The following is a 144,179-nucleotide window of genomic DNA, read 5'->3' as shown; positions in this document are numbered from 1 at the left end:
AGGCTCTCACTGCTAGGATAAATGAGGCAGAAGAAAGAATTAGTGATATAGAAGACCAAATTACAGAGAATAAAGAAGCTGAGCAAAAGAGGGACAAACAGCTACTGGACCACAAGGGGAGAATTCGAGAGATAAGTGACACCATAAGACGAAACAACATTAGAATAATTGGGATTCCAGAAGAAGAAGAAAGAGAGAGGGGAGCAGAAGGTATACTGGAGAGAATAATTCGGGAGAATTTCCCCAATATAGCAAAGGGAACGAGCGTCAAAATTCAGGAGGTTCAGAGAACGCCCCTCAAAATCAATAAGAATAGGCCCACACCCCGTCACCTAATAGTAAAATTTACAAGTTTCAGTGATAAAGAGAAAATCCTGAAAGCAGCCCGGGAAAAGAAGTCTGTAACATACAATGGTAAAAATATTAGATTGGCAGCTGACTTATCCACAGAGAACTGGCAGGCCAGAAAGAGCTGGCATGATATTTTCAGAGCACTAAACGAGAAAAACATGCAGCCAAGAATGCTATATCCAGCTAGGCTATCATTGAAAATAGAAGGAGAGATTAAAAGCTTCCAGGACAAACAAAAACTGAAAGAATTTGCAAACACCAAACCAGCTCTACAGGAAATATTGAAAGGGGTCCTCTAAGCAAAGAGAGAGCCTACAAGTGGTAGATCAGAAAGGAACAGAGATCATATACAGTAACAGTCACCTTACAGGCAATACAATGGCACTAAATTCATATCTCTCAATAGTTACCCTGAATGTTAATGGGCTAAATGCCCCTGTCAAAAGACACAGGGTATCAGAATGGATAAAAAAACAAAACCCATCTATATGTTGCCTCCAAGAAACTCATTTTAAGCCCGAAGACACCTCCAGATTTAAAGTGAGGGGGTGGAAAAGAATTTACCATGCTAATGGACATCAGAAGAAAGCAGGAGTGGCAATCCTTATATCAGATCAATTAGATTTTAAGCCAAAGACTATAATAAGAGATGAGGAAGGACACTATATCATACTCAAAGGGTCTGTCCAACAAGAAGATCTAACAATTTTAAATATCTATGCCCCCAACGTGGGAGCAGCCAACTATATAAACCAATTAATAACAAAATCAAAGAAACACATCAACAATAAAACAATAATAGTAGGGGACTTTAACACTCCCCTCACTGAAATGGACAGATCATCCAAGCAAAAGATCAGCAAGGAAATAAAGGCGTTAAACGACACACTGGACCAGATGGACATCACAGATATATTCAGAACATTTCATCCCAAAGCAACAGAATACACATTCTTCTCTAGTGCACATGGAACATTCTCCAGAATAGATCACATCCTCGGTCCTAGATCATGACTCAATCGCTATCAAAAGATTGGGATCATTCCCTGCATATTTTCAGACCACAATGCTCTAAAGCTAGAACTCAACCACAAAAGGAAGTTTGAAAAGAACCCAAATACATGGAGACTAAACAGCATCCTTCTAAAGAATGAATGGGTCAACCGGGAAATTAAAGTAGAATTGAAAAAAATCATGGAAACAAATGATAATGAAAATACAATGGTTCAAAATCTGTGGGACACAACAAAGGCAGTCCTGAGAGGAAAATATATAGCGGTACAAGCCTTTCTCAAGAAACAGGAAAGGTCTCAGGTACACAACCTAACCCTACACCTAAAGGAGCTGGAGAAAGAACAAGAAAGAAACCCTGAGCCAAGCAGGAGAAGAGAAATCATAAAGATCAGAGCAGAAATCAATGAAATAGAAACCAAAAAAAACAAAAGAACAAATCAACGAAACTAGGAGCTGGTTCTTTGAAAGAATTAATAAAATTGATAAACCCCTGGCCCGACTTATCAAAAAGAAAAGAGAAAGGACCCAAATAAATAAAATCATGAATGAAAGAGGAGAGATCACAACTAACACCAAAGAAATACAAACTATTATAGGAACATACTATGAGCAACTCTACGTCAACAAATTTGACAATCTGGAAGAAATGGATGCATTCCTAGAAACATATAAACTACCACAACTGAACCAGGAAGAAATAGAAAGCCTGAACAGACCCATAACCAGTAAGGAGATTGAAACAGTCATTAAAAATCTCCAAACAAACAAAAGCCCAGGGCCAGACAGCTTCCCGGGGGAATTCTACCAAACATTTAAAGAAGAACTAATTCCTATTCTCCTGAAACTGTTCCAAAAAATAGAAATGGAAGGAAAACTTCCAAACTCATTTTATGAGGCCAGCATCACCTTGATCCCAAAACCAGACAAGGATCCCATCAAAAAAGAGAGCTATAGACCAATATCCTTGATGAACACAGATGCGAAAATACTCAACAAAATACTAGCCAATAGGTTTCAACAGTACATTAAAAGGATTATTCACCACGACCAAGTGGGATTTATTCCAGGGCTGCAAGGTTGGTTCAACATCCGCCAATCAGTCAATGTGATACAACACATCAATAAAAGAAAGAACAAGAACCATATGATACTCTCAATAGATGCTGAAAAAGCATTTGACAAAGGACAGCATCCCTTCCTGATCAAAACTCTTCAAAGTGTAGGGATAGAGGGCACATACCTCAATATCATCAAAGCCATCTATGAAAAACCCACCGCAAATATCATTCTCAATGGAGAAAAACTGAAAGCTTTTCTGCTAAGGTCAGGAACACGGCAGGGATGTCCATTATCACCACTGCTATTCAACATAGTACTAGAGGTCCTAGCCTCAGCAATCAGACAATGAAAGGAAATTAAAGGCATCCAAATCGGCAAAGAAGAAGTCAAATTATCACTCTTCGCAGATGATATGATACTATATGTGGAAAACCCAAAAGACTCCACTCCAAAACTGCTAGAACTTATACAGGAATTCAGTAAAGTGTCAGGATATAAAATCAATGCACAGAAATCAGTTGCATTTCTCTACACCAACAGCAAGACAGAAGAAAGAGAAATTAAGGAGTCAATCCCATTTACAATTGCACCCAAAACCATAAGATACCTAGGAATAAACCTAACCAAAGAGGCACAGAATCTATACTCAGAAAACTATAAAGTACTCATGAAAGAAATTGAGGAAGACACAAAGAAATGGAAAAATGTTCCATGCTCCTGGATTGGAAGAATAAATATTGTGAAAATGTCTATGCTACCTAAAGCAATCTACACATTGGATGCAATTCCTATCAAAGTACCATCCATCTTTTTCAAAGAAATGGAACAAATAATTCTAAAATTTATACGGAACCAGAAAAGACCTCGAATAGCCAAAGGGATATTGAAAAAGAAAGCCAACGTTGGTGGCAGCACAATTCCGGACTTCAAGCTCTATTACAAAGCTGTCATCATCAAGACAGCATGGTACTGGCACAAAAACAGACACATAGATCAATGGAACAGAATAGAGAGCCCAGCAATAGACCCTCAACTCTACAGTCAACTAATCTTCGACAAAGCAGGAAAAAAATGTCCAATGGAAACAAGACAGCCTCTTCAATAAATGGTGCTGGGAAAATTGGACAGCCACATGCAGAAAAATGAAATTGGACCATTTCCTTACACCACACACAAAAATAGACTCAAAATGGATGAAGGACCTCAATGTGCGAAAGGAATCCATCAAAATCCTTGAGGAGAACACAGGCAGCAACCTCTTCAACCTCAGCCGCAGCAACATCTTCCTAGGAACAACGCCAAAGGCAAGGGAAGCAAGGGCAAAAATGAACTATTGGGATTTCATCAAGATCAAAAGCTTTTGCACAGCAAAGGAAACAGTTAACAAAACCAAAAGACAACTGACAGAATGGGAGAAGATATTTGCAAACGACATATCAGATAAATGACTAGTGTCCAGAATCTATAAAGAACTTAGCAAACTCAACACCCAAAGAACAAATAATCCAATCAAGAAATGGGCAGAGGACATGAACAGACATTTCTGCAAAGAAGACATCCAGATGGCCAACAGACACATGAAAAAGTGCTCCATATCACTCGGCATCAGGGAAATACAAATCAAAACCACAATGAGCTATCACCTCACACCAGTCAGAATGGCTAAAATCAACAAGTCAGGAAATGACAGATGCTGGCGAGGATGCGGAGAAAGGGGAACCCTCCTACACTGTTGGTGGGAATGCAAACTGGTGCAGCCACTCTGGAAAACAGCATGGAGGTTCCTCAAAATGTTGAAAATAGAACTGCCCTATGACCCAGCAATTGCACTATTGGGTATTTACCCTAAAGATACAAACGTAGTGATCCAAAGGGGCACATGCACCCGAATGTTTATAGCAGCAATGTCCACAATAGCCAAACTATGGAAAGAACCTAGATGTCCATCAACAGATGAATGGATCAAGAAGATGTGGTATATATACACAATGGAATACTATGCAGCCATCAAAAGAAATGAAATCTTGCCATTTGCGACAACATGGATGGAAGTAGAGCGTATCATGCTTAGCGAAATAAGTCAAGCAGAGAAAGACAACTATCATATGATCTCCCTGATATGATGAAGTGGTGATGCAACATGGGGGCTTAAGTGGGTAGGAGAAGAATAAATGAAACAAGATGGGAATGGGAGGGAGACAAACCATAAGTGACTCTTAATCTCACAAAACAAACTGAGGGTTGCTGGGGGGAGGGGGTTTGGGAGAAGGGGATGGGATTATGGACATTGGGGAGGGTATGTGCTTTGGTGAGTGCTGTGAAGTGTGTAAACCTGGTGATTCACAGACCTGTACCCCTGGGGATAAAAATATATGTTTATAAAAAATAAAAAATTTAAATAAAAAAATAAGGAAGGCAGAAGAAAAATTTGAAGGTGATTGATACATTTATGGCATGGGAGATGAGGGTTTCATGGATATATTATTATCTCCAAACTCATCAAGTTGTATATAATAAATATGTACAGATTTTTTTTAAGATTTTCTTTCTTTTTTATTTGACAGATCACAAGTAGGCAGAGAGGCAGGCAGAGAGAGAGGAGGAAGCAGGCTCCCCACTGAGCAGAGAGCCCGATGCGGGGCTTTATCCCAGGACCCTGAGATCATGTCCTTAGCCAAAGGCAGAAGTTTTAACCCACTAAGCCACCCAGCCACCCCAAATATGTACAGATTTTTAATGCCAGTCATACCTTAATAATTTTTTTAGTTTTTAAGGGTTTTTTTAAATTTAAATTCAATTAGCCAACATATAGTACATCATTAGTTTCAGATGTAGTGTTCAATAATTCATCAGTTGTGTATAACACCCATCGTTAATGATATCACCTGCCCTCCTTAATATCCGTCACCCAGTTATTCCACTAAATTGGTTTAAACACACTCACACTAGCATTTAGGTTTAAGTGACTAAATAGTACTAATTCTGGAGTGCTTGCTTTTTAAAAGAAGATCGTAAAAAGAAAACCATCTTTAACCCAAGAGAATGAATTATCAGTAGCATAATAACTAAGTATTATTGAAGGTGGACACAATTTGGAAGATATTTGGGAGATAGCAAACTTTCCTAGTAACAGCCAGCTTAGACAAGGTAAATGACTACCTTCTTCAGCAGTTAGTCTACCCTAACAATCACAAATATTTTCATTCTCTTTCTCCTCCTCCATCAGCCTGAGAAGTATTTAACATGCAGTTGAAGAAAAAGAGAAGCAATTTGTCCCTGGGTCAAATGAAAACGTCTCTTGCCCCAAAGCCTTTAAGTACCAGTTTCATTGCAGGCTTCACTGAAGCACTTCCTTCACACTGGCCCACTCTCAAACTCACTTCCACTTGGTGCAAATCTTCTTTTCCTGACCCTATTTCCAACCCTACTGCTTGCTCTTTGATCATCACAAATGACTTAAACCAAGAGAGCAGCTTTAGTAATTGGCCTGAGCAGACCTCCACCTGTGGCCTGTATATTCTTTGGTCTCCATCCTACACCCTCCCACTTTTCAGGCCTCTCATCTGAAATTGATTTCTAAATCACCCCTTAGCCTGCTGCAAAGCCTAGGATTTGGAGGGGGCAGGGAGAACAGGCAGCAGTCATCCCTTTTCCCCCTCTTCCCAGCCATATGCCACTGCTCCTACCTCCTTTCCCTGAATTACTTCTGAACCACCAACTGGACTCTTGCTCAGCCCATACTCTCCCTGCTAGCCAGCCTCAGTGCCCTCCCCCACTCTATACTTCTTCCTCATTTATAACCATTTCCATCTGAAAGGGGGAGTTTTTCTTTTTCCTTTAAAAAAAATCTGAGTTGGAAACACTGCCGATTGTAACTATAGTGATGCATCAATCACGTCGCAATAATTGCACAGCACAGGGTTTCCTGTTAGGGCTGAGCTACCTGCCAGAAAATGGCAGCAATCAGGCTATTGGCAGCAGACAATCAGGCATCATTTGTAATTCTTTCTGGCTGTATGTTTCCCAGTCCAGGAATTGGATGCTAATCAATCAGTTGTCATGGTAACCCAGAATCACACAGCTATCAATACAGGAAAATGATGGGAAAAATTATGGGGGCAGTGAGCACCGTAATTCTTAGAAGGGAGTGCCAAGTGACCTTACCAGGTGCCAACCCATGAAAAACAGTACCAAGAAAAAGCAGGAGACCCCAAGGATAAACGATCATAGTCAGTCAAGGGAAGAGCTGTTGTCTTAGCCACAAGAGTAGAAGCAGGTGGGTGATTTTTGGGTCACTTCATTGTCCTTGGATACCAGCTGAGCTTCCAGGGCCAGGCAATATAGAAGTAATTTGAGGGAAAAAAAAAGACAAGCACTAGTGATAGAGGAGAAAAAGAGATCAGTTATCCAATCAATCAGCAAATGTTTATGGCGTATCCATTACACATGAGGCCCTTCATGTGGCAAATACTGTTTGGTCTGGGCCACCCAACACAGACAGCAAAAGCCAACCAGTACTTACAGCAGCATTTGAGGTGACAGAAGTGTGGCACAATCTTTCAGTAACACTGTAGAGGAGATCAAAATGGAAACCACCAGTGTGATCCAGCCTGGTGAAGGTAACAGATCAAAGCTATATGCCAGAACTGGACCAGATATGCTCACTTACCTTATATTGAATTCTAACAACATGAGAAGTAAGTTTCACTATTTGTATCTTACCACTGAGGAAAACTCAGCATAGAATGTTGAGTAAGCAGTCCAACATCACACAACTGGAAGGGCTGGGACAAGACCAGATGAAAACTCAGGCCTAACCTTTACCTAAAACCATATGAACCATGGCCACTCTGCAGCTGGGAGTCTGGGAAGATCAGATTCATTCAGAATCTCAGGAGCCCTACTGACCACACAGTCCAAAGACAAGCTTTAGTACAAGATAGAGGTATAAGTGGCTTTGCTAGAAATTCAGAAACATCCCCAGAGATACCAGTTCGCCTTAGTGTGATCCTAGAGAAGTCATTTTATTTCTCATGTCTTCAACTTCCTTTTCTATAAAATGAAAGTAAGAGCTTCTATGAAGAATAGTGATACTTAAATGAGACCATGTCCATGAATGTTCTTCTTGGCCTGAGCAGCTTTTTCATTCCTTTCCTTCTTTCTCAACTCTAGGGTGACAGGGATAGGGATATCCTAGATCTTGTGGCACAGATAAGCAGTCTCCTTGAGTGGGGTTAGGAGTTTGTTCTAAAAAGCTTTCTAAGCTTTCCAGAGTGCCACCAGAGCAAGCTGAAAATTTGTTGGTTTCTACATCCTTAGTCTCTGGCCATATATTAATTTCTCCAGAGAAATTATTTCTCCAGAGAACTAGAATAAATAGGAATATATGTGAAGAGACTGATTACAAAGAATCAGCTCACACAGTTATGGAGGCTGAGAAGTCCCATGATCTGCTGTTTATAAGTTGTCAATCCAGGATACCCAGAGCTGTGTCAGAAGGCCTGAGAACAGCAGAAGATTAAGGCTGCAGCTCCAGCAATCAAGCAGGGAGGCAGGATTTCTCCTTCCTCTACCTTTCATTCTAAACCCAGGTCCTCCACAAACTGGGTGATCCTCACCCACACTGGGGAGAGTGATCTACTTTACTGGATTCACCCATTCAAATGCTAATCTCATCTGGCACACCCTCACAGGCATACCCAGAAAAAACATTCAAACGAATATCCTAGCACCTTTTGATCCAGTCACATAAAGTTAACTATCACAGGCCTCTTCTACCTGCTCTGTCTTCATCTTTTGGGAGGCTTGGAAAGAGAAAGTCAAATGGTCCCACAGGACATGAGTCATCCGCAGGCCCCAGTGCCAAGCCCCACTCATTTCCATCAGGGCAATAATGTGGCAATGGGATTTTGTCTCAGCAAACAACTCCTGGCATAATGCTGTGCATTGCAAAAATGACAACTAAAACATTGCGAGCACAAATCTAGTTATTAACCAATTAATTTACCAAACTATTCTTATTAAAGTAATTGCATGTTTCAAATGCATTTCTTTAAGCCAGATAATATTGAGGCTTTCTTTATGATGTGCAGCTTTCTTAGTGAACTCCTTGAACTTTGGTGAAAATGTTTTACAGCCTGAGAAGGAGCTTCCATAAGCAGTGTGGCAGAAAATGTTTAGGTCTTGGGTCCTGGTCCTGTTTCTGCTACTAATTGTTAGCTTTATAACCTTGTGCAAATGATTTCCTATCTCTAAGCCTCAGACCCATCATCTGTGGAGCGAAGAAGCAGCATTTCCAAGATGGCTTCCTCAGAGCATTACTACATATTCATATAACATCATTATATACTTTCATACATACATAAATAGGTGATCTGGGGAGAATATTTTCAACAGTGAAATGGTCAAAAACAAGTTTGGGAAACTGGGTGAAGCCATGTTTTTCAGGTTTTCTTACTGAATGAGCTTCTAGAGCTTTTTATAGGCTATTGGAAGGGGAAATCTAAAATGCAGTGCTAGAGTGCTTGGCTGGCTGGATTGGTAGAGCACGAGACTTTTGATCTCAGGGTCATGAGTTTGAGCCTCACGTTGGATATAGAGATTACTTTAAAAAATAAAATCTTGAGGGGAGGAGTTAAGATGATAGATAAGTAGGGGGACCGTAGACTTGCTGCATCCCTAGAACACAGCTAGATAGTTACCAAATCATTCTGAACACCCAAGAAATTAATCTGATTAAGAGAACAAACCTGTAAGTCTGCAAGTAGAAAAGCCACCACCTTCTGGAAGGAAGGGGTACAGAGAATTGATTTGGAAGAGTTAAGAACTGTGGGTGCTGTAGAGGGAAGGAAGCCCTGATTATGGAGATTATTGTAAGGTGTTATATAAGCAATGGAGTGTAAAATCTGAAGTTTTAGAAGTCTGCCACGACTAGGGTTGTGCTCTTAAAAGTGCTCCAGCAGGGAATGAGGACAAAGACCCAGAAGTGGACAGTGTGCTCTGAGGATCCCCTGTGTAACAAGAACAAGTGGTGCCAATGTGCTGCACTGTTCCCAAGCATGGGAGCAGGGACACCTGCTGAGGGCAGCAAATCTGGGTGCCAGCTCTCTGCTCCTCCACTCCAAAAACTCTGAACCATGTGCTGCTGTGCAACTGTTTTCCTGGCACCAGTCAGCAGATGGCAAAAGTGCAGCAAGCCCTCCCCCAGAGGATCAGAGTGGTCTCTACTGCAGAACTTCCTAAATTTGAAGTTTTGAAACCCTACTGTGTGCCTGAGATAAAACAGCTTGGACACAGGCAGGATGAAGGCAGGGATTTGATGGAATCCAGGGACAGAAGAGGGGCAATTATTTGCTCTTCTTGGTGGGCTCCAGGGCTAGAGAGTGGCCCAGCCATTTTTACCCTGCCAATCAGCACTGAAAGTCTCCAGGAAGCAAAAAGCAACACCTAATAGAGACCAGAGTCCCTTATACCAAGCCCCGTCCCCCTGTACCCTGCAAGTGCATCTTCACGAGGTCAAGTCCACCTGAGAATCAATGCAACAGGCCCTTCCCCAAGAAAACCAGTACAAACCCCTTCACATGCACCAAGTCTCCTGATCATAGAGTGCTGTAAATCTTCAGCTTTGGGGGAAATACAAGCTAACTTCCTTTTTATTTTTACTTTTTTAAATTATTCATGTATTTGTTTTTATTTTCCTATTATTTATTTATTTATTTATTTTTAGTCTTTTCATTTTCATTTTTTTCATATTTTTAGTTCTAACTTCTTTTAACAAGCAGAAGAAAACACACCCAAAATCCAGATTTTTGTTGTTGTTTTGTTGTTTGTTGTGTTTGTCTCTGGACAAAATGACAAGACAGGAGTTCATCCCCCCCAAAAAAAGAATAGGAAGTGGAACTTACAGCCAGGAATTTAATCAATACAGACATAAGTAAATGCCTGAACTAGAATTTGAAACAATAATTATAGGGATACTAGCTGGGCCACCATAAAAGCATAGACGACACGAAAGAATCCATATCTGCAGAGATAAAAGAACTAAAATCTAGTCAGGCCAAAGTTAAAAATGCTAAAACCAAGATGCAAACCTAAATGGATGTCATAAAAATGAAGAGTCACAAAGCAGAACAAAGCAGTGATACAAAAGATAAACTAATAAAAAAAATAATGAAGTTGAAAGAAAGAAGGAAAGAAAGGTAATGGATCAGGAAGGCAGACTTAGAGAATTCAGTGACTTATTAAAACAGAATAACATTCATATCATAGGAGTCCCAGAGGATGGAGAGAAAAAGGGGTAGAAGGTATAATTAAGCAAATTATAGCTGAAAATTTCCTTGATCAGGGAAAAGACACAGACATCAAAATCCAAGAAGCACAGAGAACTCCCATTAAATTTAGCCAAGACATATAATAGTCTAATTCACAAAATACACAAACAAGGAAAGAATCCTGAAAGTGGCAGGCAAGGGGAAAAAGCAACAAAGACTATAAAGGAACAGAGAACATCACCAGAAACACCAACTCTACAGGTAGCACACTGGCACTAAATTTGTATCTTTCAATAATTACTGAATATAAATGGACTAAATGCTTCAAACAAAAGACATAGGGTATCAGAATGGATAAAAACAACAACAACAACAAAAACACAAGATTCATCTATACAGTGCCTATAACAGACTCATTTTAGACCTAAAAATACCTGCAGATTGGAAGTGATGGGAGAGGAACCATCTATTATGCTAATGGACATCAAAAGAAAGCTGAAGTAGCCATACTTATATCAAAAACAAAACAAAACAAAACTTGAGTTTAAAACTAAGACTGTAACAGGAGATAAAGAAGGGCATTATATCTTAATTAAGGGGTCTATCCATTAAGAGGATCTAACAATTATAAATATCTATGACCACAACTTGGAAGAACCCAAATACACAAGTAATTAATTATGAACATAAAGAAACTAATTGATAATAATACGACAATAGTAGGGGGCTTTAACAACCCACTTACAACAATGCACAGATCATCTAAGCAGAAAGTCAACAAGGAAACAATGACTTTGAATGACACACTGGACCAGATAGACTTAACAGATATATTCAGAATATTTCATCCTAAAGCAGCAGAATACATATTCTTTTCAAGTGCACATGGAGCATTCCCCAGAATAGATCACATCATTGGGTCACAAAATCAGCCCTCAACAAGTATAAAAAGATCAAGATCATACCATATATATTTTCTGATCACAACATTGTGAAACTTGAAGTCAACTGAAAGAAAAAATTTGTAAAGACCACAAATACATGGAGGTTAAAGAACAATTTACTAAAGAATGGATGGGTTAACAAAGAAACTAAAGAAAAAAATAAAAAGTACATGAAAGCAAATGAAGATGAAAACACAAAAGTCCAAAACCTTTGGGATGCAGCAAAGGCAGCCCTAAGAGGGAAATATATCGAAATACAGGCCTACCTCAAGAAGTAAAAAAAAAAGTCTCAAATACATAACCTAACCTTACACCTAAAGAAGCTATAAAAGGAACAGCTAATAAAGCCTAAATCCAGCAGAGGAAGGGAAATAATTAAGATCAGAGCAGAAATAAATAATATAGAAACAACAACAACAACAGAACAGATGAGAAGATCAATGAAACTAAGAACTCGTTCTTTGAAAGAATTAATAATATTGATAAACAGTCAGCCAGACCTATCAAAAAGAAAAGAGAAGGGTCCCAAATAAATAAAATCATGAATGAGAAAAGAGAGATCACAGCTAACATCACAGAAATACAAATAATCATTAGAGAAAGTTAGGGGGAAATTATATGCCAACAAACTGGGAAATCTGGAAGAAATGGACAAATTCATAGAAACATACAAATTACTGAAACTGAAACAGGAAGAAATAGAAACCTTGAACAGACCCATAACCAGAAAAGAAATTGAATCAGTAATTAAAAGTCTCCCAGTAAACTCAAGTCCAGGGCCAGATGACTTCCAAGGCAATTCTATGAGACATTTAAAGAAGAGTTAATACCTATCCTTCTCAAATTGTTCCAAAAAATAGAAATAGAAGGAAAACTTCAATACTCTATCTATGAGGCCAGTGTTTCCTTGATTCCAAAACCAGATAAAAACTCCAATAAAGTGAACCCAACAGTTCATTAAAATAATTACTCACCACAATCAAGTGGGATTTATTTGTGGGTTGCAGACGTGGCTCAATATTCACAAATCATTCAATGTGATACACTGCATTAATAAAAATAAGGATGAAAACCATATGATCCTCTCAACAGATGCAGAGAAAGCATTTAACAAAATTCATTCTTGATAAAAGTCCTCAAGAAAGTAGGGATAGTTGGAACATCCCTCGACATCATAAATGCCATATATGAAAGACCCACAGTTAATATCATCTTCAAAGGGGAAAAGCTGAGCTTTTCCTATATGGTTAAAAATAAGAAAGGGTGGGGTGCCTGGGTGGCTCAGTGGGCAGAAGCCTCTGCCTTAAGCTAAGATCATGATCCCAGGGTTCTGGGATGGAGACCTCAGCAGGGAGTCCACTTTCCCCTCTCTCTCTGCCTGTCTATCTGCCTACTTGTGATCTCTGTCTGTCAAATAAATAAATAAGTAAACCTTTAAAAAAAATGAGTAAGACAGGGATGTCCACTCTCACCATTACTATTTAACATAGTACTAGAGGTCTTAGCCAGCAAACAGACAATAACAACAACTATAAAGACATCCAAATCTGCAAGGAAGAAGTCAAACTTTCACTATTTGCTGGTGACATGATACTCTATGTAGAAATCCCAAAAGATTTCACAAAAAAATTGCTAGAACTCATACATGAATTCAGCAAAGTCATAGGATAAAAAAATCAATGTACAGAAATCTGTTGCATTTGTATATACCAATAATGAAGCAGCAGAAAGAGAAATCAAGGAACTGATTCCATTTACAATTGCACCAAAACCCCTAAGATACCTAGGAGTAAACCTAATTGAAGAGGTAAAAGGCGTGTACTCTGAAAACTTTGGAGCACTTATGAAAGAAATTGAAGAGGACACAAAGAAATAGAAAAATATCCCATGCTCTGGAGGTTCCTCAAAATGTTGAAAATAGAACTGCCCTATGACCCAGCAATTGCACTATTGGGTATTTACCCTAAAGATACAAACGTAGTGATCCAAAGGGGCACGTGCACCCAAATGTTTATAGCAGCAATGTCCACAATAGCCAAACTATGGAAAGAACCTAGATGTCCATCAACAGATGAATGGATCAAGAAGATGTGGTATATATACACAATGGAATACTATGCAGCCATCAAAAGAAATGAAATCTTGCCATTTGCAACAACATGGATGGAACTAGAGCGTATCATGCTTAGCGAAATAAGTCAAGCAGAGAAAGACAACTATCATATGATCTCCCTGATATGAGGAAGTGGTGATGCAACATGGGGGCTTAAGTGGGTAGGAGAAGAATAAATGAAACAAGATGGGAATGGGAGGGAGACAAACCATAAGTGACTCTTAATCTCACAAAACAAACTGAGGGTTGCTGGGGGGAGGGGGTTTGAGAGAAGGGGGTGGGATTATGGACATTGGGGAGGGTATGTGCTTTGGTGAGTGCTGTGAAGTGTGTAAACCTGGTGATTCACAGACCTGTACCCCTGGGGATAAAAATATATGTTTATAAAAAATAAAAAATTTAAAAAAAAAAAGAAAAAAAAAAGAAAAATATTCCATGCTCATGGATTGGAAGAACAAATGTTGTTAGAATGTCTATGCTTCCCAAAGCAATGTAAACATTTAATGCAATCTCTATTGAAATACACCAGTATTTTTCACAGAGCTGAAATAAGCAATCCTAAAATTTGTATGGAACCACAAAGGACTCTGAATAGCCAGAGGAATGTTGAAAAATAAACTCAAAGAAGGTAAACTCTCACTCTTTGCAGGCAACATGATACTTTTATAGAAAACCCAAAAGACTCCAACAAAAAATTGCTGGAACTCATACATGAATTCAGCAAAGTCACAGGATATAAAATCAATACACAGAAGTCAGTTGCATTTCTATACACCAACAATGAAGCAGAAGAAGGATAAATCAAGGAATTGATCCCATTTACAATTGCACCGAAAACCACAAGATACCTAGGAATAAACCTAATCAAAGATGTAAAGGATCTATACTCTAGAAACTAAAACATTTATGAAAGATATTGAGGAAGACACAAAGAACTGTAAAAACATTCCAAATTCGTGGATTGGAGAAACAAATATTGTTAAAATGTCTATGTTTCCAAAGCAATCTACACTTTCAATGTAATCCATCCCTATCAAGATACCATCAACATTTTCATAGAGTTGGAAAAAATAATCCTAAAATTTGAATGGAACCAGAAAAGACCCTGAAAAGCAGGGTCTTTCTTTTTTTGTCAAAAAAGAAAAGTAAAAGTCAAATGTTAAAAAGTAAAATGTCAAAAAAGAAAAGTAAAGCTGGAGACATCTGAAGTCCATTCTGGACTTCAAGATATATTACAAAGCTGTAGTCATCAAGACAGTATGGAACTGGGCCTAAGACACATAGATCAATGGAATAGATAGAAAACCCAGAAATTGACCCACAATTATATGGCTAACTATACTTTAACAAATCAGGAAAGAATACCCAATGGAAAAAGACTGTCTTTTCAACAAGTGGTATTGGGAAAACTGTATAGCCACATGCTAAAGAATGAAACTGGACCATACATAAAAATAAACTTAAAAAAAAAAAAAACCCTAAATGTCAGGCAGGAAAATCATCAAACCCTTAGAAGAAAACATAGGCAGCAAGGGAAACAAAAACAAAATGAACTGTTGGGACTTTCTCAAGATAAAATGCTTCTGCAGAGTGAAAGAAACAAAATAATCAACAGAACCAAAAGGCAGCCTATGGACTGGGAGAAGATATTTGTAAATGACATAATGGATAAAGGGTTAATATCCAAAATCTACAAAGAAGTTATCAAACTCAACACCCAAAAAACAAATACCACCCCAAAAAACAAACAAAAAGAAATCCAGTTAAGAAATGGTCAGAAGATATGAATAGACACTTTTCTAAAAAAGACATCCAGATGGCCAATAGATACATGAAAAGATGTTCACCATCACTCATCATCAGGGAAATACAAATCAAAACCACAATGAGATATCACCTCACACCTGTCAGAATGACCAAAATGAATAACACAAGAAATAACAGATATGGGAGAGGTGTGGAGAAAGGAGAACACTCTTGTACTATTGGTGGGAATAAAAACTGGTACAGTCACTCTGGAAAACAGTATGGATGTTCCTAAAAAGGTTGAAAACAGAACTACCCTATGATCCAGCAATTGCACTACTAGGTGTTTACCTGAAGGATAAAAAAAAATACAGATTTGAAATGGTACATACACCCTGACCTTTATAGCAGCATTATCAAAAATAGCCAAACTATGGAGAGAGCCCAAATGTCCATCGAGTGATGAATGGATAATGAAAAGGTTATATATATATGTATATATGTACCACCTCTTCCTTATCCATTTACATACACACACACACAAACACACACACACACATATGTGTATGCATGTAATGGAATATGGATATGCATGTAATGGAATATAAGTGGAATATTACTGAACTACCATAAAGAATGAAATCTTGCCATTCTAAAGATGTGGGTGGAGCTAGAGTATGTTATGCTAAGTAAAATAAGTCAGTCAGAAAAAGACAAATACCATACGATTTCACTCACATGTAGAGTTTAAGAAACAAAACAGATGAACATATGGAGGGGGGAGAGGGATGCAAACCATAAGAAACTCTTAATGACAGAGAACAAACTGATGGGTGATGGAGGGAGGTGGGTAGGAGATGGGCTAGACGAGTGATGGGTATTAAGGAGGGCACTGGTATGATAATTACTGGGTGTTGTATGTAAGTGAGGAATCACTGAATTCTACCCCTGAAACCAATATTGCACTCCATGCTAACTAACCAGAATTTAGATTAAATTTTGAAGAAAAAAATACTTAAAAATAATAGATGAACAATGACTCTTGGAACAATTCAATGATGTATTTTATGGTGACTAACATAACACAATAAATAAATAAATAAACAAACAAACAAACAAATATTAAGAAAAATAAAATAATACTAGTAAATAAACAAAATAAAATGCAATGATTTCCACATTTGTCTGACTTCTAAACCATTTTTTCTTGTTTTTGTCACTGAACATCTCTAGAGGCTTGTGTTAATGACTAAACTTTAGAAAACACTGAGTTAAAGGCTCTTAGAGAGGCATTGTTTACAATGGCAACAAGGTGAAAATAAGCTGAGTAGTCACTGCTAACCTCCTTTCCTGCAGGGAATGCTAGGCAGCCCTATGAAGAGCAGGGCAGATCCACGTACGCTGGCATGGAAATTTTCCAGCTTGTTTCATTAAATGCAAAAAAACAAGATGCGAACTCAGTAAACTGTCCCCATTTATGTGTGTATGCTTGAGTGTCAGTGAAGAAGAGTTGATGCAAAGGTAAATATGAGTCTATAATTATACATAGTAAATTTCTCAGTGCATATAGAAGACACTATAGAGGGTTTCTTGCAGAGTGGCACTGAGTGTACAGATAAAAGGTGTTTTTATTTTTATTTTGTGCCATTAAGTATTGTTCAACTTTATTTTTACCAACTCATGTAATTATTTTTATAATTTAAAAAATAACACAAACTTTAAAAGCTTCCTGGAAACCCTTTTTGGTCTTTTTGTAATTTTGTGGTTTCCTGAATCCCAAATTGAGGCTAAGTTATGCCTGTCTTCTGAATGAGAAATGGTCAAGGCTTTATACCCTTGGGTCCACCAGAATACCAACTCTTCTGTATTTTTCCATCCCGAGATTGCAGGAACAGTTGGCTGACTGAGTACCCTGAGAATAACTGGCCCCTCTGTTTCGGGGGCCTACATTATGGGCTGCATCTAGATTTCCAGAAGGCCAAAGAACCCAGCCACGGAGGCAAGAATGGAATGTTGAATACCACTGTAGGTAAACATTAATAGGCAAATCATGACTAAGCACAGAATCCCAGAGTCCAAAAACATCTAATCTGGAAGGATCTTTCTACAAACCTGACACCTGAAGGAGAAAAATTGAAGACCATACTAAAGATTTCAGATCTGAAACTTCTGACTCTGAATCTGGGACAATTTATACAATGCAATGCTGTCTTCCAAAATGGGAAGAACATGCCCCCTCCCTTCTGTTCACATGGAGATGGGAAAATGTTCCTGGCTTGAAGGCTTTAAAATTGACCAAAAGGGGAAAGAACAAACAAACAAAAAACCCTGACCAAAGCTAGACACGATAGTCTAAAGAAGCAATGTCCAACCAGAAGAGGCAGAACCAGAAATGTGGAGAAGGAAAATTTGTTGAGCTAATTTAGCAAATTCTCAGTTTGATGAAAATTTGGGGAGAAGCACCAAGGTAAAGAAATAGAGTGCTCTTTTCAGTAGTACATAAACTAAATTTGGAATGATACAGAGATTATCATGACCCCTGTGCACAGATTATGTGCAAATTTGTGAAGCATTCCATATGTAAAAGAAGGAAAAGAAAAAAAAAAAAGAGAGAAGAGAAGAGAAAGGAAAGGAAAGGAAAAGAAAAGAGAAAGGGAAAGAAAAAAGAAAAGGAAAGGAAAGGAGCAGACCCAAATCAAGAGTCCAAGACAAATTTGTGGTGATGAAGGAAACTTGTGAGAAAAAAAAATTCATAGTTGTCTTTGGCATCTACTCTACATACCTAACAGGAATTAACTTCTCAACTAGTTATATATATTGTAAACTTAGTGGTAACTTTGAAGCACAAGGATAGTGTAGGTGGAGAATGAGCTTTTCTATCAAGTGAGTTATCCGAAGGATGGAAGGTCTTTTTTCAATGATAGAACTCTATAAATTTTTATAATGTTTATGGAAATCTTTATAAAAAGCACCATATGTCCCCCAGCCCTTTTAAAGAGAATCTACTGCACAACATTTAACCTTTTCCTCAAGTTTTCATTTGCTTGTTTGAAAATCCTTTGAAAAATCCTTGTCCTGAGTTTTTGTACAGAGAGACCCTAGGGACATTTAAGGTATAATGGTTCTGCCCATTGTTTTCTGTCTCTTACTTTGTATCCTGTGTAGGTTTTACAAAGCGTTGGTACATCTGAAGGGATTCATTCCATTCTAGTGACAGTGAGGAATAAGATGGGGGCAGCCCAATGACAGGGATTTATGAGGAAATAGAGTAGTTTCTCTTTTGACTTTGTGTACTTTTGAATCATTCCATTTCTTTTTTTTCCCCCTTTACAACAAGCAAGTTGTTTTCATAATAAACAAGTTTGCTATTTTTGTATCAAGCAAACGAATAATAGAACAGGTAAGTAAAAATGAGAAAATAGCACCCCGACTCCTGTTCTCTTATTTGATAGGAGTCCAGGGATATTTGGGGTTGCTATTATTGCCATTTTACAGGTGATAAAACTGAGGTCCTGGGGAAGTTTAATAGACTTGTCCGAGGCTGCACAGTGAGTTAGTGGTAGAACCTGAGTATGAATCTGAATGTTGGCTCCTAGGCCCTCACACCCTCCACTTGGCAATATAAGTCCCTGGGAAAATGCAGCCTACTCTGAATACCAACCTGAGCATGTCCCTCACTGAGAATCAGTCAATCCATCTGTCTTTCTTTTTCTCCCATTGCCATTAAACCTGGTCCTAGCAAACACGGGTCTCTTCTAATTTGCTGCTTTTACTGTATTATGGGCGGGAAGGTCAAACTCCATAAGAAGCATGCTGTAGCAGAAGAGGAAATAACTATGCCTGTGTAGGCAGGATTGACAAAGACATGAGCTTAGTCCATGGTCCCTGGGGTTATGCTGCCTGCCCAGAAGCCCCCTCCCTTCCTTCTTCATTCCTACCCATGTTCCAGGTAGTTGACATAAACCATATGATATACATAAAGTCTGTCTACTGGTAGCCAGAGTACTCAAAAGCATACCTAGATGAAAATATATTGGTTTCATGATGATCTTAGCCAGTATAAGAGAAAGTAAAGAAAAGGCAAAAAGAAGAAAGGAAGTGAGGAGATGAGATCTGGAGAAACTTTGTTTCCAAGATTAAGCCATAAGAGCAGAGGTGACATTAGTAAGAGACCTAGGCAGGTGACATGGGCAGACGGCATGGGGTGGTAAAGGAAACTCTGGTATTTGCTCCCTGTCATCTTTATCAGACCCCTAGGTTATACCAGTGTATAATCCAAGTACAAATAATGTGCAGTTATAAAACATGGTTTCACAAGAAGGCCTCTAACTCTCTCTTCAGAATATTGTCACCTCTAAGCCCCTCCTGCATAAAAATTCTGGGATCCCCAGCATTCAGGAAATCTGCTGGGAAGTCCTGACTTCCCAGCCACTCTCAGATAGGGTCTTCCCCAAAGATAAGTCAAAACATCATGATGGGTGATGGGTGGCCAGGGGTTTCCCAAGTCTGGAGGGAGCTCACTTCTTACCTTGCCCCCAAGAATACCATCTGGCTAAACCTGGACCACCAACAAATAAACACCAGAACCTACAGAAGTCAATCAATCCTCCTTTGTGGTCTGAGTCACAGACACGTATCTGACATCAGCACGCACGCACACACACAGACACACACACACACACACACACACACAAACACACATACACACACATACATGCACACACTCCCACATGGGCCCTTCAATCCAAGGCCCATGGGAAAGACAGGCATCTGTGCAGCCCAAGGACCCAGCTTCTCCAGGCTGCAGTAGTATTCACAAGGGGTGGGACTAATGGGAGATGCCTGTGTGTTATACAGTTAAGAAGATAAAATGACCTGTAAGGCTGGTAATAACCATCGCTGTGAAGAGAGGCGAGCAACACTGAAACCATCGTGCTAGGAAAAAGAAATGATTGTTCATACTTCTTATATTCACTGTCCCCACTGGTCACAGGAATCATAGACATGTTTGGTGATCTACTTGGACTTAGCTGGGGCTGGTGAGGAAACGAATGGAGCCAGGCAGGGATGGGTTTATTTTAGTTCAGGCAGGCATCAGGTCAGTGCTAGGCAGTGTGGCACAGTGGTTCCCAAGCCAGTGTGTTTCAGAACTACCTGGGAGACTTTCATACCAAGACACAACCTAGGGCCCTTGTGACACTTGCAGCATCAGCATCAGATATCTGCAATGATGTTTAAGGTTCCCCAGGTGATTTTGCTGCAATTTGTCCAGGGACTGGCGTTTAGAAACCACTGCAGTGGGGGATATAATGGAAGCATAAGATCTAGTTTGTCCTTATGGAACTTATCAGATAAGCAAAGAGGTAAGACTCATTCATAGGATAGAGATTTAATTATTCCCTCATCAATGTTCACATAGTGCTTTTATACGTATCTCTACAGTGCTTTTGTTTCCATGGATTGAAAATGTTTGTTTGTCTCTCTGTGAACTATTTGAAGGCTGGATTGTGTTTATTCACTGTGGGTACATTTATTCACACAATTATCTAACCACTTGTTCATCCTGTTACTTCGACAAATACTGAGTCTCCAGGGTGCCAGGTGCTTTTCTAGGTGCTAGCAATGCAGCAGACTGACAAGTCACTGACCTCCTGGAACTTATATTCTGGAGGGGCTGAGGGCGGGGAGCAATAAAATAAACCAATGAATGAAATGAGTGTTACAAAGAAGATAAAACAAAGCCATGGAAAGAGATGAATCAGGAGGCAACATTTAATAATACTGTCATGGGAGGCTTCTCGAGATAAACCCCAAATGATGATGACACAGAATTAGTGTCATGAACATCTGGAAAGAACACCCAAGGCAGAAACAGAAAGTGCAAAGGCTCAGCAGCTGGAATAAAGTGGGGAGCTGCAGAAACGGAAAGCAGAGGAGGGGAGGCTGATCCCAGCAGCTGGTAAGGGAGAAGCAGGATGTGGCTGGGGGAGTGGGCAGGGGATGAACAAGAAGCCTTGGAAGCCGTGGCGGGAGAGGATTCTATTTTCTGTGTGATTCTAAGCGCAATAGAACACCACTGGATGGTGTTAACCAAGGTGATTAAACCATATGATCTGGTTTCCTCCTTTAAAATTCACTCAGTTTTGTGGAAAATGGCTTACATGGGAGCAGGAATCTAAGTGGGAAACCAGTTTCAGAAGAATGGACAGGCAACAGTGGAAAAGGCAGAAGGAGCACCAGTGCAAATAGGAGACTGGCACAGCACACACTTTGGTGGAAAAGAAAGGAATCAGGGATGACTCCCAGATTAGTGATTAAGCCCAATATCTGGAACATAATAATAAGCATTCAATAAATGATCATCGAACAGTTGCATAAGTGAGTATGAAACAACTCGACACCAACATGTCCAGTGCAGGCAAAAGTACTTTGGGCCATCAAGAAAGATGTCAATGTGGATTCTGATTGTCCAGGAAATGGGATGTGAAATTTGACTCAAAGATGAGGAGCACAAGGATAGAGAAGAAAACACTGGAGAAAATTCTAGACCAGAACATTAAAACAAAACAAGACAAAACTGGTATGTTCTCTTTTTTGGAGGAGGGTGTTTCTTTTTTTAGCTCTGGGATTTCTTAAGGGATGAGAGGTCCGGGAAAGTACAAAGACAGCTGTGTTGACAAAGCAGAAGATAAAGATGCAGTTGGTTGGATATGAAAACAGGAGAAGAATATGAAGCCTCTTGAAAACCAGGCAGTAGTTTGGATTCAAAAAGCAATAGAGATCCATCATGCCTTCTTGTCTAGGAAAGCGGCATGCTAGCAGCAGGTGACTTAGATCTTGAATTTAGATGGCCTGGGGCTGGAAGTCAGGGACACAATACCATGAGACCGCAGATCAGATAGAATTAGAGTAACCTAAGCAATAGGTCCACCAAACTATCCTCTCTGGAAAACAAAAACAAGAATATAAACAAACAAAAAGCCATAATGTTCCAAGCCTGGGCTCCAACTCAGAAGAGAAACACATGTATAGAACCAGAGGTCCTTGAGGTCTGCCAGGGGGACAAGGCAGGAGAAGAGGTGGGAAGTAATCACTTGAGAGAAAGTAAGTCATCCCTGAGCCAATAAAGCAGCACTCAGCAAAGCTTGAAGAGGACACAGGAGTTTTTAGCTGCAGGTAGCTGGGTGCCCTGGGACAATTTGCATATTTTCCTTCTCCTTCAGATAAGTAGAATTCTTGGTCCTCCCCAGGGCATTTGCAACTGCCATGAGTGGGCCATGTCTATGGAGAACATACTCCTTTGGAGATTCAAAGACCAGCCATGACCAAAACCCAGCCTCCCAGCCCTTGCAGTGTGTGTAGAGATAACTCGGCAGAGAGAGGAAGACGGAGAAGTGAGATTTTTTTCTTTTCATGTTCAAGATGCTGCTGGAACATGGCTTTTCCCATGATGTATGTATCACAAATCTAAGAATTTGAAGACCTCACCCCATACCCCAGTGGGTCAGAACTACACTTGGTCACTTGGAAGTTCAGACCACAGGGAAGAGTGATGGACTATGGAGTCAAGCCTCCTGAATAGAAAGGAAATGACAGAATGAAAGAGAATGGAGGCGGCAGCAGCCCATGATGGAAACTTGTCATCTTACAGCCTGGAAGTTGTCTGGTTTTTCCAACGAAGGAGTCAGAAGAGGCAGGAGCAACACCCAGTTAGGCAGGAATACAAAGCCAGATTCCACTAAAGAGGTTGGAATGGCTCTAAATGATAACCATCTGCTCAGGGGTCCAGGGAAGCCTAGTTGGTTGGAAATTTTTCATGGTCAGGCCTCACTGGGCCTCCTAGATGATCATGCACCAGTCTTCCCTGTGGTTCAGCACAGATGGCAGCCTCCACCCCCCTATTTGTTTCTGAAGCACAGCAACTAGTTTACGGACACAGAGCCAGGGACCAGGCATGTTCCTTCCCACCCCAGGTTCCTGGCCTATACTGCCTATACTGTAAAAATGCCACATGTGTGTGCTTGCACTTGTCAATCATGCAACATAGATTTCTTTAAAAAAAAAAAAAAAAAGATTTTAGGGGCACCTGGGTGGCTCAGTGGGTTAAAGCCTCTGCCTTCAGCTCAGGTCGTGATCCCGGGGTCCTGGGATGGAGCCCCGCATGGGGCTTTCTGCTTAGCGGGGAGCCTGCTTCCTCCTCTCTCTCTCTCTGCCTGCCTCTCTGCCTACTTGTGGTCTTCGTCTGTCAAATAAATAAATAAAGATCTTAAAAAAAAAATTATTTATTTATTTGAGAGAGAAAAAGGATGAGCAGGGGAGAAGCAGACTCCCTGCTGAGCACGGAGCCTGATACAGAGCTCCATCCCAGGACCCTGAGATGATGCCTTGAGCTGAAAGCAGCCCCTTAACTGACTGAACCATGCAAGGGCCCCTCAACAGACATTTCTTGAGCATCTAATACGTGTCACAGTGTTGCTAAGACTTGGTACAGAAGATGAACATGGCAGCGTTCCTTACCTCCAGGGGAAGACAGCTGGGAACACAGAGCACAATCTGTAGAATACTGCAGCATTGTTACAAAGAGAGAAGGCCAGGTTGCAATAGTTAGAGAAATTTTATCGAAGACAATATATTTGTGCTGTCCTTCATAGGAAAGGAAGGATTTTCCCCAAACAAAAAAGAGTGAAAAAGAAACTCCCAGAAGGACAAGAATGTAAAATGTACAACGTCTTGAAAGAGTCTAGGGGGAGGTCCAGGAATAACAAGAAGTTTTCTATGGCCTACAGCAATGACAGAGAAAATGAAAGTGCCTCCGTTAGCTGTGGGCAGATTATGAAAGGCCTTTGCTAAAGTGTCTGGATTCCTAAGCAAGATAGAGACATAATCAACAGTGCATCAGAAACAAACAGATGCCGACATCTGGTCCAAGAACTTAGGACTGCCTAATTGTTCCCAGCAGATCATGTCCTCCCCACCACAATTTCAAAGGCACTTGCACACAAATGACATTATTCGTTGTGCAAGCCCTGTATTATCTCAATTCAGGACTCACCAGGAGAAGTTTCACTGGAACGTGTGACTTAGGTTCAAAGACTTACATAGGAACTTCTATTCTCTCTGGACCAAACACTTGGGTATGTCTTGTGAGCACAGAGCAGGAAAGAAAGAAAGGAATTGTGTGACTAGGCCCTGCCTCAATCCTTAATCCTGCTGCTTGTGCCCAAAGTGCTGTGGCTAGATCGCCCTCTGGAGGCAAGAGGCAGAAGAGCACCAAATCTGAGTGCAGAGGACTTCAATGGGGTGACAGGAAATTAAACATTATCCTGAGTACCACGTAAAAGGTGACATTCTGCCCCCGGTTTTCCTTGTGATCTGTCACTGTGATCTCTGGAAGAATCCTAGATATAAACAAGGCTCTTTCTGCAGCACAGGAGCCTTCCTTCCATACCCCAAATGTGAACTAACCCAACCACAAGTCTTCCAGGTGTTTCACTGTTCCAAATTTTCAAGGGACGTATAAAAGATACACAACTATATCACTGCATTGCACCCCAGACCCAACCTCACTTCACAATACTGAAGATATAAGCAAAGCGTTTGCATTTCCCAGAAAAAGCTAATTCCAACATTGTTGCTGGTCTGAAATACAACAGAGTTGTAAATATCTACCAAAGGAGAAAAAAGAGACTCCTAAACTAATTTGGGAGAAACTCACCATTGAGTTGACTTGGTCACCATCTGCAAATCTTAGAGAAACTAAAAGCTTTAATGGATCTGCTCAGGTCTGAGACAGGTGGCAGTAGAAGCCATCCAGGGTAATGGCTCAGTAATGTGACCCACTAGTACCCACGGAGTGAAGGGTAGGGCGGGAAGGGACTAAGCAGGTGGACCCTGGACTATGAGATCAGCAATTCCCCAGAGCATCTCCAAAGGCCAAATGAGAACAGTTTCCTCAAACGTTCTATTCCCAGGACATTGAGCTTCACTTCCCCAGTTGCAGCCCAAGTATCTTCTATTACCAGGTTTCCTCCTGCAACAGGCTTGACTTCCTCAAATAATAATATGAAAAATCAATTACCTCTACTCATGACATCTTCCCTCATGCTTCCAGCTATAAATTATGGTTTTTTTTTTCTCACTTAGAAAACCCCTGGCCCTTATCTTTGCCTTTCTTGTAATTGTGTGTGTGTGTGTGTGTGTGTGTGTGTGTGTGTAGTCTCTCTTTTCTATTGAAAGATTACAAACTCCTTGAGGACAGAACTAGGAACAATTAAAACTGAGATTTTTCCCCCTTCTGTATATAAGAGAGACTCCATAGAGCTCTCCCTTGGAGTCCACTATTGTTTCGCAGGTCCCACTACTCTCAAGGTGACCCCAGGTAATCTTGAGGGTCAGACACAGGTGGCAGAAGTGGTCATACACATGCATAGCAGGAAGTGGCTTGAGTGGTGTGCTTCGGGGAATGCAAGGAATTTCCCAATTTTGTCCCCAAACGTCCTACCTCCAAAACCTGAAATTCCACCAATTAGTAATACATTCCTTTCAGTCTTTGAGGTTTTTCTCTTTTGCAGCCCCATCTTGAATAAAGCCTAAATAGCCCATAGAAGGAAAGCATCATAAGTTCTACCCATGCAACAACTTAGCAAGGGATTCACTGGCTATGAGATGTAAGTAAAGCTGACAGGAATGTGTGACTGCGTGAGTGCTTCAAGGACCTGGCATTACAGCAAAGATCTGAGAGTATGAAAATCCATGAGGGAAAGGCTTGTTTGTTTTCTTTACTTCTGTAACCCCAGCACTTTTTATGGTGTAGGAACATAGAAGGTGCTTGGTGAATGTTGTTGAAAATAATGGATGAATAAGAATGATGGGGAGAAGTCCAGAAGACAGGTATTCTCCGGGGGAAGGTCCGAAGGCCAGAAAACAGTTACCTGGGGAAGGATTGCTTCTTTGTTCTTCTTATGTGGCTTCATAGTAGCTCAGACAGCGTAAGAACTGCTCAAGAAACTCACTACATCGGAGGTATCCTTGCTCTCTACAGTCTGGCATTGCACAGGACTAGCTGGCCCTGCCTGTCAAAACTCGCCACCAGGGGGCAATGCAGACCGACTAGCAAGGTTTTCTCGTCTAAATCCCTGGTGGCTGACGGCTGGAAGCCCCTAAATATTATTTGGGAGCACCAAATACAGCATCCCCCTCCCTGTGCACTCATTAATATCAAAATGTCATCTAATCAGTGTTGTTTCTCTGACCTGTAACAGAGACAATAGTTAAAAAGTCAGACTGAGGGACTGAGTGGCTCAGTCCCTTGAGCATATGCCTTTGGCTCAGGTCATGATCCCAGAGTCCTGGGGTAGAGTCCTGCAATGGGCTCCCTGCTCATCTGGAAACCTGTTTCTCCCTCTGCCTGCCACTCCCCTGCTGTGCTCTCTTCTCTCTCCCTCTCTGAAAAATAAATAAATAAATAAAGTCATCCTGAAATCCACTCAATCAATAAAAATAGTGGCCTGGGGGTTACCTGGGTGGCTCAGTGTGCAAAACCTCTGCCTTCAGCTCAGGTCATGATCCCAGGGTCCTGGGATCCAGCCCTACATCAGGATCTCTGCTCAGCAGGGAGCCTGCTTCCTCTCTCTCTCTCTCTCTCTGCCTACCTCTCCACCTACTTGTGGTCTCTGTCTGTCAAATATATAAATAAAATCTTTTTTAAAAAAATAGTAGCCTATATTTGGGGACAGGAAGAAGAAAACGAAAGCTGGTACTAAGCTCACTGTAAGGAACATATATTTTTCTAAGCAACACTAAGGTATTATCCCTATGGAGCCTAAAGCATCCCACAGATTATTCATATTTAATTGATAATTAATATGCAGGGAGTACCACACAATATCTATAAAAATCAAACAGAAATTTTCTCAGGATTGATGCCAAGCACTAAACTGTTATCTAACATTTGGAATCAAACTGGGTCAGGGTCTTAGATAATAGTCTGACGCCTTTGTTGTTAAATGGTAAAAAGAGGTTGAAAGTAGGAAAGAGACATGCCCAAGTCAAAGAAAGAAGCAAAAAGGAAATATTTATTAACTTAGATATTGTATCCCATTGAACATATATAGTACTATACTTATTCAACCTCTACCAGACCAACACCCATTTTCTCAAATGAAAAGACAGGCATAAAGAAGGATTACAACACTGTGCTTTATTTTACTTGTTCTTTCATTCATTTATTGAGCTCTTCCTTGGGCCAGGAACTATGTAAGCAATAAAGATAAAGTAAGAATATAAGACCCAAGTTGAAAGACACAGAGATTTTCATAATTGACTGTAGAGACAAATTAGCCTCAGTTCATCTCTTAAACCAAGGCTACATTTTGCTGCCTTCCAGTATGTAGTTAACACAACATTTCCCAGGGCAGGATCTGTCATGTCCTCTTTGTATCTCCAATATTAGACTAGTACTTTGTTGTCCTCTATAAATGAATATGCCAAATGGATGGAGAGATAGATGGATGGATGGATGGATGGTGGGCCAGCAGATGAACAAATAAGTTTATTCTAAAGACCATCAGTCAAAAAGGAGAAATAAATGAAGTGAGATAGTAAGTAGACCTTATTTATAACTATATTCTTATTATCTGCACAGATGTTTGATCTCTTAGTATGCTATAAACTCCTTTAAATCAAAGAACTTTCCCTATATGTTTTCTATCACCCACAATGTTAGGTATCCTCAGTAAAATTTGTGAAATCAAACAATTTTTCCATGTTTGACTTCATTCTCTTTCCTGATCCTTTAACAACTTTGTACAAGAGAGTGGGTAGGTTCTTCCACCTTTCATGCAACGGGAAAGACAAAGCCACAGAAAAGTGAAGTGTATAGGGGTCTAAACACTGAGTCTTAAAAAGCTAGCTTCTGGAGCAAATCAGTGAGAGAGCAATAAGCCTTTAGAAGAAGCATCCCAGAGATCTCAGCCTTGAGGACTGAGAAGAACCTCCCACCTGTGTCTGGAGGAAAGCTCCAAGTCTGAGTCCCTATGAGCTAAAAGTGTTCACAGGCATCCACACATGTGAGAAGCTAGTCACCCTTGCCAAGAGACAGAAGTAGGAGTGGGGCTGGCTACTCTACAAGAGAGGGAATAGAAACCCAGGGAGGGGCCTCGGTGGAGTGGCAAGTATAACCCTCCACAGCTAGCCCAGGAAGCTCAGAGCTTGTCCTCCTTACACCCCTCTAGCCCAGCAGGGATAAGGGTAGAGGTCATCTTAAGGGGTCAAGATCCAGTTAGGTACAGAGAGACAAAGAGAGAATAACCATAAAAACAACCTCTTCCAGACATACAAATGGGCAACAAACACATGAAAAAAATGCTCAACATCACTTGGAATCTGGGAAATCCAAATCAAAACCACAATGAGATACCACCTCACACCAGTCAGAATGGCTAAAATTAACAACTCAGGAAACAACAGATGTTGGCGAGGATACAGAGAAAGGGGAACCCTCTTACACTGTTGGTGGGAATGCAAGCTGGTACAGCCACTCTGGAGAACAGTATGGAGTTTCCTCAAAAAGTTAAAAACCCAGCAGTTGCACCGCTAGATATTTATCCAAGGGATACAGATATAGTGATTCCAAGGGGTACATGCACCCCAATGAATATGGTAGCCATGTCCACAATAGCCAAACTGTGGAAAGAGCCCAATGTCCACCAACAGATAAAGAAGAGGTGGTGTGTACACACACACACACACACACACACACACACACACACCATGGACTATTACTCAGCCTCAAAAACAATGAAATCTTGCCGTTTTCAATGATGTAGATAGAACTAAGTGACATAAGTCAGTCAGAGAAAGACAACCTTATGATTTCACTGCTATGTGAAACTGAGGAGATAAAACAGGTAAACATAGGGGAAGGGAAGGAAAAAATAAAATAAGAGGAAGACAGAGAGAGAGGCAAACCATAAGAGACACTGAACTCTGGGAAACAAACTGAGGGTTACTGAAGGGGAGGGGAGTGAGGGGATGGGATAACTGGGTGATGGGCATTAAGGAGGGCACATGATAGGAATGCAGAGTGGTAGAGCCACTGTGGAAAACAGTACGGAGATTCCTCAAAAAGTGACAAATAAAGCTACGTTGTGACCCAACAATTACAGTACCAGGTATTTATCCAAAGTATACATATACAGCGATTCAAAGGGGCACATGCACCCCAGTGTTTATTGCAGCAATGTCCACAATACCTAAACTATGGAAAGAGCCCAGATGTCTATCAACAGATGAATAAAGAAGATATCTATCTATCTATCTCAGCCATCAAAAAGAATGAAATCCTGCCATTTGCAATGATGTGGATGGAATTAAGGGGTATTATGCTAAGCGAAATAAGCCCTGTAGGAAACAAACTGAGGGTTGCTGGAGGGAAGGTGGGTAAGGGGATGAGATAACTGGGGGACGGGCATTACGGAAGCTACATGATGTAATGAGCCCTGGGTGTTATGTGCAATTATGAATCACAAAATTCTAATAATATACTATATGTTAATTAATTGCTTATAATTTTTTTTAAAAAAATCTCTCCCACACCTGTATTCCTATCTCTTTTAAAGAGATTTTGCTCCACTTATCAGGAAATGGAGTTGATGTCTCCTTTCCTTGAATCTTAGTTTGTCCTGTGACTTGCTTTTACAAACAGAAAAAGTAGCTATAATACTGTATGACTTCCTAGTTCATGTCTCAGTAGGACTTGTGGGTTCACTCTGGTTCACTTAGATTAGAATTCTGCCATGACCACATGACAAGGCTGAGCCAGCTTTCTTGAGAATGAGAGACCATGTGCAGACAAAGGCCTGGATAACAGCAGGCACTGACCACCGGACATGTGGGTGAGGCCCTCTCAGACCACCCAGGCCCACCACATGTCTGCAAATATATTAGTGCCCTCTGCCAAATGGGCCAAGTCTGACACCACCTACTGGTCTTTCATTTTCTGTCAGGATCTTCTTTCAGAGTGAAGCCATTCCAAATTGTTGATCTGCAGACTTGAGAGGAAATAAAATGACTGTTGCTTTAAATGTTACCAAGTTTTGGTATAAAGCAAAGATTATAATATATGTACACGTGTTTTTGTGTCTATGTGAATAGCTGAATGTTATATAGATACCAATATCAGAACTAGTCAAGTAAATAAAGCCTTAAGATTCAGATTTTGGGGACGCCTGGGTGGCTCAGTTGGTTAAGCAGCTGCCTTCAGCTCAGGTCATGATCCCAGTGTCCTGGGATGGAGTCCCACATTGGGCTCCTTGCTTAGCAGGGAGCCTGCTTCTCTCTCTGTCTCTTCCTGCCACTCTGTCTGCATGTGCTCTCTTTCTCTCTCTGACAAATAAATAAATAAATAATCTTTAAAAAAAAAAAAGATTCAGATTTTGTCTTCTGAATCCATTAATAAAGAATTTGTTTGATGGAGCTTTTTACCTCTCTTTTCTTTCAGCAAGAGAAAAGAATAATTAGAATTTGGAAGAAATTTACCTAGTTCTTCAGAATCTCAAAGATGTAAAGGAAGGGTCCAATCTATGGGTTTTTCTTTGATGCATAAAATGCTCTACAGCATAAGGTCAAGGAATTGAATTGGAAACCAGGCAATGATGGCTTGAGGCCTGGTTTTACCACTCATTTACTGTATTTTTTTTTAAATAAGTGTACTGTTTTTCAACAGTTTTTTTTTAAAGATTTATTTATTTATTTGAGAGAGAGAGAGAGAGCACACTAGCAGGAGGGGCAGAGGGACAGGAAGAGAGAATCTCAAGCAGATCACACTGAGTACAAAGCCCAACTCAGGGCTTGATCCCATGACCACGAGATCACAACCTGAGCCCAAATCAAGAGTTAGACGCTTGGCACCTCTCATTGACCGTATTCTTGAGTATGATCAGTTTCTTCTCTCTGTACCTCAGTTTCCTTATCTGTAAGAGGAAGTTTCATTTCATAGCCTCTAGGCCTCTCTCATCAGTAACATTCCTTGAGTTGCTGGTGAGCATGTGTTAACCCTTTTCATTCACCCCATCACATATTCCTTTGAGTTTATAAAGAGCAGTAGATATGGATGGGGAGTACATTTGTCCCTTTGGGGGTCAGAAAATAAGACTTAGAAAAGGGAGTTGAGACCCTTTAGATTATACCATAAAGCAGCAGGGGAGTCAGAGATAGAATATACACATAGCATCTGCATTTTGAAGATTGGCTCAGACACCTGGGTTATTTTGGGGCTTGGATCCAGAGAATTGCATATAATCTGTCCAGGAAACCTAGGTTGGAACTCAAAGGACATCATGATCTTGAGTAGGCCTCAGAAATGGCTGTGGAAAAAGATGACTTTTCTTCTTGATACAGGTCTGATTGGAATGTACAAGGATAAATCATGCCTGCTTTCTCTGCCCTCCATCTATTGCCACCATTTTTCTGATGATGGCAATGACCATTCTCCACAGAAGGTCTATCTTCCTAACCACCTTATATTGACAACTTTATTTGTGTCTTTTCTTTGATTTTTTATTTGTTTCTTTTTAAATGTGAAGAAATTAAAATTCAGAATGGTGAGGTACATTGCCCAATGTGACATAATTAGGAATTTCAAAGTTAGGAAATAAACCCAAATTTGTCTGATTCTAAAACTTACCTTTTCTGCCACATCATTCAGTCCCTGGCACCATCTAAGAGTCTTCTACTTCCTGCTACAATCTTTTCCCAGAGCTAAAGCCAAGTAGGGGAAGGGACTCTGTCCAGAAGAACATATACACAACACCTACATCATAAAGCTGTCCTGAAAACCGAGCCACTTATAAACAGGGCCACAGCACTTCTTGATATGGCTATTTCAGATCCACCTTGGATAGAACCTGGATTGGATCTACTTCATCTTAAATTCTAAACCTCTGGAAAATTGAGATATTATATAATTCCTGTGAATAAAGAAACATGAATAACTGCAAAAGCTTGGAGCCCCTGTCTGAAGCTACATAAGAGGTGGCTTCAGTCCCTCCTCCCAAATAAAAAGCAGTCAGAGATTACTACTTATTAGGCACAAGTGCAAGACTGCGGGCCCCAACCCAAGGGAGGTTAACCTCTGGACCAAATAAAAAGACAAATCATGTAAAGGCTGAGCTCTGTGAAACTAAATGACAGTACAACAAGCATAAGAAAATAAAGATCCTTAAGAGCTAGAGAGGAAAGAGAAGAGTTCATGGAACAAGAGAAGTTTGAGCTGAGACTTGAAGGAAAAAAATTGGCTCAAAGAAGGAAGAGCCCTCAAAACATTGGGAACAACATGAGAAGCAGCTTGAGTGAGAGGAATGACCAGGCTTATATAAAGGACAGTGAGAAAATAAACCTGTGTGAGGACTAAGTCATAGGAGGAGGAGATGGTAAATGGCCTCATAATGGATTGGAAAGTCGGTCGTTAGCAAAAGGGAGGGATTTGGTACCTAGGCCCCATTCACCTATCTATCTCACTCTCTAGAAGACTGAAGCCAGCGCTCCTCTGCCCACGCCAACCAACAGGCAGACATATGCATGTGTTCATATGCATGCACACACACCCCCTACTTTGTGTTTGCTCCTATCAGAAACCAGCCTGTGAGATCTCTGTGGATTCCTGAGGAGGGTGGGGAGGGCCAAGATAGCAGATCATTGAGGCTCTAATTACATATCTTTGAGGTGGAAATTTAGTAAAACCACAGACTTGGAACAACATAAAAGTGCATAAAACCGTCTCATCCGTTCATTATGCAAAGGAATTGCTCATTTATGGAGTTTGGATTACAGTAGAGAGTTCATAAAGCAAAACGATGGTGCTTTATGGAATCCCATAAGTACCAGCATGTTGTTCTTGTCATGAAGAGCACACCTGTTGGATTTAGCCTACTCAATGCTGTGGTAGGTCCCCCACCTACTGAGGAGTGGCCCCACAGTGCCATCCACCTCCAGGAGTGATGAGGAAGAAAAAGCACCAAGGAGAAGCTAGATGGAAGAAAAACCACCTATAACAATTCTGAGATCATAAGGAAAAGGTTCCACTAAAGAACTATTTATTCTGAGGAAAAAATACTGTAAGTGATGCAAATATTGTCATACTGGGGGCAAAGGAGTTAGAAAAGGGAGATAAGACTTAGTCACTGCCTTATACACTAACTGAGTCACACATTTGTGATTCATGGAATTCTCTGGCACTTGGATCCCCCACTTAAAAAAAATCTTGACTTTTAACTTATTAGTTTTTCTACACTTTATTATCTATTTTCCTTTTAATTGACATTAAAATTAATTTGGGGAGGGGTGCCTGGGTGGGTCAGTGGGTTATGGTCTGCCTTTGGCTCAGATCGTGATCCCAGGATCCTGTCATTGAGCCCCACTTGCTCCCTACTAAGTGGAGACCATGCTTCTCCTTCTCCCTCTATTGTTCCCCTGTTTGTGCTCTATCAAATAAATAAATAAAATCTTAAAAAAAATTCTTTGAGGAATGATTAAGTCTTAAAGATCACTTCTCAAAGTATTGTCTTGTGGAATACTAGTTGACAAGAAACAAAAAATGTTTGGTGGATAAATACATTTGGGAAATCTCAAATTAAATCCACACTCCATACCATACCCCTTGGATTATATAGTGAGTGAACGTTAACATTAAGGTGTTAAAGGCTCTGAGAAATGTTACAAAAATGAAATTTAAATCTGTTTAACTTTGTTTAACTTGTTATTTCTAAAATCTAAGGAATCAAGAAACTTATTTTTGTTTATTTATTTATTTTTTTATGTACAAAAAACCTACAGTTGACCCTTGAACAATGTAGGGTTTAAGAGTGCTGGCCACCCCCTACTTCCATGCAATCAGAAATCTGCAAATAACTTTAACTTTTGGCTGCCCCAAAACTTAAATAATAACAGCCTACTGTTGACCAGAGCCTTCACGATAACATAAATAGTCGATGAGACATATTCTGTATGTTCTATGTATTATACACCATGTTCTCACAGTCAGGTCGGATGGAGAAAAGCAAACTTAATTTAGAAAGCCAGAAGAAAGGGGAACTTTGGGTGGCTAAGTCAGTTGAGTGGCCTGAAATCTGGATTTTGGCTCAGGTCATGAGTGTTGTGGGATGGAGCCCAAAGTCAGGTTCTGGCTCAGGGTAGAGTGTGCTTGTCCCTCTGCCTCCCCCTCTGACCCTCCCCTTCTGATCCTGCCCCTGCTCACACCCATCATCTCTCTTTCAAATTAATAAATAAACATTTTTTTAAAAGAAAACCATAACCCTTAAGAGAAAAATGCATTTACAAAACTGTAGTATATTTGTAAAAAAAAAAAAAACAAGGAATCTGTGTATAACTGGACCCATACAGTTCTGACCTGTATTGTTCAAGGGTCACCTGTATTATCATCCTGAAGAACAAATGTTTTATTAGATAAGTTTTGAGAAATAATGACCTTTTGGCTCTTTTCCATTTTCTGTCTCCAGATATAAATTTGAAAAATTGTTTAGTGACTTTTCAATACTTATTGCTTGATCCTTTTGTTTTAGTACAGCCTGGTAAAGTTCTGTCTTAATCCTCTTATACAGAGTTTTATTACTTACTCATAAAGAGATATGATTACCAGGTTTCGGGGTAGAAACAGGGAACTCATGAACTGCAGGTTTTCTGAGACCTAATAAGTCATGTCCTGGTCCCCAGAGATAGGAGCGGAATCAGAATGTTCTGATCAGGAGCACTTAGCCACACCTGGGTACCAAAAAAAACATGTTAGAATGTCCAGTGTTTGTATGTCAGAAAGCAATGGTGAAACCGGAAACAACCCAAAAGCCCATCAACAAGTACATGGGTAAATAAATTGTGGGTTATCCATACGAAGGATTAGTGGTACCCATCAATCGAATGAATAAACTGTGATATTGGCACAACAGGAATGAAACTCAACATCATTATGCTGAGTGAAAAAAGAGGACATACTGTATGATTCAGAAATGTAAGATTCTAGGAAATTCTTATCATCTAGAGTGACAGAAACCAGATCAGTGGTTTCCTAGGGATAGGAATAAAAGTAAAGGATTGCAAAGAAGCACCAGGAAATTTTGGACAGTGGATGATGGAAGTGTTTGATCTTTTTTTTTTTTTTCTCTAATACTTTTATTTATTTATTTATTTGAGAGAGACAGAAAGAGAGAGAGGGAGTGTGTGTATGTGTGTGTGAGTGAGAGAAAGAGAGAAAGAGAGAGTGAGCAGAAGGGAGAGAGACAAAGAATCTGAAGCAGACTCTGCGCTGAGTGCAGAATCAGATGTGTGAGATCATGACTCATACCAAAACCGAGATGACACCATCCAGTTCCCCAGAAATAGTTGATATCTTTATTGTGGTGACGGATTATAGGTGTATACATATAGCAAGACTCATAAAAATTGTACACTTATAGATGTACAGTTTATTGCATATAAGCAATATCTCAAAAAAGCTGTAAGATAAATTGAAATAAATAACATTAAAAAACATAACAAATTAAAATATTTTCTCTAGGAAAAAAAATTAACATGATGAGAAATATATGCCTGGCTTGCCTCTGATTAATGTCTTTAGTCATCAATGATTTTTAGGTAATTGAAGTTGGTAAGAAAGCAAATGAATGAGTTCAGGACCCCATGGGCTTCGTTTCTATATGCTGCTATCTACATTCCTTTGTAGACCACGTAGAAAAAAGTAACTCTGTCTTTCATACTCTCTTGACAATGGAAGAAAGAGGCTTTGAAAGAATTTTATCTGGTTCCTAGAAATTTCAGGGACACAGAAGAAGGGGCCTGTCCATTGACTTTTCTTTCATAGCAATAGCAAAGTTTCTCCAGAGCTAGTGTGATCTATGGGAATGAACTGAGCTGATGGTTCGAGTCAAGCCTTAGCTCACCTTCTCTCTTTGTACATCTTTGGTGGCATCAATTTTTCTGTGTGTTTTGGATAATCAGACATTTCACAGATGTAACAGATTTAAAGAATTAAAAAGGTAGCTCACCTTAGGGGGAAATAAGACAAGAAAAGAGTCTCTTCGTTCCTAAAATAAAGAGGTGGGAAAGTTCCTTCTTATCTGACATTTTATGGTTCTTTGAATTTTCCTCTGCAAGTAAGAATGGCACTTTGAGCATTCTAAATGCATGGATGAGTTTGAGGAAGAGGAAAAAGAGATGAATGGGGACAAAAAGAGGAATTAGCTATAGTAATGCTAAAAGTCTGGTCTTCATAGTTGGACAGACCTTAGCTTCACCCCTGAATGGTGACAAGTCATGGTGAGCAATTCACAGCTCTGTGTCTCCTCTGCAAACTAGAGTTATTAGTAACTACCACACCATTATTCTCAAAAGTAAATGAAAAAAAAAAATGTTCGTAAAAATACCCAGTACAATACATATATAGGGGGAAATGTCAGTTTCTTCTCTATCTTCCAGAGACAAATAGCTCAAAAAACATTTTGCTAAGAGGCCTATAAGCTTACTGGCAACTATAGGTCCAAAGTATCCCAAATCCTCAGAATTGATTCAATGGCAAAACCTAAGCCCTCCTCAAACTATGAGGATCCTAGAATCCTCTTTGTTTCACTGAATCATTTAAGGTGTTTTTTTCCTGTTGACTCATTGCCTCTGGAAGGAACCCCACAACTTAGCAGGGCCTTTCTTCTCCAGCTATTAGGCTCTTTTCTTCCATGCCATTTTCCCAGGCTCTAAAGGGCTGCTTTTGGCATTTTGACTTCAGTTGCCCACCATTCCCAATCCATCTTCAACCTTGTTTCCTTCCTTCTTTCCTTCCTTTCTTCCTCCCTCCTTCCCTCCCTCTCTTTCTTTCTTTCTTTCCCATCTTCACTTTTTTTTTATTAATTATTTTTATTTTTTTATAAACTCCCCTGTTCACTTTTTAAGGGGCAGCCCAGATCTAAGACACCTCTAGAGATCAGGATGGTGAAAATAGGTAGACAATGTCAATTGAAGGGACAGAGCTTTGTGTGTCCCAACAAGTTAAGTCTATGAGAGCTTGAAAACACTGAAGATGTGTGTCTGTCTCCTGTGGCTATTGTTATAAAGTAAACAAACTGAGTACTTTTTTCCTGGTAGTGAAAATAACAGGAAATTCCACCACCACCACCATCTCCCCATAGTTCTGGAGGTCAGAACTCATGGTGTCAGCAGAGCCTCTTCTCTCTGATGCCTCAGCGGAGGATCCTCCCTTGCCCCTTCCCCTTGCCCCTTCCAGTATCTGGTGGTTGTTTTCCTTGGCAGTAGACATATCACTCTAACCTGTGCTTCTGCCAACACATGACATGGCATTCTCCTTATGCATCTCTTATCCCTGAGTCTCTGTGACCTTTCTTTCTTATAAAGACACCAGTTTTATTGGATTGGGACTAACCTAACCCAGTATGAATTCATCTTAATAACACCTGCAAAGACCCTATTTTCAAATAAGTTCACATTCCGGGGATCTGGATAGGCATTAAGTTGAAGGAGACACTATTGAGCCCAAAATAGCATCCTGGATGTCCAATCCACATGAAGAGAATAAATCCTAGAGACTAAAGTAATCTAGTCTAAATTATATGGCCAATTAATTAATGGCAGAAATAAAACTGGCATTTAGGCCTTTTACTCCCATATCCAGGGTGGTTTCTAAAGCATCAATACATGTCTCCAAGGAGCACCAATTTGGCTCCAAGCTCAGGGTAGGGAAAAGTAATGATTTAATTTGGGAGGCTTCCTATGTGAATTAGGATTATTATAATAATAGCCAGTATGTACTAGGTTTTAGAGGCATGGTCTCTAATGTCTATGACAATAGTTAATGTACTCAGAGAGCCTATTATAGGCCAGCCACATCTTTAGCACTTAAACATGTATTAACGTATTTAATCTTCCCAACAAACTGTCTGTCTGAACCCATAGCTATGTCCATAATCTACCACCCAACTGGCTTGAATGAGAATTTAGAGTGAAAATGGCACTTTAGATAATCCCTTCCACCCCCACGGAATGCCTTTGAATAATTTAAAGCTCAGTGGAATTTGAATGTCCACCTAGGCTGAGAATGAGGATACCACAAAGGATAGTTTTTTTATCCAAAAGCCAGCTGCAAGACAATTGTCTGGGAACCTCCCAAAGCCAAATCTTTAAATGTGCCTGTAGATTGAGACAAGGAATGGTCAGTTAAGCTCCTTCCAGGTGATTGCTGTGGTTTCTGGCCAGGGCAACCAACAGATGTGTATCAGCAGCCTCTGCCAGTCAGGATGCAGATGTGGAACGAATCTCTCTGGCATGATGCTGTTCTAAAACAAGTAGAGGCAGAGAAGAGGAGAGCAGCTCAGATCACCACTGCAAACAGCTCAGATTTTAAGGGCTTCTAGCTGATTCCAAAGGCACTGGCTCACCACTCATTACATGCTGAGGGACTGTGGGCAGTAATTAATGATTTTCTAATGACATCAATTAAAACCAAGTAAAGAGCTCAGTAGGATGCATTGACTCTCAGAGAGAAAGTACAGAAAGAAGGGCAGGCCTTCTCTTCCTGGGCATTTGGGGATGGAAAGCCCTTGTGGATGTCACAAAGGATTTTCAAAGGGACTGGAATTTTTTTTGCCTCTGCCACTCCCTTCGTAATGATAGTTCTTACTTGAGGGAAAGCATATGTGAAGGATTTGGGCTCTGAAGAGGACTTATTTTAAGATCACACACTGGGTGCTGAACCAGGTTTTTAGAGGAGTCTGAACATACCCCTACTTGTCTGTATTTGGAGTGTAAAGAAAACAGAAGTGATTCTCTCATTTGTAAGGATACTAAGGAAGCAGCAAAGATCACCGACCTGGAGACTTGAGACCTGTGGCTCTCTAATAACTCTACCACTGTCTTACTATGTTACTCTGGATAAACCTTTTAACCTAACTATATCTGAAATTCCTCATTTCTCATGTATGAATGACAATACATGGGGTGCCTGGGTGGCTCAGTGGGTTAAAGTCTCTCTCTGCCTTCGGCTCAGGTCATGATCCCAGGGTCCTGGGATGGAGCCCCGCACCTGGCTCTCTGCTCAGCGGGAAGCCTGCTTCCTCCTCTCTATCTCTCTCTCTCTCTGTCTCTCTCTGCCTGCCTCTCTGTCTACTTGTGATCTGTCAAATTAAAAAAAAAAATCTTTAAAAAAAAAAAAGAATGACAATACATGTTCTTTTCTTCTCTGTGGGCTATTAGGGGACTTAAATAGGCCAGTATACACAGAAACATTTTTGAAAAGCACAATTTTGATAGTGAGGACAGAAAGTACTGATGACTAAGAGCCAAGAGGAGCCACTTAGCTAACCAGCCAACTAACCAGCCATGGGAAACTGGGAAAGTCATCATAAAACTCTAACAGTTCACTAGGTTTTGGTTCGTGGAGTGTTTTGTAATCTACTCAAAGTGATGAACCTAAGGGCCCAGGAAAATGCCCAAGCAAGCATTAATGTTTGCACATGACTTCAGAAGCTTCCTGGCCTTTCTAGGATTATCCATAGGCCTCCAGCAAGTTCCTGAACCCCAGATCAAAAGTGTCTGCTCCCAGGACCAGGAACATGACAATAACAGCCCAGATTTGAGCTAATATACCTTGAAAAAGAATGTGTCACTGGGGCCATTCCTAGCAGACTGAAAGTGAGGAAATATATTATTTCCTATATTTCTCAAGATTACCATGAAAGCAACATGATACATGGTCTATTTTTCAAGCAGTATTTAAGGGTAACCTGCAGCACTTTCCTAAGCATTATCTAAGATACAGCTTGTTCTACAGTTTATATTTCCATATGTTCCCATCTACCTCCTGTCCTTTAGAGATTCATAGAAATTTGTGGGTACAGAGACCCACCCCTGGTGTTTTCAGCACAGTCATGAACTGATTTCCTTTTTATATCTCCGCCGTTATTTCAATGGGATTTGGGAAGCAGGGTAGACACTCAGTCTTGACCCAGAAGCTTCTCTTTTCTTTCAGATGGTATAAATCTCTACCATTTTCACTCCTGGAAGGCCAAGTGGGAGACACACTGCCTTGGTTTGCTTTTGCAGTGTCATGTCAGGCCATCCTGAGCCCTTGAATGCCAGAGTCCCTACAAGGGACGGTACCATCTCAGTCAGCATGAGCCAGGATAGCAACAGGAATATAGCACTTAAACAAATGTGTATCAGTAGCCTCTGCCAGTCAGGACGCAGATGGGGGTCTGGATAGGCATTAAGTTCAGCAGCAGCCATATCTTAGTTGACACAACTTGAGCAGGAATGTCTCAACATGACAGGGGACCATTTGCAGCAGTGTGCATATGTCCCTGTGGCTGAGATCACTGTTGTGCTTCCTGAGAGACTATGTGGCCTCTGCTGTTTGGGTAGGTGTGAGCATTCATGCTATGTCCAAGTATGTGAGTTTACACCCAAGAGTCAGGACAGTACAGAGGTCAAGAAAGCAGACTCCAGAAGTACTCACCAGCTGCATGATGTTGAATAAATCCTCTAACTTTTTTGGGTCTCAGCACTGTGAACTATAAGATAGGGGCAATATTTACTTCATGTTGCTGCTATGAAAATTGAATGGGTTAATACAAAGTGCTTAGAAAAATGTCTAGTAATCATAGTAAGCAAACAATAAATGCAAGTTATCTAAGGATAGGAATAAAGGAGTATTACTGAGTGAGTGTTTGTGATCCCCTAAAATTCATATGTTGAAGCCCTAAGCCCCAATATGATGGGGGTCGAGAGATTTGGAGGTAGGGCTTTTGGGAAATCAGTAGGTCTGAATTAGATCATAAAGGTGGTGTCCCCATTATGGACTTAGTGTCCATGTAAGGGGAAGAGAGACCAGAGCTCTCTCTTTCCACCATGTGAGGACACAGTGAAAAGGAATCCATCTAGAAGCCAAGAAGAGGGTGCTTACTGGGGCAGAATCTGCAGGAACCTTGACCTTGGACTTCCCAGCCTCCAGCACAGTGAAAAATAAAAGCCTGTTATTTAAACCACCCATTGCATAGCATTTTGTTATAGTAGCCCAAGCTTACCTAAACAGGGGGTGTAATAGAGTTCTCTAGAGAAACAAAACTAATAGGATATGTGTGTGTGTGTGTCTGTGTGTGTGTGTGTCTGTGTGTCTGTGTCTGTGTGAACAGACATACCTCATTTTCCTGTGCTTTGCTTTATTGTACTTGCCAGATAATTGTGCCCTTTACAGATTGAAGGTTCAAGACTATAGTGGAAATGACTGCAGGTGTGGTAGAGATAGAAAAAGAATAGAACTGGAAGTGGAGCCTGAAAGATGGGATAGAATTGTTGCAATCTCATGATCAAATTTGTATAGATGAGGAGTTGCTGCTTATGGATGAGCAAAGAAATTGTTCTGTTTTGTTTTTGAGATGGAATCTACTCCTGGTGAAGATGCTGTGAAGATTGTTGAAATGACAACAAAAGATTTAGAACATTACACAAATTTACTTGATAAAGCAGCAGCAGAGTTTGAGCGGCTTGACTTCAATTTTGAAAGAATTTCTACTGTGCATAAAATGCTATCAAACCTACTACAGAGAAATCATTCATGAAAGGAAAACTCAGTGGTTCGACCAGTGTGTCAAATTTCACCATTGTCTTTATCTTAAGAAATTGCCAGAGCTATCCCAACGTTCAGCAACCACCACCCTAATCATCTAGCAGCCATCCAACATCAAAGCAAGACCCTCCAGCACCAAAAGATTATTATTTGCTGAAAACTCAGATGATGGTCAGCATTTTTTTAGCAATAAAATAAAAATAAAGTATTTTTTAATTAAAGTCTGTAATTGTTCTTTAGACATAATGCTATTGCACACTTAACAGACTACAGTATTGTCTAAATGTAACTTTTATATGCACTGGGAAACCAAATAATTAAATTGACTGGATTTATTATGATTCTTACTTTATTGTGGTGGTCTGGAACTGAACCTGCAATATATCTTAAATACAGGTTTGCTTGTATTTAAAAATTGGTGTATGTAATTGTGGGGGCTAGCAAGTCTAAAATCCATGGGGTAAGACAGTAGGGGCCAGAGACCTAGGAAAAAGTTGATGTTGCAGCTTGAGTCCAAAATCAACCTGGAGGCAGAATTCCCTCTTCCAGGAGGGACCTCAGTCTGTTTTTTCTTAATGCCTTTGACTGAATGAGGTCTTCTACACCATGGAGGGTAATATGTTTTATTCCAAGTCTACTGATTTAAATGTTAATCTTATCTAAAAACTATCTTCACAGTAACATCTAGACTGCTTATTGACTAGTTATCTAGGTGCTATTGGCCTCACAAGGTTGATACATATTAGCACTAGAATTAGCATCACAGGGATGACTAAAGATAATGGGCAGATGTACATGTGCACATCTGGGTATACTTCCTCAGTGGCAGATGGACACATACCATATATTTAAAATGTCACAGAAGCGATATCTGTATCTTGATTGGGGTATCCTGTCCCTAAATTTGCTGAAAGTAATTGTAGAGGGCTATGTGGGCCCATGTCATTAGCACACTTTGAGCAGCAGCTCTCAATGGAAGCCAGATAGCAAGGGTCTGCTCTGGGGGCAAGTATAGTCTCAGAGCCCTCTGCCTTGGACAGGGTCCAGGAGGCTGCCACTCAGGCCTCCCAATAATTGTTTTCTGCTTGGTGATTTGTGTACATTATCTCCTTTGGTCTGCATGGCCACCACGGAAGAGGCTGGGTAGGGATTCTTATGCCCATTTCACAAAGGCATGTATATAACTAGAGACTACCAACTAATAATCACAAGAATCTAAATTAGACCTTCACATTTCTGGCCCTTACTTCAAGGCATTTTTTTACTACATTAAATGGTGCTCCAAGTCTACAAATGGGCTCAGCCTATGATGTCAGGGGGAGGGAACCAAAGGAATTAAGAGGAAGCAGAAAATATTATCTCAAGCAAGTCAGTTCACCAATCTGAGCCTTAGTTTCTTTGTATACAAAATGACACAACTAAGTCATAAGTTCCTAAAGGATGGAAACCTTGTCTTTCCCTCCTAATACATCCTTGTCCAGTGTGTTATATGGTGAGCATTCAGTATATGTTTGCTTAATAGAATGGTAGGTAAGAGACTGTATTGGTTTGTTAGGGCTGCCATAACAGAGTACCATAGATTAGGTGCCTTGAAAAACAGAAATGTGTTTTCTCATAGTTCTGGAGCATTGAAGTCCAAGATTAAGATTGGTTTCTTCTGAGGGTTTTCTCCTTGGCTTATAGATAGCTGTCTTATCCCTGTGACATAGTCTTCCCTTTATGTGTGTCTATATCCTAATCTCCTCTTCCTATAAGAACACCAGCCATAATGGATTAGGACCCCACTTAACAACCGCATCTTAATTGCCTCGTTAAATTCTAAATACAGTCATACTCCGAAGTACTGGTAGGGGTTGGGTCTTCAACCTATAAATAAGGGGGTAGAGGCATAAATTAGCTCAAATTACTCTAGTCTCTAGAGTAATTCTAGCTCTGACATTTGACTTTTCTGATGGTGAATCAGGAACATTGGCTAAGCTTTCCTCCCACTAATAAACAGTTTCTGGTGAAAATCGCATGTTAAATCAAAGAACCTGATTTTTTAATTGACCAAAGACCTTAACAGACTTCCCATAAAAGAAAGTATACAGATAGCCAAAAAGTGTATGGAAAGATGTTTGAGGAAATACAAACTTCAACAACAGTGAGACACTACTACACACCTATTAGAATGGCCAAAATCTGGAAACCCAAAAACATCAAATGTTGACAAAGATATGGAGCAATGGAAACTCTCACTCATTGTTGGTAGGAATACAAAATGGTACAGCCACTTTGGAGGATACGTTAGGGGTTTATTACAAAACCAAACATAACTCTTAAACAATCCAGCAATTTTATTCCTTGGTATTTACCCAAAGGAGTCAGGTCCACACAAAAAGTTGCACATGGATATTTACAGCAGATTTATTTTATAATTGTCAACACTTGAATCCAATGAAGATGCCCTTCAGTAGGTGAATAGATAAAGGAAGTATGGTATATCAACACTCTAGTAGTATTTAGTGCTAAAAATAAATGAGTTTTCAAGCCATGAAAAGATATGAAGGAAACTTAAATGCGTATTACTAAGTGAAAGAAGCCAATCTGAAAAGGCTACATGCTGTATTTCAACTATATGACATTCTAGAAAAGGCAACACTATAGAGACAGTAAAAGACGAGTGATTGCTAGGGGTTGGGTGGAGAGAGGGATGTGTAGGCAGAACATAGAGGATTAATAAGGCAGTGAAAAACTGTGTGACATAATAATGGTGGATACATATCATTATGCATCCGTCCAAACCCATAGAGTGTAAACAGCAAAAGTGAAACCCACCATAAACTATGGACTTTGGGTGATGCGGATGTGTCAGCATAGGTTCATTTGTTAACAAACATAACTTTCTGGTAGGGTATGTTGATTAATGGGAGAGGCTATGCATGTGTGGGGGAAAGGAGTGTAAGGAAACTGTAACTTCCTCTTAATTTTTCTGTGAACACTAAACCTGCTCTAAAAATAAATTCTTTAATAATGTATTTTTTAAAAAGATGACACTCCACTCTTTATATAATAGCCTGGCAATGGGCAAAATCTGGGGAGAGAGGAGGGAAGAAGAGTGCATAGTCCAGTGATGTTTGGCCTCCAGCAAGAAACCATGTCAATCAGCCAAACAAAACATTCAGGCTTTGAAAAAATAATGAGGGGAAACTGTTCAGAATAATTTACTATTAATAGTAAGAGAACAACACCATTTAAGGTATTTAAGTATTTTACGATCATGTAAAACCATGTATTTTTAAAGCTTATCATTTGTCAAATATAAATTTTAAAAAATGAAAATGTCAGGGCATTGTAGATATTTATTAGTGTCTATTCCTAGGCCTGGTTGGATTAGAGCCTGGATGTCTTGACTAGGCGGTACATCCATGTAGTGCATACCCCTCAATAATAAAAGGGTGTGAATTATCAGTAAATGCAATTACATGAGGAATCTCAAAGCAATATGCTGTTTTCAATCAATAGCAATCATGCAAAGACTAAGGACTGTCCATTTGAGACAGACACAATTGTACTGGAGATACAAAATTCCTTAGCAATCAAATGGATATAGTATTTGCTTTTTTAAATTGCAAATTGTTTTCTAAAACTAAAATAGTTGCATTATTAACTAATATACTGAGTGAGAGAAGCTGACAAAAAAATGTGCTGTATGATTCCATTTACATAAAATCTAGAGAATGCCAACAAATCTAGAGTGAGGGAAAGCAAATGAGTTGTTGTCTGGACAAGTGGGTATAGACAGAGATAGGAGGGCACCTTACCAAGGACATGAGAAAGGTTTTGGAGATGATGGGCATATATTGAGTTTGAAGATGGTTTCACAGGTGTATACATTTGTCAAAACTTATTAAAGAGTACACTATAAACACATGCTGTTTACTATATGTCAATTTTACCTTAATAAAGCTGTTAAAAGCAGTTCTGGAGACATGGAAACAATTTATCTTACAACCTCAAGACTGCAGAGAGAATACCAAGAAGACTGGAGACAATTTGCCCATAGATTCCTGAGAGATTCCAGGCACACAGGAACCCATGGTGAGAGGAGATGGTGAAAAGAAGATGAATGGATGAAAGTCCATTCAGAGAGTGTGTGGACCCCTAGGTCCCTGCCCCACCTCATGCACTGTGGTGCCTACTCCTCCAAGACTGGACTAAAGATAACATGAATCAGACTCAAGTTCCTGGACTCAGGTATCTGAACTGAGGGAGATTCATGGAAACTATTTTTAAAGCTGGGGAAAACCAAATTGTCCATCAGGACTTCCTTATCTTTAAGTAGTTTTGACAAAAGGAGGCCCAGAGGGCCACAGTGAAACCTGGCCGACAGCCTCCACTTCTTGAAAGAGAGCATCCCCCCACTGTCCTGAAAGGAGGACAGGACTCTCTCCAAGGCCCTGCTTGGGATACTGGTTCTGTGTCCTGGACCTCCTGTCTAACATGCACTGTCATTTCCTTTGAAACATTATCAACCAGCTGCTCAAAGCACAAGAGAGGGCAGGCACATGGATACCTAATTAGCCCTTCTAGTTCAACTACAGATTGCAGCCTTGCCCAAGAGCAAACTTCTTAACCTTGGTGTTCTGTGTCCTCATCTAAAGCAGGGGTAATAACTACTTAGCCATAAGGCTTTGGTGGTATTGGCATTTAGAACATTGCCTATACTCTGGAAGGATCTATAGCTATCAGCACTTTTGTCTCATTTGAGGAGATGTTGTTCACACTCCTTTCCTTTTCCTTCTGGTTTAACTGAATTTTCTCTTTCAGGTCTTCAGACTGTGGGGTTTCTTCATGCCTGTCTCCAGGTCATCACCAGCTTCTGAGTTTTGATCTCTGCTCATTCTACCTCCTGAACTCCATCAAAATATCTTCTTAAGAAACTGGGATCTTCCAGGGACTTGACTTTCCCCTTCTGGCCCCCTTCTACCCACCTCCCCCATCCCTACCAGGTGTGTGCATCCCCAAAGCTCCCACCCACATCTCTAAGCATCATAGCCCCGGAGCACACATTTCCCCTCTTAGGTCCCCAGGCCTGCGGGGAACTAGACCAGCTCTTCTGGGCACACTTCTCAGCTTCATATCCTTCATCAAATGCCCATTAGTACAACTGGCATCTGTTTTGATTACTTCTGTTTGTTATTTCAGATAGTTTATTTGTTAGCTTTAACACACAGGATTTGGGGGAAGGTCTTTGTTTTCATGAATTGACTATTATCTGTAAACTAGAAACTGTTGCTGTCAAATACACAGATCTGAACATGACATGATGTTACCTGATACTTTAAAGAGGAGCTTGAGAGATGGCTAAGGGCCTGAGGGATTGCCTTTTACGAAGCTATAAACACCACATCTGTGTCTAGAAAATCCCCCACCGGTGTCTGCAACACTTGAATGGGGAGATACGTGGCAAGGGAGGAGAAGATGAGGCACTTGACAGACTCTAAGCAAACTTTCTCTCAGCCCTCACCTACCCTCAGTTTTTTTCCTTGTTGTGATTGCACAGGATTGTTTATTATTTGGATGTGAGAAGGAGAGGCAGAGTAGTGCAAGGCAGGTGGGGAGCAGGACAGGCAGAATAGTGCAGGGCAGGTGAGTAGATGCTGGTGTTTTATTTCCAGAGTTTGAGCCTGGTTCTTCTGCCTAATGGCTATGAACCTCAGGTAAGGCACTTAACTTCTCTGGACCTCAGTTTTCTCATCAGCAAAATAGTGTAATTAATCATATCTATCTCAAAATTGATATAGAGAACACATGGGATAATCCTCACTCTGTTATATGAGCTGTTTTATCTACTCCAGATTTTTTTTTATTTATTTTTTATTTATTTTCAGCATAACAGTATTCATTGTTTTTGCACCACACCCAGTGCTCCATGCAATCTGTGCCCTCTCTAATACCCACCACCTGGTTCCCCCAACCTCCCACCCCCCCCCCGCCACTTCAAACCCCTCAGATTGTTTTTCAGAGTCCATAGTCTCTCATGGTTCACCTCCCCTTCCAATTTCCCCCAACTCCCTTTTTTTTTTTTAATTTTTTATTTTTTATAAACATATATTTTTATCCCCAGGGGTACAGGTCTGTGAATCACCAGGTTTACACACTTCACAGCACTCACCAAAGCACATACCCTCCCCAATGTCCATAATCCCACCCCCTTCTCCCAAACCCCCTCCCCCCAGCAACCCTCAGTTTGTTTTGTGAGATTAAGAGTCACTTATGGTTTGTCTCCCTCCCAATCCCATCTTGTTTCATTGATTCTTCTCCTACCCATTTAAGCCCCCATGTTGCATCACCACTTCCTCATATCAGGGAGATCATATGATAGTTGTCTTTCTCTGCTTGACTTATTTCGCTAAGCATGATACGCTCTAGTTCCATCCATGTTGTCGCAAATGGCAAGATTTCATTTCTTTTGATGGCTGCATAGTATTCCATTGTGTATATATACCACATCTTCTTGATCCATTCATCTGTTGATGGACATCTGGGTTCTTTCCATAGTTTGGCTATTGTGGACATTGCTGCTATAAACATTCGGGTGCATGTGCCCCTTTGGATCACTACGTTTGTATCCTTAGGGTAAATACCCAATAGTGCAATTGCTGGGTCATAGGGCAGTTCTATTTTCAACATTTTGAGGAACCTCCATGCTGTTTTCCAGAGTGGCTGCACCAGTTTGCATTCCCACCAACAGTGTAGGAGGGTTCCCCTTTCTCCGCATCCACGCCAGCATCTGTCATTTCCTGACTTGTTGATTTTAGCCATTCTGACTGGTGTGAGGTGATATTTTTTTTTTTAATTTAAAGACTGAGAGAGGAAAAGAGAGAGAGATACCTCACCCAAGGCTGAAGGGGCAGTTGGATCAAGGAGATTAAATCCAAACCTCCAGACTCCTTATTCAAAAACTTCCCACTAGTAGCACATTAATGGCCCTGAGCACACTCTATTAAGATGCAAATGTTCCCCAGAAGGCCTAACTCCAAGTCCTTAGCACCTTAATGTTAGTGATGTGCATTGTGTTAACATCTTTTTTTTTTTTTTTTAATTTAACTCAGTCTGGTTAGAAAGGAGTACAGAAAGAGGTTGGGGAGGAGCAGACTTCACTCCTGTGATTTTGGCAGCCCTTCTGACAGTACATGTTGCCTCAGGAAAAAAAAAAAAAAAAAAAAGCTGGCTCCTCTAATGTCATCATGGAACAAGGTTGAGATTCAAGTTTTAGGATCAGACAGCACAGTGGAAAGTGCTGCTCCCAAACACCCTGCTTCTGTGATCTGACTACCTCAGAGAAGGAAACTGGGAACAACTTGTGATCTAAAACTGACTTCTGAGGTGAGCCTGGGTGACCACACAGGCAGGAGCAGGTATAGACCACTTCAAAGACCTTAGCCATTGCCCAGGCAGGACAAGGCATAGATTATCCATTAACTCTTTCATTAATTTGTTCATTCACTCAGCCACATGTCATGAGTACCTACTTTGTGCCACAGATGAATGAGAGTCCCAGACCACAGGGAATGGGTCCTATGATAATTGTTTACTGATGTGAGAAACAAAGGCAGAAGAAAAATTATTAAATTTCCTTACTTCCTACAGGTTCCTTTGACAAGTTCTTGAAACAAGCAGAGTGACATTCAGCTCAACGCTTCGATGTTAATACTTTGCTAAGTGCAAAAGGCAACCTTAGGCTGACATATAAAATTCCTTTAGAAATTTCCTTTAACTCTAAACCCCCCAAGATACATGCTGGCAATCATCCACCAAGCACGTAGCCAACAAATACACATCTGAAGGGTCATATTACCCCAGTGAAGCTCTTTCCACTCACAGATCCTGTCCCCATGCTTTAATAAAACCACCTTTTTGCACCAAAGATATCCCACTAATTCTTCCTTGGCCATTAACATCAAATCCTAACATCTTTCCTACATCATTGACCACTGGCAGTGTCATGGGCTCCTGATGGCAGTCAGGCCTCAAACACCCAGATCCAGAACTTTCAATCAAGCCACCAAGATGAGGTTATAAAACCTGCTGGTAGGAAAGAATATCCTATCAATATCAAGACAAATTGTGTTATGAATATTGGATAGCCACATGTGGAAGAATGAAACTGGACTACTTTCCTACACCATACACTAAAATAAACTAAATAAACTAAAATAAACTCAAAATGGATGAAAGACCTAAATTTGAAACAGGAATCCATCAATAACCTCTTTGACCTTGACCACAGTAACTTCTTACTAGACACATCTTCAAAGGCAAGGAAAATAAAAGCAAAAATGAGCAATTGGGACCTCATCAAAATAAAAAGCTTTTGCACAGCAAATGAAACAGCCAACAAAAGTAAAAGGCAACCTATGGAAGAGGAAAAGATATTTGTAATGACTTATCAGATAAAGGACAAGTATGCAAGATCTATAAAGAACCTATCAAACTCAACACCCCCCCAAAAAACAAAAAATCCAGTTTAAAAAAAAAAAAATGGGCAGAGACATGAACGCACATTTCTCCAGAGAAGACATATAAATGACCAAGAGACACATGGAAAAATGTTCAACATCACTTGGCATCTGGGAAATCCAAATCAAAACCATAATGAGATACCACCTCACACCAGTCAGAATGGCTAAGATTAACAACTCAGGAAACAACAGATGTTGGTGGGGATGCAGAGAAAAAGAAACCCTCTTAACACCATTGGTGGGAATGCAAGCTGATACAGCCACTCTGGAAAACAGTATGGAGTTTCCTCAAAAAGTTAAAAATGAGCTACTCTACAACCCAGCAATTGCACTGCTAGATATTTATCCAAGAGATACAAAATATAGTGATTCCAAGGGGCACACACACCCCAATGAATAAGGTAGCTATGCCCACAATAGCCAAACTGTGGAAAGAGCCCAGATGTCCATCAACAGATGAATGGATAAAGAAGAGGTGGTGTGTGCACACACCATGGACTATTACTCAGCCTCAAAAACAATGAAATCTTGTCTTTTGCAATAATGTAGATAGAACTAAGTGAAATAAGTCAGTCAGAGAAAGACAATTATCATATGATTTCACTCCTACGTGAAATTTAAGAGACAAAACAGATGATATAGGGGAAGGGAAGGAAAAATAAAATAAGAGGAAGACAGAGAGAAAAGTAAACCATAAGAGTCACTGAACTCTGGGAAACAAACTGAGGGTTACTGAAGGGGAGGGGCATGAGGAGATGGGTATTTGGGTGATGGGCATTAAGGAGAGCACTTGATATAATGAGCACTGGGTGTTGTACGCAACTATGAATCACTAAATTCTACCCCAAAACTAATAATACAGTATATATTAACTAAATTGAATTTAAGTAATTTTTTTAAAAAAACCCTGATGATATTCATGCAATACTCCCCAACAAGGAAGGTAAACCAAGGGTTGCATAATGGGATTGCTCCCCTCTCCTGCTTCTAGACAGAAAATTAACACCATAGGTTGTTTTTGTCCTTAATTAAACTCTGTAAATTTGAACCTACTTCTTGAGCTCTTTATCCAGGGAAAGATGGACTAGAGGAAATATAGGAAGAAAAATATTCTGGCAAGGAGGGGGTGTTGTGTTTTCATTATTCGACTCACATTTCCAAGGACTTATATGGCTTTGAAATTATATTTCACTTGATCCTAATGAACTCTAGGAAGACTAAAGGTTACAGGCATATGTTTGTTTATTATCCGAGGCCAGTATAAAGGGCAGAACTGGAATTGGAAACCAGCCCTGCCTACCCCAGAGGAGCCCAGACCCTTCCAAGGTGCAGCTTCTCAAGACTGTCCAGGGCCCCACCAGCAGGCCTCTACCCCCACACTGTCACTCAGGCACTGGTTCCTTAGTCCTTCTCTCCTCAGATGCATTGTGTCTTATATCCATGAAGAAAACCCACCCTCAAATAGAGGTTCCCACCCATATTTTGGTGTTACCAAATCACCCAGTATCCTTGCCACATAGTCTCTCTTGTTTAAGAGAATTCATCAGAACAAAAACCTAACATGAATTCCATGATGCTTTACAATTAATTCATATTTTAATAATCACAAGTATATCTACACACATTTGAAAACAGCTTCTTCAGAAAACATTACCCATTCACTCTGACTAAAATATTCCCTATGGAATATTCCCACGGAAGTAGAAAATATCTTGAAATAATTCGACTTAAAATCCCCAGTGGTTCAGATTGGCTGAGGGCACTGCTTTCCATCTCATAATCTTTTCTGCCTATTGAACCATCAGAGAGATCTGTTACTTGGAAAATGCTTTATTTTTTTCCCCTGTTTATTACAAGCTAGAATTCTACCCCCAACACAGTTAGTACTTAGCACTGAAAACCCTCCTGGCCATCACACTCATTCCCAAAGTTATTCTGACCATCTCTTCTTTCATGACAATAAATAATACAGCAGAAAAACATTTTGTAGTACCCAACAGTTTACACAGTACATTTATTATATTAACTCATTTAATATTTGAATCAACCCCACGTAGTTGTTATCTTTGCCATTTTTCTCAAAAACTGGGACTCAGAGAGATTTAAACAACTTGCTGAAGGTAGTCCAGCTCATGAACCTGAAAGCAAGACTCTGACCCTAGGGTGACCTGTTCTCTCCCCTACAATATATCCCTCCCCACCCTCCCTCTCACCCCGCCACCTCCTTTACAATCACAGCAACAGGAGCTCCTTGGCTGGCTCCGCATAGGTACCCTATTTTGGTTGTATAGGTGGAGTGCCAACATGCCTGTCTTCACTGCCCACATGGCCTCATTCGCTTGCCCATTTGGCTTCTTAGGCACCACACCAGCAAGAACTGACAACCCTGTTGGTAATAGGGACTGTTCTGCTCTCCATTTCCTATCCCAAGAGGCTCTAGGAGACACAGGAGTAGTCTTTGTGAGGAAGAAATGACTGCTTCAGGGAGCAAAGGTTCATGGGCACAGCCTCAGAAAAAAAGCACCTGCAAAGGGCATTCTGACCCGTTCAGCCCTTGAGAGGTTTCCCTTAGACCATTAGTCCCATTTGCTCCTCTACTGAAGCCTTGGACCAGAATACACAGTTTGAGGAAGTGCTTCCTTTGTTCTCTCTAGGTTTGTCTTTCCCTCCACCTCCCTTCCAAATGGCTTCACCTATAGCTGAAATCCTACCTCTGGTGTCCAGGGGTCCAGCATCCCAAGCCAGTCTGTCTTTAAGATTCTGTCCCACCCACACCCCATCTCCACAAAGGTCTCAGCAGCAGAGCTGGCTACCACACTCTGGGGTTAATCCTGAGTGTCCTCCAGGCCCCTCAGGTTAATTGCCAAACAAACAACTGCCTAATAAAGAGGTGTTTCTCCTTCCCTACCCAATACGATGAAGGGTGGGACAGAGTTTGCACCATCAGACCCAAAGGCTGTGGCCCATCTGGTCTCTCACCCTCCCTCTTCTACACTAAACAATTTCAGGCAGCGGATGGCCAGCTGGGCTGAGGCCCTAGGGACCCCTCCCCCTAGACTCACCAGAGTGAGAACCCACCCCCATTCAAGGGCTGACAGGGACCATCTGTGCCTGAGCTCCAGGAATTGGCCAGGCAGTGCCCCACACCTCCAAGCTCTCCAAGCTCTGAGGAAATCTGCCAAGCCCTCAGCTCCTCCCCTACAGCCCCTGATACCAAGTATAATCAGCAGTTCTCCTGCCTTCCCCCACCTGCCTGAACCAGAGAGCAAGTGCCAAGCCTATCTGATTTCCTGCAATCCACCCTGGGGAAATTCAACTGCTTTAGGGCAGGAGAGAAGCTTTTGGCTTCTGATTCTACAGCTCCTGGTATCCAGACAATTCAGGCTGCTGACACAGGAGACATAAGAAGAAGGAACAGAAACCAAGAATAAGCCTCCAGTCCCACCTTGGACAAAAGAGGTGTCAGCTAATATCGAGAACACGGAACAAAGAAGAGGAATCCTGAAATTTTACAGATACAACTTCACCTTTTATAAAATTCAAGAGCAAAAGAGTAGATGATATAGTTCTTTAGTCCAAGCCTTTTATTTTACAGATGAGAAAATGCAGCTCAGTAGAGGGTGTGACATGGTCACTGGTAACTTATGGCAGAAACAGGGTAAGAAGCCATCTCTCCTCTCAACCCAGGGCTCTCCCCGCCCCCTTATCTTCTGTTCTCTCTCACTGCAGAGCTCCCTCATCATGAGTTCCATACCTTAGACTCCCTGTGTATAAACATTCTGCTGCATTGAGGAGAAGGGCACATGAAAGTCTTGGTGGGAGACTGTCCTGCAGATGGTTATTCATGGGTTCTCCATCTCTGTACAGAGGAAGCACCCCTAAAGGCACTCTCTCCCTCCTCCAGCAAGTGAAATTGGAGTCCTGGGGTGTGTAAGGCAGTGTGGTATTGTGGGAAGAACTCCTGAAGACAGCAATTGGGTTCAAACCTCATTTCTGACATTTACCAGGTCTGCAGTTCCCAGACAGCTATACCCCTTTTACCTCCTGATCTCATATATAAAATACATACAGAAACACCAACTTCAGCTTCCTTGTGCACAGTATGAGATATCTATTTTAAAAATACTGCCTTGGGGTGCCTGGATGGCTCAGTCATTAGCCATCTGCCTTCCACCTGGGTCATGATCCCAGCATCCTGGGATTGAGCCCCGCATTGGGCTCCCTGCTTGGCAGGAAGCCTGCTTCTCCCTCTCCCCCTGCTTGTGTTCCTCCTCTCACTGTGTATCTCTCTGTTAAGTAAATAAAAAAAATCTTTTAAAAAATAAAATAAAATAAAAATACTGCCTTGACAGCTGTTCCTTGAACCTGTCCTTGATAGGATGCTTAATGATCTGAGGTTGTTAAGAGTTCTCTATTATCTTATAGACCTGGACATCTGAGCTACTCCAAACTAAGAGAAGGCCTGTAGGTGAATGTAAATGATACATACTCTTTACATTGGGCTCATCTCAGGAAGCAAAGTTGCTTCCTCTGGCTTTCTTCATTGATGCATACGATATGTCTGTGCTCCTCCTTAAATGTTATTCCTTCTACCTGTTCAAATGTGCTCCATCCATAACTGCCATCTCTGCAGTGAAGAGCCACCCCCAGAATATTCCAACCTTCCTTGATATTCTCTAAATTCTCACTGTGATCCAGCTTGTCATTTTCTTTCTTCTTGTCTTTTAACAAGATTGTAAGTTCCTAGAGAGCAGAAATCATATCATGTTTATTCTTAAATCTCTCTCATAGTGGTCTAGTGCAAAGCCAAATACATGGATTAATCGAGGGGTCTTAGTTTGTGTAAGACCATTTCTTCCCTCACCCTCATGTTCCTGTTATGGTTCTTCTATATGTCAGTAAAATAAAACTACAGCTCCAAGAAGATGGGTCCAAAGGAGAATTTAGCCACATGCCTGAATATTTGAGGCTTTCTTTGTTCATTCATTTATTTCTTCATTCACTAAGGAGGAGAGAGTACCTACATCTGCCAAGTATAATTCATGCCTGCTGGACTTTGGCCATAGATAGGCACAAACCTGGGACACTGCACCAGAACTTGAGATAGAATCTTTGTATCAACAATGATTGCTAGATGGCTTTCATGCATTAATGATTATAAGAGCTTTACCTCTATTTACACATATAAACCTTATAAGCATCTTTCAAAGCAGGGGCCATCATCATCCCCATTTTGTAGGTAATGAAACTGAGGCATAGAAATGTTAAGTCACTTGCCTAATGTCTCTTGCTAATAAGGTACAGAGTCAGATCAAAACCAGGCCATCTGGCTCAGGGACCATATGCCTAAGCATTTCACTGTATTACATGTCAGGTAGGAGTCATGGGGCATCTGACGGTGGAGGGACACAGGGATGGGGGTGGGATGCTTTTGAGAGACTACAGAACCCTGCTAAGGTAAAGTGATGGAGAGTGCCAGCACCTCAATCTGAGCCACTCCTCAAACCTCGAGAGCCCCTCCTTAAAAGGACATCTTGAGCCCCTCCTGTGAGCTCCCCCTTGGAGCTCTGCTGATATAGTTTCTGAGAGGCAGCCTGTCATTCCTGTCTGCCTGAAATTAGCCAGGCCCCCAACACAGGAATCCTTGATTGCCACAAAACCTGCCCTTACCTTTCTATGCAATTTCACTCTGCACTGATCTGGTAAAATCCCCAAAAACTAACCCCCACACACTTTCAGATCACCTAATAACAGCCATAGAATCTTTTTCCTCTGTTCTGTGAGTACGGTAGCAATGAAAAGGGAGAAGTCTGGTGAGGACATGAAAGATAATCAGAAGATGATAAAAAAGGAGTGGATTCTCATAGTATTCATTGCTGAGAAAACTGGGGTTATAGTCAAGGGACCCACCACCTCTTGGGCAGGTAGGAAACCAAAACCCTGGTGGGACACTAACAGAGAGGAAGAGAGAAGCTCAGAGCTGTGTCTAAAGTGATGTCTTGAGCAGTTAAGGCTGTGCATTATTACAGAGTGAAGGCCACTGCTAATAGTTATGGCTGAGTGAATGTGAACAGGGAGTGGCTAGGACACAGGAACTGTAGGACCTACAACAAACCTATATGCAAGTGGAGATTTCTGACATTGTCCATATATATAGATGTTTAAAGCAGTAATTCTTAGAGAAACCTTTACCAGCTGTTGGTTCTATAGTCACTCTTGGAAAATCAGCCCCCATTTCATGTCAAGTCAAGTACAGACTGAGAGACAGCATAAACCCAAGCCAGGTAAGCCAGGTTTATGCCTGATGGTATGAGATTAGCTGATCAGGTAAATAAGCAGAATTGGGCTTGCCTAAGGAAAACCAATGGAAGTAGAAGGAGCCAAGGACAGTCTCTTCACTCCATTATTCCCTTGTGAACTTTGACAGTTCCAGGTGCAGTTCACCAGTGGGAACCACCCAGAGGGGGTGGGGGGTGTGAGGATGAATTATAGTCAATAATGCTTACTCTGGTACAGCATATGGGCATTTTCCTGAGGGGCTTTTAGGGCCTATCAGTATGTAGCCCTCCACTACTTCTCTGAATTTCTCCCTTACCAGTCTCTCCTGCCTCATTTTGATTTGGCCACACTAGCCTCCTTTTTATTCCTTGAACACATCAAGCATGCCTCAGGGCCTTTGCACTTGCCTTTCCCTCTGTCTAGAATAGTCTTCCCCTCAGATATCCAAATAACTGCTCTCTTTCTTTTGGTTATCTGTTCAAATGTCACCTTATAAGAGAGGTGACCTGATCTCCCCGTATATAATTCACCCTCCCCTAGCAGCAGCACACTCCTGTACCCTTAGCACTGCTTTCTTTTCTCCAGATACCCATTGTTACCTGATGGCTGTGTGTGTGTGTGTGTGTGTGTGTGTGTGTGTGTGATCTGCTTGATCCTGATAAAGTCCAAGCTCTCTTAGAATAGACTAAGTTTTAGGCTCCTGGGTGGCTCAGTCAGTTAAGCATCTGTCTTTGGTTTGGGTCATGATCCCAGGGGTCTGGGATGGAACCCCACATTGGGCTACCTGCTCAGCAGAGAGTCTGCTTCTCCCTCTCCCTCTGCCTCCCCTGTTTGCTTGTGTTCTCTCTTGCTCTCTTGCTGGCTCTTAAATAAATAAATAAAATCTTTGGGAAAAAAAAAAAAAAGAAGAATAGACTATGTTTTATTCATGGCTGTATTTCTGTGCCCAGAACAGTAGCCGATAAATAGGAGGCACTCAAAATATTTATAAAATCAAAGTGAATTCTCCTCCTTTAGTCTCTGAATGATTTCCTTTTGAATTGGGCCTAGATATTTCCTTGTTTGTTCTTAACGTTCTTCATTTATTTGAGCAAATAAACAAATGTGTTTTCTGAACGCATCAGTAAAAGGTAGAAGATGCTCTTTCCTTTAATTGCAAAGTGATCAAGGCCCTTGAAACAAAGATTCACTTCTATTCCTACCACCCCCATAGCAAACCCCCACCCCCAAAGTGTGAACCCTCTGCCCCTCCACAAACTTTTCTGACTCATTCTTGTCTCTGGACACCAACTGGTGTTGTGTTCCCCACCAAATATGAACTCCCTTCTGCTTATCTAAATCCTGCTCATTTTTCATTTTTCCTTTATCTCTTCATTGTTATCACCATTCTGAATTCTTATGTCTCTTCCATATTGTTTAACACTAAAAGTTTAGAATGTAATAATCTTATCTCCCTAATTAGACTGTAGTTCTCTGGGGATAGACAAAATGTCCTTCACATCTTCTGCATCCTCCTGGGATAAACCTTGTGCAGGGAGGGAGTGCTTCTGTGTTGACCAATTTCTAAAAAAAAAAAAAAAAAAGAATTACAGGACATTGTGGAACTACATTTCTCTTTCTTGCTGATGTGGCTCCTGTTACCCCCATATTGGTATCTCTTAGATCACTGAGTGAGATAATGAAAAGCTTAGAGAAGGAAAGTCTAAGGCAGAGATCCTATGGCCATTAGGTCACTTAGTCAATAAACATTAATTAAAGGTCCAGCACTGTGCTAGCCAGTTTGAAGACAAATTTTAGAATCACAGAACATTGAGCTAGAAGGCACCTTGGAGAGCGGATCGTCCAAACTGTGGTATTAATTAGGGTACCTAGGTGCAAGCAACAGAAACTAACAAAGGCTTCATTGTGCTGGAAAGGAATGTGTTAAAAGGATGGTAGGAACACTGGAGAGCCCAGCCTAGCACTGTACTTCTAGGAGTAAAGCCCGACATAATGGTCAGGTGAGAAAATAGTTGCCACGCTCATAGACACTAGACCCTGAAGCTCTAACTGTGGTTGTTGTTGCCCGTTTGCAAAGCTACCACCCCCAGGAGGGTGATCCACTGTCCTTGCTTTCTTTTGGTTCAGACTCTGGCCAATGCACATCTGCCTCAGAGAGCCTAGGTTATTACTCTCTACCCTGCTGCAAGAGAGGGCCAAAAACAAGCATATTTTCACATTCTTTAGTGAGATGTGGGCTCTGCTTCTGACCAAAATTCTTTAGTGGAGAACCCCCTAAGGAAGGAAGGTATTCAATGGCAAATGTCCACCTATTCCTCATACCACAACAGAGGCAATGGTGATCCACAGAGATAGAGCAAATGCCCCAGGCCACATCATAAATTGTTAGTAACTAGGACAAGAATCCAGGTCTCCTGACTCCATGTCTCAAATTCTTTCCACTCCTCTATGTATAAAAGAAACAACTAGTGAAAAGATTAGATAAAAATTAGGACAAATAGCAGGGATCAAATGACAAGTGACCCATTTCCCTGGCATGGTAAAAACCATCTCTTAGATTTGATCACTATTCTGTTTTTAACATTTACTCCTCAAAACAGCCTGATCTCAGACATCACCTCCTCTAGGGAAGCTGTCCGGAATCACCAAGATCTTTGGTTCTGACTTAACTCTAATGCAGTCCTATTTATGTGGAAATATCTATGTATGTCTCTCCTCCTCACCAGGCTGTGAGAAATTTGAAGTGTTTATTGACTCAGGAAGTATTTTAAGAGAAGCATCATCATGAATGTGTATAGGAAGGACTACAGGGCACTCACATTTATGAATCCCTATAATATTGGCCCTCTTCTTGAGTCAAAGCTATACCTGTCATCCACTTCTTATTTCCAGGATGCCTAAAATCACCTTCTCCAAGTGTGGCATGGCACAAAACACAAATGCTAAAGGCTAGCACCTTTGTGGCCTCACGAAGTCTTGGTCAAGTCTCTTCCTGGTACTGGTAGAAAACTAATGGCAGAGCTGGCAAAGCAGGTCTATGAGCCCAGGAGGCTGATGTCTAAGCTGGGCAGACCCTGACAGGACAAAAAGTGCAGGAAGGTTCCTAATGCAGAAATAGGTTCTTGACACCTAAGGCCCTTGGAAACAACAGGAACAGGCATACAGAGACCCTGAGTCAGCAAGACAGATGTCACAGGAATGAGGTAAGAGCTCCCTGGAGGGACAGGTGGCCTTCTCTTAACCTTGGAATGAAAATACTTGAATATTCATTTGAACACCTTTATAAGTTCACTAAAACACTCCCTAACTCTTTAGGTTAAGCTGGGTGCAGCCTCCACACTGACCATCACATGACATTTGCATTGCTATCTCTGTGGCTTCCCATAGCTTTTGCCAAGCTCAAGGAATCCTTATACTCACCCTTTTGAATTCTTGCATCCTGTAAAACCCAGTTCAGGTGCTAGATCCTCCAGGAAGCTTCTCTGTTCATACCTAGTTCCCTGCTGACATCTCAGAGAAATACTGGTTCTACCACTGGCTTTGACATTTCTTTCCTACTGTAGTCTATACTACATTATTTTCTGAGGATAGAACATATCCCCTAGACTAAATTGTAAGTCTTTCAATGACTAACCATGTCAAAAATTCCTTTTTCTAAACATATTGCACAATTTTATTGCACATAACAAATATAAACAATACAACCCATGAAATATTATCTTCAAATTCTATATTCTACATTATTTGGCTTCCACTTTAAATGACTTACTGGTTTTTAAAAACCTCTTTTTAAAATTTAATCTAATTATCAAAATAGTACATACTGACAGGCATATATATTACATTCAAAATAATACAGACACCAGAATTTGGCTCAACCAAGAATTCTAAGACATTTTTTCCTGGTCTGCCTATAGTTATGAGACCCCCAAAACTAAGATACTCAACTTCCCAGCACCCTTTAGAGCTGAAGAGGGCCAAAGAGCACACTTCTCAATTTTGGCCATTAAGATTGAAGTAGTGGGCTATTATGTTCCCACTTTCCCAATTTTATTTCTTTTTGCCTGGAATGAAGATATTAACACTGGAATTTCAACAGCTATCTTGTGGCTCAGGTGACAAATGTGAGGAACTATATTCTTTAATAAAAAGTGAGATATTTAATTATATTGTTTTCTATGGTTATTTAACCATATATCATGAACATGTTAAAACCTTGCCATCAAGAAGCATTTTATAGCATTATTTTAGGTGATACATATCATAATTTATTTTATTAACTCCTTTCCACTTGGTTGAACATAAGGTTCTTTCTAATACATCACTTTTTATGTACACTGTTGTATAAATATCCTGGTAGATAAGCATGTGCATAAAAGATTTCATTAAAGACTTTTATCCCAGAAAAAAATTAGTAAAATTTCCCAATCTTTAAGGGAGGTTTTTTTTTTTTTTTTAAAGATTTTATTTATTTATTTGACAGAGAGAAATCACAAGTAGATGGAGAGGCAGGCAGAGAGAGAGAGAGGGAAGCAGGCTCCCTGCTGAGCAGAGAGCCCGATGCGGGACTCGATCCCAGGACCCTGAGATCATGACCTGAGCCGAAGGCAGCGGCTTAACCCACTGAGCCACCCAGGCGCCCTTTAAGGGAGGTTTTTGATGCACTATGCTAATTTTCCTTCTACAAATTTTATACTATTTTTCCTAATAGCACAAATAATAAAAATTTTAACGAAATGTTTGTAAATAATTAAAGAAAAATAAATGCCTAAAAAAATCAAGCTAAATATATAAGCTTTACAAGTATGTCAGAATTAAAAATTTTTGTGTGGAGATTCAAAAATGTATCCCACCATCATCATCACCACCATGGCTTCTGTCTACTTCTCTATTTTAAGAGAAATACATGGACAAAATCCAAAAAATGCATTCCAAAAAATAAAAAGCAGTCAAAATGAAGATGAAATACATTCCCTAGGGAGTTTTGCATGGGAAGATAAAGGGGTCAAGTATTTGAAGCACATTTTTCTTGAAGGACATGGCCAGATTGAGAGAAATGACAGAGGGAGCAGTATTGTAGAGGCAGGAAAACATGGAGAATAAGATTATATTCTAGAGTAACTGAGTTACAGACTCCTAGGATTCCTGAGCATGAAAGAATAGGTGAGGAGAAGGGAAATTGATAAGAGAGTCTATAGAGTACACTTAACATCCTCTTGAATAACTGTGAGAAACACCAGTAAGAATCTGGTGTCCTGCTTAGATTGTTGTTCTTTACATGTGACATAATTCCATGACGAGACTATATGAGTTAAGACTTTTAAAAGGGTTATCCAGTCCATATATACAATGGAATATTATGCCTCCATCAGAAAGGATGAATACCCAACTTTTGTATCAGCATATAAGGGACTGGAAGAGATTACGCTGAGTGAAATAAGTCAAGCAGAAAAAGTCAATTATCATATGGTTTCTCTTACTTGTGGAGCATAAGGAATAACATGGAGGACACTGGGAGCTGGAGAGGAGAAATGAGTTAGGGGAAATTGGAGGGAGAGAGATTGTGGACTCTGAGATATAAACAGGGTTTTGGAGGGGGGAGTCGGAGATGGGTGAGCCTGGTGGTGGGCATTAAGGTGGGTAAGTATTGCATGGAGCAGTGGGTATGGTGCAGAAACAATGAATCTTGGAACATGAAAAAATAAATAAATAAAATTACCAAAAAAAAAAAAAAATTAAAAATAAATAAATAAAAGGGTTACTCAAGATACAATTTACTCATCTTTAGCTTGTTGCCCACTACAGCCATCCATCTTTTCTATTTTCAACCTGCATCTTCATGATGACAAAGATCCTTTTAAGACTCACTCCACAGGGGCGCCTGGGTGACTTAGTGGGTTAAAGCCTCTGCCTTCAGCTCAGGTCATGATCTCAGCGTCCTGGGATCGAGCCCCACATGGAGCCCCGCATAGAGCCCTGCATCGGGCTCTCTGCTCAGCTGGGAGGAGCCTGCTTCCTCCTCTCTCTCTTCCTGCCTCTCTGCCTACTTGTGAGTCTCTGCCTGTCAAATAAATTAATTAATTAATTTTAAAAAAAAGACTCACTCCACAATGATTTCCAGCATCTTTAATGTCTTCACCATCTCCTCATCCCACACATCAAACAAGAAAAATATGTCAGTTTTGTCAATGTAAGGATTTCCTGTTTTATTCCTAGTATTATTAACTTATATCTTATCTTTTTCACTTGTTGAGATCAGTCTAGCTAGCAGTTTATAAATTTTACTTATCTTTTTAAAGAATAAAATTTTATTCTGTTTTGTTGTTTTTTGTTTCTTCTATTTCTTTGTGATTATCTGTTTACTGATTTTTGCTCTTTATTTTCTCCTCTATGTATTTGCTTTGGTTTTATATGCTCACTTTTTTCTAGTTTTCTAAAGTGAAAGAGTATCTCATTTAACTGGGTTTCTTTTATTATATCTTCAAGTTCAGTAATCTTTTTTTTTTTTTTTGCAGTGTCTCTAACCTTCTACTAATCCCATCCAGTGGATTTTTTATTTCATATTTCTATGCTTTATTCCTAGCAGTTCCATATGTTCTTTTTAAATATATTTCTTTTACTCATATTTTCCTTTAAATTATGGGGCATATTTGGATTAGTTGTTTTAAATGTCCTTATCAGCTAATTTTATGAATTTTATGATTTCTGTCATTTCTGGGTCTATTTCTATTGTCTGATTTTTCTCCTGATCGGTCACATATTTCTTTTCTTCACATATCTAGTAATTTCTGATTGAATGCTAGAGATCATATTTTATATTTTTGTGTGTTGAATTATTTTTTAAGGTATTGGGAGATTGAACTTTATTCTGGCAGACAGTTAAATACCTTGTGGATATGCTTGATCCTTTGAAAGCTTGTTTTTAGTTTTATGAGAGTGGGTTTCAAGAAGTCCTTACACTATCACTAGTTTAGCACCACTATTAAGATAGGACACTTCTGAAGTTTCCACTATAAGCCCTGAGTGCTCAGTGAAGACTTTCAATGCCAGCTGATGAGAAGCTAAATACTCTCCAGACTGTATTCATTTTAGTGTTTCCCTGAATTGTCCTTTGGCTGGTCTGGTAGAATTTTACTCTATGCATGTGCAGTTTAATATTGAGCATAGATCCAAAGGCACTACTATGTGGATTTCTGAATCTCTTTTTCCATGTAACACTATCTCTGGCACACTGTTGCAGAAATGCTGACTCCTTTAGCTTTCCCAAATTCTGTTCTCTGTTTGCTCCACGACTTTTTCTTTGTGCTAACTTTGAAAGTACCTCCCAGTAGAAAAGTTGAACAATCTTAAAACTCATATTATTATTTCTACAGTACAGTCTAGGGACTACAGTCTTATTCTATCTATCGTCCAATGTACAAAAACTATTGCCTTTTTTTTTTTTTTTTTTTTTTTTAGTTTTCTAGTTGTTCACAGCAGGAAGATGAGTATGGTCCCAGTTATTCTAACATAGACTGATGTGGAAGTCTTATATCTGTTTAATAAACTAAGCCACAAAACCTTCATAGGTTTGAGCAACAAAGAGCTCTAGAACAGTCCCCCAAGGACCCAGCATGGTTCTGACAATAGGACCTAATTATGAGACACCTCTAAGAAGATGAAATGCAATGGAGAAAATTCAAGACTGCTTTTATTATCACCCTTTTTCACCTAGGGAGCTTTACTTGGCTAAAACATTAGAATTCTCTGTATAATATTTGGGTTTCACAGCTCTGAGAAGAGCAAATAGAGAAAGTAAATTGAGGCCTCACCAAGTGATTCCAAAATTTTTATAAACATAAACTGTATATTTACATTTCAATAAGTAAATTTATGATAAAATGAGTTCCAAAGTTTTCCTTGCTTAATGCAAGTCCTTCTCACTGATTCTTTACTTCAAGTTAATACAGACTGTCTGCTGGAATCATTTTGATTAAAGTCCCCTCAATTCCCCTTCCTGAGGATCTCATAGAATGAAGGAGATATGACCAATCTTTCTGAGGTATCAAAGAAAATTGACACTTTCTATGGTCTCTTTGTTCTGATTATACCAACCTAACCTTCAAAAGTCTATCTCACAGCTATCACCCAAATTCTTCCCCATCACCTTGCTCCTGGAATACTACCACCAGTCATCCCCACTTTAAGTCAACCTTCTCAAACTGTTTGTTAATAGTGCCTATAATTCAACTTTAATCACAGCATTCCCTGGTTGGAAAAACTTTATAATTCTTGACTGTTATAATGTTCTCCAAAATTTGGCCACAGTCTTCCCTCCTAACGTTCTGTCTCATGTTTTTCCTTCATTGTATTCTAGCCAAGACATGAATTTCTCGTTCCTGTGCATGAACCATAATTTCACAGCTTTTTTCTCTCTCTTAGTTCACACTTTCTTTTGTCTTTCTGGAATATTTTCCTTATCCCAAATATTTGAATATAAAAATGTTACCTATCTTTACAAGCCTCACTCTAAGACAATCACATTCATGAAAACTTCAATATTCTTAGAAGAAATCTCTCTTTCTTTTCTAAATGATACTTAATCTAAATTTCATTTATCGTATGTATCACTGTCTTCCTTATATTATAACCCCTTCGGTAAACCTCTAGAGCATAGAGTCTGTTTATCATTCTTTTTTGTTATTCTTTAAACTTTAAATGGACTGAATTGCACATATGGGTTTTCAGTAAATGTTTATTGAGAGAAGGAGCAATTGATTGGATACCTCTGTATAGTTCTTGTTGTTCCTAATGGTTAATGTAAAATGTATTAGGTTGAACCATATGAAATTGCTGTAGATTCAAAAATAGTCAAATATCAGCAATTTAAAATGATTTAATTTTGTACATTTTCTTTCCCATGTTAATGTGAACTACCCTTTCACAAATTGTATTACATTATTAAAGTCAGAAGTTGTCTAAATTAATCAGGGCTAAAGGACTTTCACTAATGAAATAAAAATGTCAGAAATAATTGTTTATGAGAGCAGAACTGAATACAAAACTGACACATATCTGTTAAAGATCTTGTATATGTAGAAAACTAGATGTCCATTCAAGTCAAGCTAGCTTCCAAAAGGGAAGTGTCAACAGGATATTGGAGAATCTCAAGGTCTGAATAAAGTGGCACTGGTAAGAGTAAGAGTCAGGACAATTTTGAAGGCCTCAGCAGCAGGAGTTTCTGGGCTTTCATTTCTTTCTTTTTTTTTGTTTTTTTTGTTTTTTTGTTTTGTTTTTTTTGTTTTTAACTCTTAGCCTGTTTTGCTTTAAGTCTTAAATTCCTGACATATAGCATTTTGATGACTTGGCAAAGTAAAGGATCTGCCAATCCTTTAGTTAAGGTGAGAATGTTGCTTGGAGCCTGGTCCTTTGGACTAGGAGGTAGAGAAGACAATGGGTATAGATACATGATTTTGAAAATAAAATGCATACAAATTCAAAGACATTTGTATATGCCATTCCAGGGGAGATATTTCCTCTGCTTTTCCTTCTGGAGAAAAGTTAAAAAATCTTCAAGTTAGATCATCTTTATGGTATTTTCAAACTTAACATTTTCTCAGTCAATAAATCTTCATATGTGGCCAAATGTTTTCTTTTTCCTTCTCCAACTTAGCTTATGGTTTTTCAAGTTCATCTGTAAATGGCAATTCTTCAGTTTAGGATGTCTGAGGTGGTAAGAGATAAGAGAATTTGAATTACTGACTCAGGTTGATAGTGAGAGAGCTGAGATGAGCTCTCTTTTTATAATCCCTTTACTCCATTTATAATCCATTTATAAATTTATATTTATTTATATCTTTATATTTATTTGTTCAACATCTACTCTGCAACAAAATTTAGCACTTAAGAATACAAAAATCATAATACCCAACATTGGTACATACTGTGAGAAATACAAAGGAATATAAGGAAAGTTATGATCTGATGAGGAAACACAGAGGCAAGATTAATAACTATGCAAGTTCAGTGACTAAGGGTAAAAATGTGTGTCTCCCCAGATGTAAGTGCTAACATAGATTATTTCATTGCAAAATGTTACATGGACATAAACCATTATTTGTTACAGAAAATTGGCAGTAACCACATCTACAGATCCCTGCATTTCTGAGTCATCTGCCAAAATTTCGAAATAGTGTTCTTCAAAGCTCACCTTGAAAAGTGATTTAATTCTATTCTTTTATGTCTGTCCTACTCTCAATGCTGAAAAGCAGTGCGTTGGGCCTAAGGTCTGAACTACCTCACCATCCCCTTCCTACCAAGGAGAAACCAGAAAGCTTTCCACAGTCTTTGTCCACAGCCTTTAAAGGGGAAATAAGACACATGCAGGGGGAAAAAGCAGCCTAAGGAGTTGAAAAGAGATATGAACTAGGAGCCAGGAAACTTGGTTCTGGTCTTACCACTGGTCCTAACTTACTGTCATGTTTTGAACAAGTCTCTTAACTTCCCTATGTCCTACTTTTGGCCCACGTATAAACCGAGAGGGGTAGGAAAATTTTAAATTCAATATTTATTATGAACCCCTAAGCAGTTGACCTTGACTATTTCCATTAAATGCCTGTGGACAAAATTGAAAGCCTAATTTCAAATCACAGACCTCCAGACTGTCTAATAAAAAATTAATGGTAAGTCATCTCTTCTCCTTTTCCAAACGAGTTACATATCTGATTATATGGACCAAGTACCTCCCCTCTCTGATGCAGTGAAACTCTCAAAAATAAGCTAAGAGAATAATCATTTGGGGGATGTGATCACAGCTCTGACTGAATTTTAACTTCTTGAAAACCATCCCTTGCAAAGGCATTGTGAGACTTAACTGTGATTCTATATACAAAAGCTCACAAACTAATCTGGCCTATAAAGCATTTCTACCAAAAGTTTATTGTTGAAAGCTGTGGGCTTTGATAAAGTGTTACCCAGGGACAAGTCCCTCTATTCTAAAAACCCTCCTCCTCTTCTGCCTGTTTATGCTCTTAGTTCCGGTGCCAGCTCTGACTCACAACAGCACTGTGAATATCCTGACTCTGGTGGGCTACAGGGCCTGAGATGTTTATTTCATTTCCCTTTCATTCCATACTCAGCTGGGCTCTCAGAGATGGAAAGGGAAGGAAAGCAGCCCACGCTGATTCATTAGCCCAGAAATATTTACTGAGCACTACCCAAGTACTGTGCATTATGAGGAAACATGAAGACATGTTTCAAGCCCAGGGCTTCAGGCTGCTCCCAGGCTTTGTGAGAATTCCTGTCCTGACCACCTTAAACAAGGTCACCAGTCCTGAGAAAAAATACTTTGGCCCTTGGAATATGTAGGGGAAGAGGAGGGGCCTAGGATAGAAGGTTGCTGGAAAGTGCTTATGACCTAGGGGCTTCTGTGCATTCATGCATTTAAACATGTCCCCAGAGAGGACGAACTTCTCTCCAAATGTGATGACTTGGAGAGTATGATGAGTGTCCTGAGGCAGGGCAGCAGAAATGTGGTAGAGGCAGCTCTATGGCTCTTCTGCTCTCCTCTGGCCCTGACACTAGGACCAGCCTGGAAGTCCTAAACTTGAAAGGACTGAAGTCACTGTTTTGTATGTTTTAGGGACTGGGTCAGCTGCCTTTTCTCTGTGAAAGCACTCTGTATAGTTGATTCACAGAGACAGGGAAGGGAGATGTCACAAGTCTAGGGCCCTAAGAACAGCACAAACCAGAAGTTGTGCGGCTTAGCCTAGGGTATCTCCTCACCACACTGTCTCCAGTGAGCTTTTGGCCCAGTCTAAGGCAGAAAGAATAAAAGCTGCTACCAATTCTGGACCACATTCCAGGGACAAGATGCTATACTAAATGCCTCAGCTGTATTATCTCATTTAATCTTCACACCACCACTGCTTCCCACCCCTCCCCTCTCAGCAATTTATAATTATCTCCACTTAAGAATGAAGCAAAGGGGCGCCTGAGTGGCTCAGTGGGTTAAGCCTCTGCCTTCAGCTCAGGTCATGGTCTCAGTGTCCTGGGATCAAGCCCCGCACTGGGCTCTCTGCTTGGCGGGGAGCCTGCTTCCCATCTCTCTCTCTCTCTGTCTGCCTCTCTGCCTACTTGTGATCTCTCTGTTTATCAAATAAATAAATAAAATCTTAAAAAAAATTAAAAAACAAGAATAAAGCTTCAGGGGCTAAGTTAACTCCTCTGAGTTCATATAATTAACAAGAAAAGGAGGACAGATGTTAGTTCATGTTTATCTGAATTTGAATTTTGTGCTTCTCAGTACCTGATATGGTTAACCATAAAAGAATCTGAAAACTCCAGGAAGAGGATAGACGTGGAGAGAGGGTGAGTATAGAAGCAGGGGGAAGATAGAGAAGAACTGATCCAGTTCAACATGGTAGGAGCCTCAGGTTTGGTTTCCTGGAGGTGGCATTTGAGTCCATGCTCAGTACAAAGTGACAGGGGGAATACCTATAGACCAAAATCTTGAGCAGAGATTCTCCAGAGATGGAGAACCCACAGTAGGACCTGTGAGAGCTCCTGCTTTAGAGCTGCATGGAGGATCTCTAACTTATCTAGGCAGAAGTGTACATGGAGGCATGATACAGTGCCCCTGAACTTTCGTGAGTGATGGTGACAATATGAGGGGACCACAGGGACAGGGCAATTCAGTTGCGATGAACTGTACAACAAGCAGCTATAGGCATTGAGGGAACATGGCTGGCTTTCCAATGCCTGTTGTTCTTGATATTTCTGGATCCAGTTTTCTCCAAGTTCCTTAATAAAACAGCAAAGGAATTAGATGAGCATGGAGAAGTGAACATTACCTCTGCTTGATGCAGGCCTCAGAAATATCGTTAAGAAAATTAAAATATTCATTGATTTCAATGACATCAAGTCTTGTTAGGTGGAAGCTCAACCCAGGGCAAAATCAATGAAGCTCACTCCTTTTCATACTCATACATATTGCAGAAAGAATCATGAGAATGGTCTCTGCCTTTAAGAAATACACAAATTCTTTTGCCTTGTTTTCTTAACAGCTTTATTGAGATAGAATCTGTACAGCACACCATTCACCCAGTTAAAGTGTACCATTCAGTGGCTTTTAGCATGGTCAGAGTTGTAATGCTGCCACCACAAACAATTTTAGAACATTTCATCTTTCCAAAAGAAACCCTGTTCTCTATGTGTAGGCACTCCCTATTTTCCTTTAACACCCTATCCCCCAGCCAGAGGCAACCACTAATCTTTCTGTGTCCATGGATTTGCCTATTCCCTACTTCATCCCTTTTTATTGTGAATAACATGCTATAATATGAATATAGCACATTTTATTTATCCATTTATCAGTTGAAAGACAGTTGAATTGTTTCCACTTTTTGGCTATGAATATTCATGTACAAGCTTTTGAGTGCATATAAATTTTAATTTATCTTGGGTTTATAACTAAAGATGAAATTTCTGAGTTATACGATAACTTTATGTATAACTTTTTGAGGAACTTCCAGACTGGATTCCAAAAGAGCAGTACCATTTTACTTTTTTACTAGCAATTTATGAGATTCCAACTTCTCCACATCTTCACCAATACATATCATGATCTCTTTTTGACTAGCCATTCTAGTAGCTATAGTATCTCACTGTATTTTGGTAAGGTTTTCTTCATGACTATATTGAGTAAATTTTTATGTGTTTATGAAGCATTTCTATGTCTTCCTTGGAGAAATGTCTATTCAGATACTTCACCCATTTTCAGACTTCTTTATATATTCTGGATATCTGATGTCCCTTTTCAGGTATATGATTTGGAAACATTTTTTCCCATTCTGTGGGTTGTCATTTCACTTTCTTGATGAAATATTCAAAATTTCATTTGCAATACAATAATTTAAATTAATCTATTTTTTATTTTGTCAATTAGGCATTTACAGTATTTGGTGTCATATCTAAGGAATCATTGCCTAATCCAAGGTCAGAAAGATTAAGAATTATTATTTTCTTCTAAGAGTTTTTTGGTTTTATCTTATACATTTATATTTTTTAAATTTTATTTTTTATTTAAATTCAGCTAATTAACATATATTATATTATTAGCTTTAGAGGTAGAGTTCAGTGATTCATCAACTGTATATAACAGCCAGTGCCCATTTCATCATGTGCTCTCCTTAATGTCCATCACCCAGTTACCCCATCTCCCCAAACCCCTCTTCTCCAGCAACCCTCAGTTTTTCTCTCATGATTAAGGGTCCCTTATAATTTGTCTCCCCCTCTGATCTCTTTCCATTCGGTTTTCCCTCCCTTCCCCTATGAGCCTATGTGCTATTTCTTATATTCCGCATTGGAGTGAAACCATATGATAATTGTCTTTCTCTGATTGACTTATTTCACTTAACATGATACCCTCTAGTTCCATTCACATTATTGCAAATGGAAAGATTTCATTTTTTTATGGCTGAGTAATATTCTGTTGTATGTATATATCACATCTTCTTTTCCATTCATCTGTCAATGGACATCTGGGGTCTTTCCATAGTTTGGCTGTTGTGGACACTGTTGCTCTAAACATTGGGGTGCAGGTGCCCATTTGGATCACTACATTTTGTATATTTAAATTTATCATCACTTTTGAGTTTTTTTTCTTGGTGTTGTAGAAAGCAGGGATCCAAATTCATTTTTTTTGCATGTTGATATTTAATTGTCCTGGTAACATTTGTGGAAAACACTATTCTTTCTCTCACTTACTGCCTTGGCATCCGTGTGGAAAATCAATTGCCAGTTGATCCTATTGTTGGAGAAGCAGGTTGCATAACTAAAAAGGAGAAGATACTCTATGAGACTTGAGGCAGCCATAGGTATTTCTAATGTTAGATTTAAGGGAAAACATTCAGATAGTTAACTATTTCAAAGAGAAATTAAACTATGGTAAGGATGGCAGAAGGTTTAGAGGTAGAATGAGCTGGAGAGCATGATGATGATAATAATAATAATAATAAAATAAAAAGCAAGCATAACAATGTAAAGGGTTTATTGGTTTGTTCATTTTTAATATATCTCTAGAGCAAAAACTAAGGAAAAGAAGACATGGAATCCCTGTTTAGGAACTAGTTTGCATAGTCAATTTATTAAACATCGTTCTTATAATCCTTTATAATATAATTTCTCCTACATGGATGGTGGACAATTCCTCCTCACTTTATTTTTTTTTAAGATTTTATTTACTTATTTGACACAGAGAGAGAGAGAGAGTACAAGCAGGGGGAGCAGCAGGCAGAGGGAGAGGGAGAAGCAGACTCCCGGCTGAGCAGGGAGCCTGATGTGGGACTCCATCTCAGGACCCTGAGATTATGACCTGAGCTGAAGGGAGCCACTTAACTGAATGAGCCTCCTTCTCATGTTAGATGCTTCTTCTAAAGGGAGATGTGATACTCCTGGTTTCTCTATACTTCTTACTTTCCAGGGGAAAAGGTACCATTTAATTGGGTTAGTGAATTAAAGATAGTAAACTAGGAATGCCTGGCTGAGCTCATTTCTTCCCTTTTCCTCTTAAAAAAAAATATTTATTTATTCAATATAAACAGAGAGAGACAGCACAAGCAGAGTTAGGGACAGAGGGAGAAGCAGACATCCCACTGAACAGGGAGCCCTAGGCAGGGCTTGAGTCCCCAGATCATGACCTGAGTGAGCCAAAGGCAGACGCTTAGCTGACTGAGTCACCCAGGTGCCTATCTCTTTTTCTTCTGCCTATGGGGAATTGCCATTCTCTTCTACTCTGTGCTAGGTCTTATGTCTGGAGAAAAGGAGGGGAGTCCTCACTCAGATTGACATTTTCTATTACTTGTTGGATATGTGTGTATAATTCAGGAAATTAGAAAACTCATTTGCCCACAGATGTAAGTCATGTTTTATATCTTTGCCCTTATCTACATCAGAGGTGAGGTGGAAAAAAAGAGGTACCTTGATTGAATCCACTGAGGGACCTCATCATTTGGTGCATAGGGCAGAAAGTTGAATTTTCAGACCAAAATGACATATTGAAAGTCTTTTGATGGGGCCAGGGTATTACAGGAAAAAAAAATTATTCTGACACTTGTCCAACAATGGTAGGGAAGACTTTATTAAGGGGGCCTATTATAATAGGTATGGGGATTACCACAATGGGGTTTTGCCATAAGGGAGAGAGATTGGGCTCAATTCTAAATACAAAAAGAAAAAGTGGAGATTAATAGCCAAGGAGCAGGGTAGAGGCTGGCGGATGGAAAGTTACTAACAGGAAACGCCAGAAGTAAGGGGATATTTTGATAAATCATCAAAAAGGATTCTTCCTGAAGATGGCCAGGATGATCAGATATTACTTGGGGGGTGATACGGTATGAAGAACCTGAGTAGATATCAGGAGTGATCAGATATCAAGGATGGGGGATTCTGGATTAGCTGATTTAGCAGAATTCTTGATAAAACTAAACTCTTAAGAACATGTGCAAGGACCAAGCCTAGTTGAAAAAGAGTTCAGAGGAGTCAGAACAGAGATTGATCAAGGAGATAATGTTTGTCTGGGCTTTGGGGAAACAGAAAGTCTATACTGTAATAACTAATTGTTCTATCAACCAATCAAGCTCCTTAAAACTGAGGTATATGAGGCTTGGCATTGGATTAATAAAACTCTAAGAGCCTGAAGGAATTAGAGTGAGGGTGCCGCTGCTGAAGGGATTCCAGTTCAACCCAACCATCAGGAAGTTCTCTGGCTGAGTCTAAGCACAGTAAGAAAATGCAGAGGATGAGTTGTAGACTTTAATTTCCTTGAACTTTAACTCATAAAAGCAAGCAAATTTGATTATGGAGATTAGTTTCTTTGAACTTTGACTTGGCAAGGAAATTTAGTCTTTGGGCTTTATATTCCCCTTGGGAATTTGATAGTAAGTGACATTTATATTCAAATCTGGGACATTCCTAAATAACTGACGTTTTATTATTGAATTGTCTTTATAGAGTGTATAATTGAAAAATCTTAGTGGATCATTTAATTTCATTATAAAACCTCTGGTATACTATGTTGGAAAATGTGATTAGATATATTTGGGATGGGACAGCACATCAATTTTCAACCATGAGTACAAAATAATCTTGGATTTATTTAACTAGGGGACTGTTCTGACCAATTTCAGAGTTCAAGGATAAACTAAACTAACCTGCAGAGGTCCCAGGAAGATACTCAAAGAAGCCATAGCTGGTCCCTGAGAAGTGGGCATTCAGGGGACAACGCAACTGTCTTGATTTAGCGCTGGTCTCCAATCTTGAAGAGGAAGGCCATGTTCATTTGTTGACTCAGCTTAATGGCTAAACCCTGTGGGTTAAACATCTAGAGTTGTTCGGGAGAAATACTTCATCCCCATTCTTGGTATTTCTTTTAATGTGAAGTGTGGCATTCTTGACTTCTCTCTATCTTCCCACAGAAGGGTTTCTTTGTATATTAAGAAATACATTTGTCCACCGACTCAATCCACATTCTCCAATCTGGTCTCTGTTAGTAATAAAGATGGTATATCACATTTTCATCCCTACCTACTTTTTCTTTGTCCTATCAACAGTTGGGTGTTATGCAAAATAGAAAAGAATGGTGCGATTCAAACCCCCAAAAGAACATTATCTTCAAATTGTATAGTAGTTTACAAGGCTTATTTCCCATATGCCTATATATGTGTATGTATGATATAGTATCTATAAAATATAATTTTATAAATATTGTAAAGGACAATATATTTATATTAGGTTTTTAAAATATAAAATATATCTTAAATTATTCATAATAGTGAAAATATATATTATGTTTACAGTTGTCCTTGAAAAAAATTGGTTTGAACAGTTTGAGTCCACTTACATGTGATTTTTTTTCAGTAAGCAAAGTGGAAAAATTTGGGGGGATTTGCAACAAAACTTGCAGACAAACCATATAGCATAGAAATATTGTAAAAAATTTAAGTATTTTAAGTATTATTGTAAGAATACAGTATATAATAAATACATATAACATATAAACTATGTGTTATTCAACCATTTATGTTATCAGTTGGGCTTCAGGTCAACAGCTGTCTATTAGTAGTTAAGTTCTGGGGAGTCAAAGTTTCACATGGATTTTCACCTGCACACAGGTTAGCACCACTAACCCCCATGTTGTTCAAAGGTCAACTGTATATGAAATATATGTAAGAATTATATATGTAATATATTAACATATGTATATATATATATACATACCACATATATATACACATACATACATAGTTTTGTCATTTGCCATGTAAACATCTAGAATGTACATCTATTTGACTTTTACCCTGATTAGCAATATTTGTAAAAATAAAAGTGACCCTGGTTCTCAGACTAAAAGCAGTGATTCTCAGACTGAACATGTTTTAAAACCACCTGTTAAAACATAGATTGGTAGCCCCCACACCAGAGTTTCAGATTTAGTAGGTGGGATCTTCTTTTGTAGGTGACACCAGCCTGGGAATTTGCATTCCTAAGAAATCCCCACATGTTGAAGATGGTAGGAAGAACAATAGGAGTATATTGATACCCCCCAGAAACATCTATCTTTCAAGACTTTAGTTTCATACTTAAAGGACTTCTCTTGACATATTGATCTTAACATATATTGTAATGAATATAACCAAGTTCTGATTTTATGAAGCCCAGCCACTAGTTGATTTCACCTTCACTCTTTGCTTGCTAGCAACCAGAGGGGTAATTGTATTCCACTTTTGAAGTACACAGCCAATGAAACTTGGCCAAGTACCATTTTTAATGGCAGTCTTCGAGTTTTGAAGAAACTATAAAGCTTTCCCAAACCAAGAGTGCTGCAATGGCTAACCACAGGGACCACAGCTGTACATGTCCCTACCTCTTCAGAGAGCCAGACTCTGAGTCTTCCTTTCCAGTTGGGCTTCAAAGGTTGGATAGAGTGACAAGAAGAGAAACTGAACACCTGCCAACTCTCCTTTAAGTTTGGACTGTATCTTTGTTAATGCGTAAGACATTCCTGTTATAACAGGCATCATTTAGATTTAAAGTAGTAAATCTCTTTTGGTTCAAGTGACAAGTGGTTGGGATCATGATTCTTGCTTTCAGCACACGTGTAAAGTGGAAAGGTGAAACTACTCGTTTTGTAAGGGAAGTACCAGGTCTGAAACTGAGACATGAAAGGATAAAACTCAGAAAACAGAAGTATTTTAGCGAACTAAATCCCTATATAGGTAAGGAGAAAATTATGAAGCACTCAGACACTATTAGTGCCTTCAAGAGAATGTGTTCTGGGGCCTGCATATCTACATCTCTCTTCCAAGAGATTCTTATGCTTGTTCCCATGCAATGCCACATCCTGCCCATAGATGATTAGATTAAGGATGGAACCTGATCCAAATAGCCAGGACCATACAGACACTTGATTCTTGAGAGGGATGGCTGACTTAATCAGATCTTCTAGGAGTCGAAAAGCAGCAAATGCAGTTGACAAATAGTGTAGAAGTGGAGAGACACAGAGAAAAGACAACTGGAAGAAGTCAAGAATAAAAAGAAGTCAAGGAAAAAAAAAAAAAAGAACAAACCACAGGGAGACATAAGGAGGAAAAGAATAGAGAGTAGAATAGGAAGAAGAGGTAGAGAAGTGAGAATACTTATGTGGCAGATGGGTCCCCAGGGTTGTTCTCATTTTGCTGCTGCTCTGGTCATCTTCTCTTCCCTCCTCTGAAAGCCCTTTGTGGGATCTGCAGAAGCTATTCTTATCCTTACAATAAACTCTTATAAACTAGGATAACCTGAACAAGTTTCTAGTTCTTGCAAACATATCTTTGTTAATAGAAATGGAGACAAAAAGAGATTATTACAGATTAGGATCCTGGACCAAAACCAAGAAAATGAAATCTAATACAAGTAAATTGTGAATAACTTCATTTTCAATGAAGTTTTTTTCAATTAAAAAAAATTAATCAGGTCTGACTGGACAATAGATCATATAGACTTGAGGGGACCTCAGTACAGTGCATCTGGTAAAAAGCAAACTCCATCTTACCTTGCTTTAACAGATGTTTAGTGTGTTGATAGAGAGAGAGAGAATAGCTGCACTCTGCCTTGGACAAATTCTTGGGTTAATGTGGATGCTCCACTGCCCCACACTTTATAGAGATCCTCACTAGAAAGCCTATGGGCACACAGCAACACGGATGGCTAGCAGCAGCACAGATTAGGTGTCCTCCCTAGCATATTCCTAGACATCCATGTACTTCCTACAGCACCTTGCTACACCTTATTTTGTTTGTTCAATGACCATAGTCCCCACCAGACTGCAGGTTTTAGAAGAAAAGAACACATTTGTCTTGCTCCATGCTCTGTTCCTAGTACGTAGCACAGGGATGACTATGGTTGAGATACTTGAGGGGAACCTGGGCAGCTCAGCCTGATAAGTGTCTGATTCTTAGTTTCAGTTCATTTCATGATCTCATGGGTCATGAGATCTAGCCCTGGATGGGGCTCTGTGTTCAGCTGGGAGTCTGCTTGGGATTCTCTCCCCAACCCCTCACCCCAACTCTCTCTCCCGCAAAGAATAAATATTTTTTTAAAAAAGGAAATACATGGGGACTTAGAGTGGAGAAGGGAGTTGGGGGAAATTGGAAGGGGAGGTGAACCATGAGAGACTATGGACTCTGAAAAACAATCTGAGGGTTTTGAAGGGACGGGGGGTGGGAGGTTGGGGTACCAGGTGGTGGGTATTATAGAGGGCACGGATTGCATGGAGCACGGGGTGTGGTGCAAAAATAATGAATACTGTTATGCTGGAAATAAAAAAAAAAAATTAAAAAACTAGATCCCTATGGAAAAAAAAAACAAACAAAAAAAACAAAACAAAAAAACAAAAAAACAAACAAACAAAAAAAAAGGAAATACTTGGAATATCTTGAAATGTTTGTTGAATAAATGAGAAAATTACATTGCATGATTAATGGTAAAGTAAAATGGTACATTAAATTTGGAGAAGAGGAAACTCCTTTCCATTAGATTTTGGACTTCTTACACTAGATTGTGGTTTTTAAATTTGCAAGATTTTCATGTGGAAGAGGGAATAGGCTTATTAAGTTCTCAGGTGTGCAGAATTAACATGGTGTTGGGGATAAGAAAACCAGACTGGCAGTCAGAGCCAGAACTCACACCCCAACTCATGAGAGAATTATTACTTAGACTGGAGCCATCATTTCATCATTTCTTCCTTTTAAAAAATATTTTATTTATTTATTTATTTATTTATTTATTTAATTTATTAGATAGAGAGCATGAGCAGGGGAAAGGTCAGAGGATGAGGGAGACAGAGAATTTCAAGCAGACTCTGCACTCCATGTAGAGCCTTACATGGGGCTCGATCACCCCTGAGATCATGACCTGAGCTGAAATCCGAAGTCAGATGCTCAATCAACTGAGCCACCCAGGTGCCCCTCATTTCATCATTATTAAGCTGCAACATTTAATGAACCATTAAATGATAGGTAGATATTACTAGGAGAGAGATTTTTATTTTATATTCACCAAATTCCCCAACACATACAGATGTCAAAAATAGAATAATCAGAAATAGAATGGTTTGTGAGTTCTTTGTTAAAATAATCAACAAACAGAATTGGCTAACTTCCTGCTTTGTGTATCATAGTTAGGATTCTTGCGCTGGGTGAAATGTTGTACAGGATAATTTTTACCCCTATCAAACTCTAAGAAATTCTAATTACAGGGTGATTTTTTCAGTTTGGATCAAGAATGTGAACCAAAGAAAGAAGTGGCTTCTGTTTTATTCTGTGGTTTGTTAAATATGCAACTTAATCTTACCAAGCCTCTGTCTTCTCATCTGTTAAGTGGGGATAATAACACCTGCTCTTCATACATTAAAGGATTGGCCAAGATCAAATGAGATAATGTTTGCACTTCAAAAGTATAAAGTGCTCTACAAATAGATTAAGTCTCTGCTCTGGAGGAAGAAAAGAAAATCCTGCAGCACCACGTCTTCTGATGTCCAGGCCAAAATTCTGTCAAACTAAAGTGAGACTGTTTTTCCTCAAATCCCCCTAGACATCTTAGAGATAGTTTTCACCTCCCTTTCTCTTTCCCTGCCTGGGGATAATAAGACTGTTAACTTGTTTTTTGGTTGTGGTGATTTTGCTTGCTACGTAAATGTCAAGTTCCACTTGACTAGAAGTTAATATATAATGTCTTCCCTTTCCTCCTGAGTACAATTCTGTTAAATTATCTCTTTATGCTCACATTGATTTTTTTTTTCTTCTGCTTTTCAGTTTTAAGTCCTAAAATAGCATATTTTACCCTACTGCTTTACTGCTTTCAAGGCAATAATGATGGTGCCTGGCATTGTGGGAGTTTAATGCAAATCTAGTGAAGTTGGCTGTGCCTCAGCATAGCAGGAGCACTGCCAAAGGGGCGTTTATCAAGGATGCCTGACAACCCCAGAAGTCTAAATTACCTCACATTTGCAGCCTTTTCTTCACTATCCTCCATCACCTTTTTGCAGGCCGAAGGAAGCACAAGACACATTTTGTTAGCCCCATTTTACTGAGAGGAAAATGAAGGTACATAACAGTTAAGTGCTTTTATAAAGTCAGGAGGCTGATGCTGGACTTGAGCTTAATAATTTGGCTTCATATTGGCGAATTACTCTTAATACTAAGCCTTTAGCCACTGTAAGATATTTGATGATTCTGCCTTTCCCATGGGTTGGTTCTACTCCCAATTCACTCTTATGATATGGCATGCAGATATTTCTCTTTTTTTAAAAAGATTATATTTATTTATTTGAGAGAGACAGAGATAGTGAGAGGGAGCATGAGCAAGGAGGAGAGGGAGAAGCAGGCTCCCTGCCAAGCAGAGAGCCAGATGCCAGGCCTCAATCCCAGGACCTTGACACCAGGAGCTGAAGCCAGAGGCTTAACCAACGGAGCCATCCAGGAGCTCCAGCATACAGATCTTTCAACCCCTGCCCAGTCTGGCTAGGAAAGGCTTCGACATTTATCATGGCACATTTCTAGACAACCTAAAAGAGGCCCAGGCTAAGAAAGGATCTTCAGGACAAGAGGAAATAACAAGGAAAGAAAGCTTGTCCTTGTGAGATTTCAGTGTTTGGCCCTGAAAGCTTATTAGAATATTGGGGAACAAGTATATAGTAAGGGCTTAAAGCCTGCATCAGTGGGGCAGACCTGGAATGAAAGGGATGCATCCGCCTTGTGTCTACAGTGACTTGAGTTTTAAAAGAACTTTTATATTGTCACCTGATTTGGTCTTTGTGACAACCCAGTGAGATATATATGACACATGTGTATGAAGAGTTGCTCTGTGCACTTTATAGGTAATCAGCTGAGGTTAAATGACATCCATGGTCATAGCTAATAAGCATCAGAGCTAGCCATGAACTCTGACCTTCAGATAACATTAGAAGATTTTGTCTTGCCTGTAGGTGAATCTCAAGTACTGACTCTCACTTACTTACAGGAGTATATTTAGGAAAAGAATTCTCTTAAGGTCTCCCAGAAATAATACTATAGAAGGAAGCACTGTCCACTATCCTTTCTCTGTAAAAGGCTGAGCCTACATTATTAATGGTACATTCACTCACACATTCCCTCTTGAAGGCCATGGAGACCTCTTTTCCCTAGATCTGGTTTTTTTATGAGAACCCCAAAGACAGAATGTGTTTTTAAACCAGTTAGAGAACTCCCCATGCCCAGAGGGAGAGGCACTTTCCCAGAATACACTCTTGCACAAGGGCCCCTTCTTTTTTGTTTCTCCCTGCCTCACCTACACCTCAGTGGAGAGTTCCTCACCTTCCTCCCAACACTCTCACTACCAGAACAGCCAGCCTGCCAGCCCACACATCCTGCCTTCTCCCCAAGCATCCTCTTCCTCAACACAGGCCAGGGACAGGACAGTAAAATCAGGTCTGAGGGTGGGGGAGTCTGAGAAGTTCTTCTAAGAAGCTGTGAGCCAGCCAGAGTGGCCCTTCCCCCTCCCAGTCCTGGGCTTAGCCCTGCAGCAGTGGTAGCAGGGAACCTTACCACTGCAAGTTGAAACAGGACTCCCCGCCTCCCCTCTCAGCTTTAAATAGGATTAATGAGAGAGAACATTCTAAACACTGCTTTGAGAGGTTCCAGAACAGGCAGCAGGCTACTTCCTCTCAAGCTGCCATCTTGGACAGGGTCCCCTGGTTGCCTCCCCCTTAACTTGGAGCTCTTTTCTTCTCGGCAGGGAACCTAACCTTGGAATCTCAAAGACAGGATGAAATGCTATTGCCCTCCTAGGTGCCTCCTCTACCCACTGATAGTGCCAGAAAATTCACTCTTGCCTCATTCGTTAGATTATATTCTTTGAAAAAATTCAAAGATTTTTGGAAAGGGAGCGAAAAGTGGAGCTGGGAAGGAAGCGATATAAAGCTGTCAGTGTCCATGCTCCATTTACAGCATTCATGTATCCCCAATAATTTTAGTAAACATATTTTAATCTACTCTATATTTGTGTGTATGTGCCCTTCCCTGTAGAATCATATTGTCAATAACATTCAAAAGTGCCAGAAACAGAGGCTAAAAGTAAGAAACGACCCAGCTGAGTTTCTGACTTGGGGAGAGTAGGTGGCAAAGAAAATCATAACTAAAGGGGTTTCCTGTGTGACAGGCGCTGTGCTAAGCACTGTGAGGTAGGCACTAGTACTAGGAAACATCCAGAAAACTGATGTTATTTGACATTTTGTCTTGATTGTTTCATGAAAGCAAAAATCTTCAAAGTTTACCAAGAACCTCTTCTGGATGGAATGCTTACCTGACAGGGGCAACAGACCTTCTTTCTTGTTTCTAGCAAACTTAGCTAAAAAGAGCCACAGGATGCTGGAAAAAACCTCAGAGAATAACTGTGACAGCCACCCACCACCTCCATTCCTCTGTCCCTTTCTCTAGCTCCTCTATTTTTGCAGGCAATGAGATTGAAGTCTTTTCACGATAACTATGGTCAGTATGGGGATAAAGCAAAACATGTACTCAACACCTAGCCAAAGTACAGGGAGTGGGGTTAACACCAGAAGACTTAAGGGGAGAATGGCAATGCCTGTTGAGAAGTGCAGTGACCTGGAGGATTCAAATAGATCCAGGCAGGCCAGTGGGAGCCCAAGCCCAGGGTAACCCCTCATCCCAGAAGACCAGTCTCTGATTCTACTGTTAGGGTACAGCATTGGCCTGTCTTTCTAGGATCACCCCCACACCAGAAGCTTCCTGAGAAATGACTGAGTAAATGTGTAAGTTAAATTTCAGCACTGAGGGTCTCAAGGCGCTCTGATATTTTTTTCTTCCCCCTAGGGGGCAAGGAAATGATCATGCCAGCATTCCTCATAGGGGAACTAAATGATTTCCCAGAATTCATGGTCTCATATGTCCTATTTCTTTAAATGAGTTCAGGGCTACAAGTAAATGTGAGCTTGACAGGGTCCATTTGGCAAATGGACCCCTCAGAACTGACAAGGGTCATGTCAACTTCTTCATCTGCATGCCATTGCTCAGCCCTGGGGAGAAATTAGCCGAAAGCCAATTAGTCTATTAGTTACCACCCATGAGCTCAGCAGCAGGCTGAATGTTACTGGGGATATAGAAAAATAAGAGGCAGTCTCTGTCATCATTTAATCATTAAGTATTTGTTGAGTACCTATCATGGGCCAAGCATTGGGTTGAGCACTTAAACACCTACTAGGAAAGTGAGACACATTCACGTGAAATAATAGAACACAAACTACAAAGTGCACAATGAATGAAAGAATAGCGGACATGGATGTGCTATTTGATAAGACTTCAGTGAAGTGGAGATGGCGATCTAGGAGGGTAGGTCAGGACTTGGGGAGGGCCTTGGAAGACCTCTATTATGGTTTGAATGAGAGCAAGGGCTGAGAGGTGAATGTGGCCTTGATGAAGATGAGGAGGTAGTATAGAACTGAGACAAACATGCTGGATTAAAGGGTGAAATTAAAGTGAGTAGGTAGGGAAGGGGGCAACACTATGGAGATGTTGGAGACATTATCTCTTCTGCTTTCAGTGGTTCCTGGAAGTTTTCAATTCATTTTGGGAGTCTCTAGCTTGGGTAGAGCTAAGAGTCAACTCTAGTGAGATAGCCTGGAACAGTAGAGAGAGCAAAGGCTTTGGATGAAACTGCATTCCAGTCCTTTTTCCTCCACTTACTAGTGATGGGATTTGGAGTACATTATTTAGCCACTTTGAGCTGCAATTTCTTCAAAAACAGATAATGATTTCTATGATTATTAAATAAGATACTATAGATAAAATGTCCAGATGAGGTACATAATAGGCAAGCAATGGCTGTTTTTCTCCATGGCTTCCCTCTTCCCCCTTGAAAACAAAGGTAAAATGCATGGGTATGTCCCAGTATCTATTCCACCCCAGCCAACTGGCCAAAGACAATAATACTAGTCTCCTTGAGTTTGCCAATGATTGTTAGATGATGTCTCTAATCCTGTCTAGTGTCAACTGAGAGCCTTCCAGGAAAGGTTTCCTTGATCTTGAGAAAGAGATGCAGGAACAAAGGTCCTTTATTCCTTAACCCATTACTGGTTCTGGGTGTGATAACTAGGCTGGCAGATCCAACCAAAGTCATGAAACAACCACCATGAGGGCAAAGCCCATAGTTCAAGAATGGCAGAACAGAGAGATGCAAAGATCTGATCTATGATGACATTGTGAGGCCATGGAATGAACTAACCTGGAAGCTGATCTCTTAATATATTAATTGATGAGATTTTTGTTGCCTGTTATTTACCGGTTTAGTTTATGCTTTTTTTTACTTATAAGTAGAAACATTCTCCTGATTCACAGTTTCAGTTTCAGACAAACTAGTTAAAACAACAGAAGAGATAGATTACAGAAAAGGTGATAGGCCAGGCCCTTTCACAGCTAGGATCTTGAATTAGAATAGCCTATTTATCCTACTGAAATGGTATTTGGGGTGGTGCAGGACATGTCAAATCGTAATACTTCCTCCTTATTTCTCTGTAATCTAGTGCAGCCCTGCACTTGCAATGAATGGTTTGCTAAATGGTTGTCACATGAACCTTGTCAGCTGATGGCTGAAAAAAGCCTATTCACACTAGAAGCTAATTAGTTCCATTTGAGCCTGGTTTTGCATTGCCAAGGTAGCTGGTTTGCTGCTCTCTGCTCAGAGGAAGGCTGCCTTCCTCTGGTCTACACTAACCAAACTAAACCGCAGCCAGGCACTGTATCAGTTATAAGGTTTCTGAGAAAGTTACAGGACACATGCTTCGAAACCCTAGGGTCTCAGCTCCAGTAAAGCTGGAAAAATTTCTCAACTTGCTCTTTGACTCAGTTTTCCTTTCAGTGAAAGAGTGGAGTGGACATACTTCTTAACATCAGCTTGAGCATGTTTGTGTGAATGAGTCATCACTGGATAGGAATTCTGATGTCAGCAAGTTCTCCCTAGAGCTCCTAAAGGTGTTTTATTCCTTCTACAACTTCCCAAGTTTCCTGAATATAGATTAAGTACTCAAAATGAAGTTCCAAAAGATAATCCCACCAATGATAATAATTAACTGTTCCTTGGAGTTATTAGGTACTTTCTAGGAAAGAAAAAACATTATTTGCATTTTATCCTATTTGTCTTCATAAGCCCCAGAGAAGTCAAGGAAGAGATGTTCCTCCCAACACAAATAAGAGTTTAGCGAAGTTCAGGAATAAGAGAGGCAAGGTGCCCAGGGATGTAAGGGTAAGGAATGTAAACTCTAGTTATAAAAACTTCACACCCAGGGAAACTCCAGGGAAATTTTGTTTGTTTGTTTTTGTTTCTGCTTATTCTGGAGGGAGACAGGACACTGGTGGTGCTTCCTTTAAGGTCAAGAGGCATTAGGCTGTCCATCAAGAAAATCAGCCTTCCTATACTTTCCTGGGGTAGCTTGGAGATAAATGGAGTAGTGGCTCAGTGACATATCACTATATTTTCTCATCTATTTTTGCAGCCTCAGTTTAATATAGTTAGCTTTTTGAATTTTTTAAAAGATTTTTATTTTTTTAGAAGCACCTGGGGGGCTCAGATAGTTAAGCATCTGCCTTAGGCTCAGGTAATGATCCCAGGGTCCTGGGACCGAGCCCTGAATTGGGCTCCCTGCTTGGCAGAGAGCCTGCTTCTCCCTCTACTGTTCCTCCTGCTTGCGCTCTCTCGCTCTCTCAGTCAAATAAATAAGTAAAATCTTAAAAAGAAAAAGACTTTTACTTTTTAAAGTAATCTCCACACCCAACATGGGGCTTGAACTCACAACCCTGAGATAAGAGTTGCATATTCCACCAAGGGAGACAGCCAGGCATGCTACTATAGTTAGGTTTTCTTATTCTCTAACACAGGTATCTGGATTTTTTTTTAAGACTTGAAATAATGTTTAATAATTATTTGACATTTTTTAACCTTTCTTACCAGATTCATTCTGACTGTTTCTCCTCATCTTTGCATCATTGTCACAAAATAGGTAAGGCTAATGTTAATAGGCCCATTTTACCAATGAGCAAATGGAGTCTCAGAAAAGGTGTGACAAGACCACAAATTTGAAGAAGTGGAAATAGATGTGAATCTTCTGTATTTGAGTCCATGCCTCTCTCTAAAACATTGTTTTTCTCCCTTCCATAGAATTCCTTCAAATATTGTATGAGTGCTTTCTGTATACCAACAATGTCCTGGGAATTCAGTATTGGACAAGAAAGATGCGGTCTTTGAACGAGAAACTTTTAGAAAAGTTGAGCACACAAACAAGAAGATGGGCAGTTATTTAAATTTTAATAAGTGAAAGCACACTGAGAGAGGCAGAGGCATTTCTAATCCAGAGAAAATGTTGGGTTAATTGGTCCACGGGCCTGCTCCTATGTGACCAATCTAAGGCTCTAGAAATGAAGGACAAAATCATAAGCCAGAATGGTAAACTGACTGAATCTTAGGTGGTGAACAAATGAGGGAGGTAGGGAATTGTTTACAAAAATATGTTTTGTGACCCAGCTTTCCAGACTCAGCTCAGGCAAGGGAGAGCCTGAAGGAAGCAGAGGTTTGGATGGGACAACCAGGGCCCAGTTGGGGCAGTACTCCACTAAACAAAGGAAAGAAGAGGTGCCACATTGAGAATCCCACCAGGGGTGTTAGGAGCAGACACACCCAGTCATTGCATTACCATACCCAACAGCTGAATCAGGGAGCTAATTATGGCTTTCTACTTCTGGAGACCACATTCCTGAGGCTTTCATGAACACACACACACACACACACACACACACACACACACATGCTATACCATGGCAGCTCTCCTCTCCTTACTCTCCTTCCTTACTTCTACCCCCACTTTCAATTCACCCTACTTTACCTCTGAAGAATCCCTTGCACAGGGTGCTTCTATTGTTTCATACTGTATCCTGGTTCCACCCCTCACATACACACCAACACACTGCCCACACCCTTTGTCTAACTCCGTCATTATAAGAGAGCTACATGCCATGCCTTATCTTCCACCAAGAATGTCTCTGACCGAGAACCACAATACATCAGTGCTGGAGTACCCTTAAAGAGTCTCACCTAAACTACCCACTTTGCAGATAAAGAAACTGAGGCCTAGCCAGGAACATGGATTATCCAAGAATATTTAAATAGTAAGTAGTAGGGCCGAAATGAGGAACAGGCTTCCAGGATTATTATCTTTCCCCTTTCATGGAATTCCACATTTAAGAACACAAAAATGAGCTTGACTGAAATCTGAAGCCTGCCTGATACCTTATTCTACCTTCCAAGATTCTACCCCCACCCTTTTTTAATGCTGAGATGTTTGATTTATTTTAATCTATTCAGCAAATGTTTTTGAGAAACTCCCATTTGTGAAGCACCATATCTGTCTCTGGAAATGTAGAGTCCAGTCCCTGACTCTAGATAGCTCATAGTCTAGGGGAAGACAGACCTGCAGTCACAGCCACCATGCAAGCAAGTGTACATATGCTGTGCCAATGAATGGGACAAGAGACCTGGAGCTTTAGAAAAAGGACCTGTAATTTTGACTGAGGTGATCAAAGATGGTATGAATAAGGATTGCATTTTAGGTCTCAAATGTTGACAGGTAAAGAAAGGTCTTTCAAACAGGGACAAGTATGTGCAAAGATGGAAGAGAAGAGGTGATGTTCTGAGAAGGCTAAATACACTTTGGAGTTGATACAGAGAATTTGCAATGTTACCTGTAATAGCTACCATGTGTATGTACATACCACATGCCAAGGATTCTTATTTAGTCCCTCCAGCAAACCTATAAACTAGGGATTGGTTCATTTAACAAGTAGTTATAACATGACTATGATATACCAGCCAAGCTCTAGGTGTTGAGGGTACATTCTGTGAACAGAACAGACCCAGCCCCTCAGCTATGAACAAAAAATAACAAGTCCCTGCCCTCAGGAAGTTTACATTCCAGGAATTGTTACCCCCATTTCATGAAGGGGAAAAAAACACAACAAACAAACAATAAAACCCTGGGATATAAGATGTTTAAGGCACTGGCTCAGGGTCACACAGATGATAATTAGCAGAGGCTGTCTGTGCTCTTAAACTATGTTGTGTTTCCTTCCAGGAAGCCTGGAATTGAGAGTTGGGGTGTTCAGGATCAAGATCTGAAGTAGTACGGATCTCTTAGGAGGTTCTGAGCAGCCAGGTGACTGAAACAAAATGGTGTTGCTTCTCTTTGAGCTATCTTCCCCCACAACACTTAACAGTCAGAGACCAACCACCTCAGTCTTCTGTCCTCCACACAGACATACCTCTTTTGGCCGAGGATGACATTCCCTGAGTAGAGCCATGCCTGGTTTTAGCAGATTAGCCTGGGTGAACCCTCAGGACCAGCGTCTCGGGCCACACCGGGTACCCCAATTAACTGGACTTTTGTCCTACCAAAAAGCTTGTGAGTTTGGTTTCCTTCCTAGCCCAACTGCTAGAAGTCTGAAGGGAGCGTGGTAGAGAAAATGATAATGTTAAAAAGGTCCTGGATGAGATTTATAGCTATAAACTTGGAACAGGCCCCAGTTTTCACCCGAAACCTAGTCCCCGGGAGAGAGCTGAAAAAGTTTGCCTTTGAAATGTCTCGGGAGTGGGAGTGGGTCTTCTGGGCTCCGGTCTGTAATCCCAGCTTGGTCACTCAGCGGCTCGTCCCGTCTTTGAACCTAGAAATCCAGCCTTTTCGCTGGACTTTGGGGTTGCAAAGACAGGGCTGGGGAAAGGAAACTGGTGAGTAAGAAGAAACGGTGAAAAGCAAGCAAGGAATACGGGGCGGGGGGTGGGAAGGCGAAAGCGAAGGAACGGATCCAGGAAACGCGAAGAATAAGAACGGAGAGCGCGCTAATAAAAGGAAAAAAGGAAGGGACAAGAACAAGACAGGAAAAGCGGGAGAACGGGAAGGGCCGGCGGGTGGAGAGAAAGACTCTGACAGGGCCGCTCGGCGGGGTCTGAGGGAAGTGAGAGCGGAGAGATGGAGGGCGGCGGACGCGGAGGAGCCGAGAGGTCCGGAGCGGCCCCAGCTGTCAGCCGGGAACAAAGGCAGCCGAGCGGCAAGTGAGAGGCTGCGGACCACGCCTCAGCCAATGAGCGGCGCCGGCGGAGGCCCCGCCCCGCCCCGCTCCGCCCCGCCCCGCCCTCGGCTCCGGGACCCGGCGCGGAGGCTGGCGCGCGGGGAGCTGGCAGGCGGCGGGCGCGCGGGGAGGCCGAAAGTTTCTCTGGCCGCCGGGTCCGGTGAGCCCGAGCCGCGGGCTGCGACGGCGCCGCGGCACCCGCCGAGCCGGCGGCTCTGGGAAGACAGCCGGGAACACATTGTAAAACACACTGAAAAAAAATTCTCAAGTCAGTCCGAGGAGCAGGGGGCCAGGTAAGGTGCGGTAGACGCGGGGTCTTCCTCGCTCCTGCCGTGGCTGCACGGGCATTCCCGGGGGAAACCGCGCTCCCCGCGGCGTGCGGGTGCGTCCGTCGGTCTTTGTCTGTGTCGGGGTCTGTCTAGGTGTCTTTGTCTCCGCATGTAACTGTCAGGGTCTCCACTTCTGCGAGGGTGGGTGCTGCTGCTCTGGTCCCAGCCTGGAAAAAGGGATGCTGCGTCTGTCCTTCTGTCTTTGTCTCCGTCTCTGGCAGGCTGGTTTTATCTGCTCCCATCCTAAATCTGATCTTGATGGACATTAAGTGTTGGGTGACACTGATGTCTGAGATGAGGAAAAGGGGAATGTGCGTGATCCCGGAGGGACGCAGGCCCCAGACAGAGGGCCTGACAGCTGGGGTCAGGCCACTACACTTTCTGTCTGGAACTTTGGAGATGGGCTGTGTCTGCACTCACAGGGTGGCAGGGACACTGATGCAGTTAGAGGTTTGGAATGTCTCACTGAAGGTATATGTCACTGGGGCTGAGGTGGATAGAGAGGGTGTTGATGAACATGGAAATTGGCCCCCTGGAGTTGTGGGCCAACCAGGATCAGTCCTGGACTTGCCATTCAGCCAAATTAACACACACAGTCCCACACCTACACACAGGCTACATTCACTTCTTTCTCTCACCCACCAAAGGCAGCCAGGCCCTGACTCCCTCCCCACCTCTGCGGGCGCGCCGAGCGCGCGCGCGTGCGTGTGTGTGTGTGTGTGTGTGTGTGTGTGCGCGCGCACACACACACACACACACACACACACACACCGTCTAACATGCTGAACTCCAGCTTTCATAGCATACAGCTCAGTAGCAACAGGCATCAAAACACCATAGGCCAGAGGATCTTTGTCCTTCCTGCTCTAAGTGGAAAGGAATGAACAGTGGAGCAAATGAATGTTCTCCTGGCCCAGGAGTGTGTCAGGCCTAGAAAAGTGCTTAGGACCTGCTAGCTTCAGAGCCCTCAGTTCCCCAGAAACAGAGTGCTTAGGGATCTGAGCATCTGTATTCCCTGGATCCCTTCTCTCCCATTCACACCTTCCTGCCTTGGGTCCATTCACATCAGCCCTGCTCTTGAGTCTTAAGTGCTGACAAACTAGCGTGGAGGCACTGAGCTCTGGAGAGCTCTTGGCAAGAGCTGTGCCAGATAAAGGGTTTCCTGCTTTGCTGGAAGCACCACCTAATTGCAATCATGGGAACCAAGGAGTCCGGCCCCAGATAGATGAGTTGTGTGCTTGGCAATTCTTCCAGCACCAGAGACCCTTGAGAAGAGTCTGTGGGTAGGGCCTAGAGAGTGTTTATAACCTGAAGTTGTTCCAAGTTCAAAAACAATTTTCTGTAGGCATGCTGGGGAAAATACAGGTGCTGAAGTGTGTATATATATGTTGAAATGTGTATGTATATGTATACACATGTACATATATATACACACATATATGTACATATATACACATATGTATATATGTATATGTATATATATGTATATACTCATTTGAAAATAGGTATGAGAGACAGCGTTTACAGGCAGGAAGGGTGTTTGTGTTCAAGGGTGGAGAATAGCAGAATGTGTGGGTGGAAATCTGTGGGCAGAGGCAAACACACTAATCAGGTGTGGTATTTACACCTTATATTTATCCAGTGCCTTTCTTCTGAGGTGCTTTCTGCACATCACAGACGTTATCTCATTTGTTATCTCCTTTATCCTCACAACGTAACTACCAGGTTGGCATGAAACATAGTTAATTCTCTGTGTTCTACCCTGAAGAACTGAGGCACCAGAGGGGCAGGGCTTTCCCTAAGGTCCACAGCTAATGCAGACAAAATTAGGTTTAGCAAGTGGAAGTCCAACTATGAGGTCTCACCTGAGAGGATGTATGTGTGGACATTCACTCCTCATGAAGTGAGAAAAAGCCCAGGTAAGAGAAAAAATGTTGTCTCTCAAGAGTGTGTATATGTGAACAAGAAGGATGGGACATTTGAGATGCTTGTTATTTAACATTTATGGCCCCCTCTGTGCACCTCACGAAGTAAAACCTTTTTGTGCAGCAAAAACTATTCAGCTTGTGCATTTGGGTGTCCGTAGAGGAGCCTCCTATCTGTCTGTGTGTGCCCCAGTAGATGTGTGTTGCTGCCGTTAAAGGTATGCCGCTGTACAGTGTGTGTTGGAGAGAGCCAACGCTTTGGGAGTATGTGGGGGAAAGACTGGCCAGGGAGTTTTGAGAAGCCATGTTTCTGCCTGTATGGACAGAGGTAGAGGGGTTCCATCCATATAAAAGTGGCTTTCTAATCCTGAAAATGTATTTATATGTCTTTCCACTTATTCGACATTCACTTCATAAATACTCATTGGGTGCCTACAAAATGCAAACCTCTGGGCCAGACAATGAGGCTACAAAGACGAATAAGGTAATGAGGGCAAATCTCTGGTTAATCAGCTTATAGACTGGTGTAATCAGTAATATTTAATGACACATAATACCGTTCACTAAGTGTACTATGTGCCCAGTACTCATTATTCATTATCTCATTTAATTCTCAGCACAGCCCTGCAGGGTGTGTATGATTTTTAAATGAGGAGAGTTGAGTAATGTAGCTAGGGTAGAGAATGAAAGAGCAAGGGTTTGAACTCCACTCAGCTTAGACTTGGCTCTTTCCGTGTTCTTCTCTTACCTTTGAAAATAGAAATACGTGTTTCTTCGCTGTCAAGTATTCTTGCCCTATCCCTCTCCCTCCACCTAACAAGCTCCCACTTGGACTTCTGGTTTTAACCATGAGAATCAACTCTTCCAAGAAATCTTCCCCTCTCCTTTCCCTTAGTCTTCATTACATGCCTTCCTCTGAGTTCCTACCATCATTTCACACTATCCCAGCATTGACCCACTGGTCCTGAAGAGCCTGCAAAGTTCTTAGAGACAAAGATGCCTAACTCAGACTATACTGTTTGGCTACTATGAGTAGGGGGCTAGTAAATGCTCATTTAATAAAGTAATGGGAAGGGGATGAGCTGTCAGAGACAGTTGGTAGGGAGCATTTTCCCAACAGCAGATTTCTGCAGGGACACATTTTGTTGGTGTGGCCTCTGGCTTTCCTGCCTCTATTACTGGGTCATCTCCTTCAGAGCCTCTGCCTAGACAGGGCTCCTCCATCTCAGTTTCTGACTTCAGTTTGGGAACACAAGGAAAACCTAGCCCCCACCATGCTGCTAAGCTGGACACTCTATCCCAGGGTCAGTCAACCAACAAATATATACCAGTGGGAGGTGCTAGGTATAATATAGAGTTAAGGTTTTTTAAATTGTCTACTTGGAAACCAAGGAGGACAGTGGTTCCAGAGCAGTAATGAGGTGTTTCTAGGGGTTTTCCAACAAAGAAGTATCCAACTGTCTGGGGAATCTTTAGGCAATTTAAGTGGTAGGTCTTTGAGTTTGCTTTTGAATAGATCTTTATGCTACTGCAGTCTGAAAATCACTGATCTAAAATAGACACGCTGTTGTTTGGAATGTGAATTGCAACCATGTTTGGGGAGGTAATCTGGTCATGATTTGCCCAAGGTCACATGGTTTCAGTCTGGTGACTCCCTTCCCATGCCCTTTACACCACCCCATTATTTCTCATAGCAGGGTTGCCACATGCCTTCTCAGGGGTTTGTGATGATTTTAGTTTCCTTAAAACTGTACTTCATTATTTTTTCAAGGTTTTACCCACTCAAGGTTCCAGGAAGGTGGGGGATTTAAAAAAAAATGGTTCAGTAATGGCTTGAGACTAAAATTTGTGACGAGAATTAAGAGGAACCAGCACACACGAATCTTGACAAGAACATTGAAAATTGGATTGTACTAACTTTGAACACAGCAGCTGCTGAGCACGAGGGAGGTGAACTCAAAGACACCAAGGAAAAGGTAGTCATGAACTGAACATTGAAGTTGAACCTCAGGAAGGTATAAAAATAGTAGACATATAGCAGCAAGGTCATAGTTCCAAGATGCAACCTGAGACCTGAGGAGATGGAGCTTTTTCTTTCCAAGGGAACCCAGGTGGGAGCCTGTTTCCTCCTTCCATGCAGCTCAGCAAGACACCCAGACCAGACAGAGCTGGGAAATGAAGGATGGGAAATAAATCACCTCTAACAACTGCCTCCAGCAAAATGAGTGTTCATATTGGCTCTAGATCCCCTTCTCCAAAGATTTAGAGAAGTGGGTGGAGATGTGTCAAAATCAAGCATGGCTGCATTGGGCTTTGGGCTAGCTGCCGATTGGCAGTGCTACCTCTGTATCGGCAATATCCATCCTGCTTCTGTAGCTCTCCTGCTTCCTGCCAGACATCAACTTCCACCCAACAATCTATCACCATCTCTAGGCTTCTGGTAATATTAATTTTAATAATCCTTTTTATTTGTTCAGGACTTCACAGTTTAAAAAGGGACATTATTATTATTATTATTATTATTATTATTATTATTAGTGTTGTTGTTGTTAAGTATCATCAATCCCTTGAGAAGATATATTCCACAATTTGGCATACGAGAAAACTGAATGAGCTTATCCAGGGTGAAGGAGTTCACCCAGGATTTTAAGTGGAATGCTGGAATTCGAACCCAGCTGTCCTGACTCCCAGTTCTGAGCTATAATCACCCAATTATCAGTCCTCATTAATTAGCAAACAGAATGTGAGTGTGTGTGTTTGTTAGCTAAAAGTTAAAATTAATTGTTCTAGTCAATCCAGTAGACTGGTGATTTTTCTTCCTAAGTGTTAGGCCAAATTGGTGTCTAAGCAAATATGATATGGGTTTTGTCTAGTACCTGGAACAAAGATAATAAAAAGTCGCCCTATCCAGATCACCCATAGATATGCTTCCATGCACTGTGGGAGAAGATAACTGCCTTCAGGATGACTGCCAGCAAACACACACACACACACACACACACACACACACACCAAATTCATTCATTCAGCTCTTCCACTGAGACATGTTCTCCTCTTCTATCCACACTCACAGTCACATCCCATAACATGAATCCTCAGACGTCCCAAGATAGCAGGACCTGGAAGAGCCACACCTATGTCTACTTGCATTGGCCTCTCTGTGGCACGATATAAAGTGTGCTTGGGCTAACCCTTCCTTGATGCCACAGAACCTCAGTTTCTGCCATGCCCAGAGCAGTCTTTTGAATTTCCATCTTTCTTCAGAACTTCAGAAGCTCCCCAGGTCAGAGTATTCACCAGACAAAGAGGGATAATTCTAGGTGAGACTCTCACACTGAGGAGTACTCAAGGACACAGGCCCTTCAAAAGTGTCAAAAGTGGAGCTGAGATCAGGGTGAGGGTGGGCATTGCTTTGAAAATCAATTGGTGTTTAAGGATGAACCCTGCCCTGTGCATGAATCCAACTGTAAAGCACAGACTGCCAAGTGGCTGAGGCAATCCCTGCCTGAGGCGCCAGGGCAGGGCAGTGCACTTGGCTCACTGGCCTGTTGGCTTTGGGGGCATCTTCCTTCTCCTTGCTATTGCAAAGCCATTTGCTGCTAAATCACCCTCCTCCTGGCACCCTGGACTGCTAAATTGGTCTCAACTTGCTGTACTTCCACCCACTACCTTAGTCATTATTCGCTGGCAGCATTCAGAGAGTGGGTGTAAAGCAGCTGAACATTATATTCCTGCTGAAAAGAGAATTGAGTATAGGCATGCAAGGGAAGGAGGTAAGAGAAAGCTAAGGAGGCAGGGAAACAAAGCTTGGGTCTGCCAGCACCTTTCCCGGGTAACTCCAATAACGCTGGAGTGTTGGGTGGTGAGCAATAGGTGAGTGTGTTCTGGCTAATAGGATGAAACACAGGATTCTAGGGTGAGAGAGGTACACTCACTATTGAGGGGCTGCACCTGCCTGGTCTGGAAGGAAGAAAGGACATCAGCTGTGGGGAGAGAAAGACCCCTCCACCCCAGCTCCCTGTTCCTTAAATTTTGCAACATGTACTATCACACCCATTGAGCATCTGTTCCCATGTATTATTATTTAGCTTCTCTATCCTTCCTCCCTACCTAGATTTTAAATCCCTTGAAAGGAAAATGTGTCATGTCTCAGGTCTATAGCACCAGGCTCTGGACACAGTCAGGGCGCAGCCCCAGACGGCTGAGGGTAATGGTGATGAGGCCTTTGGTGACCCTTCCATCTCAACCCATTCAGATCTCCCTGTGCTGTCCAAGGACCACAGAGTTTGAGAACCCAGGCAGGCAAGAGGAGAAAGAGTAATGGGAGAACTTTCAAGGCTGGGTCTACTATCTCAGTGAAAAGCTTCAGGGAGGGAAAGGGTTATACCACATAGGAACAGACCAGCTAGGGAAGTAGAAACTTAGAGACTTTCTGTCCTGGTGCAGAGGCTCCACGTGATCTCCAGCCAACAGATGGGGCACTCTTTGTCAGCTCATCAGCACCCGCGATTGCACTGGGGCTGGTAGGAGGTGGAGAACAGAGCTGGTTCTCATGTCAGACAGCAGAGACAGCATCAGGCAGAACAGAGTGACCTTGACAGGAGGTTCTCTGAGTCACTGATAACATTTGTTTGGTCTCCCAAGGAGGGGGTTGGAAAGGGAACACAGCACCAACACAAGCTGGCCTAGAACCTGATGGATCGTCCAACCCAGGTTCCTTCCCTCTCACCCTCCCCTTAAGGAAGTTAATAAGAAAACCCTGAGTGTAGAAGCCACCGCACAACTAGGGAGGCAGGGACAATGGGGGATTCACAGAGTATGTCAAGGGATAGAAGTCTAGGGGAATGAGCCCTGAGATTGGTCTTGACCTTCTGCCAACTTCTAAGATGCAATCTGACCAGTGGGTCTGGGGGATGCCTGTGCTGGGTCCACCCTGGCCACCTCAGCAGCAAAGTCAGGGACAGCATTGTTTCAGAAGGATACTTTAACCACTCAGAGCACCTCCCTTATTTATTGAAACCTTCAGATATTCCAGCTTTAGCTTTCTTCTTCTCTTTCCCAGTGAAGGGCATCTCAACAGTGCATACACGAAGGAGCTGGGAAGGATTAGAATGTGCTCACATATTGAAGAGACAGCCTTCCCCAGCCCCAACACCTGAGTGGCACCAGCAGGCAAACTGAACTGCAGGAAGGTGGGGAAAGTGAGAGCCACCAGGCAAAGCCCCAGCCTCCACCTGCACTGAAAAGGCAGTGCTCCACTGAAGGGAGCTGCCTGCTCACAGCTGCCTATACTTCTCTCCTCCATGGGCCTGCAGCTGCTCTGCTCAAAGGCACTGCTCTAGCAGGGAGTAGGTATGGGCAAGATGATTGTCTTTCCTGAGACATTGCCTCATCTACCAGGAGCACCAAGCTTTCAACTTCCTCAGGATTTAAAAACTTCTCTTGACTGGAGCTACTTCTATGCTAGAGCAACAGATAGGACCTCCAAGCCCAAGGTTCCAAGATTTATCAGGAAACTAAGAAGACTGTGCTGATGATATGTCCAGTACTCTGCATGGAAACACAAAATCTCAGACTTGAAAGGACATTTAAGTTCTATTCTATGCCCTATTCTCAATCCCCCCAAAACCCTTCTAGTTACATTCTTTTAAAGCCAGAGAAAGCTAGGTTCATATCAAACACTCTACCAGATCCTAAGAGGAGCAAAAAAATGAGACACACTATTCCAGACAGGCTTGGTACTGGGGGAGACAACAGATGCATTGGAAAATATCACTCTACAGAGATCACTCTACAGAAAGTCTTCATGGAAGACATAGAACTTGGGAAGTACCCTGTGGTCTGGGTATGATTTTAAGAGATGGAATGGGGTAGGTGGCAAAGATAGGGGACAATAGGTGGTGGGAACAAAAGCAAGTTAAATCAAATTGAGAAGGGCCTTGAACATGCCTTGGGAGTTTGCTTGTTATTTGGTAGGCAATGGGAAGTGACTGATGTGATAGGTAGAGGAGTGATTTATAGTAGACCTTGGTTTTAGGACATTAATCTAGTGATGGAGAAAAGAATAGATTTGAGGGTGGAGAGGAGTCTTTCTAGGAAAAAAAAGATTATTATTAGAATGACTTTCTGTCATCCTTCCTATCTCCAGGTTGATAGCACATGTTCCCAGAGCTCTGTCATAGCCTGGAGACATAGGGTGCCAAAGCTTCAAGGAGAGGAAAGCTCCTAGTCTAATATCAAAGGTCCAGGTATCCGTATGTCTAGAAAATTATTTATGATGGGATACATGGGTAACACGTTGCTTTGCACCACTTTGGATGTGGAATCACAGGGGGCCTTTTCCTTGTTTCTTGTTTGTTTGTTTTTTTTGTTTGTTTGTTTGTTTTGTTTTTTTTTTTCAACAGGTGAAGACCCAGGTGGAGGCCCAGACTGGGGAGGAACTTGCTCAGGGCCCCACAGCTCGTTAGTGGCAGAACCAGGACTGGTGTTCCCCCTTTAGACTCTTTACACTAACCCACTGCTATTTGTGGACAAAGATAGAAGGGCCAATGGAATTCATCAGATTCTCAAATCTTTAGTGTTAGACAGGTTTGCCTCAGAGGACATATGAGAACATGTCAATAATGAGGTGTTCTCAGTCTTAGTGGATTTCCCCCCTCAAGCCAAAGGAGTCCCTTTATTTTGGTGACAGTTAATACTCATGGCCTCCATTTTTCTGTCCTTGTATCTCTGGGGTCTCCAGATGTTTGATTTCCTTCCTTTCCTCCTCCTTTTCATTTGTTCTAAGACACTCCCATCTAATGTGATAGTGAAGGTTTACTATGCCAGTCGCAGTTGTGACCAGTTGTCACCTTTCCAAAATGAAAATCAAGTTTGCTGTCTCTGCCTCATATGTACTCAATTTAAACCAAACCCGAACAAAATGGGAAGGTTGTGGGTGCCAGTGAGCTATGCTAACCACCCAGACAGTTGATGCCACATTGGGAAAGAGTCCCAGCCACAAGACAGGTGTGCCTCCCAGTGCCAGGAGGGGCAGGTCGGTCAAGTAGAGACCTCCTTTGATCTCAAAAGAACAGGGTACGGGGGGTCATCCTGCTCACAGGATCAGTGAAGATCTTAGAACATCACTCTCTCTCTTCCTCTACCTACCCAGGAGCTTCCCTTGTGTTTGCTAAAAGTTGAACTAGCTAAGGGCAAGACCATGGCAGTGTCCTCTGACATCTCCAGTGAGGTAACTGACCCCTGGAGACAAGGCTTTGCTCAGGAAACATTTCAGCTCATGCCATGCTCCCTTAGTCTCCCAGAGAAGTTCATCCTCACCTGGATAGCAACCTACAGCCCTGGTAGATAAAGCAGGTAAGTCCTAAAGGTGAGGCTTGGCCTTTGTCATGCTTGCCAACCCTTCCAGGCAGGTTTGGGAGTGGAGAGCAAAAAGAACATGATTTTTGGCTTTGCTACCTAATAACTGTATGGCATCAGGCAAGTCACCTAGCCTCTCTGAGCCTCGGTTTTCTCATTTATAAAATGTATTGTGTCCTGGGGAGAATTTTTATGAAAATTACATGATCCAATATAAGTAAAGGCATGTGAAATGTAACGGAGCTCTATTTTCATGTTTCCTCCCTATCCCATCAGCTTCAGGGGAAGGAAAGCAGATATGAGACAAAGATGTCTGTGCAGGAAGGTCATGAGCCCTTGGTGTAGGACCTGTACAGGAGAGCAGGGAGGGGAAACTTTAGGATCAGGCAGTGCTGCCTGACAACTACTCTCTTATCTGCTTACTCTGGCAGAGGGAGACAGTTGCAACTAAAAGCAAAATGGGAGCGGAACACTTCTGACTTGGCCACTCTGAATCTCCATCTACCTTATTAGTTTGACTAAAGTGATGAAATTGTGTAGAGCAGATGAGTGTGGCATCATTGAATGTCCTAAGGCGGGGACTCGGTATTGAAAGGAGGTTTCTTGCTCACATTGGCTTACACCAAATGTATGGAGGACAGGAGGTAGGAGAGGGGAGGTCTCAGAGACCCTGCAGATCCACTGGGTTTTTCCTCCACCCTCAGGAAGACCCCACAACCCCATCTGGAACATGTGTGGAATGGAGTTAGGGGAGGAAGAGTTCTCTCCAAAGTTAACGTTGGATACAAGGGGGTTTATATTGTGCCTCTTTCTTTTTTTCCTCTCTTGCCTCTTGCTTCAAAGCCAATGCCTTTCCCATCTGGATCATTTTCTGGATTATATAGCACATAAGGTCAGGAAAAGGGGAGAAAGCAAAACAAATAAAACGAAACTTCTCTCTGCATTTAGTTTATGAGACATGCACAGATGTAAGAAAGCCCAGGCCTGGCTTTCTCACACAGGAGAATGAAGAAAGCTGAAGAGTCTACTTCTGCCTTGGGAAATTAGACAAACATTATTCTGCCTAAACAGCATTAAACAAGATGGGGTCAGGCAGTCTGGATGGACCAAGGAGGAGTTGCTCCTGTCTTGACACACATTCTGTACCAGGGACACATACACAAATCCTCCCATGGGAAATGAGCAGTCTGGCATTTAATGCACCTTCCACCTGCCTTTGCGTCTCTCTCTGTGCTGTTGTTTTTTTGTTTGTGTTTATTTGTTTTTCTTCTCCCCCTGCCGTTTTGTTTGTTTGTTTGTTTGTTTGTTTGTTTTTAATGGAGGCCACTTAATGGCATGGCCTAGAGAGTTGAGGTGATTTCTTCCATGGCACACAGCACACATCTGTTAGGTCTCTGATCTGACATTAGAACCTGCATCTTCAGAGTTCAGCAGTTTCTCCATTCTAGCAGGTTTGTATCTGCTGGGGAGAGGACAGTGCCTCCAACAACAAGAGGCTCTCATGGCTTTTAACAACTGGGAGAGGTGATGTTAGCTTAGTTTTGGGGCTGTCTGATTCTAGGGCCAGAATAGCTTGAAGAGATCTTAATGAGCTATCCAGGAACAAGGGAAGCTATGGGACCTCCCTCCAGCAGCCTCTGCCCTCCTCCATTAAGCAGTGGTGGGAATCTCCAGCCTGCAGAAAGAGACAGAGTTCAAAGAACTGCCCTCTGTACCATCCCTGGGACAGAAGCTATAAACTCCCACTTGGCTGCCCTTCATGGATTCAGAGGCTGATGAGAAATGTGGAACCTGTTAGAGAAACACAAGGCAGCCTGGAATTAGGCCTTACTTTCATCAGCATAAAGTGGTTTCAGGGACGACTGCCAAGGGTTAAAAATTATGGTGCTATGAGGTCCCTGATTAAGATGACTCCATCTGCAGGGCACTAGACAGGTGTGTCCCAGGACAGGAAAATAGGATGAAGGAATGAAGACAAACCAAAAGCTCTTCTCTTCTTCCTTCCCTCCTCACACATTTTCTGTCAGCCACTGAGAACCTCACTCCACTCCCGGGGCAGGCCCTGGATCAGCTCAGGAGTGGGGACAGGGAGGCAGGTGGGGTTTTTGGGATCTGGTCTAATTGCAGCACTCTCTCCATGCCTGGCCCAGACCTGTGCTGGTTGAACAGCCCTTGCAAGGCAGCCAGGATGCATCTGCAGGGGTATAGTGGTGGGAGGACCTCAGAGATCAGCCACTTCTCCCATGGACCAGAAAGGGTTTTTAGGGTCTCAGTCTTTGCAGAAAAATATGTTTCCACATTGAATCATAAGGGTGTGCCAGTAGAAGGTAGAGTCTGTTTTCTAAGACATGACTGTGAAGCTTTCTCTTGCCAGAAGACCACAGGGTGTTCAGTATGTACCAGATCCAGTGCAAGACGAGGCATTGCTTCGTGAAAACCAGCCCCTGTACTACTTCACATTTACTCCCCCTGCTCCAAGCCAGTGAGTTGATATGATCTTTTGGATTCCCCCTCTCTGTCCGCCACTACCCCCTACCCCTCCATGGATGCAGGTGAGTAGGACTTTTCACAGGTGCTCCTGTTTAGTTTTCCTCAAGGAGGTGGCGGCAGAAAATGTGGTCTGAACAGTAGCAGCAAGAGACAGGAGCAGGCATCACATGCGTTGGCCCTAACATGCCTCGTCCTTAAGGCCTGAGACCTGCAGAAATGCCTCTGGGGAAGACAGAGGTGTCTGATCTCATTTACACCCTGGGGCTGGCCTGCTAATAACTGGCTATGACTCAGAGCAGGGGGAATGAGATGTCCCCCATCCCATAGCCCTCTAAAGGTTGGGGGCTGCTAGCTCAAGAGGCTAGGACTGTTCCCCACTATTTATACCTGTGCTGCTGGCTATCTACTCCTTTGAATGTACTGAGTTCTGCTGGGCATGGCTCTGTGCTAGGCCCCAAGGATACTCAGCATCCTCAGGGAGTTTGCTATTTATTTGTTACATTAGTGATTTCTAAACACTTTAAGAGCAATTCCTACAAAAAATGGATAGATGAGTACTCATATTTTTAGAAAATCTAATCTTTAAAGGCCCCACATGGAAATGTCCCCAGTTATTTGGCTAATTAAAGGAAAGTAGAACCCAGAGACCAATGAAGTCGGAGAAAAGTATATTAAGATTAGAGCCCAGAAATGCTTTGAGTCCAAAAGTTCCATATGTTAAAAAACAAAAACAAAGATAAAAATCTATCTCCCATTTACTAAGCTCTTAATTTTATCCCAGCTCCCTTACAAATAAAACTTCACTCGATACATACCAGAAACTCATGAGGAAGGTACTACTGTTAGCTCCAATTTACAGACAGGGTTGGAGGCTTGGAGAGGCTGCAGTGGTGGCCCAAGACTAGGAGCATAAAGGACTGAAAAGGATTAGGGACTGAAGCCAGAGTGCAGGGGGAGATGATGGAGGGTAACAGGTCAGGGTTAGGGTAAGGTCTGGAGGAGCAAGCCTGTGGGGAGAGGGTTGGACAAGGGGCAGCAGGATCACTGGCTGGTGCTGAGGTCTACAGAGCACCTGATGCCACTAGAGGTAAACAGATAGTGTGTATGGCTAGAGCACTGTTGACTGCAAACCCAGGCATTGACTCTTGTTAGATATGAAATCTGAGACCTCATTTTCTGCATCTGTTTTATGAGAATAATAATAGTGTCCTCCCTCAGTGTTGGGGTACAGCTTGCTCCAGATCATGTATGTATAGTCCTTCATCCAAACCTAAGGAGACACTCAGCAGATGGGAGCCTAAGAGGAACTCTGTCCCTCAGGTTACCATCCAAGGGGACTGGACTCTGCTAGCTCAGCTTGGGCATCTACCTCTGGCTAGAGGCAGTAGGAAGGTGAACTGGTAAACTGTCTCCCAACAACCTTTCCCACGCAGGGGTGACCTCCTTCTTGAGCCATGGGAGGCTGGCCCTCAGCCTTTCAAAAGAGGCTTCTGACAGCATCCAAGTCCTGATTCTTGAGGTGGGGACTGAAGAATCACCCAGCTATGTGGGGGAGGGAGCTCTGCTCAAGGATCTGCCAACAGGGACAGTTTCATTCCCTCCTCTCTGCAGGAGGAGAAAAAACCTTCAAGCCTGAAATGGAAGTGGAGGAGTCTGTCCCCCTGGGGACAGAGAGAGGTGGGAGCTGAGCCACACCAGTCTGATTCCTACCTCATCTTTCCCCACCCTTCTGGATGGTGGCCCAGCACAGGTGGCCTGAGGGATATGAGGGCACCAGAGAAGTTCTCCCACTCCACCTCTGCACCACATTCTGGGAGCATTGCTGAAGCCATTTTGCTGATACCATTCTGCCATCTCCAACTGAAAATTGGCACCACTCTGCCAAATAGAGGGCAGAGTCATAGAGGACAGAGTCAAGAACCAGGCAAGCTCAGGAATACTCTCTAGAGCCAGGAAGGAAAAGAGAGTAGAAGGTAGGGAAAGGAAAAGGGTAGATGGGCAAGTTTGTAGATTTATCTTCTGGTCTTCTTTCTACTGAGTGTCTTAACTTGAACTACTATAACAAAGTATCAGAGACCATGTAGTTTGAATAATAAACATCCACTTTTCACTGTTCTTGGGGTGGGAAGCCTAAGATCAAGGTGCTAGAAGATTTGGTGTCTGGTGATAGACCACTTCCTGGCTTGCCTTCTTGCTATGTCTTCATGTGGTAGAGAAAGAAGTTTCTGGTCTCTTACTGTTCTTATAAGAACACTAATCCCATTATGGGGGCCCTACACTTATAACCTCATCTAAACTCAATTGCCTTTCAAAGGCCCACCTCCAAATACCATCACACTAGGGTTGGCAGTCAACATATGATTTAGTGGAGCAAAACTTTAAGTCCATAGCACTGCACATTTGTGGGGTTGCCATACCCAGCTGTGTGCAGGCAGCAGAGGGAACACAAGGCAGGTCGGGGTCAGGATCTCTGCTTCTGGAGGTGCAAAGCCCCAGTGAGGAACTAGATGTAAATTCAGGAGACGTGTTAAGGAAGGTACACATGGTGGGTTTGCATAGCTCTCTGCCACTCATCCCCATCTGACATTGGACCTGTTCTTTGTTCCCCCTGAGCCTCCTTCGTCATTGGCAAATTGGGAGAAAGAATCACTTTCTGCCTGGGTCATTGTGAGAATTTTTTAAGTGAAAATCTTAAGTGCACAAAGCATAGGTGAACAAACTGATGAATTTTCAAAAATTTTTTATATAAATAGAACCCAAAGCAAAAAATAAAACTTTAAAAGTATCCCCCAAATCCCTCTTGTTCCCCTTACCTCTGTAATTCTATCCCTCATCCTGATACCGTAACTTTGTCCTCTTTATCAACATTTTCTTAATAAGGCCATATAGCATGCACCCTTTTGTGAGACACTGGGCTGTGTTGTTATGTGTAATGGTAGCTCCATGGATCTCATTGCCCCACAAAGTTCTATGGTTTGAATACACCATGGCTCATTTATTTTACTGGGGATAGGACTTGGGTTTCTGTGTATTTCCACTTTGGGACCCTTACACATAATGCTGCTAGGTCTTTTAGTAAACACATGGGAACATTTCTACATATTCATCTAGCAGTGAACTGCTGGGTCATAAAGCAGGTATATGTCCAACTTGAGCTGATACCACCATTTTCCTAGTGTTGCTGAGCATATCTGCTCAGAGGATGCCTCATGGGTTTCTGGCTTTTTCATTTTGTCATTGTTGTGGTTGTATTTAATTAATGGTTTTAACATGTATTTCTCTGATGACCCATCATTGTGAATACCTGTTTATACATTTTGGCCATTTGCATATTTTATTTTATGAAGTGACTAATTAAAATCTTTCATTCATTTTTAATTTGGTTTCTATCTTTATATTAGAGATTGACAAAAGTTCTTTTTTGTTGAGAGTCCTTTGTCAGATATGTATATTAGAAATACCTTCTTCCACTCTTTGGCTTGTCTTTTCTCTCTCAATGGAGAGCTTTGATGAACAGAAATTCTTAACTGATCAGTATTTTTCCTTTATGATTAGTATTTTTTATGTCTTGGTTAAGAAATTTCTGCCTAGTCAAAGGCCAAGAAGTTGTTCTCCTTTGTTTTCTTCTAAATAGAAACTTTAGCATCTTACCTTTTGCATTTACATCTGCAGTTCATCAGAAATTATTTGTATGTGGTGTGAAGTAGAGTCAAGATAACTTTTTTATAAATGAATACCAGTGGACCCAGCAGCAATTAATAAAAACAACTTTTATTTTCCAATGGCTCTGTTCTATCCCCTTTGTCACAAATCAACTGACTATGTCCATGTGGGACTCTTTCTGGACTCTATTCTATTGGTCAGTCCATCTACTTTTATGTCAATACCACATTGTCTTAATTATTGCCACTTCGTATGTCTTGAAATCTGGTAACATATACCTTCCAGCTTTGTTTTTTTCAGAATGGTTTTGTTTATTCTTGGACTTTTGCATTTCAATATATAAGCTGCTGGGATTTGGGTAGTGTATTGACTCTGTAGATTGATTTGGGGACAATTTAGTTCTTTAGAATATTGAGTCTTCTAATTGATGAACCTGACATATGTCTGCATTTGTTTAGATTTTCTTTATCACAACAATACTTTACTTTAAATAATTTAAATGATAATTTATTTTATTTTATTTTTTTAAAGATTTTATTTATTCATTTGAGAGAGAGAGTGCATGAGCAGGGGAGAGAGGCAGAGGCAGAGGGGAAAGCAGACTCCCTGCTGAATAGGGAGCCTGATGTGGGGCTCCATCCCAGGACCCTGGGATCATAACCTAGCCAAAGGCAGACGCTTAATCATCTGAACCACCCAGGTGCCCCTTAAATGATAATTTAATGTAATATATAATTATATAATTTAATAAAATAATTTAAATAACAATTTAAATAATACTTTCCAGTTTTCAATGTAGAGACCACGTACAACTTCAGTTATTTTTAAAAAGTACATTTTTAAATGGTATGTTTTTAAAATTTTTCTGTTTATTTGTTGATAGTATATAGAAGTACAATTGGCTTTGTATACTGACATTGTATCCAGAAACTTTGCTAAATTTATCGCAAGGATTAAATGAGATACTGGGTAAACCCTAAGCATACCTGTTGGTGGGAGCTCACTAACTCTGATCCGTGTGCTGAAGAACTGAAGCAGGTCAGAGACTCAGTAAGAAGGTGTGGATAGTGAGGAAAACATCAGACCAGGAAGGTCGTTGAGCTCTGGAGGGAATGAGTTGCCTGTTAATTACAGGAGGGAAAATCCCTACAGAGAGAAACAATAGGAAAACAAGAAAATCATCTAGAATAAACTTTGAGAGATATTCAAGAGAGCTGAATGGATTCTAATGTTGGTGCTGCACTTTATAGTTTGTAAAGCCCTTCCACATCTACTATGTCCTTGATTTTTACTGCTCACCTATGAAATCACCACTTATGAGGTCCTTATGCCATTTTCAGGGATAAGGAAAGGGGCTTAGAGAGTTAAGGGGCTTGGCCATGTTCTCTCCCTGAGAAAGTACTGGTAAAATAAGTTTCAAGCACATGACTTTTGACTTTATTACTTAGTGAGGAGGTTTTCTAACACTGTCAGATGGTAGCCTTGGTCCTAATGAGCTAGGCCATGGGAGCAGGAAAAGGTTATCAGGAAGATAAGTGAGGCAAGTGTTGAAATCTGTGTTTATAAGACCTTTGTGCAGAATGGATTAGTGGGAAGAGGAGGCAGGCCATCTTGAAGGTCGTCACCATGTTAGGCATGAGATGATGCAGGCCCTCGGGGAGAGAAGGGAGAGCAAATACAGAGGAAGGAACCACAATGGGCCAGGTACCCACTGGATCAGGCCACAGCTCCCCTTGAGCAACACATACTCTCCAATTAAAAAAGAGTGAAACATGGCTTGTGTTTACCCTCTCTTGGCTAATCTCATGATTAAAACTAAAACCAAATCAAAACAATGAACTCTTTTTTCCTCACCTGTTCCGCTAGACTCCCCGCTGCCAGCTCCTGTTACACACTGACCTTGGTAACCTTCAGGGGGCAGCTCTACTCCAGCCCCCCAGAGATGGCCCACCTCGATCTATCTTCGTATTGGTATTCATCTGTCCTCTTAGCCAATGACTCCCTTTCACATGGCTCTTGTGCAGTCTGTTCTTCCTTAGCGTGAGGCTGAACTTGCTGGTGGGTGTGCACAAGAATTATATCTCTTTCCAAAACATGTTTAGATGCTGATCTCACTGGAGCTTCTCAAAGTGTCTGCATTGGAAAGAGCAGTTGAAGTGCTGCCCAAGAGCTGATGATCAAAGGGAGCCCCAGAGAGAATGACTCACTCAAGACCACACAACCAGTCAGTGGCCCAGAGGAACAATTCAAGGCCCTAGTCTATTGTCCTTTCTACTCTATCTTTAAAAAAAAAAAAAAAAAAAAGAGTTGGGTTGTCGATAGCTTGGACAACTCTGAAATTCCTTATGTGGGGTCAGTTTTGCCTCTCACAGAAGCCAATTGTGGACTTGGAAGATTTCCATATATCCTAGGCCTGAAGGAAGTACTGCCTCTAGAGACTTCTTCCTCTGTTCTTCCCACCCCAGTAGGGAAGCCTAGAGCTGGTCAGGCAGAATGTGGCAGCTGCAAAGACCAGATGCAGTGAGGGCAAGGTGGGCAGGAAGGCTGTCCTCTAGGGTCTACAGCTGTCCTCTATAGCCGGTTTCCTCTGAGTCCTTCCTTCCTGCACCCCAACCCAGCTAGTGTCTCAGTAGTATTTTCCACATTCTCTCCTCGCTGGTACAAGCTGCTTCTCTACATGAGACATAGTCCTCATCTGGAATGAGCCATATATCTGCCCCTGAAACAATCAGGTGGGGAGGAGAAACTGAAGCACAAATGGGCCGCCTGCTTACAAAAGGCTTTCTGTCAAAACTGCTGAATGCATTTCTCTCTGGGCCTCCAGCTACACCATCCCTTTACCCAGAGACACTTCTGAGACATACCTGAGTATCCAAGAAATATCTCCTCTGAGGCCATTGAACATGCTGGAGAGATCACTAGGCTTAGACACCTTCTATCAAGCTTCCTTTCTAGAGGCATCCCCACTCCACCCAACTTTTGAGGCCCCAGGGACACTCTGTGGTGGGTGAAGATGGAAGGGAAACTGCCAAATCTGACCTAAAATATCTGATAGTAGTAACATTTATTGAGTCCTTATTATATGCTAGATGCTGTCAGATGCTTTATATATGCTATCACATTATCTAATCTTTAGAATAATCCCAAGGTGTTCTTCAGTGGTTTACAACTGGTTTACCTCCCAGGAAACATTCAGCAACGTCTATGGCATTTTTAATTTTCACAACTGGGCGGGAGAGGTAGGGCAGATGGTGGGTATAATAGGCATCTGGGAGATATATATATATATATATATATATATATATATATATATATATGCATATATGTAGAGAGAGGAGGTTATATATATATATATATATATATATATATATCCTCTTATAATAAAGAATTATCTAGTCCAATCTGTCAATAACACCAAGGCTGAGAAGCCCAACTGCAACTTATAAATGCTAAATGATAATCTGGTGTCAAAGTAGTGAAGTAGCTTCCTTCCCCAAGGCTCTTAAAGGTAATCAGTGGCAGAACTCTGCTGCAGTCCATATCTATCTGTTTTTTTAGTTATAAAATGCTCCCTTTCCAGAGCAACTGACCACCAGGTCCTATCTGCCCTGGGAAAGAACAAATGTCATTGTCTCTGACTAAGCAGTCAATTTGCATTTGCCTGACCAGCAGCCAAATGGGTCGTAGAGCCACTGCCTCTTCCCTCCAGAATCTGGGATCTCAGAGTAGGTATGGTATGTACACATGCAGTGGCCTTTTGAATGCCAGGGTACTACCAAGAAGCTCATGGGACTCAGAAAGACTGTGGGCCCTGTGGGGATCAGGGAATGTCTCCTTCATGGAAGGGCAGGGCTAGAATAGGTCCTGGCAGGCCTGGTAGTGGGGTTTCAGTACTATGTGGAGAACTGGGATCCTACACCAGGGAGAAATGAGCCTGCTCCGGGGCCAGGCTGGAGGGGTACTGTATTGTGATGAGTAGACAACAGATCATAACAAAGCACCACCATTCCCCTGACTCTCTTCTTTTTTTTTTTTTTTTAAAGATTTTATTTATTTATTTGACAGACAGAGATGACAAGTAGGCAGAGAGGCAGGCAGAGAGAGAGGAGGAAGCAGGCTCCCTGCTGAGCAGAGAGCCTGATGTGGGGCTCGATCCCAGGACCCTGAGATCATGACCTGAGCCGAAGGCAGAGGCTTTAACCCACTGAGCCACCCAGGCGCCCCCCCCCGACTCTCTTCTCTTGTATCTCTTACTTCATGATCTTACTCTTGCTCTGCTTCCTCTCATGACTTTCATCATAGTCCTAACAACCATCTTTTTAACTATTAGCTTTAAAAATGTGGAAAAGACACCATTTTTGCCAAGTTGCTGAAGTACAGTGACTGTTCTCTATGCTTTTGCCACCACCTGGCCCCTAAACAGTGATTAGAGAGAATATATAAGCAAAGCGTGAGCTAAAGATCATAGGAGCAGACCTAGTTGGTAGGAGTAGAATTTGATTCAAGGAGGACATAGCACATAAGCCTGGTCGAAGGTACTTGAATAAAAGGCTAATGGATAAGAGGAAAGCAGAAACTGGATCTCAAGAACTAGCTGATTCTGGGCAGAAAGGAGGAAGGGGAAGGGCTAGGGAACAATATCTTGGAGTGATATAGCTGATGGTGTTTCAGTGAAAGATGCTGCCAGGAACACCCCCACCCCTCCCTCCCTGCCTTCTCTGCAGAGGTCGCCAGTTCTGATATTTCTTGAAATAACATTAGTGTGGTAGACTCCCCAGCTATTAGAGGGGGAGGGCAGTCCCACATTCAGGCAGTGCTGCTCTTTATTTTAAGTGTCCTCGCTGTTAATGGGATGTGGGGTCTGAACACATGTGCACGCGTCTCTGTGCATGTGGCAGCAGGAGGAATAATCCCAGTGAATGTCAATGAATAGACAGGGACAATGAGGTACAGTGAATGAATGAATTGTAAGTCGCCTTTCATGAGGCCTGAGTGACAACTGAACTCCAAAGGAAGGGTGCCAGCGGGAATGGTATCCACATCCAGAAAATTAGAGAGGACTTCTATGCCTGACAAAACAAGGCTGCAGAAAGAGCTGGAGTCCCTCCAATTAGCACTATTACCAGGCAGATAAAAGCAGGAGGAAGGGCACACTCTTTGTGTGGGATCCTCTAAGAAGATCAGGGCCAATTCCTAGAAAGAAAAGACTGAGAAAAGTAGGGGACTTCAACCTCATCTTTACTCTGATGACATTTGGTGGGGTGGGATGTGTCTAAGGGAATGAGAACATCTTCCTTGGACAAAGGGTCTTTTGCTCTCCTCCTGTGGTCAGTAGAAGTTCTACTCCTTGGGATGGAAGCTGGCTGGGGAATGGGAAGCTCAGTCTGATTATAGCAATTTCTGAGGCAAAGCTAGGTAGGTATCTGCCATTTTATATTTTCCTAACATCATCCCACTAACATTTCTTTTTCCAACTTCTTTGAGCCTCTCTGGCTTCCCTCACTCCTTCACTTAACAGTCATTTAGCTGAATATGTGGAGATAAATCAAAGTGTGAGTCTTTGGGAAGCCAAAAGCCTAGAGGGGTTGTAGACAGGTAAAGAACAAGTGACTTGAGAGAGAACATGAAATCAGTGCTGCCATAGCTTCAGGTCCTCTCTTGTGAAACCACGGACAAAGAGGGGAAAAAAAAGACAGGAAGGCTTCATGGAGGAAGCAATATTTTTGTGGGATCCTGAAGAATGGGTATTCACAGGCTGAAGGCTGTGTCACAAGGGCAAGTTGTGAAAGAAATTCTAAACTGAGCCAAGCGAGCCTCTGAGGGTATTATGTACTGAGGGGTATTTGGAGGAAATGGTGAGGAACCAGTGGAGAACTGGGGAAGAGAACTGGAAAGGGGGGCTGGGACTTGGGTCATGTGGAGTCATGAATGAGAGTGCAGGTCTCTGAGAAAGGAAATTAAGACAGTTTTTCCAAGGGGAGAAGCTGAAAAGGATTTTAACATGAACTGATCAGGTCTGCATTTTTGCAAGGTAATATCTAGATGCTGTAGTGTAGAAGATTGATCCGAGCTAAAAGAAACCTAAGGGAGGAAGTTGTTCATTCATTCATTCATTCATTCATTCATTCATTCATTCAGTGAGCATTTATTGAGCCCCAACTGTCTGTGTACCAAGTACTTTCCCAAATGATACAGTGGTGAATAAGACATTTCAAGGGACTCACATTTGATGGTATTATTTCTACACTTCTTTCCTGAGGCACACCAGGACACTCCTGAATGAACAGAGGGGGTTTCACACAATTCTCTTATTGCCAGCTTCCCTCCAGTCCCAGAATTTCCCAACTTTGCACCAAGCCAGAATTGGCAATAGACACACATAACTCTCTGGGAAATTTCCAGGATGCTGACGAGTCCTTCTGTTTTGGATCTTGTACAAGATTCTAACCCCTGAGATAGGTAGAAATGGAGAAAAACATAATTTTAGGACAGTTTTCCCACCTGAGGTTGATGGAGTTTTGTAACCCTCTCCCCTCCACCCTTCAACTCTCTGAGTGAAAATCCTCCAGAGTGGACGCTTCAGAGTGAAAATTCCCAGATAAAGGCCCAGTTCTTAAACCATTTTTTTTTGTTTTGTTTTATTAAAACAAATACCAGATTTATACTCACCTTCAATCCTGATGTCTGGTCCTGGGGACCCCTTTAACAGTTGTTCGCTCTTCAAACCATTATATGTTAAAATGTATAAAATAAAACAAATATATCGCAGGTTTATATTGTTTCTTGATAACCTTGAGGCATCTTGTGCTTTTTTTTTTTCTTCTTTTTTTTTTTGTCCTGGTGGTGGTCCCAGGGTAAGGGATAGGGGTGTGGCTAGTAGCTTTAAAGACATTAAAATGTGCTCCAGTCCCATCTCTTCTACCTTGCTCAGATGCACCTAGCCATACACCTCCTTGCTACTAAGCCCAGACTTCGTTTAGTTAATAATAGCTCACCCAGCCTGTGATGCCTGCACAAAAGAAATCAGGTCTCCATAACCAACTGCTATGATATAATCTTTGCCTTCATCTCCACTGCTGTTACCCCACAGTACCTTCCCCCTCCCTTACTCAGCTCCTGCTGGCTTTCCAATCACTACATTTACATCACAATGAAGGCCCATTCCCCTCCTCCTGCTGCTATCCACTTTCCCTGTTTCCTCCTTCTTCCTCACTGGTCCATTCTCTTCCCCTCCCTCCTGGTTTCCCTTCACCCCTGTGGATCCCCCCCCTCCCACATCCACTTAGACCTCCTCCTCCGGTTCAGGCCCTTGCTCCACTTCCTGTTCTCCTCTCTCTGGGTCTGCTTGAAAGCAGGGAATTGAGGAGGTGTGGGTCTGCTTAAAAGCAGGGAATTGAGGAGGTGTGGAGATGGGAGCTAACAGATAGGATGAATTCTTCCATTTCTTCCCTCTCTCCTTGCAAATTAACTCACCTCTCCTCCACACTGTTCTTTGCCCTGCACTGTAGCCTGACAGACACTTCCCTCCACAGTCCCAAGCCCTGAGTGGTAAACCATTTGAAACACATCCAGCCATTCTTTCTTTATTTTCTGTTGAGTCAGCCCAGGGAGCTGCCCAAGGAGGAGCCAAGGGCTAGGTCAAGGTGTTATTGAGGACTAATTCAGTCTTTTTTTGTGCTAATCCCAATTTCTTGACTAGATAAGGCCATCAACCCATCTGGGTTTTACTGAGACATTCCTTGTTTTAGTACTACAGTCTACTATCCTAGGAATTTCCACAGTCCTGGCACCACTGGTCTCTTCACAGAATGGAACTCAGAGTATAGATGACCTAGAAAATCACAGCACCCATAGAGATGTTGAATCTAGTGCACACTCAGCTCCATCAGGTTGTGTCATTCAACTGTACTCTTACCCTGCAAGGAAGTCCAACATACAAACTTGCGAATTCCAACACACCTGCAGATGGGCACCAGATACTCAGATAGGACACCACTCAGGCACTAGTGCTACACAGAGAAGCTTTCTTCTATAAAGCATGATGGAACCAAAGTTGTCATAACTGTGTTCCAGGCTACCTTGTGTGTTCTGGGGGTGGCAGTTAGGGATGAAAACGTTTGTAAACTCCCACTGTGTAGTGTTTTCTGGTGTTCCAACTTGGAAAGGATAGCTTGTGGAACCCACAAACCACAACATAGAATATGATTTTTTTTTTTTTAGAATATAATTTTTAAGCACATGCTTATCCATTTATTCAACAAACACATATTGAGCCCTGGGCTGGGAGAACAGTATATAAAAGCCTCGTGATTTATTGAGAAAGAGGTGTGAATACAGAGGACCTGCACTACAGTGTAATTAACCCTGTTAGAAGAACAAGCAGAGGGTGTGTTAAAGACATAGGAAGGCCTCCGGTGGAACCCCTGTCTCAGGAAAGTCTCAGGAACTTAGGCCTAGGGAGCAGCATGGGAAAACCTGTGGAAGAATACTACACATCTCATACTACATATCTCAAGTCAGTCAAAATGGATGGAGGGAAGGGTCAAGGGAGGGAAGGCAGCAGTGCCATATAATATGGAGATACAAAGATAAACAGTTCTAATCATGAAGGCCTTCTCTGCCATGGTAAGAAATTCTCATTTTGTTCTTTGGGCAATAGAGAAGCCTTGGGAGAGGCTGGAAAAGAGCAAATAACAGGCCTGTTGATATGCCAAGGGAAGTATGATAGAAACTTAGACTAAGGGCAGTAGAATTGGAAGGAAATACTGGTTTTCAGGAAAATCACTAAGAAGACAGGAGTTGGTAATTGGTTAGTTATAGGCGTGAGAAGAAGGAGCAAAGGGTTTTGGGCTTGATCAAGTTTCTCAGGGTCAGATTTCTGGCTTGGTCACAGTTGTACTGTTCTCCAAGATAAGGAACCTAGAAAGAGGGACTTGAGGAAGGTGGGTAACAGGAGAGAGAATGGTGAATTTCATTTTGCATATGTTGACTTTGAGATGTGGTGGCCCATCCCAGTGAAGATGGCTGACAAGTAGTTGGATATTGAAGTCAGGAGCTCAGAAGAGAGGCTTGTCTATGGCTATGGACACAGATCCAAAAACCATTATTATGTGGATGCAGCTTTAGCCATCAGAAAGGATGGACAAACCAGGAGCAGAAGATAGGGTCCAGGATGGAACCTGAAGAACACCAGTCTTTCAGATCAGAAGAGGGAAGAGTGACAGAGAGAGAGAGAGAGAGAGAGAGAGATGCCAAAGGGAAAGCCAAGAGATCACAGTATCATATAAGCCAAGGAAAGAGTATCTCAAAAGGAATGGACTGGGGGAAAAAACCTGAACAAAGAAACATGGAGTGACTGAGAGATCAGAACTGTTTGTAACTGTTAAAAAGTTGGATTTACCAACTGTTAGAAAGTTGGGTTGGATTTACCACCATCCCTGGAGAGCATCTCTTGTGGATGGATTATCAGGGACAGAGACCAGGCTTTGGTAGACAGAGGACAAGTAGGAAATGAGCAAATGGCAATAGTGAGTATGGTCTTCTCTTTCAAGAAGCTTGTTTGTGACCAGGAGGAAAGGCAGTAATTCGTGGGGTGGGGGCTGAGGGGATGATGTTTAGGAGCTGCTCTGCTGCTTTTGAGTTGGCAGACTTCTACATGTGCAAATGCTCATGAGATGGAGTAATAGAAAGCCAGAACTTGGAGAAATAGAAGGAATAGAACATAACTGTTAGTGCCAGACCCCTGAGAAGGTTGGAGATGATGGAATCATGCCATGGCTAGAAGGATTAGCCTGTGTGAAGACATTCCATTGTGACAGGCACAAAGGAGGCAAGAATCACTTCAAATGTAAGTGAGCTTATGGGTTCAGGGAATTGAGGGAGTTTGCTCCCAGTGCTTCTACTTATCTGTGTATTGTAGAGATGAAGTTGCCTTCAAGGAGTAAGATGCAGAGGTGGTACAGGGCTTACACGTTGAAGGCTTAATAGATGTGACTTGAGAAATACAAAAGGCAGCAGTAAAAGCCTGAGCTTGCTAAGAGATCTTTATTCTTTGGTGTAGACACTAGAATCCAGGCTCAGAAAGAGTTTATCAATTTAGTTGACAAAATCACTACTCAGGAAAACACAGTGCAGAGTAGAAGATGGCAGGGAGGGCTGGATCCAGTAAAGGCAGATAAGCATTGTGCCTCATATGGGAGGAAGCAGCACAATCAAAGGCATGGAAAAGGGGAAAGACTAGATGGGTCCCTGGGAGCTGTCAAAGGTGTTAGGAAGGAGGTCACTCTAGATGTCAGATGCAACTCTGAGTGTCCATGACCCTGAGTACTGGGGCCAGTCAGAAAGAGTGCTTAGCTGGTGAAGCTTGTGACTGTAAGATATGAAGTAAGAAGGCAGATTGAGGTTAGATTGTACAGGACTTTGAATGTAAGCTAGATCTATCATTTTCTATATTACATGTTTTCTGTATTTCTGTATTTTATGTTTGTTCTGCTCACTACTGTATCTATAGAGTCCTGATAGTGAGTACACATAGTAAATGCTCTCCAAATACTTGTGAATATCAGACAAAGGCAGTGATACTCCCAGCAGCTCACCTCCACAGTGGCAGATCTCTCTACCTATCCAAGTTACTGCTGACACCTGACTGGGAGGTGACACTTAGCTGTGCCTGCCCCACCATGCATTTCAGTCCTGCTTTTACCGTTCTTGCCCCATGACTAGGCTGTATGAGGCAATAGTCAAGCTCTGGCCTTTGAACCAGAGTCCTGGGTTCTAGTATCTAGTCCTGGGTTCTAGCTGTGACCCCTGGAACTCTTCTTATAATACCTGTCCAGGGTTGTGGTGAGCACAGATGAAATATGAACCCAAGACAACAGTTATTTCTCCAAAGAAGACATACAGTCAACAGACACATGAAAAAAATGCTCCATATCTCTTGCCATCAGGGAAATACAAATCAAAACCACAATGAGATACCTCTTCATACCAGTTAGAATGGCTAAAATTAACAAGACAGGAAACAACAGATGTTAGCAAGGACATGGAGAAAGGGAAACCCTCTTACACTGTTGGTGGAAATGCAAGCTGGTACAGCCATTCTGGAAAACAGCATGGAGGTTTCTCAAGAAGTTAAAAATAGATCTTACCCTATGACCCAGCAATTGCACTACTATATATTTACCCCAAAGATATAAATGTGATGATCCAAAGGGGCACTTGGATCCCAATATTCATAGCAGCAATGTCCACAATAGCCAAATTTTGGAAAGAGCTGAGATGTCCATCGACAAGTGAATGGATAAAGATGTGGTATGTATATACACGATGGACTCAGCCATCAGATAGGATGAATGCTTAACATTTATATTGATGTGGATAGAACTGGAGGGTATTATGTTGAGTGAAATAAGTCAATCAGAGAAAAATAATTACATGATTTCATTTATATGTGCAATATAGGAAACAGCATAGAGGATCATCGGGGAAGGGTGGGAAAACTGAATGGGAAGTCATCAGAGAAGGAGAAAAACCATGAGAGACTCTTAACTATAGGAAATAGAATTGCTGGAGGGGAGGTGGGGGGATGGGGTAATTTGGTGAGGACATTAATAAACGCACATGATGTGATGAGTAGTGGGTGTTATATGAAACTGATAAATTATTAAAAACTACATCTAAAACTAATGATATACCGTAAGTTGGCTAATTTAAAAAAAAAAAAAAACCCATTGCAAAGGTGATGAACCTATAAGTTCTCATACAACCCATGTATCACTATAGGTAAATCACCTGTGTCCCTTAGTTATTTCCTAGTTTCTTCCTGTTCCTTGTTTCTTCTTCTTCTTTTTTTTTTTTTTTTTAAGACTTTACTTATTTTTTTGATGGAGAGAGACAGTGAGAGAGGGAACACAAGCAGGGGGATTGGGAGAGGGAGAAGCAGGCTTCCCAGTGAGCAGAGAGCCTAACATGGGGCTCGATCCCGGGACCCAGGGATCATGACCTGAGCCGAAGGCAGATGCTTAAGGACTGAGCTACACAGGAGCCCCTATTCCTTGTTTCTTATAATCAGTGAACACTTAGTGGCTGAGAGGAGAGGATGGGAACCTAAAGATGCCCTTCCTGACATCCTCATCCATGGCCTGGCCCTCATGGGAATAAATAATGGCTGATACATAACGTGACCGTATGCCCCAGTTTATGTCTGTTGTCCTGGTGTAAAGGAGATACTAGTGTCTCCTTTCACTTTTAAAAGTGTCCAAATTATATGGTCACCCTACTATAGCCTGTGTTCTGTTTATAGCTTCTGTGTTCACTGGAAAGCTTATGTTTGCAAATCAGTGGCTTTACTTGGACACAGAGATAAACAAGTCTGGCTGGCAGGTTGGCTAAATAACATGTTTATGCAACATATGTATCTCATTGGCTATAGTCACCCCGTCTTCTAGTTATATTACCCCGAGGGCAGAGAATGGGAGTCCTATAGCCAGTATGGCTGGATAGGGTAGGTATTAACGGGAGTTCTCATACCTTCTGCTCTCTTCTACCTGACTATAATATAAAAGGTTATAGTAAGCAAGTTGTTCAGGTGTCCTTGAAGGACTCTGTGTATAAGGGGGTTTGGGCCAGACTTCTTTGCCCTGGTTTTGCATTTTGAGAGATTAGCTCGATCTGAGAAGCACCTAAAAGGTTTTTAAAGCTTTTGCAACTTTACTGGGGCAGGGACAATATTTTATACTCCTGACCCAAACTTTTTAATATCTGGCTCTTTCTGACACTCCAGAAATCTCTCTGTTCATTTCATGAGCCCTGAATTGGGAAGATGGAAGTGGGAGAGAAAGGAAAGGAGGAAGGCTGGAATGAAGGAAAGAAGATAGTCTTCTCTTACTGAAGGCAACTAAGATTTTCCTCAGGGCCTTGCGTGGATGGAAAGGTTGAGGGGATCAGGAGACTGTTTGGGAGAAATGGGGAGTTAGAAATTATTCAGTTGAAATCTAATTAAAATGCTCACCTAACTCAAATTCACAAGGATTTACCCAGCATTTCCTCAGAATATAAAACAAGGTCCCTACCCTTAAAGAGCTTACAGTGATAGTTCAGGTCAGACTATGATTAATACAATGATAGAATACAAAGAAAATATCATAACAGTTCTCAAATTTCCATTTCCTCTGAAAGGCCATTAAAACACAGATTTTTGGTCCCCAGAAATCAGCGTTGGGATGGTTTGAGAACGTGGATTTCTGACAAGGCTCCTGATGAAGCTGTTGCTGGTGGTATGAGGGCCACAATTTGAGTATCGCTGCCAAAGAGGATCTAGACATTCACTACCTCAAATTTATGTGAGAAACTCCACAGAGGAGGCAACATTTGAGGTGGGGCTCAAAAGATAAATAGGATTTGGGATATCAAATGATAGTTGACAGTTGTTGAGCTTATGATAAGCGGGGTGCTGTGTCTAAGTGCTCTACTTGCATTTTTTCATTTAATCCTCAGAGATATTGGATGAAGTAGGTATGGTTATTGTCCACAAAGGCACTGAGGAAATAGATGACCCAGTGTGCTTTACCAGGTCAAAATAGTGAAGGGACACAGCATAGGAGATGTTGTGCTGGGTTCTATAAGACCCCCTAGGTCTCAACTTCTGTTCTAAGTCCCCCAAGAGGAGTTGCCATGTGCCCAACCCTCCGCTCCCCTAGAGTGCAGGGAATGGACATTTGTGATTTTGGATTTGGTTTCCTAGTAGGGAATAAGACTGGCATTGCTTCCTTATGACATAGCCAAGGAAGGCCATGGGAGGAAGAGGTGCTTGTCTACCTTTCCCTGTGATGTAGCCAAGGTCAGGGAGGTCATTCCTGGCAAAGAAAAGTGTGTGTGGAAAGGCACTGACTGGCAAGTTAGGGAACCATAAGCCATTCAGCATCACTGGAGCATGACAGGGAAGGAGGGACAGGAGCAAAGCTGTAATAACTCTCGATTCCCAGCATCTCCATACAGCACTTCAGAGTCTCTTTAATGTGTAACACTTACTAGAAGGTATCACAGAGGTGATGAGGAGAGTAATGAGGGACTTAGGAACAGTCATGGGCCAACCTTAGAGGATCCTTGGGCTTTGGAGAGAGGTTAATTATCTCACTCTCAGGACCAGTGACATCAAACTCCAGGAGGGCAGAAGGATTGCCTTAAGCTCACCAGAGGCTCCTTTGCAAGATGTGAGGTTTCAAGTTTACTGACAGGAACACACTCTGGAATAGAAAGCAGGGAGGTTGAGAAGTCAGGGTAGAAGTGACAAAATCAAAATTCCCCAACCAAACACACCCAATGGTACTGAGAGAACATTAACTCCAGATATGTGGAGACTCATCAGGAATGGTCACAGGATTCTCATGTTGTGCATACGGATCCTAACAGATAGACTATGCCTTTAAGCACATACAAACACACTCAAAAGCACAGAGATAACTCCAAATCCCAAAAGCCACAGTTGTTAAGGGACCAGGCTGAACTCTTCAAGCCACTCTAGGTCATTTCCAGTGTCCACAGTCAGGAATCTGAGCTTGGCCCTCCACCAGGGCTTTCCTAATTCCAATCCCTTTCTGAGTACCAAACCTTCCAGATATCTTCCCTGCCCTCCAGAACACGTTTGTATATATTGGATATACTCATTGGGTATAAAAGCCAGTCTGTGGTAGAGATGAGGGGAAAAGGGAAGGGGAGCTTCTTTAGGACAAGCACATTCTCCCCCCACTTCATCCATCCTCCATCCTCCTCTCACAATTCCCTATATTCTTTAAGAGTCATTGCCTTCTGCTATAAGGTCCTCCTATTCAATTTCCCAATTGGTGCTCTCTCCCAGGGGTCTTGTAGGTGAAAAAGGCTAGTACTCTGCCTGCTTCTTTCTACTCTGTCTTGCTACCTTTTGTACCTTTTCACACCCTCACACCAAGCAAACTCAGGAGCTCCAGTTTTCCACTGATTTTCTGTGGAAAGATACTACTTATAACCCGGGTTCATCTTCTGTTTACAGCTGGTGATGACCCATGAAGTCACAGGTTGCTGGTATATGGCATATGGCATGGGGGCTTGATTTCATCTTTTGTCTGACACTTTTGATCTGAGGATTTTTAAGGAGTATCTCTCAGCATAGAATAATTCCACTCCAGCCCTTTCTTTTCTCCTGTTTAACAAATATGTAAGTGAGAAGAACACCAACTAGGGAACCAGGAAGCCAAGTGTCTAGCCCCAGCTCTGCTCCTACCTTGCTTTGGACAAATAACCCAAACTCTTTGGGTATCAGTAGCCTCTTACTGTGGAACACTGAAGCAGTACCCCAGGGCTTTAAAAGCTTTTTCCCTTCTACTGTTCTATTTATGAAGTGGTACCAAGTGTTTTTTCATCCTGCTTGCCCTGGGGCTTCAGGCCCCTTAAGGAGGGGTTTCATGAATAGGTAATTAGATGTTTGTCTCAGTGATCCTCAAAATCATCTCACTGTCAGGTGGCCCTTTCCCTCCCCCTGGCTCCTGGGATGCAATGGAGGTAGCTCACCTGTCATATTTTTCTCTGACCAAGGAACCTGCTCTGGAGAGTGAAGAGAACCACAGTATGGAGCTGGGGATAGGTGAAGGAAGAATCAGATTTTTGGTGAGGTGGAGCCACAACAGCATTCCACAGAGTCAAAAATCCTCAGGGAACTTGAAAACTCTCCCATCCAAATCAAGATGCTAGGTTGTCTAATTTGTCAAAGGCTAATCAGGTGCCAACTTTGGTACCTGGACCAGGGCTGTCATGTAGCTAATAGTGTGTCATCACCCCCCTTTCCCAGACCATGGCCCACATTGCTTATTTATTACAGATTCTTTCCTACTGAACCTAAATTTGGCCCCACAATACTTTAGGCAGCCACGATGATGGCAAATGTAAAAACTTGTTTCAATCACTGTCTAAGACCTTATTGGTTCTGACCATCAGTCACTTAGATGCAGACCTATCTTCAAATCCACCTTTCCAGGAGGTGCCCTACTCAGTATGTACTCTAGGATGGTAAGGATTTGGCAGGAAGGGGGGCTATCTGACCCCTGCATTCTGGCCTCCAAAGTCCTAAGGGTCCTGGGTTCCTTATGTCTGACCAGATGAGATGGGAAGGAGCCCAGCAATTTTCCCAGACCTCATCTGGATATCCCACTCACTCTCTCATTTAAGATCAGAGTCACTGTTCTTTGGATGCTACCCCCTTCACCAGGGGAAGTGGCTCTCTTCACTGGGTGCTGCCCTGCTCACAGGGACCCTTTGTGTCTACCGGCACCTGAGTCATGAATGTGGATGAGGCTTGCCTTCTGCTTTCTCACAGGGGAGCAGCTGCTGCACTAAAAGCAGCAGGGTTAAATTTGCATGAGTTTTGCATGTAACTGTGGCTTTATTTTTGGAAGAGAGAAGGGCAGGTTGGGATTGGTGGGTAATCATGTTCCTGAGGAGAAATGTCAATCATCACAAGCTGCCCACCGGGATGGAGGAAGGCTCTGCCACAGCTGAAAGCTGACGACCTGCACACAAAAGGCTGCCAGGCAGAATGGCTTTTGATTCCTCCTGAGCAGTGGGAAGCAGAATTGCTTCCGATTGTTCACCCCAATGGAATGACTCAGCCTGCCAGTGATTTCCCTTTCATTTTCTGCCTTTTCACAGACCCAAGTGCACTTAATTGAGAGCTGCGTGGGCTTCTGCTCCCAACCCTCAGGCCACATGCTTCCCCTCAGACCTCAGCCACTCCTCATGCTGCCCACACTCCTCCACCTCTTCCTCCTCCATTCTCGCCTCCTTTTCATTCACCAGTTTACTCAGAAAATATGTACTGATCTTTGCATGCGGAACCAAACCAGGCATTAGCCAACCAAATTTTGGGGACTTGCAGACTGAGCTGAGATGATTAACCTGCCCTAGCGCTGGTCCCAGCCCTGGACCCTCATCCAGAGCAGTAAATGGGAGGAGAGGTCAAGAACAGGAATACAAACACTGGAATTCTAGATAAGAAAAGCTGAATCAGTCAATATACTGTGGGTGGAGGTGGGGTAGCAGAGGGTCAGGGGGAAAGTCATCTTGAACAGGGAATCTGTTAACTCTGGGCACCTGTCCCATTTTAATTCCAGAGAGACCTCTGCTGGGGAGCTTGCTAGGGGCCCACCCACCAGCCAACCCACAGCCCCCACCCCCTCCTGTCCCAGCTGGCAGATGCCACAGAGCTGCTCTCACATCTCTGTAAGCCCCAGCTGCCCTCTTGGAGGCAGAGAGGCAGGTCTGGCTGTAGCAAGTCCCCATGAATCTAGCCATGTCAGCCACAGGAAGTGGTAGTGGGAGTAGGGGTGGTTATCTTTCCCTAAAGACCTGCTTTTTTTTTTTTTTTTTAAATGTAGCTCACACACAATGTCACATTAGTTTTAGTTGTATAATACAGTGATTTGACAAGTTTATCTATACTCACCACAAGTATAGCTACCATCTGTCACCATACACTGCTATTACAATATCATTCACCATATTCCTTATGCTGTGCCTTTTATTCCCATGACTTACTCATTCCATGACTAGAAGCCTGTATCACCTGCTCTGCTTCACCCATTTTGCCCACCCCCATTCCCCTCTGGCAAACCTCAGTTTGTTCTTTGTATTTATAGGTAAAGACCTGCTCTTTTAACTTCAAGACATGAGAGGCTCTGGTTCTAGCATCTTTTCATACTGACTTGTAATTTCACAAGCACTGGTTTAAATTCATCCCCTATGTACCATTCTTCTTTCTGGGGCCAAGCATTATCAAATATGTGATTTCATTTAATCCTGTGAATGCCTGCTCTGTGAGTTAGGTATCAGCTGTGCTCATCTGACATATAAGGAAATAGAGATGCTGGAAGGTTAAATCTCATGTCAGATGACAAAACAGATCCATCAATCTGTGATCCTTTGCTGAAGTCCTAATGCGATAATGCAGGTAGAACGTACCTAATTGAATGGTGTTTGATGATTCCTCCTGTGGACACACAACTGTGCAAGCACAAGTCCTGTCTTTGAGGACTTTGCTTAAATGAGCAAAGAAGTTCTAGCCGGTAGGTCCAGAAAGTGAACTGCTTGTTTATCTCAGAGCTGGGGTGAGGCAGAATTAGAGAACTAGAACTCAACTTTCTTGACTTCCCCCCAAGAATCTTTCCATTATAGAACTCTCCCCGAGAACAGCAGTTCTCTGCATTTTGGGGCTATCAACACCATGCAGACAGAGAAGCAGGAGGGAAGACTATGAAGACAATGCCAGAAAGAGGGTAACCTGACAGCCCAGGCAGCATCTTCTGCCAGGGTATCTGGTGTGGGTATATGTGTGTGTGTGTTGGGGGGTGGTGTCTTAGCTCAGGCTGCTATAATAAAATACCACACACTGGGGGGCTTAACAACAGACATTTATCTTCCATGGTTCTGGGGACTAGAAGTCTAGGATCAAGGCACTGGCAGATTTTCTGGCTCCTTGGTCACCTTCTTGTTGTATTCTCACTTGGCAGGAAGAGAAAGGGAGAGAGAGAATAAGAACAAATGAGCAGAACAAGGTCTCTGGTCTTTTCTTGTGAGGGCACCAATCCTACCATAAGGGCCCTATCCTCGTGCTAATTGAAATTTAATTACCTCCTAGTACTATTAGTTGCATTGGGAGTTAGGGTTTCAATATGTCATTTTTTTTTTAAGATTTTATTTATTTGACAGATCACAAGTAGGCAGAGAAGCAGGCAGAGAGAAGCGGGGGAAACAGGCTCCCTGCTGAGCAGAGAGCCTGATATGGGACTCGATCCCAAGACCCTGAGATCATGACCTGAGCCGAAGGAGAGGCTTAATTCACTGAGCCACCGAAGTGCCCCTCAATATGTCATTTTTATGAGGGACACAAACCTTCAGTCTGTGATAGTCAGACAATACAGTGAGAACTTTTACCTCACTTCCATACAAAAGAATGAATATTAAGAAGTACTCATGTACTGAGGGTAGAGAGAGCTGGCTCCAATTCAGCAAACTCCTGCCAGTCCCTCCTATATTTTCAGTTAAACCAGTGCTGCTTTTTAAGCTCTTTATTTAGGTGTACTTGTCTCGTTTCTCAACCAGATCCTTAAAAACAGACACTGCCTTATATTTCTTTGTCTTGGCCAAAAACTTGGAACAGGACTGGGAAATGAAGGAGAGGGTAAACTTACTTTGCCCCAAGTGACCTGTTGACTCAAAGTCTAAAAGATGAAAATTTGGATTGAAACTTGATTTGGATTCTAGTTTTGAAGACTTGGTTTCCTATCTACCTGTTGTGGGATCTCAGTTTAAGTCATAAATTCTCCCTGTGCCTCGCCTTCCTTTCCACAAGCTTGCTCAGTAAATCCCTGTGTTCCCTGTGAGTTCATTTTATTAAAATCATGTATTGAGCACCTACTGTGTTCTTACCACTGTGCTCAATACTATGTAGGATACAAAGAAGCTTCAGCCCATCCTGCTTTCAAGAAGTTTAAAGATAATTGGAAAGATAACCATTCATCCCTGAAAGATTCAATAGTGTAAGAGCTGTCAGTAGGCCTTGAAGGTTGAGTGCTTACTGAGCCAAGCACTGAGTAGCAACTGTGGGCCCAGCAGAGAGGCTTCTTGTGGTCTTCAGGTCTTCCCTAGGGCCACACTAGCCAGGCCTGGAAGAGGGCCATATTCTTCCTTTGAAAAGAAGCTGCAGTTTCACTGCCAAATCAAATTCCTTGTGAGAGGCCTTGCCCCTCTTCTTCTCAGCACCCAACATGTTGCTTGACATGTGGTCCATTCTCAAGAAGCAATTTAAATTATTAACAGTGTGAAGTTCTCCAGCTTCCACAGACAGAACAAAACATGAGGATGCACAGATGTGGTTCCCATGGCTAAGATTCAAAGTTATCCTAGACTGGTGACATCCCACCAGAAGGAAGGAGGCAGTTGCAATCAGATCTCTGACCCCAGCCCAGCAAACACCAGCCATTCCTGGAGGCAGGTCAGCTCCCCATCTGTGGCTGGGGCCCATGCAGAGCCTCCAGTGACCTCTGCCTTCTCAGTCACTATGCCGACTGAGTGATCCTCTGAATGGTACAGTACTGTCAGCCCACAGGATGGAATCTCATTTGTATCAGGCAGCCTTACACACACACACACACACACAAACAAACACACACACACACACACACACACACACACTGCCCACAGCCCCTCTTTACACATGCGGCCTATATACAGCCCCTCCCCCAATCTGGAAACTGGAACCCAGTTGGTCGTATCCCATTGGTAAAATGGGAATTTTGAGTCCAGGACTCCCTGTAGCCTCTGTGTAGTAAAGGAGTTGGGGTAAAGGATCTCTGAGGTCCTGCTATCTCTAGCATTCTGAAACTTTGACCGTGGAAGATGCTGTCCTCATTGTCCAGACTCTATTACCTGCAGCAGGATGACCTCTCTGTTTGGTCAAAACTCCTTTACTGCCCTCTCCCATCACAGGGATGCTGCCTCTCACCTCTGCTCTGCCAGTGGCACCCTCTTAATATCAGCAATGTGCCACTTCCTCACCCCAGAGTAATATGGTGAAGTGTAAATTGGGGTCACTGCCTCACTCTTGCTGCCCTCTTGTGATTACGTACTGACCAATAAGAATCTCAGATGTCACCTCTCCTAAAAATTAGACATCTAAGACTCAAAGAAAATAAATCCTAGAAAGCTTCCCACCCATGTGGAGAAGTAGTTATATACAAGAGGATTTTAGCAACAAAATGGAAACATCTGAGTAAAGCGCAATGAATGAATGTGGTGGGATTACTGCACAGCATGTAAAAGAAGGAACATGAACTGGTCCCAGATATATCATGTTGAATAAAATAATCAAGGTTGCAGAATTATACATACAGCAGGATACCATTTATATAAGGTAAAAAAAGATACATGGGTATTCTTTATGTGATTTAAAAAAAGGTACACAGGAAATCTACGATAGGGATTCTCCCAGTGAAAGAGATATGGGGGAAAGGAGAGAGAAGAAGTAATGCAGATTTTATCTTTGAGATGTTTTATTTCTGAAACAAGTAACATTTTAACAATTGTCAATTCTGCACAGGTTACTTAGATTATTTTTATGGTATTTCAATATTTTACAAATGGGTTGAAATTAAAGTTAGTGGACAAAGAATGCTCTAAGAGTGACATGTCAGGTACCAGAGCAAACACTGGTGAGATACCTTGCCTGGAAGGAGCCTTGTCCATCACAGTCTAGGTGGCTCTCTCCTCCAATGCCTGCTACCTTTCACCTCTTGGACCATCTCTGAAGCAGTTCCAAAATCTTTTCAATTCTTAGAAAGCAGAGTTGCAGGACCGTGGAGTCTGAGCATGGGACGGTGGAGTGGAGGAGGAGGTGCACTCAGGTGATAGGAAGTGAGACTAGATAGTTTCTCTAGTTTCACTTCCTTTCCTTGCTCCCATCTCCCCAGACCCAGAAGGGAAGCAGGGAGTCATCAAGTAAGTCAGTAATCCAAGACAAGCAATTTGTTCCTCCCAGAGTCTCCAGTGAGCACGGGCTTTGGAATCTCCAGGGGACGGTGCCAGGCCAGGTACAGAGATGCCCCACAGCAAGGCAGTGGGTTCCTGCTGGACCTTCCTGCAGGACCACTCCCTGGGCAGTGACTGGGCAGGGAGGAGAGGCGGGAGGGAAAATAACCCTTCAGAGGCTGAGTATGATGATCTTATGAGTGACTGCTCCAGACAGGGCAAGGGGAAAGGAGACAGCTGGCATAGATCCTCACTCTTCCAGGCCAGAAATCTGGATTCCCGTGGGCAAGGCCATAGCTGCTTTTCCTTGGGGTTTGGGATGGGAGGATGAGTAGTATTCTTTCTCACCTTCATAAGTACAGACAGACCCTTTTCCAACTCCACGTCTCCATCTCCACATTCCATAAGGGGGACCAGAGAGAGATGTCACTCTGGCATGAGCCCTGGCTTTCTTTGGGAAAGAGAGTGCAAAATGGAACGGGGTAGGAGCAGCTGTGCTGGGAGTAGAAGCAGCTCAGAAGGGAGGGCTTTCCAAGATTCTAAGGTCTTCTTGGTTCTGTTGTAGTGGCCATACTGAGGGCAGGCAGGGGGTGGGGTCAAGTAGGGGACAGAGAGGACTGGCCTGTTACTGGGCAGTGGGGAGTCTCCTGAATACTCTGGAGCCATATTTTAAGAAGTATTGGCTAGGGGGTCTTTTTCTCCCAGATGTTTTTGGCTGTTCTTTTCTTTTCTTCCTTTCTCTAGACCTGGAGTCTAATTCTTGCTTGATTCTTTCTGGAAAGTCAGTAGGCAGTCATGAAGGTCATGAAGGTCGCTATGACATGCTCAGTGAGAGGTTCTGAGGCTCTTTTATTCTTCCTCTCTTGTCCTCTTCCCTCTTTCTTTCCCCTTCTCGAACCTCTAGGATCTGCGTGATTGCTTATTTTTACCCCAGGTACGTACAGTAGTCTGGGCCAGTAGGGATTTGTTTCCCAGGAACACAAATGTGCCTCTGCCTTGTCCTTCCTGAGTGGATAGATAGCAAGTCTGGCAGTGGTGGGTGGATGGGAAGACCTAGGGTTTGGGAACTAGGATGGCTCATAGCCACATTTTCTGTGATGCTCTCTCCAACTTGGTAACAGAACAAGTGCAGACACTTAAAAGTAATTAGTTTAGCTTCAGGTGTATCTGGGGATAATATCAAACTTCAAAGCTCTTCTCTGAGTCAAGACCTAGGAAGAGGAGAGTAGGGATCCGGGTCTATGGGACAGGAATGCACTCAGAGGTCACCATCCTGCACCCACTCCTCTCCTGCACTCCTTGGCATCATTTGTCTAACTCCTCTCAATCCTCTAGGGTGTACCACAGTATTCATGCATCACAGGTCATTCACATTGCTGCTTATGTGAACCAAGAAGCTTACCTCTTCCTAAAACCTTATTGTCATCTTCCCAAAAGGGAAATGAGGCTATGGCTAGAGGCCATGGACCCTGACTTCTCCTCTAGTCTTTTTCTTCCCAATGCCTGGAAAATTACTTTGCTATCCAGGACAGGAGCCCTAACACCTTCCTGCATATGGACAACAGTAGAATTTTTGCTTCTTAGGATCTGAAGGCCCAGCTAAGCAAGAGATGGCTGATGTGGGGGTGAAAACACATTTTGTCATTGTCAACTGGTAAATTACCAGAGGAGTTCTGTACTTCTCAGTAATGTCACTGGAGATTGGGATGCAGGAAGTTGCATCCCAATGGAATGGAGGGCACTATTTCTGGAAAATGAGGTGAGGCATTGAGGATAACAGAAGGATGATGAATGCTGCAGAAAACAATGATAGATACCAAGGAAAATGCCTGCCAGTTATGGGGTGCCTATTATATACTGGGCATTTAGCAAATGTACCAGTCCTATTAGCTTATTTCGGTATCTCATAAACTTCTCTTATTAATCCTATGAGGTAGGCATAACTGTGTTTCCTTAATTCTAAGAGACCATCAATTTAATAAAAGCATTTCAAAGAAAACATACATTGCATTTACGCCTGATATGTTGTTGTGTTGTGTCTCTACTAATGGAATATAGAATGCACTTATAACATAACCACTTTACAGTTCAGGCTAAGAATGCAAGTTTGAATTCAGGCTTTCTTATTCAGCTTCTGAAGAGTCCTGTCTTCCACTATGCACATATAGTGCTCTATAACCCACCTGGGACTTCTTTCACAATTTAGGATTAATGGTTTAAATTAGAGCAGAATAAAGAATGCAAGGTTTCGGGGCGCCTGGGTGGCTCAGTGGGCTAAAGCCTCTGCCTTCGGCTCAGGTCCTGATCCCAGGGTCCTGGGATGGAGCCCCACATCGGGCTCTCTGCTCGGCAGGGAGCTTCCTACTTTCTCTCTGCCTGCCTCTGCCTACTTGTGATCTCTGTCAAATGAACAGATAAAATCTTTAAAAAAAAAATTTTAAAAAGAATGCAAGATTTCTTCTGCACTTCCTATTCTATTAAACTTATAGTTCCCCCACCATCTATCTTTTATCTAAGAAATACTCCTTCACAATGCATGACAACACAGATTTTCCCAGCTTTGAAAGTCATGTGATTTGGGTTTAGCGATTTGTCCAAATTTGCAAATGTGCTGATGTTGACTTCCCAATATATTCCTCTGTGTGGTGACTGGCAAGGTTGTTGTTACTTTCAGCATTGGTTATAAAATGCATTCCTATTACTTTTCTTTAACTTTTAAAATTCTAATTCCAGTATAACGTACAGTCGTAATTTAACGCTTACATGCATCATCTTTTTTTTAAAGATTTTATTTATTTATTTGACAGACAGAGATCACAAGTAGGCAGAGAGGCAGGCAGAGAGAGAGAGGGAAAGCAGGCTCCCTGCAGAGCAGAGAGAGCCCGATGTGGGGCTCGATCCCAGGACCCTGAGATCATGACCTGAGCTAAAGGTAGAGGTTTAACCCACTGAGCCACCCAAATGCCCCTACATCATCTTTTATGAGTGAAATCATATGCTATTTGTCTTTCTCTGACTGACTTATTTCACTTAGCATAATACTCTATAGCTCCATCCCTGTCATTGCAAATGGAAAGATTTCATTGTGTTTTACGGCTGAGTCCATCATATGTATGTACGTGTGTGTGTGTGTGTGTGTGTGTGTGTGTATACACAGTGTTTTTCACATTTTCTTTATCCATCCATCCCCCTTGGGCTGCTTCCATAATTTGGCTATTGTAAAAAATGTTGCAATAAACATAGGGTACATGTATCCTTTTGAATTAGTGTTGTTGTATTTTTAGTGAAAATACCCAGTAGTACAATTCCTGAATTGTGCATTCCTATTACTTTTAAAAAAACATTTTAAACTTAACATTTGGGGGTACAATTATTTCCCTTATCTTTCTCTTCTGAATCCTCTTCAGTCAGGCCTTTGTTTTCAGCCCTCCACCCAAACTGCTCTTGTGAAGGTCATTGACATCCTACCTCCACATGGCCAGACCCACTGACCAACTCTCAGTTAGCAGCAGTAGCACTTGACACCATCCTTATGGAACAGTTTCTTTCTTAGTTTTCCTCCATCAATCAGAGCCTTCTCAGTTTCTCTGCCTCATTCCTCCTCACCTCCTGACCTCCATGAACCAGTCCTCTGACTTCTCTTACCTTCCTGCCTTCACTTCTGTAGTTATGTCACCTAGTTGCATAGCTGGCTTCTATAATAAACAGCTTTTACATGGAAATCTGCATCTCTCCACCCATCCTACTGCCTACTCTACAGCACTCCTTGGATCCTAAGAGACTCTGCAAACTTAATGTCTTAAACCAAGCTCTTATTTTCCACCCCACCCCATCCTAAACTGTCTCTTTTCGTGGTCCTTTGTATCTCAATAAATGACAACTTATGTCCTCTTGTTGCTTGGATAAAAATATCGAGGTCATCCTTGACTCCTCTCTTTCTCTCATTCCCTGCATCCAGTCCTGTAGCTAATCCTGTCATCTGGACTTTAAAATCTAAAATGCAAGCCACTGCTACCACCCTGACACATCCATGTTAGCCACTCACCTAACGTATCTGGCGCCCCTTCCATCCAAGCCTATCAGCAGCCATTTTTCTAACCTGCAGCCAGAGTGACCCTCTGCAGCCCAAGCCAGATCAAGTAATCAGCTGCTTAAAGCCATGCAGGGGCTCCTTATCTCAACCAGAGTTAAATCCCAGCCCTGTGTCCATCCAGGCTCTATGTTTCCTGGTACCTGCTAGTTTTAACTTCTGCCTGTCCTATGGCCCAGCCAGGGGCATATTCTATTCTGCAGCCAGACTTGTCTCCTGACTTGTCTCATATATGCCAAGCACAGACCACCAGAGGAACTTAAGGCTTTTGTTCTTGGGGTTTCTGAGCATCTTCTCTCCTCCCCCAGATTTCCACCTGGCTTGCTCACTCATTTTCTTGAGGTTTCTTCAAATGATACCATAACAGCGAGGCCTCCTTTGTGCCGCCTGTGAAAAATAACCACCTCCCAGAATTCTATGCTACTCAGTCTGCTTCATTTTCCCCCATAGCATGTATAACACTAAGGATAGTAGACACGGATTTGTTGATAGTCTGTCCACATGATACTGAACACAACCCAAATGCAGGGACTGTAGCCATGTTAGTCACTAGAGAATATCCCACGACTTAGAGGAAGGCCATCCCAAAGGAGGGTGTCAGTGAATGTTTGTGGACTTAGCAGACAAAGGAAGAAGGAACAAAGAGTTAACAGTCAGCACTGAACTTTCATTAGAGGCTTTCATTAGAAGAAGCATACATTTCTCTACTACTCAGACCTAGCAGTCAGAACCAACTCCTCCACATCACCATCGAGGACTGTGGAATGACTGGCCCATCTCAAGCTGACTTTTGCCTTCTGTCCCCTTCCAGGTGTACAGCTCTCCCAGGCTCTGTGAGGCTTCTGCTATGACCACAGTTTCTTCGTGTTACCAGGACTGCCCTTTGCTGCCGCAGCCACACCAGATCCCCATCCTACCCTATCTATCCTTGGCCCCAAGTCAGCATGGGTAGTGTCAGTAGCCTCATCTCTGGCCACAGCTTCCACGGCAAGCATTGCCGGGCTTCACGATACAAGTTGGGCAAGTCTTCCCATCTCAAGAAGCTCAATCGGTATTCAGATGGGCTGCTGAGATTTGGTTTCTCCCAGGATTCAGGCCATGGCAAGTCCAGCTCAAAAATGGGAAAGAGCGAAGACTTCTTCTACATCAAGGTCAGCCAGAAAGCCCGGGGCTCCCACCACCCAGATTACACTGCACTGTCTAGTGGGGACATAGGCGGCCAGGCTGGGGTGGAGTTTGGCCCATCCACCCCACCCAAGCTTATGCCCTTCTCCAATCAGCTAGAAATGGTAAGCAAGGGTCTCTGGAAAGGGTGGGTGGGTGGGAAAACCAATAGAGAGCAAAATGGGAATGAAGAGAATGGAGGCAGGGAGGGAAACGGAGGTGATGATACTAACATTTATGCCTCCAAGAGGCGAGAGCAGGGGTGGTGAGGACAGAAGTGCTCAGTTACACCACAGAGATCAAAGGCTGGATGAGGGAATTGAAGCCCTGGCCAATCCCCTAATCTGGGAGAGTACCCAAGGGGTAAGCCCTAAGCAAAAAGGAGAAATGAAAGCCTTTTTGAGCTCTACTAGAATGCAACTGGTTGTCAAAACAGGACCAACAGCAGCATTTTCAAGTGCATGGCAAGAGGAGGGTGCTCTGTTATATCTGGAAGAGCGGATGGAGAATCCACTTGGAGAGAGGTTGCAGAGAAGCTGCTAGCACACTCCTGGAGATGGGCCTTTCCCTCACTCACTCCTCCTGTGGTGCAGCAGCTCCTCACTCAAGCTGGGCCTTGGAAGTGTCTTTGGCTGGAAAAAAGCCAAAATTTGTTATCATCGGGTTAGCAAGGATGAGGTTAAAAGAGCCCTACATACTCAGAAATCTGGCCCTTATGCCATTTTAGACTTTCATGGGTCCCACCAGTGGACCTGAAAACAATTTTCCTAGTTAATCCTCTGCCCCCACCTGGGGGGATCAGTCCATGGCTTTGATATACTAGGAAAAGACCCCCCTAGTTTGCATCAAGCTTTATGTTTTTCAAATGAAAGGGCTTGTAGACTGTAGTCTACTCTCCCAATGAAAATGACAGTTTTCAGAAAAGTATTGTTATTTCAAGTGATTTCCCCCAGCCTTTTGGTACTGGTCACAGCCAGTTTTCTCACTCCCGGCCTACTGGAAGGGGCAGTGAAGGTGAAGAAGGGCCTGACCTCTACAGGGACACCTTGTTCCTCCAGCCCAATGCTCACACCCTACACCACACAGAGACCCAGAGCCAGAGCCCTGGCCCAGGGATCTCAGCAAGTGAACCTAAAAATGCTGTTCATTTTCTCAGGAGGGCTGGGACAAGCTCATGACAGGCTGGCAATTTATAAAGCCAAGTACCTCAGTAATCCTTAAGGATATCCCCTACGCACAAAGGAATTTATCCTCCTTGAGAAGGACTCACCATATTTAGCTGCTTCATAGCAACAGGCAAGGTTGCCTATGGCTAGGACCAAGAAGGATGCTATGTGGCTGGCACACATACCCAGGCAAGGGAGGGAAAGTTGAGAGGGGAATTGAAGGGAGACATGGGATCAATATGGTTGTTTTCCTCACCAGGGCTCAGAGAAGGGTGCAGTGAGGCCCACAGCGTTCAAGCCTGTGCTGCCGCGGTCAGGAGCCATCCTCCACTCATCCCCTGAGAGCTCCAGCCACCAGCTGCACCCTGCCCCTCCAGACAGGCCCAAGGAACAGGAGCCAAAGCCCAGCCTGTGCTCTGGGGCACTGTCTGACTCCGGCCGGAACTCCATGTCCAGCCTGCCCACACACAGCACCAGCAGCAGCTACCAGTTGGACCCACTGGTTACACCAGTGGGGCCCACCAGCCGTTTTGGAGGCTCAGCCCACAATATCACCCAGGGCATCATCCTCCAGGACAGCAACATGATGAGCCTGAAGGCTTTGTCTTTCTCTGATGGGGGTAGCAAGCTGGCCCACCCAAGCAAGGCGGACAAAAGTTCCTCATGTGTCCGTTCCCCCATCTCCACAGACGAGTGCACCATCCAGGAGCTTGAGCAGAAGCTGCTGGAGAGAGAAGGTGAGCTCCAGAAGCTGCAGCGCAGCCTTGAGGAGAAGGAGCTGGCCTCCAGCCAGGCCTATGAAGAGCGGCAGTGGCGCTGCAAGGAGGAGCTGGAGGGCCTGGACCAGAAGTGCAGCAGCAAGTTGAAGCAGGCCTCCCAGAAGAGCCAGCGCACGCAGCAGGTGCTGCACCTCCAGGTGCTCCAGCTCCAGCAGGAGAAGCGGCAGCTCCGGCAGGAACTTGAGAGCCTCATGAAGGAGCAGGACCTGCTGGAGACCAAGCTCAGGTCCTACGAGAAGGAGAAGACCAGCTTCGCCCCCGCACTGGAAGAGACCCAGTGGGAGGTGAGGCTTTACCCTGTAGGCTTGGGTCAGCTGTTTGCTGCCAGTCCCTGTTTCTCCCGGTCCTAGCCCATAGTGTTTGAACACAGGCTGCCTAAGCAAAGTGAGCCAAAGTGCCAGCCTTGCGACCTAAAGAAGGAGCTCCATGATAAACCATGTTGGGGAATACAATTAGTGTTAGTTTCCTACTCTCTCCTACCCCAGGGCCTCATGGCCTCTGGAATTGAATTTTCTAAGAGTCATTGACTGAGAAGCTGGAACCAGGAGAACAGAGGCCTCGTGGGGCAATCTGAGGGCTGACCCACTTCATCTTGCAGGAGGCTCAAAAGAAGCATAAGTCATGCTCGAATCTGAGTTCACACTGGTTCAAGAGACCACAAGAGAGCATGGTATTAGTTATTTTTGAGAGAAAGGACCTCATCCACTGGAAAGAGTGACCTCACTTATGGCAGGTATCACTGACTGAGTGGCTCATTCCTCACAGAAGTGTAGGTGGGGCTTTGATTTGGTGGGCTGCAGTGGAAACATAAAAGTACAAGAGAAGGGCACACAACACCTAGAAATGAGGCTTTGCTGGAAAGCCTCCTTAACCTCTACATCCTGCTCTCCAGAAAGTAGCTTTCCTCACCTGAGGGACCTCTCAAGGTGGTGGGAGTGGGGTGGGAAGGTAGGGCTGTAGGCATAGCTACTCTGTCACTCTCCCCAAAGACTCCTACCCTGGAAAGGAACTGAGGAGGCATTGTGTCTGGTTAGATCAGCACCACCCCCAGGTCCAGCTACCTACATGCACTGGAGCTTTCTGTACTTACTCTAGAAATTAGAATGACAAGAGTCATCAGGGATGGATTCCCTCAGAGGAAAAGGATCCCTTCTGTGGCAGAGATGAATGGGGGACTGGACAGGTGAGAAGGGAAAATCACTTGTGTTTGCCAGGTCTCCTAAAGAGGAAAGGATGCTGGCAGTGGGAACAGTGCCTTTTTTCTTTCCCATTGATGCTGGGACAGCAGACCCCACCCGAGCCCTTGTTTTTCAGCCAGGGCTCAGGACATTTGGGGCATCTCAGAGATATAAACTAGTCCTGGCGCTAGGCATTCATCCTTATTTGCCCAATTCCCCAACTAAGCTGGGCATTGCTGTGACCTCATTCCCAGATTGTCCAGTCAGACTGTATAGCAAAACAATCAATATAATAACATATAATATATTACAAACATAGTTAGAATAATAATAACTTATCAAGTGTTTAAGTGCCAAGCCCTAGAGTCTCCCTTAGTTCTTATATAAGCCTATGAAGTAGGTACTGTTACTAATCCTTAATTTAGTTAAGGAAACTGAGAAGTTCTAATAGCAAATAGCTGGTTAAATCACTTGCCGATGGTCACCACATAACATGTATCAGTGCCAGGATTTGATCTTAACACTCTGGCTCCAGAGTTCACATTTTTAATCACTACTCCACAGTGCCACAACACTGAAGTAGTGTGTCACCAGGATCAGCCCATTTTATCATACGTGATCCAGCCAGGATTCAAAGGCAGGCCCATGCCTTAACCATGACTCTATGTTGTTCCCTCCATGAAGCAAATATAGGCTTAGTCTTAGAAAGGCCTTCTTGGTCCCACACAAGCATTGTCGGTGGAGTTCGGCATTGCTTCCTAAATGGTACATGAGAACAAGGGGTTGGGGGTTACTACTGTGAGTGAAGTGAGGAGAAATTAGGGTGACTTCTGGTCTGATCAAAGAATCCATTTTGTCGAGGCCCAGGACATGACCCTCAGTCTGTCCAGCTTTCCCCCAGGCTGGCAGGAGAAAAATCACTCTTGGGATACAGCCAACCAAACTGGTCCCAATCTTTTGAGCCACCTATGACCACAAATGGCCAAGACCCTGGAGACTCATGGATCTGAATCAGTGCTTTTGGTTTTTTCTGCTGCTCTTGGCCAACTTCAGAAAAGAAATAAGAATGGGAAGAGTGGAGAGGTGGGGCCAGGGGAGAACATAGTAGCTCTCTGTTTGGCAGATCTGAATTTGACACTCTGAGCCAGGCACATTGCTAGTCATTGGAGTGCAGCGGTTAATGATTGAAGACAGTCTTTATCCCAGTAGGAAGGGAGGGCAGCTGGGTGTGCACAGGGGTGAGGTCAGAGGATATGGGCACAAGCATGAATGATAGAAGTTTGGCAGACATCAAATCAATATCATTGATGTTGAGTGTGGAAGATGGAGCTACCAGTAGTGATCACGGATTTACACATAGTAAATAGTAAATCTTTGGGTACAGATTCAGATTTAGACTGTGATTTGGGATTGAGGCTGCATGTGGACAGATCAAGTCAGGCCACAGAATGAAAGGAAGTGCAGAGAGGGCGCAGCCTTCATGGGTCACCCAGACCATCATGCTCTTGAGACTGTGTCAGGACCAGCCTAATTCCTCAGGCAGTTAAGATGTTATTTGCCCCAGGTAAGGACCTCCTACATCTTAACACTTTCTCTTCTCCCCAACCCAACCCTTGGCAGGTGTGCCAGAAGTCAGGGGAGATCTCTCTCCTGAAACAGCAGCTGAAGGAGTCCCAGACAGAGATCAATGCCAAGACTAGTGAGATTCTCAGTCTGAAGGCACAGCTGAAGGACACACGGAGCAAACTGGAGGGCATGGAGCTGAAGACTCAGGATTTGGAGAGTTCTCTGCGTACCAAGGGCCTAGAGCTAGAGGTCTGTGAGAATGAGCTACAGCGAAAGAAAAATGAGTCTGAGCTTCTTCGAGAGAAGGTGAACCTGCTGGAGCAGGAGCTTCTGGAGCTCCGGGCCCAGGCTGCCCTGCAGCGAGAGGCTGTGTCTTTGGGGCCAGGACTAGGGCCTGGGCTAGGCACTACGTTCTCTGAGGACATCCCTGCCCTGCAGCGGGAGTTGGAGCGGCTGCGTGCGGAGCTGAAGGAGGAGCGGCAAGGCCACGACCAGATGTCATCAGGCTTCCAGCATGAGCGCCTGGTGTGGAAGGAGGAGAAAGAGAAGGTGATCCAGTACCAGAAGCAGTTACAGCAGAGCTACATAGCCATGTACCAGCGGAACCAGCGCCTGGAGAAGGCTCTGCAGCAACTGGCCCATGGGGACAGTGCAGGGGAGCCCTTTGAAATTGACCTTGAAGGGGCCGATATCCCCTATGAGGACATCATAGCCACTGAGATCTGAGGGGCCTGCTGGGAGAGGGAGAGCCAGGGATCTGACACTGGGATGCAGGGGTACAGAGCCTGTCAAGGAGGGCTCCTCTCTCTACTCCGCTGCTCAGTAACTCAGGCCTCTGTGAGAGGCCTTCTCCAGGGCACAGACCTAGGATTATCCGGGGGAGGGGAGAGGAGGACTGCTACATAACCTTTCCAATCCTTGCCCACATTCCAGCATTTACCATCCCTGCAACCCACTAGACCTCCAGCTTCCTTAAGAAATGGATTCAAGGATCTCCATCATTTGGTTAAGAGATCTCTAAACCTTGCCTTTTGTTCAAAAATACTCGGACCCTCACCCAGGTGGTAACTGCTGTATTGGCCGATGGCCACCCCAGGACAGAAGCTCCCCTCTCTCTCTTCCCACAACCACTTTTTTGTCCCTGGACACATTGGGATGACTTGAGAGTAGAAAGAAGCCATCTGTGATCATAAACCTTGGCACCTGACCCGGTCATAACCTGAGCTGTTTTTCTTTGGTCTCAGAGCTGTAGGGGTTGGATCTTGGTATGGAGGACCTGGCTTAGCAACATCAGAGCTATCCCAACCCTGGAAAGCCACAAAAAGAAGGGGAAATCTGGGGCATCCCAGGAATGTCTAGACTCAACAAAGCCCAGAGGGAGTCAGAGGAAAAAGCCAGGTAGTAAGGGTCAGACCCTCCTGTGCCCTGCTAACTGGAGGTAAGCAGCCTTTGGACAGCTGGTAACCTTTGACCTCAGTGACCACTCTTTTTAAAGCCATAGACACTGAGGCCCTATGGTGGGGAGGATTGAATGCACTGTGACATAGGGAAGGTATGGCTTTCCAAATGTCCCTGGGAGAGCCTCCAGATCTCTCCTCATGGGGCTAGAGGTAGGGGTTTCCCCACTTGGTTTAAATTGGCCAGTGGCTACTCTGAACTTATTTTCTTCTCAAGAATCCAGCCTTTGCTTGATCCAGAATAACCTATATACAACTAAAATGGTGCAGGAATGATCTGACATTTCCCTCCTTTGCCTGTGGCTCAGTTTATGGGCACACCCTTTCCCCTTTGTATTTCCAGTCCTAAAGTCAGACAAGACTCCTTTCAGGTCAGGAACAATCCCCAGAGTTTGGTGGGCCAGAGCCCCAGGCAGGGAGAAGAGACACAAATACAGACTTATGAACTACCCTAGGGCCACTGGCTAGCCTCCTTCAACCTGGGCCCCACAGGAACTACCAATTATCAAGAATCCAGGAGCTTCAGTTTTTGGGGGGCTGGGCCAGTGTCTGGGGGAGGCTGGTGTCTCTCTTCTGAAGATGTGCAGAGCTGGGGGAGGAGAGAATGGTGGAGTTCCTCAGTAGCTTGGTTCAGAGAAAGAAAAAAATATATTTTTTTTGGTCTTCTTTTTTTCTTTCTTATCTTTTCAGAAGCAAGCCAGATCTAGCAGGCAACCAGAACCGTTCCATGTTCTATTTTTGACTCAAACTACAGCTGTTGTTCTTTCTTAGGACAGCCAAGCCTTGGTGGATTCCTGAGCTTCATGCCTGCTTGCTGAGGGGGTTTCACTGAGGTAGGAGGGATGAGCGAGCCTGGGTATTTAGCAGTCTGAGACCAAAACCCCTGATTCTGCCTCTCCGACCACAGTCCTTGCAGGACCCAGAGTGGGAGTGGGAGCTGCTTCTCATCACCCCCTGCCTTCGGGCTCTGCCTTCTGGCCCCTGGGGTTAAGCTGTGCCTGTGACAGAGGAGCTTTTCTGGAATTTCAAGCCACTGGTCTTAGTCGTAGGCCAGATTTAAACCTGAAATGAACAGGTTGAATGCCCCCCTTCTGCCTGGAGGAGAGTACCCTCCACTGGGCACAATGTAGACACTCAAGTCAAAAATGTCCCACTCCCTGTGCCATGCTGTGAGACGGTGGGAGAGGGATAGTAAACTCTCTTTCAATAGAGAAGGCAGTTTGAGACCAGAAAACAAAGGAGGTGACTCCACACAGTCTGCACAGACTTTTATTCAGGGTAATTTACTGATGGGAGAATTGGGTGGAAGATGACTTATTCTCCACAAAGTCTGGAACTTAGTGCACAGATTTTATAAAGCTGTGGGACACAGAGAAGGGCGTTATAGTGAGATCAAAGGGTTTGCATGCCCTTAATTGACAGCTAACCTTTAATTAGATCTGTGGCACCACCTGTGCCCCAGGAAGAATCCTAACAGATTCACGGGGGGCCAAAACAAGCCTCCCCCAAGCCCAGCTTTGGAAGGCATTTCTAAAGTATGTATGCATGCTAACCTCCTAGAGGCCCAGAACACAGCCCCAGGAGAGGTCATCCAGCAAACACAAGCAGGACTGGGGGCCAAAGATGGAGTCCGTATCGTCAGCACCACTACACACAGCCCTCACCCCCTCTATTTCCACCAGCCTGTGCCTTGTTTGAATTATTTTTCCCAGTGAGGTTGCTGTGAGATAAAGGGGCTACTGTTCCCTCCCCAGGTTGGAGATACACTACTCCCCACCCCCAAAGAGCAGCCAAAAACCCTGTGCCCTGTCCTGCCTTGCTGAGAAGAGATGGGTGATAAGCCCAGGGGAGGACACTGAGGGGCAGCATCTGTGCTCCACCATGATGTGACCATACCAAGCACTCCACATCCCTGCCTAAGGCCATGATGCCCCCCTTGCGCCGCCACCCGCTGAAGACCCCAGGGTGGGCCACAGTGGCACCAGAGTGCAACAGTGTTCTGTAACATAGTGACCTTACTGCCATGTGGTTTTTCTTCCCTTCCCTATGGAAAAACATCATTACTATTCCCAGACCATGCCAAACCCAGCCTCTCCTGAAGGAGGATCTGAACAAGAGAGGCTGAGCAGGGACTGGGAAATCAGATGATGGGGCTTCAGAGCAGACGGCCTGGCCCAGGGCCAGCCAGCATGAGCTCGTTGCCCTTCGCTCTGAATACTCCTGCTGGCATGTTTGCTCATTCAGTCAGATCAACCTGCTCTGCTCTTCCAAAGGATGCTTGGCCTGAAGATGCTCTGGCTGCCTGCAAAGAGACAGCAGCATTCAGTACCTCCTCACCAAAAAGGAGACTCTGCCTCCAGGCCTTGCAATGACCAGACCCTGGCAGGACATCCCTGGAGGTATGTCTTCTGGCTGCTGTGTCATTCAGGTAACTCCTGCTGGGTGCACTCTGATCCCCATAGGCACTGAGCTCCATAGGGACTGGGGAGGGTTACCTCTCCCCTGAGAAACACTTGCTGACCCTCTACTCCCTGTCCTGCTCTTGTCCTGGCCCAGCCTGGACCATCTCTTGCTGATGAAGCAGCAGCTTTGTGAGAGGACTTTTCCTGTGGGTCCTGAGTTCTCCTAAGCCAGAGCTGCCATGGCAGGAGGCTGTGTACTCTGTACAACAGATGCTTCTTGTGTGATCAGTCTTGTGCTGAGTCTGCAGACAAAGCTGGAACCTGCAGCCAAGGCTGGCTTTGGATAGACCGGCATTTGGAAGAATATGTACATAGTTATTTTTCTCTGGGTTGTTCCTTGTTTTGTTTATTTGTTTGTTTGATTTGCTTTTGACAGCTTCATTTTATTTTTGATGTCCCTTTTTGGCCATGTAAACTATTTCTGATAATTTTATGTTTCTATTTATGAATAAAGAATGCCATTTCTCATGCCCTCCAGAGCTACTTTTGTCTCCTCAAGCTACCCTGCTTCTCTAGGCTAGGGCATGGCAGCTCCTCCGGGCGCCTCCCTCTGGAATAGGAAAGGTGATGTCCCTCCCTGCCAGTGAAGGAGGTGCAGACAGCTTTGATGAAGGCAGTGTTGGCTGGAGGAAAGCATGGTCCTTGGCATCAGCCAGACGTCCAGGCAGTCTGAACCACTCTCCAACCCTGTGGTTTTTTCTGTGAAGGACCCTACCCCAGCCCCAACCTAGGGCCTCTCCTCCCTCTCTCTCCAATTCCTTGGCCTATCAAAGCCAGGCTCTTTGGCTAGAGACCAGAGTGGCTGTTGTTCTTACTACCTCAGGGCCCCCCAGCTGGGAAGGTGCAGTCACTCTGGTGGCCATCTGTCCAGGCTTCTCCGTGCCAACCTGCCTCGTTCACCTCGACAAGCATTCCCAACTGCTCTGGGCTCAAATCCTACACACAAAGGGCTTCGAATCAGTTGGCAGGAGACAGAAGGGACTTGTAAAAAGGAAATGGAACACATGAGGGATAAATGGCAATGCCTTTGAAGTGGGACAAGTCAGGGTCTCCAAGGAAGGTGGCAGGCAAGAAAGGGTCTGGGGGCAAGTATGGGACAGAAGAGGAGTGGGCAGAAAGGGATAGACAGGAACCACAGCTGGGATAGGCATTCACACCAGCTTAGGGCTCCCTTCCTGTCTATACAGGTGACAGGAGAGGCAGGAGGCCAGGGAGTGGTGGATATCCAAAGCTCAAGGAAGGTCAGGCAGCTGAGAAGTGACCAGGTCAGGATAGGAGCCTGTATTTGTCTAATTCCAAGGTCCAGCACCTGGACAAATGGGTCATATCAACCCTGGAGTAACCCTTCTTGTTCTCTGTCCTAGAACTGGCTCATGGTGGGTAAGTTGTTGCATTGGTGGCTCCCACTGAACTATGCCTTCCACTAATCACACCCCTAAGTGGCCCCCTCCCCTTTAGTTTTGGCAGGACCTGAGACTCAGTTTTTTAAAAAAATAATTGAAGTCAGTAGAAGTGATGCTCCACCAGTTCCAAGTTTAGAAGGCTGCCTAAGCTTGGAAGCTTTCAAATTTATTTTCCTGGGGGCCCTGAACTGCCAATGTAAAAAGCCCCTCTAGTCTGCTGGAGAGACCTCCATGGAGTGGGAGGGATTCTGTTGTCCCAACTAGGCCTGATCCATCAGACCCCATGGAACAGGGATTTGCTTCTCCCACTGCCCTTCCAGAATGAGCACATTAAATAGCAGTATTTTTAAACCACTGAATCCAAGGTGATTTCTCATGTGGCAAAGAAATAGATAAACAGACACTCTCTGGCAACCCCCTTACTTGCCACTTCAACTAGACTCTGTCTGTTGGGCTAAGAGTAATAGAAAGGCAGGACTCCTGGAAAGGCATGGGGCCATGGAAAAGACTGCTTTAGTGGCAGTAAGTGGCAGCAAAGTAGGGAGCAAAGCCTTCTTGCCCATCTTCCCCTGGAGTACTGTTGAGGACAAAGTCTTTCTTAAACTCCAGACCTACTTACCATTTTAGGGGGAGGAAAAAAAAGAACAAAAGGGAAATGAGAGTGAAAGAGAAAGAGAAAGAACAAAGGAAAAAAGGGCTTCTTCTCCCCTGACAATAAACAGCTGAGCCTCAGCCTGACCAGCGCTGGGAGCAGTCTCAGGGTTCTCATGACTTCATGAACAGAGTATGCACACTTGTGCCTGTGAGGTGGGAGGCAGGGTGGCCACCGTCCCCAGATGGCCTCCACAGAAGGTGTTTTCTGAATTACATGAAGAAGATCAAGCTGCCTCCAACTTTCTCTCCAATCCAGGTGTCAGAGGGCCTGGAACATCACCATTTCATTCAGTCATGTGTGCATGCATGTATTCATTCAACAAATATTTATTGAGCTTCTATTTTATGCCAAGCCCTATTCTAGATGCAAAATAATGAAGGACCTTTCTCCTTAGGAACTTTCACTCTGGCAGTAAATAAATCAGATGATTTTCAATTCAATCAGGGAAGTGCCATGAAGGAAAGAAACAGGACAATACAAGCTGGCTGGGCACAGGTGGTGCTACATGGAAGGCTGGCAGGGGGGAAGTCAATACTGGGAAAGGAAGGTTGAAGAGCCAAAATGTCCTCTTATTTCAACATTTTGGGAGACTGTGTCAGTCTTCATCCCTTCCTGACTTGGATCTCCCTTTCCCACCCCACGTTTCCTCCTTTGGAAATCCCAGCTCTTGCTGGGGGCCTCAGCAGACACTTTCTCCACAGGGAGCTAGCAGCACTTCACTCTCCTCAGCCCTGAGCCTCTCCTACAACCTACAACCTCAGCTTCCTCTCCCTCAGCTCCCTCTTCCTCCCAGTGAAGAGCATGGGAAAGCTTGAATTTGGCATCAAACATTGTCCTTCCACACAGGAAAATTAAAAACAGAATTTTGTGAAATGACACAATCCTTATATGGATGCTAATGTTAAAATAGCATCTCTTCATGTAACATGATTGAGAAATGTTATGCTTCAATTATTGTATCCATATACATATTGTTTAATGTCTGTTTTGGTGGGAGGGGTTTGCTTTGCTGGGGCTTCAAGCAGTTTATTCAACCTACTGTGTAATCCAGATTATTCCCGCAGGATATCTCTCTTCCACCAGTCTTTCCTTGCAGTTTGGAGCCATCCTTGACCCACTGCCTTTCCATCATCCTTTCTATCCAATCAGATCTTAGATTCTGTAGAATCTCCTTAAAGCCCTTCCTCCACCCTTATTTCTTCCTGCATCTACTGGCCAGCCAAGGTCACCAAAAGACTCCCAGAGTGCCTAAGACCTCTTAGACATCTTCTGATTACAACCACCTCACTTTTATAGATGACAAAAGAGATACCCAGAGAGGAGAGAGGACAGCTTTGAGGTCACACGGCTAGTGAATGAATCACACAGCTAGTGAATGAATCACACAGCTAGAGGTAGTCACCTTGACAATCTAATAACCCCACTGATTTCTTTGCTCCCACTCTAGTCCATTAAATCTGTTTACATAAAAGATGCAGGTTTATCACCTAACCCCAACCTGTTGCTTCTCCCACCATGTCTCTCCCTTGTTCGAAACCTTCAGGGGCTCCCCCCGACCTCCAAATGAAGTTAAATCCCCTTACCTGGCCTCGGGTCTCTCCACTTCATGGTTCTGACACCTACCCCTGGTAAACCTAGAGCACTTTCCTGAAACATCACATCTACCATCAATATAAGCTCAATAAATGCCACGACATTCCTCTTGTCAGTTATAATCTTTGTGAGAAAAACCTGTTCTGTTCCTCAGCACTGTGTTCAACCCTAAGATCTGGCCAGAGATACCCTAGTGGAACACAGTGTGACAAAGGGTCAAGTGCCCAAACTGCAGAACCAGAGCTGAGTTCATGTCCAGACTCCGTCACTGCTGAGCTCATGACAGTGGATATGTTACTTAACCTCCCTTTGTTTCAGAGGATTTTTTGACAATTAAATGACATAATACCCATTGAAAGGTAGCTAAAGTATTGCTATTATTTTTACTGCCACTATCATGATTTATTGCTACCATTATTATTTGTTAATAAAATATCACTACTTCCAGCTGTGCTAAACTACACTGGTGCCCAATACTCCAGCAGACTCAGCAAAACCCTACCTCTTGAGAAAGAGCTGACTGTTCTAGTCAACCCCTTGCCCAAGTTTTTCTCTCCAGCTCTCAACTCCAGAAGGCTGACTTGTGGGGCAAAACCCCTGGGAGAGAGGGGGGGCATGTAGCTAGGAGAAGAAAGGAGCAGAGAGGGCTTATGTTAGGCAGCATGTGGGGCAGGTCTAGGCTGGAGCCAGCTGTGCCACTGACCAAAACCCCATGCCCAAAGAGAGCCAATTAGAGTCCAATTCACACCCCTCT

At 42.6% G+C, this 144,179-nt stretch overlaps 1 protein-coding gene, 1 long non-coding RNA gene and 1 other non-coding gene across 3 annotated transcripts; 2 read left to right on the top strand and 1 right to left on the bottom strand.

Moving 5' to 3' along the window:
• Positions 1–17,977: 17,977 nt before the first annotated feature.
• Positions 17,978–18,081, top strand: LOC116585431. Its single transcript, XR_004283621.1, has one exon. It is a non-coding gene; the product is annotated as a U6 spliceosomal RNA (small nuclear RNA).
• Positions 18,082–77,352: 59,271 nt separating this feature from the next.
• On the bottom strand, positions 77,353–89,718 carry LOC116584144. Its single transcript, XR_004283064.1, has 3 exons — positions 89,706–89,718; positions 77,957–77,958; positions 77,353–77,434 (listed from the first exon to the last, which is right to left on the bottom strand). It is a non-coding gene; the product is annotated as an uncharacterized LOC116584144 (long non-coding RNA).
• Positions 88,668–140,285, top strand: LZTS1 (leucine zipper tumor suppressor 1). Its single transcript, XM_032332074.1, has 4 exons — positions 88,668–88,890; positions 130,814–131,291; positions 132,592–133,395; positions 135,910–140,285. The coding sequence occupies exons 2-4, from the start codon at positions 130,947–130,949 to the stop codon at positions 136,579–136,581; spliced, it is 1,821 nt and encodes a 606-aa protein (XP_032187965.1). The 5' UTR covers positions 88,668–88,890; positions 130,814–130,946; the 3' UTR covers positions 136,582–140,285.
• Positions 140,286–144,179: the final 3,894 nt, after the last annotated feature.

This window comes from Mustela erminea, chromosome 2, assembly GCF_009829155.1.
Source record: "Mustela erminea isolate mMusErm1 chromosome 2, mMusErm1.Pri, whole genome shotgun sequence".
NCBI lineage: Eukaryota > Metazoa > Chordata > Mammalia > Carnivora > Mustelidae > Mustela > Mustela erminea.
Note: the sequence above shows the minus strand (reverse complement) of the source record. Positions and strands in the feature narration are given on the sequence as shown.

Coding starts and splice junctions, on each gene's coding strand:
- LZTS1 (XM_032332074.1), top strand. CDS start 130,947: ATGGGTAGTGTCAGTAGCCTCATCTCTGGCCACAGCTTCCACGGCAAG. Junction 131,292..132,591: donor TCTCCAATCAGCTAGAAATG/GTAAGCAAGGGT, acceptor TTTCCTCACCAG/GGCTCAGAGAAGGGTGCAGT. Junction 133,396..135,909: donor TGGAAGAGACCCAGTGGGAG/GTGAGGCTTTAC, acceptor AACCCTTGGCAG/GTGTGCCAGAAGTCAGGGGA.